The sequence below is a fragment of the Hyla sarda genome, chromosome 4 (assembly GCF_029499605.1).
Source record: "Hyla sarda isolate aHylSar1 chromosome 4, aHylSar1.hap1, whole genome shotgun sequence".
Taxonomy (NCBI): domain Eukaryota; kingdom Metazoa; phylum Chordata; class Amphibia; order Anura; family Hylidae; genus Hyla; species Hyla sarda.
The window spans coordinates 184,360,419-184,489,422 of record NC_079192.1 but is presented as its reverse complement, the minus strand read 5'-3'; the positions used below and the strand labels follow the sequence as shown (position 1 = coordinate 184,489,422).

At 43.5% G+C, this 129,004-nt stretch overlaps 3 protein-coding genes, 1 long non-coding RNA gene and 4 other non-coding genes across 15 annotated transcripts; 5 read left to right on the top strand and 3 right to left on the bottom strand.

The window, feature by feature from the left end:
* Positions 1-22,425: 22,425 nt before the first annotated feature.
* On the bottom strand, positions 22,426-54,121 carry LOC130368818 (uncharacterized). Its single transcript, XR_008892575.1, has 3 exons — positions 53,801-54,121; positions 26,373-26,426; positions 22,426-22,468 (listed from the first exon to the last, which is right to left on the bottom strand). It is a non-coding gene; the product is annotated as an uncharacterized LOC130368818 (long non-coding RNA).
* Positions 44,001-44,072, top strand: TRNAP-UGG (transfer RNA proline (anticodon UGG)). Its single transcript has one exon. It is a non-coding gene; the product is annotated as a tRNA-Pro (tRNA).
* TRNAP-UGG (transfer RNA proline (anticodon UGG)) lies at positions 44,222-44,293 on the bottom strand. The gene has a single exon. It is a non-coding gene; the product is annotated as a tRNA-Pro (tRNA).
* OPN1SW (opsin 1, short wave sensitive) lies at positions 46,158-76,380 on the top strand. The gene is made up of 5 exons (XM_056573073.1): positions 46,158-46,503; positions 53,823-53,991; positions 66,835-67,000; positions 72,216-72,455; positions 75,364-76,380. The coding sequence occupies exons 1-5, from the start codon at positions 46,158-46,160 to the stop codon at positions 75,490-75,492; spliced, it is 1,050 nt and encodes a 349-aa protein (XP_056429048.1). The 3' UTR covers positions 75,493-76,380.
* On the top strand, positions 54,230-54,303 carry TRNAT-AGU (transfer RNA threonine (anticodon AGU)). Its single transcript has one exon. It is a non-coding gene; the product is annotated as a tRNA-Thr (tRNA).
* TRNAP-AGG (transfer RNA proline (anticodon AGG)) lies at positions 70,658-70,729 on the top strand. The gene has a single exon. It is a non-coding gene; the product is annotated as a tRNA-Pro (tRNA).
* Positions 76,381-78,675: 2,295 nt separating the features above from the next.
* Positions 78,676-94,431, bottom strand: CALU (calumenin). 2 transcript variants are annotated; one of them, XM_056573071.1, is made up of 7 exons: positions 94,291-94,431; positions 91,925-92,161; positions 90,003-90,196; positions 83,417-83,583; positions 82,830-82,890; positions 81,928-82,127; positions 78,676-79,713 (listed from the first exon to the last, which is right to left on the bottom strand). In XM_056573071.1, exons 2-7 carry the CDS (start codon positions 92,143-92,145, stop codon positions 79,609-79,611), a joined length of 948 nt encoding a protein of 315 aa, XP_056429046.1. In that variant the 5' UTR covers positions 92,146-92,161; positions 94,291-94,431; the 3' UTR covers positions 78,676-79,608. The 2 variants fall into 2 exon arrangements, with proteins under 2 accessions (XP_056429046.1, XP_056429047.1); XM_056573072.1 differs by lacking the exon at positions 90,003-90,196 and adding an exon at positions 89,755-89,948.
* Positions 94,432-109,488: 15,057 nt separating this feature from the next.
* On the top strand, positions 109,489-123,320 carry GCC1 (GRIP and coiled-coil domain containing 1). Of its 7 annotated transcripts, none has more exons than XM_056573070.1 (5): positions 109,489-110,124; positions 110,884-110,932; positions 114,289-114,783; positions 117,421-117,943; positions 119,431-123,320. In XM_056573070.1, exons 3-5 carry the CDS (start codon positions 114,311-114,313, stop codon positions 120,541-120,543), a joined length of 2,109 nt encoding a protein of 702 aa, XP_056429045.1. In that variant the 5' UTR covers positions 109,489-110,124; positions 110,884-110,932; positions 114,289-114,310; the 3' UTR covers positions 120,544-123,320. The 7 variants fall into 7 exon arrangements, with proteins under 7 accessions (XP_056429045.1, XP_056429044.1, XP_056429043.1 ...); XM_056573069.1 differs by having other exon boundaries at positions 110,881-110,932; XM_056573068.1 differs by having other exon boundaries at positions 109,492-109,766; positions 110,881-110,996; positions 119,431-123,319.
* Positions 123,321-129,004: the final 5,684 nt, after the last annotated feature.

Below are 129,004 nucleotides of genomic sequence, written 5' to 3'. Positions count from 1 at the left end.
GCAATCCCACATTTTCCCCTTATTGTGCATCCCAAATAAAAAAAAAAAATATATATATATATATATATATATATATATATAATTTAAAAAATTTATATATTTTTCTTGGTCGCTTTTCATTGGGGGGACACAGAGACCATGGGTATATGCTCTTGCCACTAGGAGGCGCAGACACTAGGAAAGAAAAGTCGGCTCCTCCCTGGCAGGATATACCCACCCACTGAAAGTGAGGTAATCAGTTTTAGCTAGTGTTAGTAGGAGGCAAGACACAAGTCTGGGATTTATTTATATATTTATATTTATTTTTATATATACTTTTGTGGTGACAATTGTAGGTATATATTGAATTGTTTTTGTTGCCAATTCTTGATATATTCCAAGGAAGAGTATAGCTTATGTATACAATGTATGGAGCTGCATGTGTTCATCTTTTACTGTATATGTAGGTGCTGGAGCTTGTGGGAGTGCATGTACTGTCTATACATGCAGGGGTGTACAAAAGGGCTCATTGGCCCTGGTGAGTTATCAGACAGAGGCCGAATAAAGTCTTTCAAGAAAATGAAGTATTTCTCACAGAAAAGGATTGCAGTAACATGTTTTGCTATACACATGTCTATTCCCTATGTGTGTATTGGAACTAAACCAAAAAAGGGAAGGAAAAAAAAGCAAATTGGACATAATGTCACACCAAACTCAAAAAATGGGCTTGAAAAAAAATATTGGCACCCTTAATATTTGGTTGCCCACCCTTTGGAAAAAAATAACTGAAATCAGTCGCTTCCTATAACCATCAATAAGCTTCTTACACCTCTCAGCCAGAATGTTGGACCACTCTTCCTTTGTAAACTGCTCCATGTCTCTCTTATTGGAAGGGCGCCTTTACCCAACAGTAATTTTAAGATCTCTCCACAGGTGTTCAATGGGATTTAGATCTGGACTCATTGCTGGCCACTTCAAAACTCTCCAGCACTTTGTTGCCATCCATTTCTGGATGCTTTTTGATGTATATTTTTTGTCCTGCTTGAAGACACAAGATCTCTGACGCAAACCCAGCTTTCTGACACTGGTCTGTACAGTGCAACCCAAAATCTGTTGGTAACCCTAAGATTTCATGATGCCTTGCACACATTCAAGGCAACCCGTAGGTACTGTTCTTTTCTTTGTAGGCCTCATTCCGTTTTCGATAGACAGTAGAATGATGTGCTTTACCAAAAAGCAATATCTTGGTCTCATCTGTCCACAAGACTTCCCAGAAGATTTTGGCTTACTCAAGTTCATTTTGGCAAAATGTAGTCATGCTTTTTTATGTCTCATGTGTCAGCAGTAGTGTCCTCCTGGGTCTCCTGCCATAGCGTTTAATTTCATTTAAATGTTGACGGATAGTTCACGCTGACACTGATGTTCCTTGAGACTGCAGGACAGCTTGAATATCTTTGGAACTTGTTTGGGGCTGCTTATCCACAATCTGGATTATCCTGTGTTGACACCTTTCATCAGTTTTTTTTTTCTTCTGTCCATGCCCAGGGAGATTAGCTACAGTGCCATGAGTTGCAAACTTCTTGATAATGTTGCACACTGTGGACAAAGGCAAATCTAGATTGACTTGTACCCTTGAGATTGTTGATATATTTCCAAAATTTTGGTTCTCAAGTGCTCAGACAGTTCTCTTCTCCTCTATCTGTTGACCATGCTTAGTGTGGCGCACACAGACACATAATGCAAATACTAAGTGAACTTCTCTCCTTTTTTTAAATCTGCTTTCAGGTGTGATTTTTATATTGCCCACACCTGTTACTTTCCCTAGGTGAGTTTAACGGAGCATCACATGCTTGAAGCAATCTTATTTTTCCACAATTTTGAAAGGGTGTCAATAATTATAATTTTTTTTTTCAAATAAATGTTTATTGGTTTTCCAACACAAACATCCATAAACATAACCAAGTCTATCATAAGGAAGTTACAAGAGATCAAATTTTCTAGCAGTATAAACAAATAATCTAACAGTTATGATAAGGGTCTGCACCGAAGCGCAGTCTGGGGATGTGGGAGAGGGGGGGAAGATAAGGAGGGGGGGAGGGACCAGAGGGAGGGGGGGGGAAGAAAAGGTAGAAGTGAAGAAGGGGGGGGGTATCGTGGGCGACCACACGAAAAACCCCTGGGGGGGGGGGGGGGGGAGAGCATTGCGACTACGTCGTTAGTGTGCAAATAGTAAAACCCACAGTTGAATACAATTCCATATAAACCTTGTTGTGAAAGTTTCCTCGATGTTGGTGACGTATAATAGATACCATATCAACCATGGGGTGATACATCATGAACCCCTTTTGTATGACAGCCAGGGGGACCAAGTAGCTAGGAAAAGCTCATGTGTCCGGTCGACCCTGCTCGTCATCTCCTCAAATCGGCAGATCTGGTGGACCTTCGACTCCCACTCAGGGATCGTAGGCGGTGTGGGAGTAAGCCACTTTAAGGGTATTAATGATTTAGCAGCGGATATGAGGTGAGAGAGAAGTTTGGTTTTGTGGGGCTGATAAGAGGGTGAAGGTTTGCCAATCAGCACCATCTCCAGCTGAAGTTTAAGATTAGTGGAAAGTATCTCATTTATCTTTGATTCTATCTCCGTCCAGAAAGGGGTCAGGCCTGGGCAGGTCCACCAGATGTGCGTGTGGTTGCCAGTATGCGTGCTGCATCTCCAACACAATTTACAAGGGGACAGACCATGCGCATGCAGGAATTCCGGAGTCCTGTACCATTTGGACAAAAGTTTAAAGTGCATTTCCCTCAATCTTATGCATCTAGAAAACCCTTGTGAGTGCCTTAGGATGTATTCTACATCATTATCTGAGAGAACTATATTCAACTCCTTCGCCCAAGAAGAAAGGTAGCCAGGGGTTGGGGATGAGCCACATGAGGCACACCACTTCCTTGAGCACGAGAGTTTAAACCATCTTCTCGGCGGTGACACTAATTCGGTCTCAAAAGCAGTCAACGCTCTCAGCTGAGCCACTCCCTTCCAGAACACCTCAAAACAGGATCTGAGATGGGACACCTGGAGAAAAGACAACCTCACCGTTGGCAGCAGCGAGGTGATTTCCTCCGTATCCGGAACCCTCCCGTTGTCGAAAATCTGGCTGATTGTGAAACCCTCCAATTTAGACCAGAGAGAGCGGTATGTGGGGGTCATGCGATCCAGAATCACCGGTATGAGAGAGGCAGGTAGAAGAGGGGAGATCGGAGGAGACAGGACAGAAGCTAGAGAAGCCCAGACCGTGAAGAGACCTAGGAAGAGAAGGTGGGGGTGGGAATGTGAGAACACTCGTCGTTTAGGAACCCAGAGATGATGTACGAAATCCGGGCCATACGCCCTTTGAGACCACAGTGCCTCCTTAAATTGCTGCGTAGTGTGAGAGGAGTGAGATGACCTATGACAGGAGATCCATCTTCTCAGCTGTATGGCTCTATAGTGATCATGGATCTCTGGCATTCCCAAACCTCCTCTGTCAGTGGGCCTAGCTAGCAGGGATCTCGCCAGGCGGGGTCTTTTGTTCTTCCATAAATAGCGTGAAAACGCTCTGCGTAGGGAGAGGAAGAAAGATGTAGGAAGTGCTATGGGCAGCATGTTTAGCTTGTATGTTATTTTCGGAACCACGTATGTCTACAAAACATTGCGTCTACCTATCCATGAGATTAAGGGATTGTCGTATTCAGCCAAAAGCTGCTGGATCTCTGTGAGGAGTGGTTTGAAATTAGCTTTATAAAGTTGAAGAATAGATGGTGTTATATGAACTCCCAAGTACTTTAAGGAGGAGCGGGCCCATGGGAAAGGGGTATTATTTTGCAAAGTGGCAACACTTCGAGGGGGCAGCGTAACATTTAGAAGTTCTGATTTGTGAACATTAACTTTAAAATTTGAAACAATGCCAAATTCTGAGAATAGTGACACCAGGCAGGGAAGCCCGTTTAAGGGGTCCGGCAGAAGGAAGAGCAAGTCGTCAGCGAATGCTAGTGTCTTGAGCTCCCCCTCCGGAGTTTCAAACCCCCTGATCTCTGGTGTCTGCCTGATTTTTTGGAGGAGGGTCTCCATCACCAGGATGAACAAGGAGGGGGATAAGGGACATCCCTGTCGGGTGCCATTCGCTATCGAGAACGGAGGGGACAATGAATCATTTATGCGTAGGGAGGCATAAGGGTCCGAGTACAGGGAAAATATTGCGTCTATGAAAGCAGGAGGGAGACCGAACTTGAGGAGGACTGCTTTCATGTAAGGCCAGCTGACTCTATCGAAGGCCTTCTCGGCGTCTACACCGAGAAGGACTAAGGGCCGGTTACGAGAGTGTGCGTAGTGTACACATGAAAGTAGCTTGATCGTATTGGTCTTACCCTCCTTGCCCAGAACAAAACCAGATTGGTCAGGTGCTATCAGGTGAGGCAGCAATGGTTTGAGGCGCTGTGAGAGAAGTTTGGCCCATACCTTAAGATCAATATTCAGTAAGGAGATGGGCCTATAACTCCCACACTCCGTCGGGTCTTTCCCTTCCTTGGCAATGAGGGTCACATAGGCCTCCAAGGCCTGTCGAGGTAGAGTACCTCCCTTCAGTAGATGATTAAAAGAGTTAGTAAGATGAGGGACCAGTAAGTCCAGGAATTTAGTATAGTAACGAAGGGGTAGACCGTCAGGTCCCGGGCTTTTCCCGGGGGGGAAGGATTGTATGACTTTAGTGACCTCCAGTTCCGTAATCGGGGAGAGTAGGGCAGAGGCCATGGACGAGTCTCTAGTTGAGGAAGCTGTAGGTCTTCAAGAAAGGCCTCCTGGGCCGAGGGCAGGGTTGGGTGAGAGGTGCAAATCTGGGGTGAAGGAAGATTGTAGAGGTCTGTGTAGAACTGATGGAAAGCTGTAGCTATGTGGGAGGTGTCCGTAAGTGCCCTACCAGTCCCATCCTTAATCTGATGTATTCTCTGTTTGGCCCTCCTTTTTTTCAAGAGAGAAGACATTAGCCTCCCTCCCTTGTCTCCATGTGCATATATTTTTTGCTGGTGATGCAGGTAAGCTTTGGAGGATCTATCGTGCAAGTGGGAAAGCAGTTGCTCCCTAAGTGCCTTAAGTTCCACTAAAGTAGCCTCTACCAGAGATCTCTTGTGTGTCCTCTCCAGATCCGAGATAGCGGCTAGCAGGCGGTCAGTTTTTTTCTCTGTACTTTCTTTAACCTAGTGCCCCAGGAAATGAAAATGCCTCTAATGTAAGCTTTATGGGCTTCTCAGATTAGAGGGGGGGAGGGGGGGGAGTCAGGTGTGCAATTAGCGTCAAAGTACAGCTTGAGGTGGGACGTTAGGTCAGCTAGAGCAGCGGGATTTTCTAGTATAGATTCATTCAGCTTCCATGTGGGAGCAGAGGTGGGGGGAGAGGAAAGGGACAGAGACAGAGAAACAGGAGCATGATCTGAGATCGCAATCACCCCAATACGGGCATCACTCACCAGTGGTAGCAGGGAGGCGTGAATTAGGATGTAGTCAATCCGCTGATAGGTTTTGTGCGAGGATGAGAAGTAGGAGTAATCTCGAATGGAAGGGTTCCGGAACCGCCAGGAGTCTGCAAGGGAGAGATCAGCAAGTTTAGAGTGAAGTTTAGCAATTTGTTTCTGTGAAACGCCGACATGCATAGATGTGGAGTCTAGGCAGGGGTTTAAGGTAACATTCAAGTCTGCGCCCAGGATGATGGGTCCCTCCGAGAAAGCTTTCAGGGCGGAGAGTGTATTGATGAGCCATGGCACCTGGGCGTGATTCGGGGCATAAATATTTGCCAGGGTGTAGGTGGAGTTAAATAGGCGAACACGCAGAAACAATGCCCTACCTTCGGAATCTTCGTATTGGTTCAATACTTCAACCGGTAGGGATGAGCTAAAGGCTATAGAGACCCCCTTCGACGCCGAGGAGCCATGGTATGAGTGAAACCAATGTGGAAAATGTTTAATCTGCATTTTAGGTATCCTATCTCTCTTAAAATGTGTCTCTTGTAGAAAAGCCACAGAGACTCCGAGACTCTTGAGATGATCAACCACATGGTGTCTTTTTTCGGGGGTATTGAGCCCTCTAACATTAAAAGAGGCAAAATGCACGCCCGACATAGCCGGATTTTGGCAGAGCTAATTAGAAAACCGGTAGAGGGGGGGAGGGGAAGGAAAGAAAAGGGAGATAGGGTGCGGAAAGAAAATTCGGTGAGAGGGTTAAAGCGGGGATAGGGAGTGTATCGAGGAGGGGGGTAAGGATAGGCGGGAGGATGGTTAGTGAGTGCTCAATAAAGGGTACCTCTCACAGTGTACCAATTCGAGCGGGGGGGGGGGGGGTGTACAAAGTACAAAACCTAGTCTGAGTGCACCAGGGTACAGCACCCTACTAGTATATACGTATACAGATGAGACAAACCCAGGCCTGCAACCAGGATAATAGCGGTCCGTCGAGGAAGGAAGGCAAAGCGGGAGAGAGTGAATAATGTTTAGCAAAAATGGTAGTGGGAGAAGAGAAAGGAAAAGGAAGTTGAGGGAAGGATAGAGGAAATGCGGGGAAATCAGGGGATGGGATGGGAGGAAGGGAAGAGGGGGCAGGGGAATAGGGCAGAAAAGGGAGGAGGAGAAAGGGAGAATCAGGGGTGGGGATGGGGAGGGATAGAGGGGGCATGATGAGGGAGGGGAGGGGAGAGAAGAAAAGGGGAAAGGAAGGGAAGAATATGGGAGTGGAATGGAGGGGGGGAGGAGGGGACGGTGGGACAGTAGGCTACTTGAAGAGAGGTAAGTGAAGAAAGGGGAGGAGTGGAGGTAGAGGGAGTGCAGGGGAAAAAGGGGGGGGAAGATGCTTGAGGTATATAAGAGGTGAGTACATGGAAGTGCACCGCAGGCAATGATAGAAAACTCAGGCGTGTTACAGCACCCACAAAGGACCCCTGAGGTGGTCCCCCCCTAGACCCTTCAAGTAATAGCACCATATTATAGTTGTTTCAAGGCTGAGTCTTATGAGTTCAGTGCTAAATGGCCTGCATGTGGACCGGGGGCCAGCAACTAACAGTCCTGAGCAGCAATCCTCCTACTGGATAGGGGGGGGGGGGGAGGTGAGTGAAGCCTGTATCTTCCAGGGGACCAGGAGTGAATAGGTTCTGATACAAAACAAGGTGTCAACTGTCGATTGTTGAGGCTGGAAGATATGGGAGAGAGGCTCTAGGGCCGTGAGGGTTAAGGGAGAATCAATGGGGTAAGCCCAGGCTCCGAGTGTCCATCCTGTTGCGTGCAGGGGACTGCAGTTCCTGTAGGGAGGAGGTGAGGGCTTGGGAAAGTTCGTGTGTATGCTGCGAGGTCAAGAAGATGGGAAGAAGACGGGCCGTAACTAAGGCCAGGGAGGAGAGGGAGGATGGGGACAGGGACTTCGTACAGTACCTTCCTTCCAGGAGAGTCCGCCTGGGCAGCAAGTCATACCTAGGCTCTCAGAAGCGCCTGGTCGCATCAGGTGAGGGTATAAAACAGCCGTCAGCTTGTTGAGTCTCCGGTTCCTGCAGAGTGAAAAACTTCAGCACTCCTCACTTCAGCGCTGCGGGGGATTTTCTTTACCAGCGGCCTTCTTGGTCTTGCCAGGCTTCGTGCGGGAGGCTATTCTCCAATCGTCCAGCTTCGGCAGCGGGGGGAGGGGGGCCAGGTCTGAGATCGGGAGCCAGAAGGGGACCTCCATCGGGGGAAGATCCAGAGCTGACCAGGCCTTGTCGAGATCTGCAGGGGTTCTGATGGTAATTCTGCGCCCGTTACAGGAGACCGATAGGCCGAAAGGATACAGCCAGGCATACATTAGGCCTTTTTCTCTTAGTTTTTCCAGAAAGGGTTTCAGGAGACGCCTTTTTGCCAAGGTAGAGGGAGCTATATCTTGATAGAGTGCAATTTGGGCATCTCCATAGCAGATGGGTCTCTTGCTGCTCGAAGGATCTCCGCTGTGTCAACAAAAGATAGCAGCCCACAAATTACATCCCTCGGTGGTTCGGTGGGCTTAGGCTTCGGCCTAAGGGCCCTGTGGATCCTTTCAATGACTACTTTAGAAGCTCGGTCAGTGCCCAGTAAGCCCGCGAAGATTTCAGCGGCAATCCCGGGCAGCGCTTCATTTGCCCAAGACTCAGGGAGTCCTTTGAAACGAACGTTCTTGCGCCAGCTGCGATTTTCTTGGTCTTCAATTTGCGCATATACCGAGTTCAGATGGGACTCCACGAGTGTAGCCCGGTCCATCATAGCAGAGGAGTGGGTAGACAGCGCTGCGCAGGCAGACTCCAGCGCTTCCGTGCGGTAGCCAATGGCCTGGACCTCCGACTTAATTTCCGCCAGCTCCGTTAGGACCGGCTTGATAGCCTGAGTCAGGGCTTTCTTCATGAAAGATTTTAGAAACTGCTGGGTGAGCTGCGCCGGAGCCCCTTCTTCAGTTTCGCTCTCTCGCTCACCTTCATCTCCAGAGTCTCTTAGTGGGAGCGTGTCCTGCGCCATCTTGGGCAGGCGAACGGGAGAGAGGCCTCCCTTCATCTTGAAGAATTTCGCCATGTCAGCCTGGCTCCTCCCGGGTCTTGGTGAATCCCCAGGATCTCCTGGAGCTGACTTGCCGTATTTGACCATATTTCGTGTAAGACAAGAGAGTTTAGGGTGCTGATTCCCTGGTCAGACGGGAGAGCCGAGAGCTCACGCGTCCATCTCTATCCGCGGCTAGGCTCCGCCCCGGTGTCTAATTTTGTCCAGCCCATTTACGGAATTTGCTTTGACATTATGTCCAATTTTACTTTTTTTCCACCCTTTTTTGGTTTAGTTCCAATACACACAAAGGAACTAAACATGTGTATAGCAAAACATGTGTTACTGCAATCCTTTTCTGTGAGAAATACTTCAGTTTCTTGAAAAATTTCAGGGGTGCCAACATTTACGGCCATGACTGTACATATGATCCATGGATAAGCAAGGCATACAGTCCCAAATATGAACAAAAACTAAATTAACCAACGAAACAACAAGTGGTGATGGATTCGATAAATCTCTGTAAGCATACAGTTATAAACATAGATATTCCACCTGTGCTACTGAATTTACAAATGAGATCAGTATGGTTTTATAATTATGACAGCGTTTGGTGAAGAGGAGGGGGGTGAAATATAGAGATTAGCAACCAACACTAAATGTCTATGCAGTAGGGGGAGTCTGACCAACATCTCCATCAGGTAATAAAGGGTAGGTTCCTTCCCGACACCATAGCAATTATTTTTTCGTATGAGTATGTGGTGTTAATTTTGCCAATCAAGAATTCCAGTGAGGGAACCTGTGGCGTTTTCCAGTAGCCTGCGAGAGCGGTTTTGGCAAGAATGCAGACAATGCAATAGAGTCCTCTGGGGTTTCTGGGAAGGCTCTGGAGGCCAAGGAAAAACAACATTGATTGGTGAATAGAGGGGGTATCAGGGCCCAATAATTCTGTAAGAGTCGAATGCAAGAAGTCCAGAAGGGGCTGATCACCGGGCATTCCCATAATATGTGGATCAATGTACCCCGTGATCCGCGGCCACGCCAACAAAGGTGGGATGTGCCCGGGTATATGCGGGTGAGGGGAGAGGATAGGATAAAAGATGTAAGCCATTATTAGGTCCTGTGAAGGAGCCAATGAATGGAGGAAATGGTGGACCTGGAGATACTTGTAAAAATCAGCGGGAGGTATAGAATAGGTCATAGAATGTGTCGGCAGATAAGCCCCGTTTGGCCCATCTAGTCTGCCCAATAATCTGAATCCTTTTAATAGTCCCTGGACCTATCTTATATGAAGGATAGCCTTATGCTTTTCCCATGCATGTTTAAACTCCTTCACTGTATTTGCAGCTACCAATCCTGCAGGAAGGCTATTCCATACATCCACTACTCTCTCAGTAAAGTAATACTTCCTCATATTACTTTTAAACCTTTGCCCCTCTAATTTATAAACTACGTCCTCTTGTGGTAGTTTTTCTTCTTTTAAATATGCTCTCCTCCTTTACCGTGTTGATTCGCTTTATGTATTTTAAAGTCTCTATCATATCCCCTCTGTCTCTTCTTTCTTCTATACATGTTACGGTCCTTTTAACCTTTCCTGGGAAGTTTTATCCTGCAACCCATGTACTAGTTTAGTAGCTCTTCTCTGAACTCTCTCTAGAGTATCTATATCCTTTTGGAGATACGGCCTCCAGTACTGCGCACGATACTCCAAATGAGGTCTCACCAGTGTTCTGTACAGCAGCATGAGCACTTCTCTCTTTCTACTGCTTATACCTCTCCCTATACATCCAAGCATTCTGCTAGCGTTTCCTGCTGCTCTATTACATTGTCTTCCTACCTTTAAGTCTTCTGAAATAATTACTCCTAAATCCCTCTCCTCAGATACTGAGGTCAGGACTGTGTCAAATATTGTATATTCTGCCCGAGGGTTTTTACGCCCCAGGTGCATTATCTTGCACTTGTCCACATAAAATTTCAGTTGCCAGAGTTCTGACCATTCTTCTAGTTTTCCTAAATTCTTTTCCATTTGGCATATCCCTCCAGGAACATCAACCCTGTTACATATCTTTGTGTCATCAGCAAAAAGACACACCTTACCATCGAGACCTTTTGCGATATCACTAATGAAGATATTAAACAATATTGGTCCCAGTACATATCCCTGAGATGGGACAGTGTCAAAAGCCTTACTAAAATCTAGATATGCGATGTCTACTGCCCCTCCACCATCTATTATTTTGGTCGCCCAGTCAAAAAAATCTATAAGATTTGTTTGACATAATCTCCCTAAAGTAAACCCATGTTGTTTTTCATCTTGCAATCCATGGGATTTTAGATGTTCCACAATCCTATCCTTTAGTAGGGTTTCAATTAATTTCCCCACTATTGATGTCAGACTTACTGGCCTATGGTTGCTTGATTCCTCCTTACTACCTTTCTTGTGAATGGGCACAACATTTGCTAATTTCCAATCTTCGGGGACGACTCCTGTTACCAGTGATTGGCTAAATAAATATGTTAACGGTTTTGCTAGCTCACCACTAAGCTCTTTTAATAATTTTGGGTGTATCCCATCAGGCCCCTGTGACTTATTTGTCTTCAATTTAGATAGCAAACGTAGAACCTCTTCCTCTGTAAAGACACATGCATCAAACAATTCATTAGTCTTCCTCCCTAATGGAGGTCCTTTTCCTTCTTTTTCTTCTGTAAAAACTGAACAGAAGTATTCATTAAGGCAGTCGGCTAGTCCTTTATTCTCTTCTAAATATCTTCCTTCCTTTGTTTTTACTTTAGTTATACCTTGTTTTAAATATCCTTTTTTCATTTATATATCTGAAGAATGTCTTATCCCATTTTTTCACAGACTGAGCTAGTTTTTCTTCTGCCTGCGCTTTAGAAGTTCTTATAACTTGATTGGCCTCTTTCTGCCTAGTCTTGTAGATTTCCCTATCTTCATTACTCTGGGTTGTTTAAGTCTTGGAATGTTTTAATGTTGGAGGCCTTGTATAACATGCCGGCATGTGTGATTCCCTGAGCCATCCACTCAGACAAATCCAGGTTTCCGACAGAGGCCTGTGTGAGTGACAATGTAAGATCTCCAATAACTGCCGCCCTTCGTACATCAGAATGGCTGGCAAATGTTACCCAAGCATCATGTATAGTGGAAACTGGGATATTCCAAGACGGGAGGTATAGAAGGTCCCGAGTGGAGAATGGAATTATAGAGGTAGTTTCAATGTCCACCCAGGGCAGCTCTGTAGAGTTGCCCCACCAAGTCTTAACATGGAAACTAACGTGGCAGTATAATGTTTTTGATCTGGCGATCCCAATCCACCGGCCAGCTTCATCCTAGTAAGAATGCCCGCTGAGATCCTCGGGCCAGATAAATGAGGAAAGGAGAGTTTTGAGCTTTACGGAAAAAGGATGCAGGAAGAGAGATAGGAAGGGTGCGGAAGAGAGAGAGAAATTTGGAAAGCAGAAACATCTTAAATGAGGCTACTCTTCCCACCCAAAATATAACTGACTTTAAGAGGTTTGCTATATCTATAGCTATGGTCGACAAAAGCGGAGTGTAGTTAGCTGCATATAGTTGTTTATGTGGATAGGAGAGAGAGATCGCCAGGTATTTAATGCCAGTCAAAGGTATATGCTTCCTTTAAGGATGATATGGTTTTGTCAGAAAGGTTTATAGGAAGGGCTTGAGTCTTAGAGGCATTGAGGTGGTAATAGGAGAGGAGACCAAAGTGGGATATATTGTCCATAACCGCCAGCAGGGACTTTAAAGGAGATCTGAGGGACAGCATCACATCATCTACGTATAGCAAGATAACGTGGGTCGTTCCTGACATCAGGGATATGTAAGTCAAATCGTAATTTTTGTGCTAGCGGCTCCATGGACAATATATACAAAAGTGGGGATAAGGGGCACCCCTGGCTAGATCCATTGGTCATCGTGGAAAGCGTCTGACAGGAACCCGTTAGCTAATACTCGATCTGTTGGTTGGGAATAGAGGGCAGAGAGGGCTAATACAATGTTTCCTGAAAATCCCATCCTGTTTAGGACCGAGAAGGCATAGGACCAACGAAGGCGGTCAAATGCCTTCTCGGCATTAAGGGCTAATATTAGTGCAGGCTGTTCATGTTTCTCCAAATGGGAGAAAATCTTGAGAAGGCGTCAGGTATTGTCTGAAGCCTGATGGCCCGTGACAAAACCTGATTAATCTGCGCTAATTAGAGAAGGTAATACTAAAGAGAGGTGGGTGGCTAAAAGTTTGGCGAATAATTTTAGGTCTTGGATCAGCAAGGATATAGGCCTGAAATTTTGAGGCTGGCTTTCCAGGCTTCGGAAGGGTGACTATCGTGGCTTGTAAGCTCTCAACAGAGAGTCCCCCTGCAGACACTGCCTGACAGAAGTTCCGGAGATGCAGGGACAGCAAATCTTTGAATTTCTTGTAGGCATGTGCCTTTTGCGGGGGAAGGGATTGTATAGTTTTTAGTACCTCTTCTACTGTTACGTCTTCATTGAGGGAAGAAAGAAGTGTAGGAGACAAGGAAGATAAATGAAGCTGGTTTAGGTAGTCTAATGTAGTTTACTGAAGGTTAGGTAGGGAGAGTACAGAGTCTTTTAGGTTATATAAATGAGAATAGAATGATTGGAAGCCATTGCCTATGTCAGTTGGTGTATGGAGTTTTTCTTTAGTATGGGATCCGAGATTTGAGCTGTCTTTGTTTTAAGCGGTTAGCCAGTAGTTTTCCAGCTTTGTTATTTTGAGAGTAATACGTGGCTTGCAATTTACGATGTTTTTCATATGCAGCCAACATTAAACAACGCAAGTCCCTTCCAGTGTCTTCTGTTGCTCCATCTGTAGATGGGGAAATTTTGTTAGCTTGCTCAGCAGCTTTCAGGCGAGAGAGGAGATCCTCAATCTGGCACTCCCAATGTTTTTTTCAAAATCGACCCATACTTGATGCATGAACCTTTTACAACAGCTTTGTGGCAGTTCCATACAAGGAACAGATCCACTACAGAGTCAACGTTATGTGAAAAGTAAGAGATAATGTCTCTAGTAAGGCAATCTGCATAGTGGGGGTGAGACCACAGAAAGGGATTGCTACACCAAGTGTAGGAGGGCAGAGATGAAATAGTGTCTTGGAGTTGTAGTTTAATAACAGCATGGTCTGAACATTTAATAGGTTCTATGGATGACCTCAGGGCCTTGTGCAAAAGGGATCTGTCTAATAGGAACATGTCTAAGCGGGAATATGAGTTGTGGACACCTGCAAAGAACGTATAGTCCTTCTCCGAACCATGCTGTATTCTCCAAATATACATATCTTCTTCCCAGAGCAAAGTAGAAAGAGTAGAAGTAGGGAACGAGAGGAAGAGGTTAAGTCAAGGGTAGCATCAGTGATAGTGTTAAAGTCGCCACACATAAGTAACGATCCCCAAGGGGATCTGCGGACAGACCTGAAAAGACACTTTAAGAAACGGAGTTTGCCAGTGTTGGGATCGTACAGAGAAAGAATAGTAAAATCAGTAGCATTGATGGTGCAGTACATACCGACCCTGAGCATCCAGTGTCACATCATGAAGAGAAAAGGCTACCGTGTTCTTGATTGTTATCAGGACCGCTCTGGACTTCGAGCTGTGGTGGGATTGAAAAATAGAGTAAACTGGATGGTGTATTCTGTGGGCATCTCTAGCGAGGAGGTGCGTCTCCTGAGCACATAAAATATTGCAGCCCAAGGACTGCACCTAGTAGTAGAAGCGTTTGCGTGGAGCGTTTAAACTGTTCACATTTAAGCAAGCAATAGTTACAACCATTTATCATTCAGTAAAAATGAGACAGTAATGAAAGTTGGTAAAGAAAATCGGGTGTGACAGGACACACCTCCCAGACAGCATGCGCCTGTCAGCAGTGGGTAAAGACAGAACCTGAGAATGGAGTACAGAGAGAGCACCACTATAACAAGACAAAAAAAAACTGAACATCTTAACAATAACTGAGTAACATCATCAGCATAAGGAAGGATGTGGCCCACAGAGGGGAGACATCCATCAACAGGTGAGGGTCAGAGTCCATTCTGAAGCTGAGAGTGATGGACCCAACGCTGGAGCCCACTCATCCAGACAGTGTTAATCGACCAAGTCAGGCTGTAGACCAGTCTTTTTCCACCCGGCCTTGGCGTGCAGGGTAAACAGGTGAAATGTTCCTGGATTTAAGCAATTCAAGGCCCTCTTCCAAAGAGTGCACTACATGGAGAGAGTCATCCCGTCTTATCAGAAGGCGTAGGGGGAATCCACAACGGTAGGCTATTTTGGCAGATCGCAAAGCAGTAGTGACAGGCAGGAGTGCTTTTCGGGTTTTAAGCGTGGCAGGGGAGAGGTCAGCAAATACAGAAATGCGGTGGTACGGTGCAGGGAGGCCATCATGGCACCTGGTATATTCCAGGAATCTCTTCCAGATCATGAAGAAATCAATGTGGGCCAATACTTCCCGAGGCACAGAGTCCTCCAAGTATTTAGGATGAGGTATGCAGTGAGCCCAATCAATTTCTAGTTCCTGAGCATTGCAAGAGGGGAGAGCAGCGTGCAGAATGGAACAGACTTAATCCGGGATGTCTGCTGGAGCTACTGATTCTGGGATGCCGTTTAGTTTAACATTGTTTTGGCAGCTCCTGTCCTCCAAGTCTGCGATTTTAGCTATAATAACAATCACCTCATCTTCCAGGGAGTTGTGAGAGTCTATCAAGTTATGAGAGTATGCAAATTCACCAAACTTTTCCTCCAGAGGGTTTTACCCTGTCTCGTATTTTTTGTACAGTGGTGTGGATAGGGTTTATCATTTGTGAGACATCTTGAAGAAAGGTCTGCCTTAAAGGGGTACTCCGGTGAAAAACTTTTTTCTTTTAAATCAACTGGTGCCAGAAAGTTAAACAGATTTGTAAATTACATCTATTAAAAAATCTTAATCCTTCCTGTACTTATTAGCTGCTGAATACTACAGTGGAAATTCTTTTCCGTTTGAAACACAGAGCTGTCTGCTGACATCATGAGCACAGTGCTCTCTGCTGACATCTCTGTTCATTTTAGGAACTGTCCAGGGTAAAAGGAAATCCCCATAGCAAACACATGCTGTTCTGGACAGTTCATAAAATGGACAGAGATGTCAGCAGAGAGCACTGTGGTCATGATGTCAGCAGACAGCTCTGTGTTTCAAAAAGAAAATAATTTCCGCTGTAGTATTCAGCAGCTAATAAGTACAGGAAGGATTAGGATTTTTTAATAGAAGTAATTTACAAATCTGTTTAACTTTCTGGCACCAGCTGATTAAAAAAAAAAAAAGTTTTTCACCAGTAATTCGCTTTGGAAAAGTCGTTTTAGTGGGATGAAGTAAGGAGCTCCTCTATCGTGCACCCATGCAACTCAGCAGCTAGCCTACGACCCCTCAAAGTGCCTTTTTCTGATCAAAGCCGTTTTGGGCCAAATATAGAGAAAAAAAAATTAAGTCATGCCATATCTTAACTACTGCCCCCATGCTTTGCCCTCCTACATATAATATGGCCTCAAATGGTGCCCCTAAATAGAATACTGACATAAACTGCCCTAAATATAACTACCGTCAGTTGAATAATTATGCCATCCACAAAATATTCAGGTCGGCACTGGAGATCCTTGTGGGTGCCAGGGATAGGGTATCCAGTATAGGTAGAAAAGGATCCTGGCACACCAAAGTCTTTTGCAAAGAAATTTCTTTATTCAGGAAAATGCCTACAATAACGCAGCACGCGTTCCGGACACTACAGCCTTTTTCAACTGCAGTTGAAAAAGGCTGTAGTGGCCGGAACGCATGCTGCGTTATTGTAGGCATTGAGAAAGTCAGGTGACGAAATGTACGTTGGGACGGTGGCGACAGGTATCCATTATGGGTAAGTGAGGATCATTATTTATTAACTATTTATTTTGGGCATATTCATATCATTAGTTAAAATGTGATAGAGCAGGCAGCTCTCATACACATATATTGGGGCCTTCTGACCCCTGTTCACTCCTTGTTGAATAAGAGCCATTGATATCATATCATTTCCTTGACCTCACTATATATAGATCCATTGTGATTACAACGATTGCTATACCTGATCCACCTACGTTTTTTGGTTGTATCTGATCACATCTCATTTTGTATTGCTTTATACATACACTTCTGGTATTCTATCTTTATTGTATTTTGTCACAAGTGTGTGACGTTTTTAACTTTTTGGATATACTGATAAAATTTGCATATTTTTCAGTAGCAATTGCTCTCAGTTTAAGTCCTTTCTTTGTATAAATAGAGAATGATTTGCAGATTTTCCTTCGGACCCATAGAAGTCAATGGTAGCAAAATCTGCAGCGGAAATTCTGCAGGTAGTCTACCTGTGTGAACCTACCCTAAAGACGCTGATACAATTGAATCCTGAACCAGCTTGGAGGTGGGTCAGAAGACCCTGCCTCTTCTGTTGCCTATTCTGCAATTGCACTGGGGGGCCCTGTGCAATTTCAACCGCAACCCCCAATAGTTAAGCCACTGTGTATGCGTAGAACCTTAAGCAATGTATTACACATTAATTTGGAAAGTATAATTTTTTTGCCCATGGCAACCTGTTTTTGTTTCCGGCAGATTAATAAATCAGGGTTATACATCTAATTATTCATATTATCTTCTGCCTAGTTGGTTAGTACCATCTACTGTATGGAGATGCTTCTCTTTAGTATTTCTAACACTCACAGTATCCTCCCCACCCCAATAGTAATTAAAATATGAATAAAAGAAATGTCCGCAAATAAAATATAATTTGAGAAACTTGGCACATCAGTCTTATCTGCAAATGTGACAATAAGAGAAAGATTGTACTCTGAGATTGAAAAAAATAAAATAAAAATATATATATATTTCCCACCCATGTTGCAACACATTAGATCCTACTGGGGCTTGTGTTCCCATAGTGGGCCCACATTGGTTATGGTGCCCATATAAGGCAATCTAAGTAGTTACAATATTCTATTGTAATTTCACAGAAGTTGTTGTTTTTCCTCATAGTCCCCCTTAAAAACTATTTTTCATTTACTTCCTCTGTTTGCTACATTGTATAAGCAATTAATGCTAGATCCGTGAGAGATTGACTGCTGGGACCCCCATTCCCCCTAGCTGCAAGTTTGTGGCTAGTAGTGGTTTGCATGTAAATCATACACTACATGAACTGTAGATAGTACCCCAATACAGGCTAATAAAGATAATCAAATCAGAAAAAAGTGGGTACATGCCTGATAAAAAACAGAGCACTGTGCTCAGTTATGTTAGACAGGGCACATTCATACTCTCCTCATCCACAGTGTTTCAGTTTGGATGATCAGTGTCTCCTATTCTGTTAATTGGTGGCAATAACAACAGTGAGACCCTCACAGATCTAGCATTTATTGCTAGGTGATCTACTGAATCTGCAGGCTGACATACCCCTTTAAGACGTTACAAGGATCTGCCTATATTCTTGTATCCTGTGTCTCTGGTAGCTAGATATTTAAATTTTAGAACCAAAAATATACTGGCGCTCAGGTAAAAATGGATATGGACAGATATAATGATTTGGTTTCAGATTTATTAAATATAATAGAGTCTGGTAGGTCACAGGGCCCTTGTGATCCACTCGAAACTCCAGATAACAATAAAATTAAATAAAAATAGGGAATACAACTTATATAAAACAAAATAATAATAAAATGCCACCCTATGCTGAAAAATGTCACTAGTTATAGTTTATTCAAAGTTATGGCAAACTGGCAACACACTATGTGATGTATGTGAGCACTTTGCATAAATCCAAAAGCAGAGAAAGCCCCCAACAATCTTCCCCTCCAGAGCAGAAAACCTCACAGGATCAATGTCCCTCAAAGCTCCAGAAGGACCAGCAATGCTCCCAGCATTAACCCAAGTTCCAGAGGAAGTGAGAAACCTGAGAGAGAGAGAGAGAGACACACACACACACACACACGACTTTCAGAAGGACGTTGCACCTTGAAAAAGTCCTTGTGACAAAAAAAAAAAAAAATTCTATAAAAATTCTTTATAACAAATAAGCAGCCAGGCCAAGAGGTTAGAGTGAGGTGAGTGCTATATGCATCCACTCAAGTGGGGTCCCATACCCAGCGAGTTTTGGCACCTTGGAATCACCACTCCCAGGGCACTTCTGCACCTTGGTTCTTACCCTACCCGAAACCTTACAGCCAGATCTGAAGTCCGAGTTAGCCTGGGTAGCTGTTGGGTCATCCCTTGCATACCAAGGACATATGATTCTTCATCCTGTCTTGGTAGTCTGCAACATCACTAACTAACAGAACAGATACTTCACTTGATCTTAGCCAAAAGGCAGATAAGCCCAATCTTTTTGATTGAAAATAACTTAAAGGGCCAGTCTGACATTGAAAAGGGCATTTTCTGCCAGATTATCATCTTTTTCTCCAGTTTAGTTATTAGCGGTTTAAGATTTATTTCAATAAATCTATTTGGGGCTCCACTTATCTTAATCCCTAAATACTCCAATGCCTCCTTTTCTTTTATAATCCTTAAGGGAACCAACCCCTCCAATACCTGCTTGTCTATTGGTAAAATGAAGGATTTGTTCCAATTTATTTCCAAACCGTAAAGTTGTCCAAATTTACCAAAAGCCTCAGTAATTAATGGAATTGAACTAACCGGCTGTTGCACGAATAATAAGTCATCAGCGTAAAGAGAAATCCGGTTTTCCACCCCATTTAACTGAAACCCTCTAATCCCGGTAAGCTGCTGAATTTTGGTTTCAGGTGTAGTTCTGGGCAGGTGCATCACGTTATGATGAAACCTGAAAAACAATAGTGGTACTCCACAAAACATTTTTTGTCTCACAACTGAATAGTAAAGAAAACAATAAAGGGACATGTGACTTTATCCAGGATATTTTCCATCCCAGCCTTGCCTATCAGCATGCTTCCTGGGCTGAGACATATAGCGGGAACCACGGGACTGTGCCCCCTCATGGGACTCCCTGGTGTTCCATGACACCTACGATACCTTTGAATCAGTGATGGTGGGGCTCACTGTTACCACCATCTGGACCTCAGCAGCTTGCGCCACTGGGGGACAAATTGTCGGTGCCTGTTGGGCTGGCCAAACCTCCTTCTCAGCAGGAGTAAGCCAAGGCACTTTGGTTGGTGCCCGTTGGGTAGCCCAAACCTCCTTAACACTAGGAGTAGGCCTGGGCACATCTGGAGACATCTTTCTGGCTCCTGGAACATACTGAGGCGCCATCGCAGGAACCTCTGGCAGGAACTCTTCTTCTGGCTTGTCCTCGCCCTTCATCTTGGCAGACCAAATGGATCAGACATTCCAATCCTCAGAGGGAAAGTACACAGAGAGGAGCTGTGTTGGATTTTTGAGCCTGGTTACAGCTGCCGCCCATTCCCCTCGTGCACTCTGGACCGGTGTATACTCCACAACATCCCTGCTCTCTAGGGAGTGTAGATGGGTAGGGAGATAGTCTGTCTCTTGACCGCTCGGCTGTTTACCAGGATAGTGCCAGTCCATCAGCGTGCCGAACCCCCTGACTTTATCAAACTTGATCACTGTGGCTCTTCGCCTCTCCAGGGGTGGCTCTCTGGGCTGTGGGTGATCCAGCATCCGGATGTATACATTTTCCAAATGCTTGGTGTCCCTCTGTTGCCCCACGCGCACTCCATACGGTAATTCTTTTGGGCTGAACTCACGTCTCCTCTGTGCCCTCATCTCTTCCCCGATCGCAGCCATATGGGCCTCTTGTCTGGCCCTTTCGGACACTGCTGCTGGGACTGGGGGATGCTCTTTTCCGGGCAGAGGGAGTAGGTACTAGTGCATGTACCGTATTAGTTGCGGCTCATCGCCAAATACCCACTCTGGGAGTGGGGGTGATCTGGGGTGTACTGTGGACTTCTGGGCCTGGGGGTGGACTCTGGGCTAAACTGACAAGAAGTAGAAAAGGTGGCTGCCGCCGGAGTACTCACATCAGACTCTTCTGTATGCAGCTCTGCCCAGGACCCCCAGGACCCATGATGAGGTGACAGTTGCACTGGTGATGCCCCTCGGGATGATGTGGGCGTTCCTCCCACAGGAGTCACTGGCCGCTGCTCGTCGTCTTCCGGCAGCGGGACCTTCAGACATGCCTTCCCTCCGTCCAGCGACAGCTTCTGCAGCCGGTCCCTAAGCTCCTGGAAGACCTGAGCTGTGGCCGCTGCTACTTGTCAGGCACTGGGTGCCATCTTGGGATTCACGGGCCTCGTGGTCTCTCGTGCCTCCGCCATCCTGCTCTGCTCACCAACTTCCTGCAGACTGCAGAGGTCTGGCTGTGCGTTTCCTTTTATATTGGGCTTTGGAAAGATGGCTGCCGACAGGAAGTTCCTCAGCTGTGCATCCCTTACTTCCGCCCCCCCCCCCCCCCCTCGGCAACAGGGGGCGGACCTTTCTGGTTCCACTTCGGATTCAAGACTGCAACTTGACTTCCACGCCCAGGTTTGGGACACTGACCTGCGTGGGACTTCTTCACGCGCACAACTTCACTACTTTTCTCAATGACAGACAATAAACTTTTCTTCACCTCCCCTTCTATTTCACAAGTGCCTTCTAGCATTAAGAGCTTTTACGCCAAAAGTTGTGGCAAGGGTGTTGGAAGGGGAGATGTTGTTAACCCGTGGGGCAGATGGCATTAACCCTTTGTGTTCATGAAGCCATGGCATGGTTATCCCCTACACCACCCAAGGTATGGCCGCTGGTTCCTAGGCCAGGCATGGGGCAAATAATCACTCTGATGCAAGGTTACAGAACAACGGCACTTTACTGAGGCAGACAAGGTGTTAAAGTCTTTACAGCTTAGTTTAGGCCCAAGTGATGCTCAGTGAACTTTAGGGAGCTTGTTGGCTTGCTGGGACTTGTAATGGACTTGGACTGACTTGTGCAACCCACGCAAATTTAGCGACTTGACAGATTTGACTATCTTGACCAGACTTGTCCCCTGTATTTGTGCTTACCACCAGGCTTTGACTTTCACCTGCAGGGGTGTAGCTGGTAGTAGCTGCGTGGATGCATGACTAGGCCTTGGTTTACCTTAGGAACACCAGACAACTGCTCAGGTCTTCACTTGGCTGTACCTCAGCTAAGACTGAACTGAACTAGGCTAGCTCCTCTCAGGTATATATGGGAGCAATTTAGAGATGTCCAATTGGTCACCTTGCATCTTCTTTGGTAACATATTTTATATGTTGGTTAATCTTTTGAGGTGTTTGTCTCTTTAAATCTTTGTTGTCAAGGACGGAGAGCTTTTAACACTTTACAGTCCATAGGAGGGATGTTGACCCAAAAGAACACTGAAAGGGAGGCTGCCACACAGGACGGTCAGGTGTACACAGAATAGCATATTCTGTACTGGGCTACCACATTTATTGCCAATAAAATTAAATAAATACATAGTCTAACTTGGTCACTCGAGGTCAGGATATTGAGCATTGTATCTTTATCCTGACATGGTGCCAATACAGTAACCTACCAGTCCTATGGTGGCATCTTTTCTAACTGTTGGTAACTAGTCCTGTAGGACCCAGTGTACTGGTTTGTATATAGAGAGTCCCAGGTCTGTGTATTTTTTTAGTACTATCTACAGGTCATGTCTTGTGTATTTTTTTGGGATTACAACTACATCACTCTTACAGTAGAATATTTAACTGACGCGAGTAGGTAGGTTTTAAAGTTTATTTTGTCCTTCTGAATGATAAAGAATGCTTAATAAAAGTAACATTTTCATAAAACTTACATTTTAACAGTTGAGTCAGGTAAATAAAAGTTTTGTTAGATAATTAAGAAACCTACCAACTTTATAGTTGGGTCCTTCTTTTTCGGGCCAGATGTTAGCTGTAAATCAATGAGAAATCACAAAATTATTTTTCCACTTTGAGTTTTTCAGTTTGGCGTTTTTTTTAATCCTTTTGGCGTTTTTTCACTCTTTTTCAGCTCCTTGGCAGTTTTACAAAATCGCAGCATGTTGAGCCTATGTCGTTTTTTCCCCCCTGAAATCGTGGCATAGGTTTTAACTCAGGGGCGCACCTGAGGAAGTCACTTGCTAGTGACGGAATGCGTGGGGACCTTTCTGGGGGGACACCCACTCCCATGACAGCGTGACGTATCTCTACCCTCTCTCCTGCCTGTTCACTTTACTATATTTGTTTACAACCATATAGCTGCTATTCCTTACTCCTTACTTTTACCCTTCTGCTCTGATTGTGCACCTTAATATATTTACCTTGATATATAGCTGCTATTTATACCATTTGATTATATTGTGTATTATAGTATGGGGGTTGCATGTTTTTAAGGGAGACTGTATTATATTACTGAGATCCAGCGGGTGTCCCTTGGGAGGTTGTGCCCCCTCATTTGAAATGTTTTTATTGTGTGAGGTTATTCCGTCATGATTTATATAATAAAATCTATGTCTGCATAATAATTGATGTGCACCTCTTTGTGCCTGTACCTTTTTCCTTTTGTTAGCCCTTTGTAATTAATGTACTGCGGCATGTGATAAACTGTTTCACATCAATGGTTTTGCCGCCTAGTCTGAATGAGGACTTGGCTAAATTCTGTTTGCAAAAAGAACAATTTTTACAAGGGAAGTTACCTAAAGGAGCTGTTTTATTCAACCAAGTAGTGTTTCTCTTCTTATTTCAGTTTTTCTTACATTTAATATATTCACCAATGGTGATATTTTTTTTATAAGTAATAATGTTTTTTTTTTATAGCTGTCGCATGAAGGTTTTCATCTTGTTCAAGTATGTACCAATTCCTGAATATGGCATTTTTTATTGTTTTGTTCATTAAGGTTTTGTCAAAAGAAAAAATGAAGCGTCTGCTTTTCTCGTCTATATCCTTTGACTTTCGCCTTTATAACTGAGACCAATAAATTTTTTCTGCTCTTTTGTATGCTTGTTCAACAACTGGTTTCGGATTTTGTCTCTGATACAATCTCATTTTTAGTTCGGTGGCCTGTTGTATATACTGCTGGGGATTACTGTTAACTCGTTTTAGACGTAAAAACTGGCTACACGGTATACCATCTCGTACATGGCAAGGATGTGAACTGTGGTAATGTAATAAGGAATTTTTCGCTGTCTCTTTGTGATAACCATCACGAATAAACCATCACTTCACAGTTGTCATACCTGGTGTGTTGCCTTGTCTTTCATTCTCATCTCTAGTATCTCAATAATAAAAATGGAGTGTGTGTGTGTTTTTCACATTTTTTTACTTAATTTTTTACATTTTTTAGGTAGTACTACTACTCCCAGCATGGAACACACTGTTCCATGATGGGAGTAGTAGTACCTGTACTAATTGACAGATTGCTGTACTAATTGACAGAGTTCCGTTGCGATCCTTCTGTATAATTTATAGATGCGGCCGGCGGCTCTTCTATGGTCTCCTGCACTGCCGCATATATATACCTATTCATACTTCCCTCAGAGAGCTGTGATTGGCCAGATGGTTCCAGCCAATCACAACTCCCTGTGGGAAATATGAAAAGGTGTATATATATGTCAGTGCAGGGGACCATAGAAGAGCAGCTTCCCGCATTTATACATTATACAGGAGGATCACAGTGGGTGTCAGGAGTGACATCCGCTGTGATCTTTCCTTAACTGCAGGTACTACTACTCCCAACATGGAGCACACTCTGATCCATGCTGGGAGCTGCAGTACCTGCATTAATAGACAGATTGCAAAAGGTGTCAGAAGTTACACTCGCTGCGATCTGTCTATTAATGCAGGTACTACAGCTCCCAGCATGGAGCAGAGTGTGCTCCATGTTGGGAGTAGTAGTTCCTGCAGTTAAGGACAGATCACAGCACTCCTGACACCCGCTGTGATCGTCCTATCTATTGCAGAGATGCGGAGCGGCGTTCTCCTGCACTCCGCATCTCTGCACTATACTCCAGCCAGTGATATGAATAGAACATCACTCATTCATTTTTCCCGCTGAGATCGATGATTGGCTGCAACCATCTGGCCAATCCCCACTCTGGGCAGAAAATATGAATGAGTGATGTTCTATTCACATCACTGACTGGAGTATAGTGCAGAGATGCGACCGCTGTATAGAGCCGTTCCGCATCTCTGCTATATTATGGACGATCACATCGGGTGTCAGGAGTAACACCCGGGGCGATATGTCTATTAGTACAGGTACTACTACTCCCATCATGGAACAGTCTGTTCCATGCTGGTAGTAGTACTACCTAAAAAATGTAAAAGATAGAAAAAAAAGTGAAACACACACACTTTATTAAAAATGTATAAACATTTTGTTATAAAAAATAAAAATTTTGTTAAATACATTTTTTGCCAACCCTACTGCATCCTTTTTTTTTTTTTACCCATCAAATTTGTTCGGTGAAAAAAACACAGGAAAAAACAAACAAGTGGAATCCTAGCCTAAGAAATGAAACAAAGGTGCTTACCCTAGTCAGCAACTTCTACTGAGACAGACAGCAACCTCTACCAAGAGATGGAACAAAGGAGCTTACCCTAGTCCAACCTCTCCATGTAAGAAAAATCAAAGGAGATTAGCTAAGGACAGCTTGGGCCGCTGACAGCTCCTGCTAAGAATACAGAGCCAGGGAGGGGTTGACGCACGTTCCTGTTAAGATTTTCTGTCCAATTCATTTTCCTAACTAGTGCTGATCTGTGAGTGGGCTGGAGAGGGGAGTATTAGGTTTTGAATCTCCTTCAGTAAAAAGGAGCAGCTCTCACCATTTCAGAGTATTTCTTTATTTAAAAGAGTCAGATTAAATACCTCTGGCAGCAGCTGTTTTGCTTTCCTGTTGCCTGGAAGAAACTTAAAAAAGTGAAGCAGCTGTTTCCAGCATTCTTTGACCTGGCTCTTTAAAATAAAGAAATAGTAATCAGAAGTAATGAGTGGTGCAATCTTAATTTTTTACTAACCTGGATTAGTGCTATGGGCTGTATTTGTGTTTGGGACATGTGCCAGTGATAATGTGCGGTGTGACTTGCTAGTATTCGGTTTTGCACCCATTTAAGGGTAGTGCAGTACCTGGAGAGCCAAGTAGATGTGGCAATCTACCTTTAAAGGGGTACTCCAGTGGAAAACTTTATTTATTTATTTTTTAAATCAACTGGTGCCAGAAAGTTAAACAGATTTGTAAATTACTTCTATAAAAAATCTTAATCCTTCCAGTACTTATTAGCAGCTGTATACTACAGAGTAAATTTATTTTCTTTTTGGATTTCTTTTCTGTCATTGTTGGGTCTATAATATCCTGATATATTGATCGCTATATCTATACTCATATGCCTTTGCTAAATGCTATATGCTATCACTAAAATATTGCAGAAGAACTTTGTTTACCTTAATTCAAAACATTTCTGCTTGCTCTTTGCCTGTAATCAAGATGAGAACCTTGGGATGGAGTCTGAAGATACAAGCAGTTAGGAGTTGAAGTCTAAACATTGGGCTTTTGTGGAAGGATGGAAACATCTCAAGATAGAGAAGTTGCAACATAAGTGACCTATGCTACGCCATGCTCAAATGATCAATCAGCATATAAAACGATGATTTGATGCGATAGTTTTTACCCTCCCTTTTTGTCAATTGTAAAAACTAATGAGATTTTCTAATAAAGATCAGAACTTGGGAGTCAGTGCTGAAAAGGGGATTTATACCAACATTGTCTGGTGTGAATTTGCTTAGGTCGACACTCAGCAAAATAGCACAGCGGTAGTAACTCACAGTTTAAGGCCTCACCTTAAGGTATCCTTGACATCACGACCAAAGAGCTCTCTGCTGACACCTCTGTCACTGCAAAAAAAAAAGTGAAAAAAATAAATAAAAAGTGAATAAAGATCATTTAACCCCTCCCCTAATAAAAGTTTGAATCACCCCCTTTTTCCCATAAAAAAAAACAAAACTGTAAATAAAAATATACATATGTGGTATCGCCGTGTGCGGAAATGTCCGAATTATAAAAATATATTGTTAATTAAACTGCACGGTCAATGGCGTATGCGCAAAAAAATGGTACCGCTAAAAACTTCAGATCACGCCGCAAAAAATTAGCCCTCATACCGCCCCATAAGCGGAAAAATAAAAAAGTTATAGACGTCAGAAGATGACAATTTTAAACGTATACATTTTCCTGCATGTAGTTTTGATTTTTTCCAGAAGTACAACAAAATCAAACCTACATAAGTAGGGTATCATTTTAACTGTATGGACCTACAGAATAAAGAGAAGGTGTAATTTTTACCGAAAAATGTACTGTGTAGAAACGGAAGTCCCAAAAGTTACAAAATGTTTTGTTTTTTCAATTTTGTCTCACATTGATTTTTTTTTTCTGTTTCGCTGTAGATTTTTGGGTAAAATGACTGATGTCATTACAAAGTAGAATTGGTGGTGCAAAAAATAAGCCATAATATGGATTTTTAGGTGAAAAATTTTAAGAGTTATGATTTTTTAAAGGTAAGGAGGAAAAAACAAAAATGCAAAAACGGAAAAACCTTAAGGGGTTAAGAACTGTATTTCCTTTGTGGATAAGCTTGCTGATCCTTGATAAGGAAAATGTGGGTTATTACAATTTACTTCAGTTACTATCACCACTGAACACAAGTATCAAGGGCACCCCGAAATACCATCACCCTGCTCTTTTCCACAGGGTGAGCATTGGAGGAACTAGAAGGAACAGCCCATGTGGAAGCTCTTCAGCCAAAGTGACAAGTGAGGTACAGAGTGACTGGCTTTAGGATTACAAGCCTCACCCATCCCACAAGCTTCCTCCCTATTGTTTCGTTTGCACTCACTCTTGGCCACAACATTAGTTTAGCAAAATCAGTCCAAATAAGACATGTACAGCTATATACAGGGCAAGAAGAAAATGTTCAGACCCTTTTAGTTTTTTTCCCATTCTGATATGTTGCAGACAGGTGTTTAAAAAAAAGAAATTAGGTTCCTCCATCATTCTGCACTCAATACCCCATAATGACAAAGTGAAAACAGAATGATAGAAATTTTTTTTATAAAAAACTTAAGTACTGCATAGACATAAGCATTCAGACCCTTTACTTCCAAATTACAGCCTCCAGTCTTCTTGGACTATACAAGGACATTCAAAGTTCCTAGATTCCTAAACACTCACACTGTGTCTAGAATCAGTGAAGTGGAAATGCTCCATCCATTGCAAATCCTCATGTGCTGAATTCCGCGAGCAAAGATTCCGCCTGGCGGCTGCCGCCGAAGAGACTTCGGTGCTGGGGCCGCGGGGCACTGAGCCATCACCATTGATGGCTATGCAGTACTCGTGGAATCCGCGCAAAGAATGAACATGTTCTTTCTTTGCGCGGAACAATTTCAGCGGCGGAATTGTCCGCCGCGGAAATTCCGCAGTGTGAACGTGTCTCACGGAGACCCATTCACACTAATGTTAAGTTCATACAGCGGAATTCCGCGAGAATTCCGTAGTGTGAACATAGCCTAAAGGGGTATTCAGTTTTTTTTAAATTTTTTTTCAGGCTTTGAGCCCATGATGCCCAGTTATATTAGTGTGTAATATCATAAACAAAAGATGAAAGAGTCAACACTGCCACTTACCTCAGTCAAGTGAGTGTATACAAAAGTCACCATCATTATCCAAAATCCATAACCTACTAGCAGTTGTGGTGCTCAATCCAGTCTTAAAGGGGTACTCCGCCCCTAGACATCTTATTCCCTATCCAAAGGATAGGGGATAAGATGTCTGATCGCGTGGGTCCCGCCACTGGGGACCTCCGCGATCTTGGCTGTGGCACAACAGACATCCGGTGCACAGATCAAACTTCGCTCCGTGCCGGATGACTGGTGGAGGCTCGTGATGTCCTGACCACGCCCCGTTCATGATGTCACAATCACACCCCCTCAATGCAAGTCTATGGGAGGGGGCATGATGTCCATCTCTCCCCTTCCTATAGATTTGCATTGAGGGGGGGGGGGGGGGGGGTGGCAGTGACATCACAAGCCTCCGGTGCTGCACTCCAGGCTCTAAACGAATGCCGGGTGCAGCAGGGAGATCGCGGGGGTCCCCAGCAGCAGGACCCCTGCAATCAGACATCTTATCCCCTATCCTTTGGTTAGGGGATAAGATGTCTAGGGGCAGAGTAACCCTTTAAAGGGGTATTCCGGGCAAAAACATCTTATCCCCTATCCAAAGTATAGGGGATAAGATGTCTGATTGCGGGGGGCCTGCTGCTAGGACCCCCGCGATCTCCCTGCAGCACCCACATTCTATGCAGAGCTGCGTCTCTAGTTTCGGAAACCTCCAGGTTTCCGGGACTGGGGACATGACATCACGCCACGCCCCCTCCATTCATGTCTATGGGAGGGGGCATGATAGCCATCACGCCCCCTCCCATAGAAATGAATGGAGGGGGCGTGGCATTACATCACGTCTCCAGTCCCAGAAACCCGGAGGTTTCCGAAACTAGAGACGCAGCTCTGCATAGAATGCGGGTGCTGCAGGGAGATCGCGGGGGGTCCCAGCAGCGGGCCCCCCGCGATCAGACATCTTTTCCCCTACCCTTTGGATAGGGGATAAGATGTTGTTGCCAGAATACCCCTTTAAAGCACAGTTGCAAAAAAATATAGATGACATATCTATTTTTCAGCAGTTAGATCGTGGATACAGAAATGGCCAACAAGCCATTTCATGCTCAGAAGCGCTAAATCATGACCTGTAACCTTTTTCACAACCCCCACTCTATTTATACTCAACATTAACAATAAAAGTGACATAATATTATTAAAACCATAAGATAGAATGAGGTATCATTCACCTTCACTTCAAAAGATCTATATTATGAAAAATTACATACAAAAATTTGGTAATTCAAGGCTTAACCCTTACTACTCAAGGGGAAAAACATTCAGATCACTCCATTTGTAGAGAATCATTGCACAATATCAATTCTGTTTCTTTTTGGAGTAATAACTTTTGTCTCTCACCACCCTTCTATGGGGTTTTAATCACTGCTAGTCCTAAAAATATTTTTAGGACTAGCAGTGATTATATAGGGGTAATACCCTAAAAGATTTAGTTGTTGAGATTTTGATAAATATATATTTTTTTAATGTAGCTTTTTTCTTTTCTGTAAAACCCCTTAACCCCTTAGGTTTATTTTCACCTTAAGGACTCTAACACTTTCAATTTTTCACCTACAGACCCATACAAGGGCTTGTTTTTTGCATCACCAATTGTACTTTGCAATGACATCACTTATTTTAGTATATAACATGCGGCGAAACAAAAAAAAATTATTTGTGGGGTGAAATAAAATAAAAGACGCCATTTTGTAAATTTTGGGGGCTCCCGTTTCTACGCAGTGCAATATTTGGTAAAAATTACACCTTATATTTATTCTGTAGGTCCATACAGTTACAAGGATAACCAATTTATTTAGGTTTTATTGTAGTTTAATACTTAAAAAAATTATAAGCTACATGCACCAAAATTAGTATGTTTAAAATTGTCATCTTATGACCCCTATAACTTTTTTATTTTTCTGTTTACGGGGTGGTATGAGGGCTCATTTTTTGCACAGTCATCTGTAGTTTTTATCATTACCATTTTTTTTTTGATGGAACTTTTTGATCGCTTTTTATTAATATTTTTATGGTATATACAGGGGGCCATACAGAGATCTCTCCCATGATCTATTTATACCCAGGACTGTATCTATAACAAGGGGACTGTATCTACAACTACGTCTTGAGGAAAGAAGGTTTCTACACCAGCACAGACGGGGGTTCTTTACTGTAAGAGCAGTGAGCCTGTGAAATTCTCTGCCTGAGGAGGTTGTCATGGTGAAATCTGTAAAAGAGTTCAAAACGGGTCTGGATGCATTTTTGGAGAGTATTAACATTACTGGTTATGTATACTAGATTTATAGGAACAGAACATTGATCCAGGGATTTATTCTGATGCCATATTTGGAGTCGGGAAGGAATTTTTACCTCTAGTATGAGGTGTTTTTTGCCTTCCTCTGAATCAACTCAGTAGGGACTCAGTAGGGATATAGGTTGAACTTGATGGACTCTGGTCTTTTTTCAACCTCATGAACTATGTTACTATGTTACTTTATTGAGTGTCCAAAAATGCACAATTTTAGACTTTGGTATTTTTTTACGTGTACGCCATCGACCATGTGGTTTAGCTAACCTAATATTTTAATAGTTCGGACACTTACACACGCGGCAGTACCACAGATGATTATTTTTATTCTTTATTACATTATTTTATTTAAAAAATGGGAAAAGGGGGGTGATTTAAACTTTTAGTAGGGACGGGGTTAATGAACTTTTATTTAAAAAAAATTTACACTTTTTTTTCAGAAAAATGGAGAGGCAGGTAATGACCCTCCCGTCGTCCGGTAAGCTGATCAGGACATTGCAATTTTGTCGCGATAGTCCCGATCAGCTCTGCTGAGCTGCCAGGATTCTTTAACTTTCGTTTTAAACGCCACGATCAACTTTGATCACGGCATCTAAAGGGTTAATGCCGGGCATCCACAGACCTATATTTTCATCCACAGACCTATACGAGGGCTTGTATTTTGTGTGACTAATTGCACTTTGTAATGACATGACTCATTTTACCAAAAAATGTATAGCAAAACCAAAAAAAAATATTAATTATGTGGGGAAATAAAACAACAATTTTGAAGGGAGGGTTTCGTTTTCACACTGTACAGTAAAAATGCCATGTTTTCTTTGTTCTATTGTTTAATACAATTATAATGATAGTCATGTTTATATACTTTTCTATTATTGTACTGCTTTTAAAAAAACAAATGGTCCTATGTCGTTCAGGGGTTATAGACCATATTTCAAAAACTACCAAAGGTACCGTATTTTTCGTCATATAAGACGCTCCGGCATATAAGATGCACCCAATTTTAAAGGGTTAAAATCTAGAAAAAAAAGATTCTGAACCTTCAACCTGCGGACCTCCAGATGTTGCAAAACTACAACTCCCATGCCAGGAGTTGTAGTTTTGCAACATCTGGAGGTCCACAGGTTGAAGACCACTGGAGGAGGTAATACTCACGTGTTCCCGCCGCTCCGGACCCGTCACCGCTGCCCTGGATGTCGCCCTCCATTGCTGTCGCCACGTCACCGGGGTGTCCCGATCGTTCCGGAACGTCTCTGCTGCCAGGTATCCTCTCTATCCATTGGATGACGGGACGGCATGCGTGACGACGTGATGACAACGAAGGAGATCGCCAGCCATTCAGGGGATCCCGGCACGGAGCAGAAACTGAGGAGGCAGGTAAGGTCCCTCCCGATGTCCTGTAAGCTGTTCGGGACGCCGCGATTTCACCGTGGCTGTCCTGAACAGCCCGACTGAGCAACCGGGTTAGTGTCACTTTCGCTTCAGATGCGGCTGTCGGTGATGTCCTGTATTAGCCGCAGGTCCCGGCCGTTGATGGCCGCAGGGACCGCCGCGATAGGACAGGTTTTAATGTGTATTCGCCATATAAGACGCACCAACTTTTCCCCCCCCAGTTTTGGGGAAGAAAAAGTGTGTCTTATACGGCGAAAAATACGGTATTCTACAGGGGGTTTAGTGATTATTAATATTTTGAGCTTTCTTTTTGCAGGAATGAATACAAATGCGTGCAAAGTTTGATAAATGTTAATTCTTCACACAAATACTTTATATGGCATTTTTTGGATACAGTACATGGAATGGGGGGAAAACATTATAACATTTAGACTGGTTTCACACTCCCGAATTTCCGAGCATAATTCCTCTAAGAAATTATGCTCAGAATTTCCAATGCAGCAGAATCCCATTGTTTTAATGGGATTCCGCTGCACAGTGCAGCTTTCTGCCTCTGAAATTTCTCTGCCAAAAGAATAATCTCAGTCATTCTTTATACTGAATGCAATGTCCGCACAATATTAGTGGTGACTAAATCACCGTTGCCCGCCTCTGGAATCTCAATCTAAGCCCAGCCTTAATGTGCTGTTTCTGTTCTGTTTAGAAATAACCCTATATAGGCCCTAATCTGCTCCCAGGCCACACAGCAGGGCCCAAAACCTAAGGCACTCTGTGGCTTACATTTTAGCTTGGAGTCTCATAGGACCCCTCTTTATGGATGACCCTATTTCTGAAACTACACCCCAACATTATTAAGGATGGAGTGAAGTGTCTAAGACCACATTTTGTTACAGAAATAACCTAGATTGTGTTATCATTGCTTATTGTCTGCATTTTTAATACAAGGCATAATGCAAAAAAAAAAGAAAGAAAGCAATAGTTACATTTTAAAATGGTATGAAACTTTGTATTTGTTTTTAGGCTTTTTTTATCAAACGAAAACCACAAACTATGACCTCAGATAGTATTATGCACACACTGTAAATGCCAGGAAGTTGTAGTTTATTTGCTGATCTTAAAGCTTGAGTTTCCCTAAAACCTTAATCTCTAAGCTTCTTTTGTATTGCGAATGTCATGTTTACTTGCTTTAAATAGACCCACTAACCTTAAATGGCCGTTTTCCTTGGTTTGTTAGTATGTAAAGTATGTGTAATCTAAACTCTTGGATGACAAATAAAAAAAGCTTAAAGTTTATGTATTTTGAACTATTATATCCCAGATCTATCATGTAAACCTCGAAGGAAACTACTTATGTAACAACTATGGTAATTCCATTCAGTACTAAAGGAGAATTCTAAAAACAACTCCACTGAACTGCTCAACAGATGTCCATCAGTCAGAAATTCGAGGATTTGTCCCCATTAACCCCTTAACGACATAGGATGTAAATGTACGTCCTGATGCCCTGGTACTTAACACACCAGCAGCCAGGGGCCCGTCGGTAATGGCAGACATCAGTGATTGCGCTGATGTCCGCCATTAACCCCTCAGATGCCGGGATTAATACAGAGCACAGCATCTGCGGCAATGCGGTCATTAAAATGGATGATCATCCAACATGGCGGCCGGAGGTCCCCTTACCTGTTCTGGCTTTCATACCGGGGTCTTCTTCTCTGGTCTGAGATCGAGCAGACCAGAGAATAAGATCGCCGATAATACTGATCAGTGCTGTGCCTATGCATAGCACTGTTTAGTATATGCAATCTAATGATTGTTATAAATAGTCCCCTATGGGGGCATAAAAAGTGTAACAAAAAAAAAAAAAGTTTTCCAAATATGTGAAAAAGACCCTCCCCCAATATAAATTTAACTGGCCCTGGGGAAGTGGTTCTGGTAAATGGGGTTCAGTGAGAGGGATTTCAGGTAACCAGGGGAGCTAGACAAGGCTGTCCTCTGTCCCCCCATATCTTCGCCCTATATATTGAACCATCGCCAACAAGAATTAGAAACATGAAGACAGCGGAGGGGTTGGATGTCGGGGGACAGAGGACAGAATATAACTTTTTGCAGATTATATTTTGCTTTATATACGGAATACGCAACTTGCTCCAGAAAGTTAAACAGATTTGTAAATTACTTCTATTAAAAAATCTTAATCCTTTCAGTACTTATGTGCTGCTGAAGTTGAGCTGTTCTTTTCTGTCTAAGTGCTCTCTGATGACACGTATCTCGGGAACTGTCCAGAGTAGAAGCAAATCCCCATAGCAAACCTCTTCTACTCTGTGCAGTTCCCGAGACAAGCAGAGATGTCAGCAGAGAGCACTGTTGCCAGACAGAAAACATTAACTCAACTTTAGCAGCTGATAATTATTGAAAGGATTAAGATTTTTTAAATAGAAGTAATTTACAAATCTATTTAACTTTCTGGAGCCAGTTGATATAAAAAAAATAAAAAAAAGTTTTTTTCCTGGAATACCCCTTTAAGTATTTGGGTATAAATGTTGGAAGGCAAGTTTTAAAATATCCGGAATTAAATGTTTGGCCTACTTTGAGAAAGATAAAGGTAAAAAAAAAAAAATTGATAGGTTTACCACTTAGTATGGCAGATAGGATTAGCCAATTAAAGGGGTATTCCGGGCAAAAACATTTTATCCCCTATCCGAAGGATAGGTAATAAGATGTCTGATCGCAGGGGCCGGCTGCTGAGACGGCCGTCACGCCCCCTCCCATAGACATGAATGGAAGGGGCGTGGCGTCACATCCCCAGTCCTGGAAACCCGGAGGTTTCTGAAACTGGAGACTCAGCACCCGCATAGAATGCGAGTGCTGCAGGGAGATCGTGGGGGTCTCAGCAGTGGGCCCCCCGCGATCAGACATCTTATCCCCTATGCTTTGGATAAGGGATAAAATGTTTTTGCCCGGAATACCCCTTTAAAGATGACAATCCTGCCTCAGATCTTGTTTGTGCTGACCAATAGTCCGGTATGGTTAGGAGAACAAATGTTTTAAGAAATCGAAGATATGGAAAGAGAACTGGTCTGGAAAGGGAAAAAAAAAAACAAGATTGAAATTAGGTTATTTATGTAGGAGTGTACATGGTTGACAGAGGGGTGTAGATGAGTGTACATGGGTGGCAGAGGGGTGTAGAGGAGTGTACATGGTTGACATAGGGTGTAGAGGAGTGTACATGGGTGACAGAGGGGTGTAGAGGAGTGTACATGGGTGACAGGGGTGTAGAGGAGTGAACATGGATGACAGAGGGGTGTAGAGGAGTGTACATGGGTGACAGATGGGTGTAGAGCAGTGAACATGGATGACAGAGGGGTGTAGAGGAGTGTACATGGTTGACAGAGGGGTGTAGAGGAGTGTACATGGGTGGCAGAGGGGTGTAGAGGAGTGTACATGGTTGACATAGGGTGTAGAGGAGTGTACATGGGTGACAGAGGGGTGTAGAGGAGTGTACATGGGTGACAGGGGTGTAGAGGAGTGAACATGGATGACAGAGGGGTGTAGAGGAGTGTACATGGGTGACAGATGGGTGTAGAGGAGTGTACATGGGTGACAGGGGTGTAGAGCAGTGAACATGGATGACAGAGGGGTGTAGAGGAGTGTACATGGTTGACAGAGGGGTGTAGAGGAGTGTACATGGTTGACAGAGGGGTGTAGAGGAGTGTACATGGGTGACAGGAGTGTACATGGATGACAGATGGGTGTAGAGGAGTGTACATGGGTGTAGAGGGGTGTACATGGGTGACAGATAGGTGTAGAGGAGTGTACATGGGTGACAGATGGGTGTACATAGGTGACAGAGGGGTATAGAGGAGTGTACATGGGTGACAGAGGGGTGTAGAGGAGTGTACATGGGTGACAGGAGGGTAGAGGAGTGAACATGGGTGACAGAGGGGTGTAGAGGAGTGTACCTGGGTGACAGAGGGGTGTAGAGGAGTGTACATGGGTGACAGAGGGGTGTAGAGGAGCATACAGAGGGATGTAGAGGAGTGTACATGGGTGACAGATGGGTGTAGAGGGGTGTACATGGGTGACAGAGGGGTGTAGAGGAGTGTACATGGGTGACAGAGGGGTGTAGATGAGTGTACATGGGTGACAGAGGGGTGTAGAGGAGTGTACATGGTTGACAGAGGGTGTAGAGGAGTGTACATGGGTGACAGAGGGGTGTAGAGGAGTGTACATGGGTGACAGGGGTGTAGAGAAGTGAACATGGGTGACAGAGAGGTGTAGAGGAGTGTACATGGGTGACAGAGGGGTGTAGATGAGTGTACATGGGTGACAGGGGTGTAGAGGAGTGTACATGGGTGATAGATGGGTGTACATGGGTGACAGAGGGGTCTAGAGGAGTGTACATGGGTGATAGATGGGTGTACATGGGTGACAGAGGGGTGGAGAGGAGTGTACAGAGGGGTGTAGGGAGGTGTACAAGGGTGACAGATGGCTGTAGAAGAGTGAACATGGGTGATGGGGGCATAGGGGGTGACAGAGGGGTGAATAGGGGTGGACATGGGTGACAAGGATGTGGTCAGAGGGGTGGACAATGGAGGGTGAACATGGGTGACAGGGGTGACAGAGGGTTGGATGGGGGGGTGGACATGGATGACAAGAGGGTGGACATGGGAGACAGGGGGTCAGAGGGGTGGACAAGGATGACAAGGGGGTAAAAGAGGGACAGGAGTGACAGAGGGGTGGACTGGGGTGACAAAGGGACAGATGGGTGAATAGGAGGGTGGACATGGGTGACAGGGTAGACTATGGGGGTAGACGGGGGGGGGACGCAGTGGGACACAGGGGGGAATGGGATGCAGGGGGAGGGGGACGCAGTGGGAAACAGGAGGGAGTGGGACGTAGGGGGATGCTGTGTGCACAGTGCGCACGCAGGCTTCCTTTCCCCCTGTGCCGCCAGTCATAAGCGCGCAGGCCCGGGCGGGATATTAAAAAATAAAATAAAATCACAACAAAATCCTGCGGTTGGGAATCACTGGCGTAGAGACCGAAGCCCCCCAAATTTACATAATGGAGGTTTTTTTTATTTCACCCCACAAATAAGCTTTTTTTTACCTCTGCAGATTATGTTACAAAATAAGTGATGTCATAACAAAGAACAATTGGTGACGCAAAAAACAAGCCCTTATATGGGTCTGTAGGTGCAAAATTGAAAGCGTTATGATTTTTAGAAGGGAGGAGGGAAAAAAACGAAAGTGCAAAAACGAAAATTGGCCTTGTCCTTAAAGGAGTACTCCACCCCTAGACATCTTATCTCCTATCCAAAGGATAGGGGATAAGATGTGATCGCGGGGGTCCCGCCGCTGGGGACCCCCGCAATATAGCATGCGGCACCCACCTGTTTCTTGTCCGGAAGCGCTGGAGGGTCTGGGTCCCGTCCACGGGAATGGAAGTTCGTGACGTCATGACTCTGCCCCCGTGTGACGTCACGCCCCGTCCCCTCAATGCAAGTCCATGGGAGGGGGCGTGAGGGCCGTCCCTAAGGGGTTAAATATACTAATTTTGTTTTAAAAGTTTGAGATTTTTTTAAAGCCGTACAATAATAGAAAAGCATATAACATGGGTATAATTTATATCGTATTGACCCACAGAATAAAGAACACATGTCATTTTTACCGTAAAGTGTACAGCGTGAAAACGAAACCTCCCAAAATTTACAAAATTGCGGTTTTCTTTTCAATTTCCCCACACAAATAATATTTTTTTGGTTCTGCATATATTTTATCGTAAAATCTTTGATGTAACTACGAAGGACAGTTGGTTGCGCAAAAACCAAGCTCTCATATGGGTCTGTGGATTGAAGTATAAAAAGTTATAATTTTTTGAAGGTGAGGAGGAAAAAATGAAAATGCAAAAATAAAATTGGCTGTGTCCTTAAAGGGGTACTCCACTGCCCCAGCATTCAAAACATTTTGTTCCGAACGCTGGGTGTGGGCTGTGGGGGTCATGACGTCACGGTCACACCCCCTAAATGCAAGTCTATGGGAGGGAGCGCGGCAGCTGGGGCAGTGGAGTACGCTAAAAACATCTCATCCCCTATCCAAAGAATAAGAGATAAGATAGATCGTGGGGGCACCGAATGACAGGGATGCCGCAGCGGAGATAGCAGGAGTCCCCAGCTGTGGGACCCCCTCGATCTAATATCTTATCCCTGATCCTCTGCATGGGGGATCAGATGTTTTCCGCGGAGTACCCCTTTAAAGGGGTACTCCAGCCCTAAGACATCTCATCCCCTATCCAAAGGATATGGGATAAGATGTCTGATCGCTGGAGACCCCCGCAATCTCTCATGCAGCACCCACCTGTCTCAGCTGCACGAAACGATGATCGCTCCGTGTCTGAAGCCTCACAACCACAGGGCCGGAGTATTGTGATGTCATGACTCCGCCCCTGCTATCAGACATCTTATCGCCTATCCTTTGGATAGGGGATAAGATGTCTTAGGGCCGGAGTACCCCTTTAAGGCCATAATGGGCTGTGTTCTTAAGGGGTTAAATATATAAATGTTATAGCTCATACAATGGATCATTTGCTATTTACATAATCCAGTGAAATGTTACATTGCATAGTATGGCATCACCTATTATTTATAGTGAAAAGAAGCTGCGCTGCAGTAACCCGACGCCACCACAAAAAAAAACTATGGATGGAGTCGAGGTGCCACTGTTGTGCCAACTGACTGATTGGCGGGGATGCTGGAAACCCGCCAATCAGCTTTTGTCCAAATAAAATCTTTTGGTATATTCATAGGTACAAGTACTGTGTAGATTTGAAGCTGTGTTACGTCAGTTAGTTTATATTGAAATCTGCAGCAAAAAATCTGCTGCTTGAAATCCTGCATATCAAATATGCTCAGGGAACTGTACATGTGAATAGACCCTTGAGGTTCATACAGTAAATTAATTAGATAATACATCAAGATAACATTACAAATAGATAGGTGCAAGTAACAGATAGCAAAACTATGAGGTAAGAAAAATATATTACCTAAGAGATAGTTGGGGCAGGACCTGTGAATTCCCTACGCATATCAACATACTGCGCACCTTCCTCAGGGATAGATATTGCTGTTACCTACTGTGCTCCTTCCTCAGGGGTAGATATTGCTGTTACATACTGCGCGCCTTCCTCAGGGGTAGATATTGCTGTTACATACTGTGCTCCTGTGCTCCTTCCTCAGGGGTAGATATTGCTGTTACATACTGCGCGCCTTCCTCAGGGGTAGATATTGCTGTTACATACTGCGCGCCTTCCTAGGGTAGATATTGCTGTTACATACTGCGCGCCTTCCTCAGGGATAGATATTGCTGTTACATACTGCACGCCTTCCTCAGGGGAAGATATTGCTGTTACATACTGCGCGCCTTCCTCAGGGATAGATATTGCTTTTACATACTGCACGCCTTCCTCAGGGGTAGATATTGCTGTTACATACTACGTGCCTTCCTCAGGGGTAGATATTGCTGTTACATACTGCGCGCCTTCCTCGGGTAGATATTGCAGTTACATACTGCACGCCTTCCTCAGGGGTAGATATTGCTGTTACATACTGCGCGCCTTCCTCAGGGATAGATATTGCTTTTACATACTGCACGCCTTCCTCAGGGGTAGATATTGCTGTTACATACTGCGCGCCTTCCTCAGGGGTAGATATTGCTGTTACATACTGCGCGCCTTCCTCAGGGGTAGATATTGCTGTTACATACTGCGCGCCTTCCTCGGGTAGATATTGCTGTTACATACTGCGCGCCTTCCTCAGGGATAGATATTGCTGTTACATACTGCACGCCTTCCTCAGGGGTAGATATTGCTGTTACATACTGCGCGCCTTCCTCAGGGATAGATATTGCTTTTACATACTGCACGCCTTCCTCAGGGGTAGATATTGCTGTTACATACTGCACGCCTTCCTCAGGGGTAGATATTGCTGTTACATACTGCGCGCCTTCCTCAGGGGTAGATATTGCTGTTACATACTGCGCGCCTTCCTCGGGTAGATATTGCTGTTACATACTGCACGCCTTCCTCAGGGGTAGATATTGCTGTTACATACTGAGCGCCTTCCTCAGGGATAGATATTGCTTTTACATACTGCACGCCTTCCTCAGGGGTAGATATTGCTGTTACATACTGCGCGCCTTCCTCAGGGGTAGATATTGCTGTTACATACTGCGCGCCTTCCTCAGGGGTAGATATTGCTGTTACATACTGCGCGCCTTCCTCGGGTAGATATTGCTGTTACATACTGCGCGTCTTCCTCAGGGATAGATATTGCTGTTACATACTGCTAGCCTTCCTCAGGGGTAGATATTGCTGTTACATACTGCGCGCCTTCCTCAGGGATAGATATTGCTGTTACATACTGCACGCCTTCCTCAGGGGTAGATATTGCTGTTACATACTGCTAGCCTTCCTCGGGTAGATATTGCTGTTACATACTGCGCGCCTTCCTCAGGGATAGATATTGCTGTTACATACTGCTAGCCTTCCTCAGGGGTAGATATTGCTGTTACATACTGCGCGCCTTCCTCGGGTAGATATTGCTGTTACATACTGCACGCCTTCCTCAGGGGTAGATATTGCTGTTACATACTGCGCGCCTTCCTCAGGGATAGATATTGCTTTTACATACTGCACGCCTTCCTCAGGGGTAGATATTGCTGTTACATACTGCGCGCCTTCCTCAGGGGTAGATATTGCTGTTACATACTGCGCGCCTTCCTCAGGGGTAGATATTGCTGTTACATACTGCGCGCCTTCCTCGGGTAGATATTGCTGTTACATACTGCGCGCCTTCCTCAGGGATAGATATTGCTGTTACATACTGCTAGCCTTCCTCAGGGGTAGATATTGCTGTTACATACTGCGCGCCTTCCTCAGGGATAGATATTGCTTTTACATACTGCACGCCTTCCTCAGGGGTAGATATTGCTGTTACATACTGCGCGCCTTCCTCAGGGGTAGATATTGCTGTTACATACTGCGCGCCTTCCTCAGGGATAGATATTGCTGTTACATACTGCTAGCCTTCCTCAGGGGTAGATATTGCTGTTACATACTGCGCGCCTTCCTCGGGTAGATATTGCTGTTACATACTGCACGCCTTCCTCAGGGGTAGATATTGCTGTTACATACTGCGCGCCTTCCTCAGGGATAGATATTTCTTTTACATACTGCACGCCTTCCTCAGGGGTAGATATTGCTGTTACATACTGCGCGCCTTCCTCGGGTAGATATTGCTGTTACATACTGCGCGCCTTCCTCAGGGATAGATATTGCTGTTACATACTGCTAGCCTTCCTCAGGGGTAGATATTGCTGTTACATACTGCGCGCCTTCCTCGGGTAGATATTGCTGTTACATACTGCACGCCTTCCTCAGGGGTAGATATTGCTGTTACATACTGCGCGCCTTCCTCAGGGATAGATATTGCTTTTACATACTGCACGCCTTCCTCAGGGGTAGATATTGCTGTTACATACTGCGCGCCTTCCTCAGGGGTAGATATTGCTGTTACATACTGCGCGCCTTCCTCAGGGGTAGATATTGCTGTTACATACTGCGCGCCTTCCTCGGGTAGATATTGCTGTTACATACTGCGCGCCTTCCTCAGGGATAGATATTGCTGTTACATACTGCTAGCCTTCCTCAGGGGTAGATATTGCTGTTACATACTGCGCGCCTTCCTCAGGGATAGATATTGCTTTTACATACTGCACGCCTTCCTCAGGGGTAGATATTGCTGTTACATGCTGCGCGCCTTCCTCAGGGGTAGATATTGCTGTTACATACTGCGCGCCTTCCTCAGGGATAGATATTGCTGTTACATACTGCTAGCCTTCCTCAGGGGTAGATATTGCTGTTACATACTGCGCGCCTTCCTCGGGTAGATATTGCTGTTACATACTGCACGCCTTCCTCAGGGGTAGATATTGCTGTTACATACTGCGCGCCTTCCTCAGGGATAGATATTTCTTTTACATACTGCACGCCTTCCTCAGGGGTAGATATTGCTGTTACATACTGCGCGCCTTCCTCAGGGGTAGATATTGCTGTTACATACTGCGCGCCTTCCTCAGGGGTAGATATTGCTGTTACATACTGCGCGCCTTCCTCGGGTAGATATTGCTGTTACATACTGCGCGCCTTCCTCAGGGATAGATATTGCTGTTACATACTGCTAGCCTTCCTCAGGGGTAGATATTGCTGTTACATACTGCGCGCCTTCCTCAGGGATAGATATTGCTTTTACATACTGCACGCCTTCCTCAGGGGTAGATATTGCTGTTACATACTGCGCGCCTTCCTCAGGGGTAGATATTGCTGTTACATACTGCGTGCCTTCCTCAGGGATAGATATTGCTGTTACATACTGCTAGCCTTCCTCAGGGGTAGATATTGCTGTTACATACTGCGCGCCTTCCTCAGGGATAGATATTGCTGTTACATACTGCACGCCTTCCTCAGGGGTAGATATTGCTGTTACATACTGTGCGCCTTCCTCGGGTAGATATTGCTGTTACATACTGCGCGCCTTCCTCAGGGATAGATATTGCTGTTACATACTGCTAGCCTTCCTCAGGGGTAGATATTGCTGTTACATACTGCGCGCCTTCCTCAGGTAGATATTGCTGTTACATACTGCACGCCTTCCTCAGGGGTAGATATTGCTGTTACATACTGCGCGCCTTCCTCAGGGATAGATATTTCTTTTACATACTGCACGCCTTCCTCAGGGGTAGATATTGCTGTTACATACTGCGCGCCTTCCTCAGGGGTAGATATTGCTGTTACATACTGCGCGCCTTCCTCAGGGGTAGATATTGCTGTTACATACTGCGCGCCTTCCTCGGGTAGATATTGCTGTTACATACTGCGCGCCTTCCTCAGGGATAGATATTGCTGTTACATACTGCTAGCCTTCCTCAGGGGTAGATATTGCTGTTACATACTGCGCGCCTTCCTCAGGGATAGATATTGCTGTTACATACTGCACGCCTTCCTCAGGGGTAGATATTGCTGTTACATACTGCGCGCCTTCCTCAGGGGTAGATATTGCTGTTACATACTGCACGCCTTCCTCAGGGGTAGATATTGCTGTTACATACTGCACGTCTTCCTCAGGGGTAGATATTGCTGTTACATACTGCACGCCTTCCTCAGGGGTAGATATGTTCTTATGATTTCTTGTTGGAACATCCTCCTAATTTGACCAGTGTCAGTGGTCACATGTGCTCATCAGCTCATGCCAAATGCCTGAATCCTCTTGTACAGTCTCACCAGCAATAAAAACATTGGACATTCTGAGGGGGAGTAAACATCAATGTATGTTATATCCAATACCTATATACAGGAGCCCTGTTTTTAATCATTCCAAATAACAATGTCTGTATTTAGTGATCTAACACAGTAAATGAATATCAAATTGTGGGACAATCCTTATAAACAGATAAAGGAACCTAGGTTGCACCAGTTAGCACAGTGGCATACATACATATGTAATGATAGATAACAAGATAACGAACAACTGCAGGATTATCCAGCTTTGCAGAACAGGATTAATTAACCTAAAGACTCTCTAAGTATCTTACAAGACAAAATCAGAGTGGTGCACAATAGACTTAACACAACCCTTATCTACATCAGGCTCTTGGAATCAGTACTCTAGCTCAGAGACAGATTACCTGGAACATGATTGTTTGTTCACTAATCTATCATAAAATTAAAAATTGGAATAACATATCTCCCCAGGTAACATTATACTAAAGTCTGACTTCAAAAGGGTTTTCACAAAAAGTTTCCACTGAACTGAAACTGATGCAAACAGCTCGCAGCAGCTGATGTATTTTTCCTATCAGTAATGCAATTTGATGTTAATAATTTGGTCATTGATGCTTATATGATGCATATAATGTTGGTCATTGTAGTAAAAAAAAAAGTTTTGCATCACACGCAGCACTTTCTCTTATGTACGGTGTTATGCAGTGAACCCAACAAATAGAACATGCAATGGCTCGTTGGTCTAGGGGTATGATTCTCGCTTTGGGTGCGAGAGGTCCCGGGTTCAAATCCCGGACGAGCCCTCGTTTTTATAAATTTATAGTTCTGCAAACCTCTAGTATAGATTTATTTTATTGCCTTATCTGTTTTTCTAGTTGCAAAACTTTCACATTACAATATGTAGAAATAAGCACAACAATGTATCTGCAACAATAAACAAAAGAAGAAAATAGGGCTCGTCCGGGATTTGAACCCGGGACCTCTCGCACCCAAAGCGAGAATCATACCCCTAGACCAACGAGCCTCTTACAGACTACTTGGTTTGCAGCCTACACATTCTAATCGATGTGAAACATGCCAGCCACTTATTTGTTATTCATCAGGTATATACTTGGGTTTTGCTATTTACAATAGGAAATAAAACTCTGCTACTTTCCTGATAATACACACCCATGTACCAATACTGGCTTAGGGTGCTTTCACACCACATTTTGTACTTACGGTTCCCGAATACGGCTGGGAGGAGGGGGCGGGGCTTAATCGCGGCGCCCGCACTCAGCCGTATTCGGGAACCGTATTTAATGCATGTCTATGAGCCGACCGGAGTGAACCGCAGCCTCCGGTCAGCTGCGTTTTCGGTCGTATGCGGTTTCCCGACCGTAGGCAAAAACGCGGTTGACCACGTTTTTGCCTGCGGTCGGGAAACCGCATACGGCCGAAAACGCAGCCGACCGGAGGCTCCGGTTCACTCCGGTTGGCTCATAGACATGCATTAAATACGGTTCCCGAATACGGCTGAGTGCGGGCGCCGCGATTAAAACCCCCCCCCCCCTCCTCCCAGCCGTATTCGGGAACCGTAAGTACAAAACGTGGTGTGAAAGCACCCTTAGGCTGCATTCACATCTCATTTTTGCAATACGGTTCCTGTATCAGGTTTTTTGTAAAAAAAACGTATGTCTCAAAACCGGACCGAACCATATAGAAGCGTATATACCTCTGTACAGTTTTAAACCGTATACGGTTTGAAAACGGATGTCCGGTTGCATATGGTTTAATACGTTTTTTGAAAAAAGAAAATGGATACAGTTTTATGTTTGTCCTTAATTAAATAAAGTTCTTCTTCTTCTATTTGTGGGAAGAACTTTCGCCATGCACTGCGCATGTGCAAACTGCAAAACCGTATTGTGCAAACCAGATGGAACCCTACGCACAAGTACGGTTCTGTACAGTTCCCATTGACCACCATTTAAAAAAAAAATTACGTACACGGGTTGTATCCGGTTTTTCACCTGGACATAAAACCGTAGTAGACTGCGGTTTTGTGTATGGGAAAATAACGGATAAAATCGTAAATGATGCAAAACGTACACAACCGGATTATACGTTTGGCATACGGTTTTCAATGACTAGTCTGGACAATATATCCTTTTTTGTGGTTGTCGCTGAGCCTGGTTCCATGATGGGCATCACTTTTCTGCCCCTTAAATCCATGACACATTGAGCTATATTAAGCTTTTGCAGCATTTTCTTTTCTTTTAGCAATGTATTATTACCTTTTCTTTACTATCCCCTTACCCAGTGGTGCCCAGCAAATTCTATTCTGGCTAAGAACTTGTTTGGGTGTATCACTTATTCCCCATACACGGCCTGAGATAAGTTACAACCCTGGAGAGCTGTGCTATCGTGCACACAGCACAAGGAAACATAGAATTTGTATATACTGCTGTGATTTAGCTCTCTTAGGTTGCCATTATACTTTGTACATCACAGTTTATTTGTTGGCGGTACAGTTGGATGTCAACTTTCATCTTGGGAAGGGGTTAAAACAATGTTGAGAAGATGGAAATGTTATGTCTAATTCCATAAACGCTGTATACAATAGTTTCTAAAATATTGCAATTCTTAATCGGGATCCCAAAAAGAGAAGAACAAATGGCTGGTTAACACTTCACTACCATTACTGGCTCCCAATCCTAATCTTTCCTCCAGCAGGCATTACTTGTACTTCTACGTCTTGCTAAGAACACAACATCCATAAATCCTGTGGAGTGAGTAGGATTATTGGCTGATCCTGAGTACTTAAATCAGGATCAGACAGAGAACTGTCCCTATAAAACTCTGCAACAAGGCAACCTGAGGATAAATTGGGTATACACAGAAAGGGTGGGATGTTGGGCGACGAAGATTTCTACCTCTTTAAGAATATTTCTCATATTGGTCCCTGGGATGGCCCTCAATATCATATTGCACCAAAATGGGCATTCCACCTACAGGCCATTTTTATGGGTGTGGTGTTCATCTTTGGGACACCCTTAAACGCTGTTGTTCTGGTGGTAACAGTAAAATACAAGAAACTGCGGCAACCTCTCAACTACATTCTAGTGAACATTTCGGTGGCCGGGCTCCTCATCTGTATCTTTTCGATTTTTACTGTTTTTGTTTCCAGCTGTAATGGCTATTTTGTCTTTGGAAAGATTGCCTGTGCTATTGAGGGGTTCGTCGGCACACTCTCAGGTAAGACCATGCTTTAGGCTTTAGATACATAATGAGATGCGTTTTTTTACCAAAGCCTGTGTAGAGGAAGAATGGTGCAGTTGCCCATAGCAACCATATTGTTTCTTTCATTTTTAAAAAGGACTCTGAAACATGAAATAAGTAATATGATGCTTTGGGCAACTGCCCCACTCTTCCTCTACACAGGTATTGATAAAAAAAATCCCCCAATGTCTTTTGGCAGTATTGATATTCTTTCCACAAGCTAAATGAAGAAGAGTGGCACTACAGCTCCCCGGTTGTTTCAGAACAGCCGGAGATCCACAAGTTGGATTTCCATATGGCTTCCATATGTCTCCCAGGTTTATATGGAAAGAAAAAACAGACAGTGGTGGCGCTATCCTTGTGCCGTTACTAAGGGCAACACAATAACAGTTTACACTTTGTAAAATGCCCACATACTTGGACTTGTTGGGCTCAGAGCTCAACACTTTTTTGCGCACAAACAGGAGTAGTTGCGTGGCAGCCAGGACCCGGTTCCGTAGATGCATGGAGTTTGCAGAGAAAACTTTTTTCCATTTGAAGACTCGAATGGAGAGGTAAAGGGCGAACACCGCTACGGTAGGTTAAAACCACGGACATCAATTGTAAAATAATAAAACGGCTTTAATGACGAATAGACAACGCGTTTTGAGAGCGAAGCTCTCTTTATCAAGCCATGCGAAACAAGAGCTGTGCTCTTGAAACGCATTGTCTATATGTCATTAAAGCCGTTTTATTATTTTACTATTGATGTAAGCAGTTTCAACAAATCACTGATATATGGAACATAAATCCAATTTAGCTCATTACTAACTCAAGACCAACCAAAAAAGCTAAAATTTAACAACTTTTATTGAATACAGTTAAAACCTATAGTTACTATAAAATGGATACAGAGTCATGGGTCTACAATACAAGAAGACTCTAACCAGGGTCGATCCCCTATTTAACACCCTTATCAAACCCGACGCGTTTCCCCGTGGGTTAAATATATCCACAGTTCATCAGGAGTTATAATTTAAACCCTGGATACACAGTGGAGGAGTGTATATTATAACTTATTCCATTCAATGTATAACAGACAGGAAGAAAACATAAAACACAAAGCAAGCAGGGTTAATAGATGTACGATATAGTCTCTGTGGGATTCTTCTTTATGGATAATCTCCAATAGTGTCTTGATATCCAATAGACCCTAGGTCCTTGATATGACCTCCAGGTCTAATTCCACATCCTGAAAAGCAAAAAGCAGACAGGCAGAAAAACGACAAAAAGACATATACCTGTTGATGAACAAACAAAATCAGAGCGGACAGACTAAGAATAAGCAAGCATGCGGCTCAAGCACATTAACCACATACAGCAAAAAAACATATAGCAAAATACAGATACAAATACAAAGACCATTATTTATGACACAGAGAATAGAATCATTTTGAAAAGTACCTGAATGTCAGAGTACATCAACGAATGCCCATATGATATAAAATAGGCTAATAAGTACACTTATTTTCTTCCTCAACAATGGCCCCTATTAGCTAAGAAAATACAATAATATAAATTGACGAACTATAATTTATTAATTAAAATCGCATATTAACTCAAATGTGCCATTAGATTCAATTTACCTCCGTGTGTAAATACTGATGATAACCAAGGTACTTTTATAGCTCCCACAGAATCCACACTCTAGATAAACAGACCACTCATCAATGAGACCACATAATAATATGCTATTAAGTACCAAGTAAGGTGACAATATATCATTACCTTTAAAGATAAGTTTCCTTTATGTGAGGGATTATGTAGCCAATGATAATTCCCACACTTCCTATACTGCCCAGCAGAAGGCTAAAGGAAAAAAGGTAGTATACACAAACTGTATTATTACTAGGGATCTATAGATAAAACCACTACATGGTAACACAGAGATATGCTGAGCTCACTCTTACCTCAATATATCCCTGACTGCCACAAATCCACACAGATAAATCTCCCTTGCTTGCTTAATGTCTATCCTGTCTGAATAGAACACACACTGTAATAAAGCAAGATGGTAGAAATACTCTACGATAAAATAGTATTTAGAATAATCCTCACCTCCACCATGATCCGGGTATGGATAATGACCATACCAGACTCCGATCCAGGCTGGCGGCATCTATGCGGAGCACATCTGCTCCTTATATAAGCCTGCGTGTATCAGCACATGGAAGGAGGCATATATAAGGAGCAGATGTGCTCCGCATAGATGCCGCCAGCCTGGATCGGAGTCTGGTATGGTCATTATCCATACCCGGATCATGGTGGAGGTGAGGATTATTCTAAATACTATTTTATCGTAGAGTATTTCTACCATCTTGCTTTATTACAGTGTGTGTTCTATTCAGACAGGATAGACATTAAGCAAGCAAGGGAGATTTATCTGTGTGGATTTGTGGCAGTCAGGGATATATTGAGGTAAGAGTGAGCTCTGCATATCTCTGTGTTACCATGTAGTGGTTTTATCTATAGATCCCTAGTAATAATACAGTTTGTGTATACTACCTTTTTTCCTTTAGCCTTTCTGCTGGGCAGTATAGGAAGTGTGGGAATTATCATTGGCTACATAATCCCTCACTTAAAGGAAACTTATCTTTAAAGGTAATGATATATTGTCACTTTACTTGGTACTTAATAGCATATTATTATGTGGTCTCATTGATGAGTGGTCTGTTTATCTAGAGTGTGGATTCTGTGGGAGCTATAAAAGTACCTTGGTTATCATCAGTATTTACACACGGAGGTAAAATGAATCTAATGGCACATTTGAGTTAATATGCGATTTTAATTAATAAATTATAGTTCATCAATTTATATTATTGTATTTTCTTAGCTAATAGGGGCCATTGTTGAGGAGGAAAATAAGTGTACTTATTAGCCTATTTTATATCATATGGGCATTCTTTGATGTACTCTGACATTCAAGTACTTTTCAAAATGATTCTATTCTCTGTGTCATAAATAATGGTATTTGTATCTGTATTTTGCTATATGTTTTTTTGCTGTATGTGGTTAATGTGCTTGAGCCGCATGCTTGCTTATTCTTAGTCTGTCTGCTCTGATTTTGTCTGTTCATCAACAGATATATGTCTTTTTGTCGTTTTTCTGCCTGTCTGCTTTTTGCTTTTCAGGATGTGGAATTAGACCTGGAGGTCATATCAAGGACCTAGGGTCTATTGGATATCAAGACACGATTGGAGATTATCCATAAAGAAGAATCCCACAGAGACTATATCGTACATCTATTAACCCTGCTTGCTTTGTGTTTTATGTTTTCTTCCTGTCTGTTATACATTGAATGGAATAAGTTATAATATACACTCCTCCACTGTGTATCCAGGGTTTAAATTATAACCCCTGATGAACCGTGGATATATTTAACCCACGGGGAAACACGTCGGGTTTGATAAGGGTGTTAAATAGGGGATCGACCCTGGTTAGAGTCTTCTTGTATTGTAGACCCATGACTCTGTATCCATTTTATAGTAACTATATGTTTTAACTGTATTCAATAAAAGTTGTTAAATTTTAGCTTTTTTGGTTGGTCTTGAGTATGTAAGCAGTTTCAACCTACCGTAGCGGTGTGCGCCCTCAGGAAAACCAATTTTTACCTTTCCATTCGAGCCTTCCAACGGAACCAAGTCTTCTTTCCATATGTCTCCACCACATTGGGTACATTAAAGGGATTTCCATGAATACAAGTTATCCCAGAATGGGAACCACTGTGAATTTCAATCACTGTGGGAACTGCTGCAGATCGCCATGTACAGCATTTGGCTATCTTTACCAACCAGGCAGGGAGGCAGGGTGCAAACTCAATTCTCAGGTGAAACCTCCCCGTACTCAGATACCTGTTCTCAGACAAGAGAGACTCTGTTCTCGTTCTGAAAATCAAAGGAGCAGTTGTTGGGGGTTCCAGCAGTCGTACAGATGTGCCAGATTTGGATGGGTTTTGGCTAACACAGGAACATTGTCATGATGCTGCAGTCAAATGTAACAAATGGAAGATGATCATGGTTGGAAGGTGCAGCACCTGAGCTCATAAGGCAGCAAATAATAGTAAAGACAGAAGGTTGTGGAGAAGGCCTACAGAACACCAATATAAGACTCCATTACCATCATATTTTGAGGTTTCTGCATTTTGAGTATGTTGGCAGAATATATAAAAGAAATGATGACATACAGCCTGACATGTTGCCAACTGGATCATAGATTTCAATGGCCCAAACATAGACTAATTGTGGGTATGTTTGGTCCATTTACCAAATGTATATACTGTCTGAGCAGGACCCAAAAACGTGTGACCATGGAAAATGTATGCGAATGAGCCCCTATCTCAGTGTTCCCCAACTAGTGTGCCTCCAGCTGTTGCAAAACTACAACTCCCAGCATGCCCGGACAGCCTTTGGCCTTTGGTTGGCTGGAGGCACACTGGTTGGGAAATACTTCCCTATCTAGATAGTACACACCTTATCCAAAACTCCACTTCACTCACCTACAAGTAGAAACCCAAATAGACAGACAGACAGACAGACAGATAGATAGATAGATAGATAGATAGATAGATATGAGATAGATAGATAGATAGATAGATAGATAGATAGGAGATAGATATATGTATATATAAAACTAACTGTTTGTGATTAAGGCTCATACAATTTTCTTTTATTATGTGAGTAATAATATATAAATATCATTTTCACACAGGCCAAAAGTCTCATTTCAATGCTCTTAGAGTGTTAAGGAGCTGAGCAGGATTGGTTCTGTACAGTGATGGTTTCCCCATCTGACAGCAGTTATAGGATCAATAGAGGACAGCACAGTTAGGATCTATTGGGGAAAGCACAATCAGGTTCAATAGGGGACAGCACAGATTGGATCTACAGGGGGCAGCACAGTCAGGTTCTATGGGGGGCAGCAGATCTATATCGACAGCGCAGATTGGATCTACAGGGGACAGCACAGTCAGGTTCTATGGGGGGCAGCAGATCTATAGGGACAGCACAGATTGGATCTACAGGGGGCAGCACAGTCAGGTTCTATGGGGGCAGCAGATCTATATCGACAGCGCAGATTGGATCTACAGGGGACAGCACAGTCAGGTTCTATGGGGGGCAGCAGATCTATAGGGACAGCACAGATTGGATCTACAGGGGGCAGCACAGTCAGGTTATATGGGGGGCAGAAGATCTATAGGGACAGCACAAATTGGATCTACAGGGGGCAGCACAGTCAGGTTCTATGGGGGCAGCAGATCTATAGGGACAGCACAGATTGGATCTACAGGGGGCAGCACAGTCAGGTTCTATGGGGGGCAGCAGATCTATATCGACAGCGCAGATGGGATCTACAGGGGACAGCACAGTCAGGTTCTATGGGGGTCAGCAGATATATAGGGACAGCACAGATTGGATCTACAGGGGGCAGCACAGTCAGGTTCTATGGGGGCAGCAGATCTATAGGGACAGCACAGATTGGATCTACAGGGGGCAGCACAGTCAGGTTCTATGGGGGGCAGCAGATCTATATCGACAGCGCAGATGGGATCTACAGGGGACAGCACAGTCAGGTTCTATGGGGGTCAGCAGATCTATAGGGACAGCACAGATTGGATCTACAGGGGGCAGCACAGTCAGGTTCTATGGGGGGCAGCAGATCTATAGGGACAGCACAGATTGGATCTACAGGGGACAGCACAGTCAGGTTCTATGGGGGGCAGCAGATCTATAGGGACAGCGCAGATTGGATCTACAGGGGTCAGCACAGTCAGGTTCTATGGGGGCAGCAGATCTATATGGGACAGCATAGATATTCTCTATATAGGGACATTACAGGTGGGATCTATAGGGGACAACATTGTTAGGTTCAATAGGGGACAGCATTGTTACGCTCAATAAGGGACAGCGCATTTAGGCTCTATAAGGGACAGCGCTCTCAGGTTTGTTAGAGGACAGCACAGATTAGATCAGCATATCTATATGGGACAGCAGATCTATAGGGGCAGTACAATTAGGATCTATAGGGGACAGCACAGTCAGGTTCAGCACAGATTGGATCTACAGGGGGCAGCACAGTCAGGTTCTATGGGGGGCAGCAGATCTATAGGGACAGCACAGATTGGATCTACAGGGGACAGCACGGTCAGGTTCTATGGGGGCAGCAGATCTATAGGGACAGCACAGATTGGATCTATAGGGGGCAGCACAGTCAGGTTCTATGGGGGCAGCAGATCTATAGGGTGCAGTACAGTTAGGATCTATAGGGGATAGTACAGTCAGGTTCTGTAGGGGACAGCAGATATATAGGGGGCAGTACAGTTAGGATCTATAGGGGACAGTACAGTCAGGTTCTGTAGGGGACAGCAGATATATAGGGGGCAGTACAGTTATGATCTATAGGGGATAGTACAGTCAGGTTCTGCAGGGGACAGCAGATATATAGGGGGCAGTACAGTTAGGATCTATAGGGGATAGTACAGTCAGGTTCTGTAGGGGACAGCAGATATATAGGGGGCAGTACAGTTAGGATCTATAGGGGACAGTACAGTCAGGTTCTGTAGGGGACAGCAGATATATAGGGGGCAGTACAGTTAGGATATATAGGGGATAGTACAGTCAGGTTCTGTAGGGGACAGCATATATATAGGGGGAAGTACAGTTAGGATATATAGGGGATAGTACAGTCAGGTTCTGTAGGGGACAGCAGATATATAGGGGCAGTACAGTTAGGATCTATAGGGGACAGTACAGTCAGGTTCTGTAGGGGACATCAGATATATAGGGGGCAGTACAGTTAGGATCTATAGGGGACAGTACAGTCAGGTTCTGTAGGGGACAGCAGATATATAGGGGCAGTACAGTTAGGATCTATAGGGGACAGTACAGTCAGGTTCTGTAGGGGACAGCAGATATATAGGGGCAGTACAGTTAGGATCTATAGGGGACAGTACAGTCAGGTTCTGTAGGGGACAGCAGATATATAGGGGGCAGTACAGTTAGGATCTATAGGGGGCAGTACAGTCAGGTTCTGTAGGGGACAGCAGATATATATGGGCAGTACAGTTAGGATCTATAGGGGACAGTACAGTCAGGTTCTGTAGGGGACAGCAGATATATAGGGGGCAGTACAGTTAGGATCTATAGGGGACAGTACAGTCAGGTTCTGTAGGGGACAGCAGATATATAGGGTGCAGTACAGTTAGGATCTATAGGGGACAGCACCGTTTCATACTCACTCCTTACTGCTCTCTCCCTCAGGTTTAGTCACCGGCTGGTCCCTGGCATTTCTGGCCTTCGAAAGGTACATTGTTATCTGTAAGCCGATGGGAAACTTCTGTTTCAGCTCGAAGCACGCGCTGGCGGTAGTGCTGTGCACCTGGCTCATCGGGATTGCGGTGTCTGTGCCCCCGTTCTTAGGCTGGAGCAGGTAATGGTTCTTAAGACTCCTTTCTTCTTGTCTCGGTTTGTCTGTAATAATCGAACCTTCGGTCGTAAGATACAGATATTATTATTATTGCACTTATGACGTGTTTATACCCCTTGGAGAGCCCACAAAAGATGCGGCATGCAACAACTAAAAAAAAAACTCCGGACTTTGGTAGAGCAGGTTCACTTGGCTTCTCAAACATGTCTGATACGGAAAAACAGGCGGGGAGTGAGTGTGTGGCGCTGTGGCTTAGTTGGTTAAAGCGCCTGTCTAGTAAACAGGAGATCCTGAGTTCGAATCTCAGCAGTGCCTAGTGTTTTTTTTTTCCCCCTCCAATCTTTTATACCACAAATAGATTTTTGTCATTATTCGTATGTATGTATGTATACATATCTATCTATCTATCTATCTATATATACATAAACATATATATATAACTCAATGGGGCATATTTAGCAAAAGATTTAAACTGGTTTTTCCTGTCTAAATTTGTCGCACAGAAAGTCGCAGTCTAAATATGTGCGACTTTTCTGCGACTTTTGCTCTAGAGGATTTTTAGAACATGATGCATACAAGTCTATTTTAGACTGAAATGCATTGGAAAATGCATTGGTGCTGAATTTATCAAGTGCGACTTTTCAGCGACAAGTCGCATCGGCTGAAAGTACGACGAAATGTCAGACCATGTTGGAGCAGATTTAAAAACAGTCTAAAGCATAGATCCCGAAGTCTGTGCGCAGAATTTATCAAGAGCCGTGCGACTTTTGATAAATGAGGCGCACAATAGACCGGCCTAACCCTCTGTAGTTTGGTCTATATTGATGCGGGACATAGACAACTTTGATAAATCTCCCCCACTGTGTGTGTATGTATGTTCCACAAAAACATCCAAACGGCTGAAGATATTAACATAACACGTTACTTATATGTCAACAACAAACATAGGATAGGCAATTTAACCCTTTCTCACCCCCATTTGCCAGGGGCGGGGTTTATGTTTAAAGTCCCATACAAGTCTATGGGAAATATATGTTCCTACATAACTTCCAAACGGCTGGAGATATTTCAATAATACTTGGTCACATGGTACTTATATGTCCACTTAAAATATAGGATAGTTAATTTAACCCTTAACCACCCCTATTTTTGAGGGTAGGGTTTTTTGTTTAAAGTCCCATGAAAATCAATGGGAAATGTATGTTCTCACATAACTTCCGTACAGCTGGAGATATTTCAATAACTGGTACACATATTACAGGTCGGGATAGGAGGACGGGATTTGAGGACGGGATAGGAGGACGGAATAGGAGGACGGGATAGGAGGACGGGATAGGAGGTCGGCATGGGAGGACGGGATAGGAGGTCAGGATAGGAGGACGGAATAGGAGGTCGAGATAGGAGGTCGAGATAGGAGGACGGGATAGGAGGTTGAGATAGGAGGACGGGATAGGAGGTCAGGATAGGAGGACGGGATAGGAGGTCGAGATAGGAGGTCGAGATAGGAGGACGGGATAGGAGGACGGGATAGGTGGTTGAGAGAGGAGGTCGAGTTAGGAGGTCGGGATATGGAGGGGATAGGAGGTGGAGAGAGGAGGACGGGATAGGAGGTCGGGATAGGAGGTTGAGATAGGAGGACGAGATAGGAGGATGGGATAGGAGGTCGGGATAGGAGGTGGAGATAGGAGGACGGGATAGGAGGACGACATAGGAGGTCGAGATAGGAGGACAGGATAGGAGGTCGAGATAGGAGGACGGGATAGGAGGACGGGATAGGAGGTCGAGATAGGAGGATGGGATAGGAGATCGAGATAGGAGGAGGGGATAGGAGGATGGGATAGGAGGGTGGGATAGGAGGTCAAGTTAGGAGGTCAGAATATGAGGTGGAGATAGGAGGACGGGATAGGAGGTCAGGATAGGAGGTCGGGATATGAGGACGGGATAAGAGGACGGGATAAGAGGACGGGATAAGAGGTCGGGACAAGAGGTCGAGATAGGAGGACGGGATAGGAGGACGGGATAGGAGGACGGGATAGGAGGACTGGATAGGAGGTCGGGATAGGAGGTCAGGGTATGAGGACGGGATATGGGGTTGGGATATGACAACAATATATGGGGATGGGATATGAAGTAAAGCTTCCTCCTCTGTTGATTTCCCTCCCCAACAAGGATGAGGAAGGAAAAACCGGGCAACACCGGCTACTCAGCTAGTATATATATAAATCAATGTGTGTGTGTATGTGTGTGTATGTGTGTATGCATGTTCCACAATCACGTCCAAACGGCTAAAGATATTTACATGAAACTTAGCACACATGTTACTTATATGTCAACAATAAACATAGGATAGGTCATTTAACCCTTACTCACCTCCATTTGCCAAGGTCTAGGATTTTGTTTAAAGTCCCATACAAGTCTATGGGAAATATAAGTTACTGCGTAACTTCCAAACGGCTGGAGATATTTCGATAATACTTGGTCACATGTTACTTATATGTCCACTTAAAATATAGGATAATTATTTTAACCCTTAACTACCCCCATTTGTGAGGGTTGGGGTCTTTGTTTAAAGCCCCATGCTAATCAATGGGAAATGTATGTTCCCACATAACTTCCGTATGGCTGGAGATATTTCATTACCTGGTACCCATATTACGGGTCGGGATATGAGGACGGGATGGGAGGTCTGAATAGGAGGTCGGGATAGGAGGTCGAGATAGGAGTCGAGATAGGTGGACGGGATAGGAGGACGGGATATGAGGTCAAGATAGGAGGTCGGGATAGGAGGTTGAGATAGGAGGACGGGATAGGAGGTTGGGATAGGAGGTCAAGATAGGAGGACAGGATAGGAGGTCGGGATAGGAGGTCGAGATAGGAGGACGGGATGGTCGGGATGGTCAGGATATGAGGTCGGGATAGGAGGTCGAGATAGGAGGTCGAGATAAGAGGACGGGATAGGAGGACGGGATAGGAGGTCAGCATAGGAGGTCAGGATGGGAGGACAGGATAGGAGGTCGGGATAGGAGGTGGAGAAAGGAGGACGGGATAGGAGGTCGAAATAGGAAGTCGAGATAGGAGGATGGGATAGAAGGACGGCATATGAGGACGGGATATAAGGATGGGATAGGAGGTCGAGATAGGAGGACGGGATAGGAGGTCGGGATAGGAGGTCGAGATAGGAGGTCGAGATAGGAGGATGGGATACGAGGATGGGATAGGAGGACAGGATAGGAGGTCGGGATAGGAGGTCGGGATAGGAGGACGGGATAGGAGGACGGGATAGGAGGACAGGAGGACAGGACAGGAGGTCGGGATAGGAGGTTGGGGTGTGAGGACGGGGAATAGGGTTGGGATACAACAACAATATATGAGGACGGGTTATGAAGTCAAAAGCTTCCTCTGTTGATTTTCCTCCACAACAAGGATTAGGAAGGAAAAACCGGGCAACGCCAGGTACTCCGCTAGTATCTATTTATCTATCTATATATATATATATATATATATATATATATATATATATATATATAAATAAATAACTCAATAATGTGTGTATGTATGTTTGTGTCTATGTTCCAGAATCACGTCCAAACGGCTAAAGATATTTACATGAAACTTGGCACACATGTTACTTATATGTCAACAACAAACATAGGATAGGTAATTTAACCCTTACATTTGCCAGGGTCGGGGTTTTTATTTAAAGTCCCATACAAGTCAATGGGAAATATATGTTACTGCATAACTTCCAAACGGCTGGAGATATTTCGATAATACTTTGTCACATGTTACTTATATGTCCACTTAAAATATAGGATAGTTAATTTATCCCTTAACTACCCCCATTTGTGAGGGTCGGGGTTTTTGTTTTAAGTCCCATGCAAATCAATGGCAAATGTATGTTCCCAAATAACTTCCGTACGGCTGGAGATTTTTCAATAATACCTGGTACACATATTACTCATATGTCAAATAAAAAGATATGATAGTTAAATTAACCCTTACCTACACCCTTATACAAAAGATGGGTTTTTGTTTCAAGTCCCCTGCATATATATGGGACTTCCAGTACCTTACTCCACAAGCTCCGCTCTGCATCTCCTGGTGAATGTGTCAGTCTGGCTTGCAAGCCCCACCCCATCTCACAAAGATACGCTCACATTTTTAGCCCCACCCTTTTATTATCTATCCTTTTTGTGCATCAGTCTGGCTTGCAAATCACGCCCAGTCCCACAAAGCCACGCACCCTTCTATTTCCAGCTTACAATATCTTCATCATATAAGGATGGTATATAAGGTCGGGATATGAAGACGGGATGTGAGGATGGGATATGAGAGTGGGATAGGAGGTTGAGATTTGAGGATGGGATATGAGGTCAGGATATGAGGACGGGATATGAGGTCAAGATAGCAGGATGGGATAGGAGGTTGGGAAATGAGGACGGGATATGAGGACGGGATAGGAGGACGAGATATGAGGATGGGATAGGAGGTTGCGATAGGAGGTTGGGATAGGAGGTCGGGATATGAGGTCGGGATATGAGGACGGGATATGAGGACAGGATATCAGGTCAAGATAGGAGGATGGGATAGGGGGACGGGATATGAGGTTGGGATATGACAACAATATATGAGGACGGGATATAAAGTCAAAAGCTTCCTCCTTTGTTGATTTTCCTCCCCAACAAGGTTTAGGAAGGAAAAACCGGGCAACGCCGAGTACTCAGCTAGTATATATATAAATGTAGGTAGAGGGGAGCACCGTGCTCAAGGATTCCGGATCCGTCTGGGTGCTCAGCTTCAGGAACAGACCGATTCCCAAATAATATTCAATAAATCGTGGGTTTATTCACACATCTGTGCAGAAATGCTTTTCTGCACAGATGTGTGAATAAACCCACGATTTATTGAATACTTTGGAGTGCCGCTTCTACTTTCATTTGTGTATATATATATATATATATATATATATATAAAATCTAAGAGAAATCAGGGTTCAGCACTCGGCACTATCTGACTATTGCACATGTCAATACCAGCCTGGCATGGCTGGAAATAAGTCCATAGCAGCAATGAGACACAGCAAATAAGACGTCAGAGATCCGGAATATTGAAGAATGGCTTCTGAGTTTATTCCACAAAGTGAATGTGCAACGTTTCGGCGTAAAGCCTTTATCAAGCATGCTTGATAAAGGCTTTACGCCAAAACGCTGCACATTCACTTTGTGGAATAAACTCAGAAGCCATTCTTCAATATCCCGGATCTCTGACGTCTTATTTGCTGTGTCTCATTGCTGCTATATATATATATATATATATATATATACACACACACAAGCAGGAGAATACAGCAGCACACTGCTAGCACAAACATATATATGAAATATGAAATGCTATAGTGAAAAATTGAGGTGCTTAGCTTACCATTTGGCCAAACAGCGTGTACCATCCCACCACGATAAGGGGACCTCATTGGGATGGACCCTACACTATGAATTGCCAGTTCCAGTTCATTAATTCAGTTACCAGGCTTGCAAGGTCTGGGGTGCAAAACCAACATGGAGGTAGCCATATATATATATATATATATATATATACCATATATATATATTAATCTGATGAAAGTCTTGCTGAATGTCCGCTCATGGAATTCAGTGAGCAGAGATTAAGATCTGACAGCCGCCGACGAAATTCTTCGTCGGTAGGACCGCGCCGTCACCATTGACGGCTATGCAGTGGTTGCGGAATTCCGTACAAAGAATCAACATGTTCATTCTCTGTGCGGAACAATTTCTGAGGCAGAGTTATCCGCCACAAAAATTTCTCAGTGTGAACGGGTCTCGCTGAAGACCCATTCACACGGATGGTAATGTTCACTGTGAGGAATTCCCAGTGTGAACATACCCTAACACAGTCCTGATGTTGACTAAACTTTGCTCTGTAGACAGACATCACTTCTAATGCAGAACAAACAAACGATGATCCAGCACTTGTAAAAACGAAGCAGCTTTATTGAAGATCACTGTACACGGATTAAAACCAACCATATCATCAGATGCGTTTCGAGCGCATGCGCTCTTCTTCACTTCTAATGACCTTATTTCTCATAGACATTTAGGCATAAAGCAGATGATCTGGCATCTATTGCACACTGTACCATGTGAGCTTGCTGGGAAGTTGTCTGTAGGTGTTTCAGTAGCAGGAGATATACAGAGGACTAAAAAAAAAAGCACATTAGGCGACCAATAAGGTTGAAAATCAGTTAGCGACAGCTTGAAGCTTCTGTGTTTGTGATGTCACACCATGTCTCCTTTATTCTTGTCTATGGGAATGGCGTGATGCCTGTGGTCGCCTGTCATCTGGAACGGAGCAGAGTTCACTCCGTATACTGGATGACAGGGGGCACGCTCTGAAGAACGCGGGAGGGTCACAGCGGCCGGACCACCACAATTACACATCTTCTCCCATATCCTTTCGATTGGGGATAAGATGTTTTGGGGCAGAGTACCCCTTTAAACCAAAAAGGAAATAATGAGCATCTCAAGCAATATAATAAGGGCATGTACATTTAGACAAAATCATCACTGATTTCCATATCCATTCTGCATAAAAGGAGTGAAAATCCACAGCATAGTCTCCATGGCATGGATGTCCTATGGGCCTAAACTGTAGCAAATCCACATGAGAAATCTGAGCGTATACCTTGGCTCTCTGACACTGATTCCAAAGTGGATTTTTCTAATGGAAAAATCCACCTCTTGAAACACATAACTGAGAAAGGGTCTCAGCAATTTTAACATTGGTTTAGGAATAGGCTGAAAAAAATTTCAGCTTTTGGGATCCATATGTATCAGTGACACCCCCCCCCCCCCCCCTCCCTTTTTTTTTAATCAAACTATCACTTTATTAACAAGACGTGGTTTGCACACTGGCAATTTTTCTAAAACCACAATGGATGTACTTCTTCCACTTACACTAAATGCACATTTACTGTCCACTCCTGGTATATGTCAGTATACCTTTTATTTAAGGAATGGAAAATCATTGACAACCATGCTTTTCTATCTCTTAAATTAAACATATACCTGCATAACACAGACCAGACTAGAGCGTGGCCGGTCTGTGACTAGAGCCATAGGTAGTACGGAGAAATACTGCTGTATGGACAGTGTGGCTTTAGTCTATTGTAAATGGAATGTAAAGAAAAGGTAACATACTTAGGCTCACTGGTTATACGGTGGCCCTCAGGTTACAATATTAATTGGTTCCAGGATGACCATTGTATGTTGAAATCATTGTATGTTGAGATCATAACCTGGTAATTGGTTCTGAAGCCACCAAAATGGCATCCAAAAATAGGAAAGTGAGGATTAAACAATAATAAGTAGATGACTAATATAGATAAAGCAAGTCCTTATAAATAAAAGTAATAACTGCTGGGAGCTGTAAATCACTGTCTATGTAGAGGACGGAGGCTTCTTCAGGGTCCTGTACAGTACACACAATGTCCTAAAAAAGTAAAATGGAGCTGACCTTACTTGGTGTCCAAAGGAGCAGCTAACAATGGCACAGGTTAAGAGTAGTACAGAACTTGTAATACCTCCCTGTACTGTAGGGAGGCGCTACCAGACTGCCAGTCAGTGCATGCACTTCAGTAATACAGGTCTTGTACCAGTGAATGCCCATTCTAATTGGTCAGTTCTTCCAGCCATTGACACGTTTCACAGATCTGGACTGTCCAAAGCATTGTATGTTGAGTCTGGTTTCCAGTTACAATGGTCCAGAAAAGATCATTTTATGTTAAAATGATTGTATGTTAAGGCCATCGTAAGTTGAGGGATCACTGTATTGTTTCGATACTTTTTTTTTACTGTATCAATAATCCTCCAGTATTGTTTTGGATCCTTATGATTAATGGAAGTAGCATCTCAGATTTATCACTATCTTCCTTTTGTAAGTGATTTCTGTGTTTTCTTGCTTCTTGATGTCATACATGCTTCTAATTTATCAAAAGGTCACACAGGCTTGATAAATTTGCCACACATAGCAAAAAAATAAAAATAAAACAATTACTTCAGAACGCCAGATAGGTTTGGTAGGCATAGCTTTGGTGATCCCATAGACTTGCTTTGAGGGGGCGGGGCGTGATGTCACACAGGGGCGGAGTCATTACATCACGATACTCCGGCTCCAAGGTCGTCACGCTTCACACTCGGAGCCTCCAGCGCTGTGGAGAGCTCACAAAGGTGGGAGCGGAATGACAGATTGCGGGGGTCCCCAGCGGCGGGACCCCCGCGATCATACTTCTTATTCCCTATCTTTGGATAGGGGATAAGATGTATTAGGGCCACAGTACCCCTTTAAGTTCCTGTTCTGATTTTGGCTTACAAATACAGATGCCAAAGTACTGACAAAAATACTGCTGTGTGAAAGTGGCCTATTTAAATAATGTTTTCAAAGACTGGATACATCCCAAATAATGGAAACACTGATGCAAAAAGTGTATATACCTTTTTATTTTTTTTTTAGTATTTATTTAAGACTTTTGCAAAAACAAAACAAAATAAAGCATAACAAAGACTCTCCAGAGAACTCCACAGAAGCACCTCTTCACCCACCAGGAGAATAATACAGTGATCCCTCAACTTACAATGCTACGGATAGTCCAGATCTGCGAAACATGTCAATGGTTGGAAGAACAGACACATTCAGAATGGGCATTTGCTGGTAAAACACCTGTATTACTGAAGTGCATGTACTGACTGGTAGCGCCCCCTACAGTACAGGGATGTATTACATGTTCTGTACTACTCTGTACCTGTGCCAGGGTTATCTGCTCCTTTGGACACCAGGTAAGGGCGGCTCCATGTTACTTTTTTAGGACATTGCGTGTACTGTACAGGACCCTGAAGAAGCCTCCGTCCTCTACATAGACAGTGATTTAAAGCTCCCAGCAGATCTTTCTTACTTTTATATGTAAGGATTTGCTTTATCTATATTAGTTATCTACTTATTTTTCTTTAATCCTCACTTTTTCCTATTTTTGGATGCCATTTTGGTGGCTTATGGTCTCAGCATACAATGGTTTCAACATACAATGGTCGTTCTGGAACCAATTAACCTGTTCAGGACGCATGGCGTATGCATGCGCCCTGCATCCTGAGTCCTTAAGGACGTAGGGCGTATGGATATGACCGTGGGAATTCCGGTCCCCGCCGCTAGCCAGTCGGGGACCGGACCGGGATGCCTGCTGAAATCATTCAGCAGGCATCCCGGCACATCGCCGAGGGGGGTCCTGAGACCCCCCCATGTCGGCGATCAGAGGAAATCGCATGTCAATTCAGACATGCGATTTTCTGCTATTCCGGGCTGATCGGGTCTCTGGTGACCCGATTGCCTGGAAAATAGGGATGATCATCCTAAGGCATAGGAGCAAGGTTGCTGTGGTGCCATCCCCTCCTATCCCCTGCCATTAGTCAGCAATGAGTACTGACCAATGGCAGTTGAAGACGGGGGGTTGACATGGAAACTGGCAGAGAAGATGGCGGCCAGTACCTGTGAAGAAGATGCGGTGGGGACCGGCGATCATCGGTGGCATCAGCGGAGATCAGCGGCGCAGGTAGGGAGGCGACGGCGTGGAGCATCAAGGAAGGTGGCAGTAAAGCTATCTTTACTGCTGCCTTCCTAGTGGTTGCCAAACTGCAACTCCCAGCCTTTGGCTGTCTGGGAGTTGTAATTTTGCAACATCTGGAGGGTCACAGTTTGGAGACCACTATTACAGTGGTGCTCAAACGGTAGCCCTCCAGATGTTGCAAAACTACAACTCTCAGCATGCCTAGACTGCCCAGGCATGCTGGGAGTTGTAGTTCTGTAACATCTGTCCCTTATGATTTTGCAATTTTCATGAAAATGTTGAAAATTGCTGCTATACTTTGAAGCCTTCTAATGTTTTCAAAAAGTAAAAACATGTCCATTTTATGATGCCAACATAAAGTAGACATATTGTATGTGTGAATCAATATAAAATGTATTTGGAATATCCATTTTCCTTACAAGCAGAGAGTTTCAAAGTTAGAAAAATGCAACATTTCCAAAATTTTCATGAAATTTTGGGATTTTTCACCAAGAAAGGATGCAAGTAACAACAAAAATTTACCATTAACATAAAGGAGAATATGTCACGAAAAAACTATCTCAGAATCAGAATAATCGGTAAAAGCATCTTATAGTTATTAATGCATAAAGTGACAGTGGTCAGAATTGCAAAAAAGGGCTGCGTCCTTAAAGGAGTAGTCCAGTGGTGACTCAGTGGTGAGCAACTTATCCCCTATCCTAAGGATAGGGGATAAGTTGCAGATCGCGGGGGGTCCGACCACTGGGGGCCCCTGCGATCTCCTGTACAGAGCCCTGACAGCCCGCGGGAAGGGGGCGTGGCGACCTCCGCACGAGGCGGCGGCCGACACGCCCCCTCAATACAACTCTATGGCAGAGCCGAAGCGCTGCCTTCGCCAATCTCCGGCTCTGCCATTGAGATGTATTGAGGGGGCATGTCGGCCGCCGCTTCGTGTGGGGGTCGACACCTGCTATCTGGGCGGAGAGCCGGGGCCCCGTACAGAGATATCCCCCCCCCCCCCGCAATCTCAAACTTATCCCCTATCCTTAGGATAGGGGATACGTTTTTCACCACTGGACTACCCCTTTAAGGTGAAAGTGAGCTGTGTCCTTGAGGGGTTAATATTGTAAGTTTAGGGACCACTGTACAAGACAATAGGCAGAAACAGATGCAGTGCAATCATGAAGTCCCCAGAGTTAACAGCCCAACAACAACCAACAAACACTCAAACACCCATGCACACACACACACACGCATCACTCAAACACCCATGGGAACCCTACGTCACCTCTCAAGGACAAAGTGCCACCTTAGTATACCTTTTAAAGTCTTTATGTCATTGATATGCATACACCGTTGAAAACTGTATACAGTACATACATTGCTTTACTTATCTTACTCTAACCCTGGGTAAAGCTGGCTATATACATTACATAGTTGTTTTCGGCACTCCCTCAAAACATGTGCTTGTATTGATATGTGACATATTTACATAAGTTTTGCTATAGGAGAAAGAAATATGCTGTATTGTTGTAGTGTATATAGTGATCAGTTGGGGCTCCAAATGCTGATACCCCTACCAATCTCCAGATAAAGTTGTGCAAAGCTGTGAGCTTCACTCCTCGATTTACAGCCCAATCCGAATTATTGCAGAAGATGGGCTTCATTGTAAATCAATATACAGGGTGGGCCATTTATATGGATACACCTTAATAAAATTGGAATAGTTGGTGATATTAACTTCCTGTTTGTGGCACATTAGTATATGTGAGGGGGGAAACTTTGAATCCAACTTTAGTTTTTTCAATAAGAAGAGGGTCATGTGACACATCAACCCTCTTCTCCCACTCTTCACACACTGATAGCAACACCGCAGGAGAAATGCTAGCACAGGCTTCCAGTATCTGTAATTTCAGGTGCTGCAGAATGGGCAAAACAAAAATTGGAACAGGACCCTCAGTTTACGCAGATTTTGTTCAGTGATGAGGCAAACTTTTATCTGAATGGTGAAGTTAACAAACAAAACCACCGCTATTGGTCTGACACTAACCCACATTGGATAGATCCCTCCAAGACTGTTGGAACACAAAAATTGATGGTATGGTGTGGTATATGGGGTACAAAGATAGTGGGGCCATTCTTCTTCAATGGCAACCTCAAGGCCACTGGATATGCAAAATTGCTACATGATGATGTGTTTCCCTCTTTATGCACTGAAGCTGGCACGTTCCCTGAGTTTTTAGAGCAAGATGGTGCACCACCACATTATGGGTGTCAGGTCCGAGCATTCCTATGTGAACAGTTTCCTGGAAAGTGGATTGGTCGTCGTGGGCCAGTTGAATGGCCCCCAATGTCTCCCGATCTGACCCCCTTAGACTTTTATCTTTGGGGTCATCTGAAGGCAATTGTCTATGCTGTGAAGATACGAGATGTGCAGCACCTGAAACTATGGATACTGGAAGCCTGTGCTAGCATTTCTCCTGCGGTGTTGCTATCAGTGTGTGAAGAGTGGGTGAAGAGGGTTGCATTGACAATCCAACACAATGGGCAGCACATTGAACACATTTTATAAGTGGTCAAAAACTTGTAAATAACTCATGAAAGAATAAAGTTACATTAAAACCAAGCACATCATTGTTTTTCTTGTGAAATTCCCAATAAGTTTGATGTGTCACATTACCCTCTTCCTATTGAAAAAACTAGTTGGATTCAAAATGGCCGCCATGCTCACCACCCATCTTGAAAAGTTTCCCCCCTCACATATACTAATGAGCCACAAACAGAAAGTTAATATCACGAACCATTCCCATTTTATTAAGGTGTATCCATATAAATGGCCCACCCTGTAGTTAGAGATTGGTGGTGGTCTCAATACTGACACCCTGACAGATCAAAACTTTTGACATACCTTTGAGCGATGTTAAAAATTATTATAACTGACAGTTATGATATAAAGGAGTTAGCATTTCAATACTTCCATAAACAGCACCAAACCTGTCCAGTATTATAACTTGGTTCCATTCACTTCAATGGAACTGAGCTGCAGCCCCACACACAACCTGATGACAGGTGTCGTGTTGTAATTATTTTTTTTTTTTTTTTTTTTACTTGGATAATGCCTTTAAGATCATACATAAACTGTTAGCCTTTTTTGCCTTTGTGTTCTTTTTTCTTTTCAGTTTTCCTCTATTTTTTACTTTAATGGTGTTATTATTTTCCAACTCTTTTCAATCCAGGTATATTCCAGAAGGTTTGCAATGTTCATGTGGTCCAGACTGGTACACTGTTGGCACGAAGTATCGCAGTGAATATTACACCTGGTTTATATTCATCTTCTGTTTTGTTATTCCCCTGACCCTCATCTGTTTCTCCTATGCACAACTACTGGGAGCACTGCGAGCGGTAAGTTAATACATAATCTGAATAATATTGCAAATGTATCACTATATCACAGTGTCACTTAAGGGTTTCAAATATGTTAGCTGTTAGTTTTGACCTTGTGGTACAATGATGACGAACTACAGAGGTAGAAGAATAGGGCAAAAGGGCATTGAATATAGCCTATGAGCCCAAGGCATAGCCTGAGGCTAAATCGAGCTAGTCTGAGGAGGCTAAAGAAAGAGATGGCATTATGTAATAACCACACATTGAGGATTTAGGCTAAGTTTCTACTTGTTTTGTTATTTGTTTTTTTTTTTGTCACCCCAAAAAAACGGTTGAAAAAAACACCACAGCATTTTTCTGTGTTTGGCGTTTTTTTCTGGCCTTTTTTGCCTTTGAGTGGAAATTGCATTTTTGGCCCTTTGACGTTTTTTCAAAATTTTTTGGGTACCAAAAAAAAAAAAAAAGGATGCAGTAGTGATGGAAAAAAATGTATTTAAGGAAATTAATATTTTTTATAAAGACATTTTTATACATTTTTATTAAAGTGTGTGTTTCACTTTTTTTCCCCCTCTATTTTTTACATTTTTTAGGTAGAACACACTGTTCCATGATGGGAGTAGTAGTACCTGTACTAATGGACATATCGCCCTGGGTGTCACTCCTGACATCCGATGCGATCGTACTGTATAATGTATAGATGCGGGCAGCTAGCCACTCTTCTATGGTCCCCTGCACTGAAGTATATATACACCTATTCATATTTCCCACAGAGAGTTGTGATTGGCTGGAACCATCTGGCCAATCACAGCTCTCTGCAGGAAATATGAATAGGTGTATATATATACGACAGTGCAGGGGACCCTAGAAGAGTGGCCAGCCACATCTATACATTATACAGAAAGATTGCAACGGGTGTCAGAAGTACAGGTACTACTCCTCCCATCATGGTGTGTTCCATGCTGGGAGTAGTAGTACTACCTAAAAAATTAAAAAAAAAAAAAAAAAAAAAAGGAAAAAAAAGTGAAAAACACACACACTACATTTTCATTATTGTCGGCTACATTTTTAGGTCCCTGCCCGCCCACATAAATGGATCCCTGTTTTAGAAATTGATAAAAATTTCGTTATAGAAAAGATAAATTTCGTTAGAAATTTTTTTTCCATGACTACTGTATCTTTTTTTTTTTCTTCAATGGTACCCTATAAAATTTTATAAAAAAAGTTGCCTCCATCACTTTTTTGGATCGCTTATGTCCAAAATAGAATAAAAACCACCTGCAAAAACGCCAAAGTTAAAACCCACATGTCGTTTTTCTTGGTGTTTTTTTTTTTTTTTTACAATACAATACAATACAATAAATTACGATCATACATAGGATGACAGTACAATATATAGCACAGGTTACCTAAGCTATACACTGTACCACATGCTGCACTAACATTCTGCTTCATCACCCATTATTGAAGAAACAAAGTAGAAAAACAATACATTACAATCTGTGATCGAAAAGTGGTGTGGCATCTATGGGGAGGGGCGATCACAGGGCCAAACTACTCAGCAAACACATGGGGAGGTGGGGAAGTAGAGGGGCATTAGTCCTCTTCTTCATTAATGCCTGGGATGTCAAAGATAGAATAGTCTCTGAGCAGGCTGTGGATGAACCTGCAGCAGTCCCGGATGGACCTATACTCCCTGCTTAAAGGGGTACTCCGGTGAAAACCTTTTTTCTTTTAAATCAACTGGTGGCAGAAAGTTAAACATATTTGTAAATTACTTCTATTAAAAAATCTTAATCCTTCCAGTACTTATTAGCTACTGAATGCTACAGAGGAAATTCCTTTCTTTTTGGAACACTGATGACATCACGAGCACAGTGCTCTCTGCTGACATCTCTGTCCATTTTAGCAACCATGCATAGCAGATGTATGCTAAGGGCAGCATGGTGGCTCAGTGGTTAGCAGTGCTGGGGACTTGGGTTCAAATCCCACTAAGAACAACAACAATAAATAAAGCGTTATTATAATAACGTCAGCAGAGAGCACTGTGCTCGTCATGTCATCAGAGAGAATTCCAAAAAGAAAATAATTTCATTTGTAGTATTCAGTAGCTAATAAGTACAGGAAGGATTAAGAATTTTTAATAGAAGTAATTTACAAATTACTGCCACCAGTTGATTTAAAAGAAAAAAGGTTTTCACCGGAGTACCCCTTTAAGATGAGGTGGTACCTGGCCAGCCATATGCCGTCCTTATAAAACTTAATAAGGAGCCAGGCCTCTGGAATGGCCTCCACATCGTGAACTCAAGAAGAAGTCCATAAAGCACCAACTGGTACAATAGGTTGTTCTTGGGTACCAAGTCTCTAAGTTCCAGGGCATTCAATAGACCAAGGTCTCGAGATGATCAGAGATTACATGAGGGGTGGTATTTTGAGAACAGGTCAGAGATGGATGGGGGGGACACAGATTGTGCAAGACCAGTTTTAACAGTTTAAATTGAGTTGTCTGTAAATAAGGATTAAAATAACAAAAAAATATATATAATGGAGCTAAGTTGTTTTAACTTTATTTAAAGTGTAGCTCCCACCAAGTAATATATAATATAATCTGTCCCTACCTATTAGTAATCTAGCCCTAACCCCCTACCTGGCTTTAAAAAAAATTAAATCGCTTTAATAGAGCAGATTTAGTGCTTCTAAATCTGCTCTATAAAGCAGGGCAGGAAGCAGCGCGTCCCAGCAAGCGCAACGTCACTGACGCCTTGCTGGGCGCTTGCTTCCGCCCTCAGATCGTCTATGCAGCGCTCCTGTCGGGAGCGCGCATAGATGATCTGCCAATAGCGCGGCAGGCAGCTCCGGGGTCTCCTCCTCCCTGTTTACCTGTGCATGTGCTATCCAGGGAGGAGGAGTAGAGGAGCATCGCCGGCCTGCCGTGCACGATAATACTGCCGAGACCCGGGACCGATTACAATAATGGTAGCTATTCTAAATAACTTACCCATCCGGAGGATCAGCGCAGCAATGAGTGCGAGCGCTGCCTCCGGACAGGGTAACGGGGGCGGGCGGGGCCGCGCGCGAGGCCAGTGGAGCTGGCCAATGCGCGTAGCCCCAGTTATCAGTGTGCTTGCTCTCGCCTGTTTGATTGACAGGCGGGAGCGAGCACAGCAGTGCCTGGATTTCGACTCATTGCCAGGCTGAAATGAGTCGAAATCCAGTAGTGACGTCACTGCTGAATGCATTCGGCCACTAGGAGGGCGACCCCTAGTGGCCGAATTTAAAAGTGATTTTAAACTTGTTTAAAATCACTTTTTTTAATTAAAGTATATTAGAGATATATTGTAGTACTTAAGTACTACAACATATCAATTTTTGTACTTCATGACAGTGCCCATTTAAGGCTATATCATTTCCATACTGGAACTTTTAGCTACATTGTGCACACAGTAAAAGGGGTACGTCTAAGGTTGAATAAAGTATCTACCCCTTCAGAAAAAAAAGAAGACTATAGTGCCATGATGCTTTGGCAGCATTTTGGCTGTAAGAGCATCATGGGAGATGTAGTCCAAAACATCTGCAGTGCCGAAGGTTGCCTATGCCTGCTATAGTGAATAAATTGCTGATGTGGCATCCAGATGTTTTAACTTTTTTTGAAGTCAGAAACAAGTGCTAAAGAAGTTAGGCTCGTTGGTCTAGGGGTATGATTCTCGCTTAGGGTGCGAGAGGTCCCGGGTTCAAATCCCGGACGAGCCCTTGTTTTTTTTCACTTAATTGAGTGTTTTTTTGTTCTTTATCAGCTGTGGGTTAAAGGGAATATGAGGATTTAGGCCAACAGGCTGCACAAACTGAATTCAAAATGTCACACTTTTAGTATTTCAATATTTTATTTTTATTATTAGTATTTTGAACACAAACCCAGGACACAGGGGAAGTATATTATTCATGATTATTCTTAAAGAGTTACTCCGCTCCCCAGTGTTCGGAACATTGAGTTTCGAACGCTGTGTGCGGGCTTCCGTTTTCACGCCCGCCCCCTCAATGAAAGTCTATGGGAAGGGGGCACGACGGCCGTCACCAGGGGGCGGGTGGAACACGGAAGCCCGCACACAGCGTTCGTACCTCAATGTTCCAGACCCTGGGAAGCGGAGTAACCCTTTAACTTTGTTTCCGCTCCTAATTCTGGCTTTAACAAGCATACCAATCCTGCAATGTTTGAATAAATTGGTGGGGCTGTATACAAAAACAGAGCTTCCTATTGGGCAGTATGTTTGAACTAGGTGAAAGTAATAAGGTGGATATAAGTGATAATCTCACCTTGCAAGGTTGTGTTGGCACACAACAACCTTGTGGATGTCTGGTATATGTGATCCCTTTGGATGCTGTTTGCGGTGCAGCCGTCCGGGTTGCTCGAGATGTGTAGCCGCACACTCGATGTGGCAAGTTTGCAGGGTCTGGAAAAAAGGTTCCCGGGATGTTCGGCGCCAACCGTAGATGGAATAAAGATGTGGTGAGTCTCAGTTATTTAAAAATGTTCTTTATTGCCGTATCAGACGCGTTTCCAGGTCTTGCACCTCTTTATCAATGATTATGGCATACATACATAAAAGCATTATCACTGGCTTTTTATGGCCATTGATAATGCTTTTATGTATGTATGCCATAATCATTGATAAAGAGCAAGACCTCGAAACGCGCCTGATACGGCAATAAAGAACATTTTTAAATAACAGACTCACCACATCTTTATTCCATCTACGGTTGGCGCCGAACATCCCGGGAACTTTTTTTCCAGACCCTGCAATGTTTGAATAAAGCCATAGGTGTTTTAAGCAGACTCAAAGATAACACAACTGTTAGGTTTTCCTGGCAAATATTCTCATGGCCTATTCTTTGTACAGGCCATCAATCACTGATTGGCAGGGTGTTTACACCCTAAATGAACAGGAGGTAAGTTGCAGTAACCAGGTATGATCACTACACAGTTGAGAGAACCAACGGCATCCAGTCCAATTCACTGCATAGATCTGGCCAGTGGAGTCCAGCTGAAGAGCTGATCATCAGGAGTGCCTATTCTGAGAATAGGTTAGCAATCATTTTTGCTTTTATATCCTTTTTAAGGTTTCCAAGCCCCTTGATGTCAGTATGTTACTTACAACACCTTGATAAATCTTCCCATCTATATATCTGCATCCTATTGCAATTGGGTTTTGTTCTTAAAAAAATGTTTTTCCCCCCCTAGGTTGCTGCACAACAGCAGGAATCTGTGAGCACACAGAAGGCCGAAAAAGAGGTGTCTCGCATGGTGATAGTGATGATTGGATCCTTCTGTCTGTGTTATGTTCCTTATGCAGCTATGGCCATGTACATGGTGACCAATCGGAATCATGAAATGGACTTGCGTCTTGTAACCCTCCCTGCTTTTTTCTCCAAGAGTGCTTGTGTTTACAACCCCATCATATATTCCTTCATGAACAAACAGGTAATGGCTAGAATACTGTTGCATAGCCAAAATAAAGATGTCTAATCTCTAAACAGATTTGTTCTGCACTGCCTTCTGGTGGGTAAAAATTAACACTATAGTGGTGGCTTTATATCTAACCGGAGATGGTAAATACAAATAGAAGCAGAGGGGACAGATTGTATGATAGCCTGCTTAAATGGTCTTCGATAGTACAAGCAAGACTTCTGGTGTGAAGATGGTGAAATAAATCTTATGGTTTATGTTCAGTAGATGGATAGTAAGGAGATGAATATGCATATTCAATACCAGTCAGCACAATTGACATTTTTATAAGCAAGGGCAGGGCCAAACATAGGCTTCCGATTTAGTTTTTAGTCCTTGAATTGCCTTTTTTTAATTTTTTTTTAATTAGATTTTATTAAAGTTTTATGTTTTAAAGAAGGTCACATTCAACAAAGAAAAACACCCACTCACAAACCACCCCCACATACCAAACAACACCATGTCCACCATATAGCCAGATCCAGGACCCGTGACTGTCCTGTGAGTAAAGGTAAGGTAATCAATAACAGAAATTTAGATAGCACACAGAAAGACCACTGAGCATACAGTGGGGATCAAAAGTTTGGGCACCCCAGGTAAAAATTTGTATTAATGTGCATAAAGAAGCCAAGGAAAGATGGAAAAATCTCCAAAAGGCATAAAATTACAGATTAGACATTCTTAAAATATATGTCAACAAAAGTTAGATTTTATTTCCATCATTTACATTTTCAAAATAACAGAACACAAAAAAAGCACCCTGCAGAATTTATAGCATACACTGCCCCCTTTGAAAAGCTGAGACCTGCCAGTGTCATGGATTGCTCTCAATCATCTGGGAAGACCATGTGATGTCAATCTCAAAGGTTTTAAATGCCCAGACTCATCTGACCTTGCCCCAACAATCAGCACCATGGGTTCTTCTAAGCAGTTGTCTAGAAATCTGAAACTGAAAAAATAGTTGACGCTCACAAAGCTGGAGAAGGCTATAAGAATATAGAAAAACGTTTTCAGATGTCAATATCCTCTGTTTGGAATGTAATTAAGAAATGGCAGTCATCAGGAACAGTGGAAGTTAAAAGCAAGATCTGGAAGACCAAGAAAAATAATCAGACAGAACAGCTTGCAGGATTGTGAGAAAAACAATTCAAAACCCATGTTTGACTGCACAATTCCTCCAGAAAGATCTGGCACACACTGGAGTTGTGGTACACTATTCCACTATAAAGAGATACTTGTACAAATATGGTCTTCATGGAAGAGTCATCAGAAGAAAACCTCTTCTATGTCCTCATTACAAAATTCAGCGTTTGAACTATGCAAATGAACATATAGACAAGCCTGATGCATTTTGGAAACAAGTTCTTTGGACAGATGAGGGTAGAATTGAACTTTTTGGCCGGAATGAGCAAAGGTACGTTTGGAGAAGAAGGGGAACAGAATTTTATGAAAAGAAACTCTGTCCAACTGTTAAGCATGGGGGTGGATCAATCATGTTTTGGGGTTGTATAGCAGCCAGTGACACAGGGACCATCTCACGAGTAGAAGGAAAAATGGATTTAATAACATTTCAGCAAATTTTGGATGCTAACTTGATGCCATTTGTGAAAAAGCTGAAGTTAAAGAGAGGATGGCTTCTACAAATGGATAATGATCCTATACACACCTCGAAATCCATGGGGGATTACATCAAGAGGCGTAAACTGAAGGTTTTGCCATGGCCTTCACAATCTCCTGACCTCAACATCATTGAAAATCTATGGATAGACCTTAAAAGAGCAGTGCGTAACAGACAGCCCAGAAATCTCAAAGAACTGGAAGACTTTTATAAGGAAGAATGGGCAAAAATACCTCAAACAAGAATTGAAAGACTCTTGGCTGGCTACAAAAAGCGTTTACAAGCCGTGATACTTGCCAAAGAGGGCAGTACAAGATATTAACTCTGCAGGGTGCCCAAACTTTTGCAGATGCCATTTTTTTTTCTGTTATTTTGAAAGTGTAAATGATGGAAATAAAATCTAACTTTTGTTGACACATTATAAGAATGTCTAATCTGTAATTTGATGCCTTTTGGAGATTTTTCCATCTTTCCTTGGCTTCTTTATGCACATTAATACAAATTTTTACCTGGGGTGCCCACAATTTGATCCTCATTGTACATGTACAGCGGGCATACCCAGCAAACAGAAAGACAGTGCAGAAAACAGAACCCAAAAGAAAGGAAACCACCACGTGAAACAGAAAAGGGAGGCCAGCATCCATGGACAAAGTTAATCCCTACTTCATCTCAAACCCTATCCACTAAAGGGAAAAAGTACCCCCTCAAGTGTCACCTGATACCAAATTACGGGCACACACCCAAGGTCGAATCATGCCTTTTATATTTCCAAAGTAATAGTTTTAATCTGGTGCATGGGGTATGCAAATTACTCCTAAGGAGGCATAGGGGCAGAAACCAAGCCATAACTAGTCGCGGCTCTCTGACAGTAATTGTGCTCTGCAGGCGTCATTGACAGACAAAGAGGTTTCTACATCACATATTGCTGGGATATAGATCCCTCTTTGCCTGTAGTCATACTCTGCAGGTATTATTGACAGGCAGAGAGCCATGACTTGGTCTCCGGTTAGATGCCTACTTAAGAGTCATTTGCATACTCGGCATACATGTTGGTTTAAAGTAGTACCTAAAGCATTTAGAAATTACAGACTAAAAACAAGGTAGGAAACTATTTAGAAACCTATCAGGCACTGCCCTTGCTTTTAGAATATCAATCGTGCAGCCTAGTTCCCTTTAAATGTTCATTAATATGCCATTCTGCTGCTCCTTAGTACAGCTTCTTAGCTAAATGGCACTGACACAATCTAAAAAAAATCTCTCTTTCAGTTTCGGGGATGCATCATGGAGACAGTGTGTGGGAGGCCTATGACTGATGATTCTTCAGTTTCCTCTGCAAGCCAAAAAACTGAGGTGTCTACAGTATCCCACAGCCAGGTCAGCCCATCTGGAAGCTAATATCCAATACATTTCCTAGATACCCAGTATTAAAAGTAGAGGACTACACATTTCTCATCGAAAACCGATCAACCTTCAAGTTGTTCTACAGTTAAAGTTGCTGTCACATGCATCTTACTAAAAGTTTTGTTTTATACTGCCCAATGTATCTACCTCACTGGGCTTTATTATTGCATAATTATTAAATTTCTTCAACTGTACATTAACATACAAATGACATAGTATTATATAAAATTGCAGTTTCATTATGTAGCTACAATAAATTGTTTGGCTGTCACTTTACATTCACACAATGGGGGAGATTTATCAAAACCTGTGCAAAGGAAAAGTTGCCCAGTTGCCCATAGCAACCAATCAGATCCCTTCTTTCATTTTACAGAGGCCTTGTGAAAAATGAAAGAAGCGCTCTGATTGGTTGCTATTGGCAACTTTTCCTCTGAACAGGTTTTTATAAAATTCCCCCCCCCCCCCCCAAATGTATCTATATATATATGGCATATCACCAGGATATTTTATGTTTTGACTGTTGGGCTTGTCTTATGGGACCACAATGTTCCTGAAAATAACAGAATGGAAAGGTTCTGCATCCCCTACACCGGTGGTCTTCAACCTGCGGACCTCCAGATATTGCAAAACTACAACTCCCAGCATGCCCGGACAGCCGTTGGCTGTCCAGGCATGTTGGGAGTTGTAGTTTTGCAACATCTGGAGGTCCGCAGGTTGAAGACCACTGCTTCTGTCTGTACAGGTAACTGCAGCACAGCCCTATTCAAGTGATCAACCAATACAACGTGTAAGGAAGCAGCCTTAAAGTCTATTCACACAGCAGAATTTCCGCTTCCTGAATTCCGCCTCACATTAAAGCCCATGGACTTCTATGGGATTTTGCACTACTATTCACACTTCTGAATTTCCACTTGCGGAATTCCGCAAGCGGAAATTCAAAAGTGTGAATAGTAGTGCAAAATCCCATAGAAGTCTATGGGCTTTAATTTGAAAAGGAATTTCTGCCGTGTAAATAGACCCTAACAGTGACAACATATGCTATGCAATGTTTCCCATGGAATAAATCAAACCAAGTATGTTTATGGAAGGGAATTTGTATGGCCAACTTCTTCCAAAATAAATGTCTTTGTATAAAGTTCAAATCTCTATACTATCTTTTTTTATTACCTTATATCACACATCTTAAATGGGGTAATTCCATGATTTTTTTGTTTGTTTAGCGTTTGAACCCATTATGCCAATCTATAAAACTGTTGCTTTGAAACAATATTCCAAGGTTAGATGATTAAAGCATTTACATAAATGTAATCTGAACTAGGGATGTTCCAATACCAATTACCGATTCTTTTTTCAATGTCATGTGACAGTTGTTTTTTTCTTTAATGGGAAAAATAAATGCTTTTTTTAGTTTTTATAAGAGAAAGGGCTTTTTTATATTTAAAAAAAATTATACATTTTTTATTTTATTTAAACTTTTTAAAAAGGGGGTGATTCAGATTTTTATTAGGGAAGGAGTTAATTCACATCACATTTATTATATTTTTTACAATTTTTTTTTCACTTTAGTCTGCGCAGAATACTGTACGTGCGAATAGACCACAAAGGAGCGACGATCGGACGGCACGGAGTATGGTAAGGGACCTCCGGCTGTCCTCTCAGCTGATCAGAACACAGCGATTTCACTGAGTTCATCCCGTTCAGCATCCCTGAGCTAACCAGCAGTTAATCTCAGGACTTTTAGACTCCGCGATCAACTTTGATTGCAGCGTCTATAGGGTTAATGCGGGTCCCAGCTATGACGCACACTCAGCTGCTGAGTGCGCTGCATAGCACCATGCGTCCTCTAGGAGTTGATCCGCGCAGAATGTGCAGGCAGCTTACCGCACATCTGTGATACCTGCCGGCAGGAGTCCCGCCAGCAGGTATCGGGAACATTTGCACAAGTACTCGTGCAAATTTCCAGTATCGGAAATCGGGACATCCCTAATCTGAAGCACAAGATTTAAAAAAAAAAAAAAACAAAGGAAGTTCTTCCTTTTAATGTGATGGCATATCACTAAGACAGAGTTGCCCAACAAGGGAGCCTCTGGCTCTTTGGCTGTCCGAGTATGCTGGGAATTGTAGTTTTGCAAAAGCTGGAGGCACCCTGGTTGGGAAACACTGCACTATGAGAATCAAGTAGGCAGACTGCTGGTTTTCCACGCGGAGTGGCATTACTAGCTATTTACCAATACAGGACTATACTGTAGCTCCCAGCATAGTAGGTGGTCCTTTGTGTAGAAAAGCAGTTAAGGGAACACAGCGCTGAATCAGCTAAGCAGCCCATTCTCTCTCTAAATCTCTGAGGATCCACTGGTAAAACCCTTTGTAAAGCTATACCCAAAGTTTATGCCAAACTTTAATATTGAACAGCTAAATCATACACAAAAACAATTATTTCAAATTTATTTTAACTGCAAGTCATGTGTAGAGCTCAACATATTAAGTTGTTTTAGCAGCCATGAAAATACTGCAGCCTGACAAATATGGGTGTAAAAGTGTTAAGCAGTGACAATGGGAAAAGTGAGTGACTGTAGGGCTCAATGTAGGCAAAAATTAAACATTTTTCCAATAATACCTTTAGGCTGGAATGACACAAGCAGTTTTTGATGCACTAAGTATATCTGCATGTTAAACTCCAGCCTTAAGTAGGCAGCATTCCTGCATCCACATTGCTGACATCATTAAACATGATTTTTCGTTAAATTACAATGTTGTATGTTCTAAAGAAAATATGTACTTATTGGCAAACATAAAACTGTATTGTTAAACAAAAACACTGCTACAAAATTAAAAAGAGAATCCCACATTTATTTGTGGCTGAATGAGCTTAAGGCTGGAAACTGTTAAGGCTGGGTTCACACTATGGAATTTCTGAATGGAATCCTGTTTTATAATTCTGCTCGGAAATTGCGATGCAGCAGAGACCTGTTGCTGGCAATGGGATTACGCTGCACAGTGCACAGTCCGTCGCCAAAAGAATGGTCTTGTCCATTCTTTAGCTCCAGAGACATTGCAGTCTATGGGAACGGCAATGTCCACACTGTCCTAGCACCGACAGATTCAGAATTTTTCCGTCCAGAGCTTCTTAAGAGTGAACCTAACAGACATTTTATTAATAGTTTGATTTCCTGATGCTTTCCTTTTTTTTTATCTAGTTGATGCACTCTGTACATATTTATAAACAAAATAGCAAACAGTAACTAGTACATTAATAGCACTATAAAATAACACTGGCATCATTGGGTTAACTAAATCTATTTTCTATAAGATGACTTACAAATATGCATAAAGAAGAAAAAAAAAATATCAAAAAAGGTTTAAAATTCCCTGCAACATCTTGTGTGGATTATTGGACTCACTGTGTAATAGTCTAACTACAATAACCTAGTGCTCTGTGCACAGTAAGAAAAACAATATACATATGAAATGAACCGGGGGCCAATACTGAGCTAGTTCTGGACTTGTAAAGCCATAGGCCATTCAGTAACATAAAATTTATAAAAAGTAAATAGGCAGCAAAGTGACCTCTATGAAAAGGATTAAAAACCTCACATAATACTCTGAGCAAGAATACAATACTAAACCACAAATAAGGCTCTAGGTTGTGTTTGGGCTGTGAAAGAAACAGACCTCTTAGTCAAGGTCTGAATCCTGTATTACTGGTCCCTGGCAAATAGAATAATCCCACATCAATTTGTTCTTTATGACTGTTCTTGCATAATTCTTACAAAACATATAAGTGCCATGAACAAAGACACTATGGGATTACCATCAGATTTCTGTAAATCTCGACAATGATCATACATTAGGCAGCAATAACCTCTTAAAATTCATGTGTCTTAAACACTGCATATAAATCCCAGGGATAAAATAAAAAAAGAAAAATAGTGTTGTCATCAATGTGAGGCAGAATTAAGACAGAAAAGTCGACGTGTCCTCTTCTCGTGTTTCAGAAAGTCAGTTCACAATAAATTACTTTTGTTCTCAGTTATGTTCTCCACCCGCTGAAGCCCTACAAAAGGGCGAGGTTCCCGGATCACTGGAGAGATGGATCAATCACTCTCATATTTAGAATTCATCATGCCTGACCAGTGCCTCTCCAAAATCTGTAGCCTGGCTACCCACGAATAAGTCATATTTATCCACAATCTCCTCTCGCGTGAGTTTTCCATCCTGTAATGTAAATACATGCCAGTTTAAGTAGTAAAGTATCGATATCTGAGATTTTAATTCAAAGAACACATTTTGATCCATAAGACGGTTATAAAAAGTAAAGTCAGTGAACAGTAAACAGTACGTGATAGGACTGGCCTCTATGGAGAACATCACCGTTATGTCAAACCAATTTATGTACAGTAACCCCCTGACATGCGATTGCCCCGACATATGATGGCCTCTCAGAGGCCATGGCATGTCGATGTCAGCATCGACATACGATGCTTTTATATGTCGGGGCCATCTCATTAAGTGCTATCCGACAGCGCAAAATGCTTAAGCTGCTGTCGGATAGCAGTTTAAGCATATCGGACAGGTTCACTTACCTATCCCCGCTGCTCCAGGTCCACTTCGAGATACTCCGGCGCCTTCTGTATCTTCTCCGGGGTCCGGGCCATGCTTTCCGGCGTCGTTATTACATCCCGGCACAGCAATGTAGTAACGTCACCAGAAAGTTAGGCCCAGACACCGGAGAAGATGCGGAAGAATCCGGAGGATCCCGAAGAAGACGCCGGAGCAGCGGGACAGCATCGGGAGCCCCTGGGACAGTATCGGGAGCGGTGGGGACAGGTGAGTATTAAATGCACTTTTCACATTGCACGAATCCTTCAATATACGATGGATTCGACAAACGATGGGTCGTTTGGAACGAACTACCATCGTATGTTGAGGGACCACTGTAAGAAAATGCATTGCTGGGAGTTGTAGTTTTGCTAATACTAGGGGAGATGTGAGCAGACAGATTGTTACATCTCCTCTAGCATTAGCAAAACGACAATTCCCAGCATGTCTACACTGTCAGGGCATGCTGGGAGTTGTAGCTTTGCAACAGCAGCAGAGACAGAATTTGGAGACCACTGCCATGACTATACACATAAGACCAGTCAATAGCCCTGCAGCATGTAATATTGCCAGAGACTACAACTCCCAGCATGCCCAGACAGCCAAGAGCATGTTGAGAGTTGTAGTTTTACAACAGTGGGATGCACCCAGTTTGGAAACAATGCTCTATATGGCCCAGGCTTCCTCCCTCCCCTGCTATTGTGGCTCCAGGTTCAGCTGATGCTCAGTGCCGCTGCTCCAACCACAAACAAAACGGTCTCCCCCGAACCAGACCCCCCCCCCCCCCCCCGCACTCCACCGACACCTGGCCGCTGTCAAGCGCTGCTCAGCTGCACTCGATGGGACCGGGACATTCTGCTTACTCCGCCGATGCAGATCACAGCTGCACTGACTGTTTGTTTGCAAGGTTGCTGCGCTCACACAGGCAGTATGTGTCCCCATCTACACCGCACCCAATGCAGTGGCTATCTCCTATACTGGATACCGGCATGCTTTACGGCCTGTATCCAGTATGTTGCAAAATCCAGACTAGTCTGTCTGTATAAAGACAGACGACCGCTAGTGGCGGCTATTTATAGTTTTAACTTTTGGGGAAAACTGAAATTTAAAAAAATACATATATAATGAAAAAAAGGCATCTTCGGATTAGTTCTGTAAAATATCAAAAGTATTTTTTACAATGACAGTGCCTCTAAGAGCTTCTTATGGTGCCTGTAGCAACAGATCCTCAGTTTTCAATCAAAGCAGGTATAAAATATATGAAGTCAGATGACATCAGAAGTTACAAGGGCAGAATTTATGAATGACCTTTGTGTACATTTTGACAAATATTGTAGCAATTTTTTTGATCAATTGCTAATCTTTGCAAAGATCTGAATTTTCCAATGTTTGGCACAAAAAAATGAAAATGATGTGCAACAATTTGTGACTTGGCATCCGTTTTCTGCATTTATAAATCCCTCCCCAATTGTTTTGTTTAACTGAAAATCAATAAAAATTATTTGATTTAAAAAAGAAAAAAAAGTCAGTGGTGAACAATATTTTAAACACTCTGTATATTATCGTGTTCCAAAGATATACTGTTACTTCTTCAGGGAATGGGTGGGGTGTTTGGGCGTTTCCATAAAGAAAAGAAAACTACATAACTGAGTAATAAAGCATTTATTCCCTGTTTCTGCTCTTCCTGCAGTCGGTAAAAGGTTAATTCCCCTCATAAAACATATTTTAAATATAAAATATAATGTAGTGAAGTGTGTGTAATGTGTGATATCCTCATTCATGTGCACCAGAAACTAAAGAGCCCCTACGCCCCTTTTTAACAACTGTTACCTTGTTTTGATCCGATTCATAAACAAGGTGGCGAGCTTCAGCTTCAGCATGGTCATAGTCAGAGGGTAGAATCCAGTCTTTGGTTTCCTCTTTATCCATTTTGCCATCACGGTTCTTGTCTCTGAACTCAACAAACTGTTCTCTCTCCGTTCTCACCCACTCTGGCTCTTCAGCATCTCCATCATGACTGTACATATCACCTACAATTTACAGAAAGTGAATAAAAATCTGTTAGGGTAAGTTTTCTAATAATAGCTGATCTACAACATAGGAAAGTGGATCAGTGCTTGCTACCTTTCATTTACATAGGGGAATTATCGGATGGGGTCTGATGAAAGCATTCTTACAAATTGTTTGTTTAAACCCTCTCCTCCTATCGACAATTTGTAAGAATCACATGTGCTTGTGACAAACAGTGATTTTAACATAAGCATAAAAGATGCAAGCAACAAACAAGCACATTCTTATTGGTTAGCAGACCGCTGGTGTATTTATACAGGTAAATGATCAGAAACAAGCATTAGTAAAAACATTTGTTTGCCCGACCACAGGCCCAAGTAAAAGGGTCTTTAAATAAGTTTTATTTTTTATTTAGCAATGTAAATGAATAACTAGTTAAGACCCTTCCAAAAGAATATGAAGTCAAAATATTTTAAAAGGAAACTGACAGCGGGTTCACACACGAGGTTTGCTCAAAGTCAGCTATTAGCAATGGAGGCTAATACAACAGGTATCTCCTGAACCGGCCACAGATCCAGGTAAGTGATACTCTTTGTAATCTGGCATGTTTGGTTTACTGCAGGTGAATCGGCTGTCCGTTTCCCTTTAACAGTGTATGAGCCTGTGAAATATTGTTTTTGCCGCTATATATCCCATTATGTATTTACGTGTAGACTGCTCACCTATATATTCATTCAGGTCAATCACGCCATCACCATTTTTGTCAATATCTTCCATTGTTTCCTATATGGTAGTAAAATAGAGAATTTTTAAGAAACAGTCACATTCTGATGTTTTATTTTTTTGTATATGCCCAGGCAACATAATAAAAACAGAGACTCTACTCCCCTCCCTCGCATCCTCTGATATTAACGCCCAGTCTCCGCAGCCGCTGAATGGAGCTGCAGACAGCTCATTATTTTGCCGCTCAGCCAATCACTGGCCACAGCGACATCCAACCCGTCAGTGAATGGCTGAGCGATGATGTGACTTACTGGGTGTCAATAACGGAGGAAATGAGAAAGGTAAGAAAAAGCCTTTTTGTTTTATTATGCAGCCTATGGAAAAAAATGGTAAAGAGGTTTATCCACTGAAAATTTTAAGTGTTTAGTCGGAAAATCTTGCATATGCTTAAATGGGCCTCTTTCAATATTACATTTCCCTATTCAGTAGTTGCACAGAGCTGCCCCCATGATAGGACCCCCTTCAATGTTTCTTAATATTCATACAGTAGAAGTAAAACATTTTATAAAGGCCTGCTAGAACTGACCAACACAACTATATCTTTCATGTAGTCATACTCTTCAGGGTGCAGGAATGCTGTGAACTCCTCTTTTGTAGCAATGAGATCACCATCCTTATCGGCCATTTTAAATCGCCGCTCATCTCGAACCATCATCTGTTTATAGTTGAAACTGTTGTCAGGATCTGGATCATCTGGGAAAGGAAAGCAACAATTAAAGGCTGAATAGAATAGACTGGGCTTAATGATCCATGACCAAACCTGAAGCCTAAATTGGGAGTTTTATTTTTATTTTAGGCATGCTATGTAACTATTACAAGGTCACTGTGCAGGAAGGAAGTGGAAGGGGTGTTTAACAGTTTTTTTACGATTTAAGATTACGACTGATTTTTTTTTTAATCCCATGAAGGTTTAACAAGCTGGTTTTTTTCATCTAAACAAAGTATAAGCATACATCCTTTAACGACCATGGACGTCTATACTCGTCCATGTGCCGTTAACGGGGTATGGCGCAGGCTCTTGACTCGAGCCCGCGCCATACTGGCCAGCCCCCAGCTGATTCTTGTAGCTGAGGGCCGTCGTTAATAGCTAACATGCGGTGATCACTGTGGACAGATATTAACCCTTTAGATCGCCGCTGTCAAAACTGACAGCGGTGTCTAAAGGTGCCTTTATCCCATGTGGTCCAGTACCTCTCGTCCTACTACAGCTCTCCCATTGGTAAAGCCTGGCAGGACCAGGCTTTATCAATGGAGCGCAGATCACACAGATCAATGTGGTATTATGAAACCACATTGATCTGTATGAGGAATCAAATGATTCCTCCTAAAAGTCCCCTAAGGGGACTAAAAGTGTAAAAAAAAAAAAAAGTTTTAAAACACACATTAACCCCTTCCTTATTAAAAGTTAAAATCACCCCGCTTTTCCTAAATTCCATCTAAAAAAATATGTAAACATAATAAAAATAAACAATTAAGTAAATGTCTGAACTATAAAAATATATTGTTAATTAAACCGCACGGTCAATGGTGTAAGCGCAAAAAAATTCCAACGTCTAAAATAGCATATCTTTGGACACTCTTTACACCATAAAAAATAAAAAGCGATCAAAAAGTCAGATCAAAACAAAACGTCAAAGACCATTGCAAAATATGAGCCCTCATATAGCCCCGTACGTGGAAAAATAAAAAAAAGTTATAGGGGTCAGAAGAGGACAATTTAAAAAATATAAATTTTCATGCATTTAGTTATGATTTTTTCCAAAAGTGACAAAATCAAACCTATATAAGTAGGGTATCATTTTAATCGTATGGGACTACAGGATAAAGTGTCATTTAAAAAAAAAAAAAATTACTGCGTAGAAACGGAAGCCCCCAGGTTATGATTTTTAAAAGGTAAGGAGGAAAAAACGAAAGTGCAAAAACAGAAAAACGCTTGGTCCTTAACCCCTTAAGGACCCAGCCAATTTTCACTGTAGGACACGGCCTTTTTTTGCACATCTGACCACTGTCACTTTAAACATTAATAACTCTGGGATGCTTTTACCTTTCATTCTGATTCCGAGATAGTTTTTTCGTGACATATTCTACTTTATGTTAGTGGTAAAATTTTGTCGATACTTGCATCATTTCTTGGTGAAAATTTTGCATTTTTTTTTACTTTGAAGCTCTCTGCTTATAAGGAAAATGAATATTCCAAATAAATTATATATTGATTCACATATACAATATGTCTACTTTATGGTTCCATCACAAAGTTGACATGTTTTTACTTTTGGAAGACATCAGAGGGCTTCCAAGTATAGCAGCAATTTTCCAATTTTTCACAAAATTTTCAAAATCTAAATTTTTCAGGGACCAGTTCAGTTTTGAAGTGGATTTGAAGGGCCTTCTTATTAGAAATACCCCCACAAATTACCCTATTATAAAAACTGCACCCCTCAAAGTATTCAAAATGACATTCAAAAGGTTTGTTAACCCTTTGGGTGTTTCACAGGAATAGCAGCAAATTGAAGGAGAAAATTCAAAATCTTCATTTTTTACACTCGCATGTTCTTGTAGACCCAGTTATTGAATTTTTACAAGGGGTAAAAGGAGAGAAATCTTCCTAAAATGTGTAACCCAATTTCTCTCGAGTAAGAAAATACCTCATATGTGTATGTCAAGTGTTCGGCGGGCGCAGTAGAGGGCTCAAAAGGGAAGGAGCGACAGTGGGATTTTGGAGAGTGAGTTTTTCTGAAATGGTTTTTGGGGGCATGTCACATTTCGGAAGCCCCTATGGTGCCAGAACAGGAAAAAAAAAAAAAAACATGTGGCATACTATTTTGGAAACTACACCCCTCAAGGCATGTAACAAGGGGTCCAGTGTTTGATGACTTTTCGTTAAAGTTGGATGTGAAATAGATTTTTTTTTTTTCTCACTAAAATGTTATTTTTCCCTCAAATGTAAAATTTGGACAAATAGGACAAAATGCCCCCAAAATTTGAAACCCCATCTCCTGAGTATGGAAATACCCCATGTGTGGACGTCAAGTGCTCTGCTGCCACACAACAATGCTCAGAAGAGAAGGAGCGCCATTGAGCTTTTGGGAAAAAAAAAAATTGTTTGGAATGGAAGTCAGGGACCATGTGCGTTTACAAAGCCCCCCGTGGTGCCAGAACAGTGGACCCCCCCACATGTGACCCTATTTTGGAACCTACACTCCTCACAGAATTTAATAAGGGGTGCAGTGAGTATTTACACCCCACTGGCGTTTGACAGATCTTTGGAACAGTGGGCTGGGCTGGGAGTTGTTGTTTTGCAACAGCTGGAGGCTCCGTTTTGGAAACACTGCCATACAATACGTTTTTCATTTTTATTGGGATAGAGGGGGGAGGGGGGGGGGGGAGACAGTGTAAGGGGGTGTATATGTAATGTTTTACTCTTTATTATGTGTTAGTGTAGTGTTTTTAGGGTACATTCGCACTGGCGTGTTACGGCGAGTTTCCCGCTAGGAGTTTGCGCTGCGGTGAAAAATTTGCCGCAGCCCAAACTTGAAGCAGGAAACTTACTGTAAGCCTGCCCGTTTGAATGTACCCTGTACGTTCACATATGGGGGGGGGGGGGGGAACCTCCAGCTGTTTCAAAACTACAACTCCCAGCATGTACTGACAGACCGTGCATGCTGGGAGTTGTACTTTTGCAATAGCTGGAGGCACACTGGTTGGAAAACCTTCAGTTAGGTTCTGTTACCCAACACAGTATTTTCCAACCAGTCTGCCTCCAGCTGTTGCAAAACTACAACTCCCAGCATGTACTGATCGCCGAAGGGCGTGCTGGGAGATGTAGTTATGCAATAGCTGGAGGTACGCAACTACAACTCCCAGCATGCCGAGACAGCTGATTGCTGTTTGGACAAGCTGGGACTTGCAGTTTTGCAACATCTGGAGGGCTACAGTTTTAGAGAACACTGCAAAGTGATCTCCAAACTGTGGTCCTCCAGCTGTTGCAAAACTACAATTCCCAGCATGCCCCGACAGCAAACAGTTTGGGCATGCTAGGAGTTGTAGTTTTGCAAGACCTGGAGGGCTACAGTTTAGGGACCACTATATAGTGGTCTCAAACTGTAGCCTTCCAGCTGTTGCAAAACTACAACTCCCAGCATGCCCAAACAGCTGTCTGGGTATGCTGGGAGTTGTAGTTTTGCAACATCTGGAGGGCTACAGTTAGAGACCACTGTATAATGGTCTCAAACTGTACCCTCCAGATGTTGCTAGGCAACTCACCGGCTTCCGTCGGATCCAGCCGCACGTCATCGCCGCCCGCCGACCTCCGTCGCCCGCCCAGATCGCTAAGTGGTTCTTCGGTGCCGGTCCCCGTCGTTTCCCCGTCCTGCCCTGGCTATTGTGGGTGGGCAGGACAGGGAAACGAAAGTTAATCCCCCCCCCCGATCTGCTATTGGTGGTCGCGTCTAGACCACCAATAGCAGGGATAGGAGGGGTGACACCCCTGCCACCTCACTCCTATGCCTTCAGGAGGATCGTGGGTGTCTTAGACAACCGCGATCCCCCTTATATTCCGGGTCACTATAGACCCGTAATGACCCGGAATCGCACAAATCGCAAGTGTGAATTCACTTGCGATTTGCCGCGATCGCCGACATGGGGGGGTCTGATGACCCCCCTGGGCGTTTGCACGGGATGCTTGCTGAATGATTTAAGCAGGCATCCCGGTCCGATCCCCGCCCGGTGCGCGGCGGGGGCCGGAATTCTCCATGACGTACGTGTACGTCATGGGTCCTTAAGTACCAGGGTGTCATGACGTATGTGTACGTCAAGGGTCCTTAAGGGGTTAACTCTAGACACTTATGATCAGTATAAGTATAAGTTATGGATGCCAGTCTGGTTAAACAAACTACTGCATAGGAATAGAGAACACTGTGTACAGCTATACAATGTTAATACAGTAACCCCTCGAGATACGAAGGCCTCGACATACGTTATTTTCAACATATGATGGCCTCTCAGAGGCCATCGTATCTTGAAAGCAGTATCAACATACGATACTTTTTGTCGGGCCATCATGAAAATAAACGGCTCTCCGGTGGCACTGGTTGCTGCTTCAATTGCGGAGCTTCAAATCTCCCGGGTATGTCATGTGACGTTACATCGTCACATGACATTGCCGCGTCACACTGAGTCACTCAGTGACTGTCTGCTGCGGGCCGAGTGGTGAGTCCTCTCCCCGGCGCATTAATCTCCATGCACATTAACCCCCGAACCTGTTAACGATCATGAACGTGTATACACGTCCATGTGCCGTTAACGGAGTATGGCGCGGGCTCCCGACTGGAGCCCGCACGATACCGGCCGGCCCCCAGCTGATTCCTGTAGCTGGGGGCTGGCGTTAATAGCCGACATGGCCGGCTATTAACCCTTTAGATCGCCACTGTCAAAGCTGACAGCGGCATCTAAAGGAAGCTTTGAACGCTCCCTGGTGGTTCAGTGGGGTGGATTGCGCCCCCCCGCAGCACAATTGCGGGGGGGAATCCACTGTGGAGGTAGCTGGAGGGCTTACCTCTGCTTTCATGCTGGCTGCTGTGCTCTGAATGATAAAACCTGGCAGGGCCAGGCTTTATCAATAGAGCACAGATCACACAGAGCAATATGGTTCTATGCAACCATATTGATCTGTATGAGGAACCCAATGATTCCTCCTAAAAGTGTAAAAAAAAAAAAATTATTTAAAGTTTTAACACACACACATTAACCCCTTATTAAAAGTTTAAATCACCCCCCTTTTCCCAAATTCCATATAAAAAAATATATAAACATAATAAAAATAAACATATGTGATATCGTCGCGTGCGTACATGTCCGCCCTATAAAAATATATAATTAATTAAACTGCATGGTCAATGGTGTACATGCAAAAAAAAGTCCAAAATAGAATATTTTGGGTCACTTTTTATACCAGTTTTCCATAGAGATATGTACTCAACATATGATGGTTTCAACATACAATGGTCCTCCCGGAACCAATTACCATCATATGTTGAGGGACCACTGTACACTCATATCCAGTCTCTCTTTTCACTGCTAGCAAATAAAATGTGCAACAATTCTCATTATTGTTTTATGCTTCCTCAATTTTAAATTGCACTTTTCAGGTCTTTAGGGCCTCACACACACTGTCCCAGGAACCTGACCGGTTAGGAGAACAGCATTTAAACCAAAATACTGTTTGTGAACCCAGCAGGATATGACCTGTGGCTGTGTAACAAGTCACAGCCGCAGGAAATAAAATTAACTTTCTGGTGCGGAGAGTGAGAACAGAATTGAACACTTTTCTCCTGACCTGTCATGCCCAAGGACCTGACAGGTTTCCTTTTATATGCTAATTCAAGTTTTTTACTTTAAATGACACTTTTTTCCCCCAGATGCACAACAAGGCAAGGGTTCACACATAGAAGATTTATTAAAACCTGTGAAGTTGAAAAAGTGGAGTGGTTGCACATAGCAACCAATCAGATTGATTATTTTAGTTTTCAGAGGCTGTTCTAAAATAGACACAATCAGATTGGTTGTTAAGAGGGGCCATTTGCTCCCATTTTCCTGTGCACAGGTTTTGATAAATCTCCCCAACAGTATTTTGTTAGTTTTTTTTTTATTTTTAACAAAAACCAGTAATGTGCCCAAAACACAGAACAAAAAGGGTAGAAATCTTTCCACTATAGTTTTTCTCTGTGTCACTTCCACTGCTGATTTTGGCAAAAAAATACTGATCAAAATACTCGCCATGAGTCCAGTCTCATAATTAAATGTCAACTGTTTTATAAATGGACTTTACTTTGTCAGCCCAGGCACTTCACTTCCCGTCTCCCTTACCAAGGTAAGTGCCATAGGTGACATTTCTGTACTCTTCCCATGATATCAGTCCATCTTGGTTCATGTCAAACTCCTGCCATTGCCGCTCCACGTTGTCGTACACATATCTCCTTTGAGCTTTCTTGATCCATGCTGTGAGCTCCCCCTCCGTCACAAACCCATCATTATCCAAGTCTATTTTACTTACAATCATTCTACAAAGACAAAATGGCACGAATAAAGGTGATGCAACAAAGACAAGCACCTACCGAGTATGTAACCATAAGTGGCATTTTTATATTCCTCCCAAGACACCAGGTTGTCACCATTGAGATCATGACCCTTCCACTGTCGCTCAACGTCCTCATAAATCCACCTCTTCTGTGCAAATTTTATCCAATCCCTTAGCTCCTCGACTGTTACAAGACCATCCTTGTCTGCATCTATCTTACCCACAATCTTTCTGTGGGGCCATGGCAGCACCCAACAAGAAAAGAAAGAAAATGTTAGAAGGCAATGAGTATGGTACTGTAGGGACAGTAAGGAAGAACAACTAGTTGTAAGTGACGATATCAAGCACAGAAGAACACATAGGTCAGTTTAGCTTTAGCTGACTATATGTTTTCATATCGTTACTTAACCAGTACAGAGTGTTACTTGTCTAAATATTAGTACGTGAAGAAATTAGTTATAGAATTATTATTCTATAAAAGCATAGTTAAAGGAGTAGTCCGGCGTGCATTTTTCCCATTTTATCTCGTCCGGGCTGCAAAATAAAAGAAAACAAACTTTCTCTTACCTGCCAACGAGCCCCCGGAGCTCCGGTATACTCCGGTACAGGTGTTCGGTCCCCGGGCTGTATTCTTCTTACTTCCTGTTAGCCCGGCACGTCACACGGAGCTTCAGCCTATCGCCGGCCGCAGCGATGTCCCGCCTCAGCTGGTGATAGGCTGAAGCTCCGTGTGACGTGCCGGGCTAACAGGAAGTAAGAAAAAAACAGCCCAGAGTACCGGAGTGTACCGGAGCTCTGGGGGCTCGTTGGCAGGCAAGAGAAAGTTTGTTTTCTTTTATTTTGCAGCCCGGACGGGATAAAATGAGAAAAATGCGCGCCGGACTACTCCTTTAAACAATACATTTAGATTAGCCAAACTGTTATGGTGCGGGAGACTGATTAAAACAAGCCCTACCTTGCCTGGATCCGCCCGGCCGTTCGTCCGCAATTGTGGTTTTATTCCATGTGTATATCTTGCTGTAACTGGCATGGGCGGGGCTTCTGCACTGACATCAACGCCACTTATGAATATTCATTCCCCCTCCCTCCAGCTCTCCCTCTCTTCGCCGCTCCTAACTGGAGGGAGGGGGGGATGAATATTCATAAGCAGCGCTGATGTCAGTGCAGAAGACCCGCCCGTGCCAGTTACAGCAAGATATACACATAGAATAAAAGTACAATTGTGGGCGAACGGCCGGGCGGATCCGGGTAAGGTAGGGCTCGTTTTAATCAGCGTCTCCCGCACTATCCACCAGTACTGTGGATAGTGCGGGAGAAAATATCTGACAGTTTTCCTTTAACAAGTGCACCCATGAGCTAAGATAAGCTGAAATGTTGCTTCAGAAAGTATTATTGTAGATGTTTTGCTCCTCAATAAACTACTACTCACCTGGACACTATAAAGTGAATACCAGGGGTTGAGACACTTGTTAAGTTAGAGGATATATTACTGTAAGTTACTTTAGGGCTATACCATTTTTTGTCTGCAGGGGTTCATGGTACCAGTAGAGTTAAGAGAAATATTAAATACATGTAATTGATAAATTAAAAAATAAATAAATAAATTTAAAAAAAACTGTGTGCTATTCTTCCGTATGCATAACAATAAAACTAGACAAACCTTTTTATACATAATCAACCAAAATATTATTGCATTTATATTAAAAGCTGCTTTAGACTAGTAGTTCATTTTAAGCTGAGCTTGAATCCTAAAAGGACAGTATATAGGTCAGGTATGTGTAAAGATAGACCTCAAAAACATCTTAACTTCAGTAATGTTGATTCTAAACAATTATTATTGTGACTATAATTCAACTTGAGGACATGTAATTCTTTTTACACCAATGTAAATCTGTTCTACTGTTTGCTTAATATGGTATATATTTTAGAATATATATACTCAGAGTGGAGTGCTCATACCCCAGCCTTTCCTTGCTCTCCTCTGGTGTCAGCTGGTCAAAGGTTTTGGCTTCTTCTGCTCCAAGAAAAGCATCATGGTCATATTCAAAGTTTTGCGAGTCATCATGCATCTTCTCACTCAGTTGGGGGTCATGATGAACACGATCTTTCTTTTCAGTAGGTTTGGAAAGTGCAGAAGACGCCCAAAGGCCAAGGCACAAGAAGAGGTAAATGTTTGCCATTGCTTGCTGAGGTGACCTAGGGAACAATCAAGTTATGTTAGTGATGTTAGTATTCTTTACTAATTGAAATTTTAAGTAAGCAACAATTGTTGTAGGAAGGTGTAACACTATAAGGTTCACATAGCATCAACTGAAGTTAAAGGGGTACTCCACTGTAGAACATCTTATCCCCTACCCAAATGATAGGGGATAAGATGTCTGATCGTGGGGGTCCTGCCGCTGGGGACCCCCGCGATCTCTCCTGCAGCACCCCGCTTCATGAGCTGCATGGAGGGAAGATCGCTCCATGGCTGATGACTGGCGATACAGCGATCTTCCCTCTGTGCAGCTCATGAACGGGGGTGCTGCAGGAGAGATCGCAGGGGTCCCCAGTGGCAGGACCCCCGCGATCAGACATCTTATCCCCTATCCAAAGGATAGAGGACAAGATGTTCTTCGGTGGAGTACCCCTTTAAACATTGTGCAGAGGAACAGTAAGGAAGTTACTCATAGCAGCTCACAATCCTACTTTAGCTTTTTTTAAATAAGTGATGTGATTGGTCGCTATGGACAACTGCTCCACTGTTCCTCTGCAAAGGGTTTGATAAATCTCCCCCATAGAGCAGTCAGGAGTCCATGAAAGCCCTGTGACAACCCCAACGTATGGGATTTAAAAATAAATAACTAGTATATTGCCACATTTTTCTATTCTGTCTGACTGCTTCCATTTTTTGAAAGGACACTTATTTTCCTGTCATTAAATAGCTTAGGGTACCCTGATCACACCCCTCTACTGTTTCTAGATATGCCCTCTTGTTCCTGAAATATGAGGTTTATAGTTTTTCTGACAATTCTGGGAATTACTAAGATGGACGTGAACTTAATTTTAATAATGCAAGACTGCAAGTGAATATTAGGTGATAGGCAGAATTACACAGTCGGGGGGGGGGAGTGCATGCTTAACACCAAAAGGCGTGTATACCCAACATACACCCCAAAACTGTATAATCCTGCCCATCAGCTTATGTTCATGTCTATTCTTAAAATAGAAACTCTGCCCATCCCCCGCGATCTCCAGTGTGGCACCCCAGTCATCTGTGCACAGAGCAAACTCTGCTACGGGCCGGATGACTGGCGACTACAGTATCCACACTCCCTCCATTCAAGTCTATGGGAGGAGGCATGACAACTACATAACAGCCGTCATGCCCACATACACGAATGGAGGGGGCGTGGTGCGACGTCACGAACGCGGAGGTCCAAGCTTCCGTGTTTCGGCCCTCCGCCGCCAGCTCGGAGGTTGCAGTGGTACCCAGCGGCAAGACCCACCGCAATCAGACATCTTATCCCCTATCCTTTGGATAGGGTATAAGATGTTTTTCGGCAGAGTACCCCTTTAAACCATTTCATGATGATAACGTAACCTCATTTTTGGGGGGCGGGGGGGGGGGGGGTTGGCCACATGTCCTCTTTAAATAAGCCTTTAGGATATGAAAGAAGCAATCTGAATGGTTGCTATGGACAACTGCCCCGCTCTTCCTCTGCACATGATTTCATAACGAGTAACAAGTATTTCTTTGGAAGTAAAATAGCAGGTTACAATACATTTCACTAGCACATAAGGGCGGAGATTTATTAAAACTTGTCGAGAGAAAAAGTTGCTGAGTTGCCCATAGCAACCAATCAGATCGCTTCTTTCATTTTTCAGAGGCCTTTTCAAAAATGAAAGAAGCAATCTGATTGGTTGCTATGGGAAACTCACCAACTTTTGCTCTGCACGGGTTTAGATAAATGTCCCCCCTGGTGCCCACATTCCACAAAATTACATAGAATGTTGTAAAGGAAAGGAGTCAAAAAATCTTCTGCCCTAGGTTACAATTCTGATTAGACACAAAACAGCAGTGCTCCATTATTCATCTGCTTCCAAATGATGATGTTACAAGGACACATCCTGGTGTATTGTTATCCCATAGCTGCCTATGACATCCCTACACACAGTGGTTGGCTCTCTGTATCACTAAAACACAAGAAGCAACAACTCCACAGAACTGCATGTAAATGCCCAGTGTGAACACCACGCTATTGCCGCCCGTAACACACAGCTCTACAAAGCCAATATAACCCCGGTTATAATGCGGAATGCCGGAGAGCTCCCTGTCCCGTTACCTTAACTGTACTCGCTGCTCCGCCCGTCCTGCCCTCACACGCCGACACCGGAAGCAGCTGCTCTCCTTGGTAGGCGTGGCTTCCTGCGCCAACGTTGCCCGGATAGTGCACGCTCATTGGCGGATGTCTGGGGGTGGGCGTGTCAAGTTCACTGGTTGGTTGGAGAGCGCCACGTCCACACGGGAGCGCGCAATGATGGAGTGTTCGAGGGTGGGGCCTGGGCGCGTTCACGCCTGGCGGGAGATTTGTGGAGCGGTGTAGCTCCGCCCTCTCTTGGTGAACTCTTGTGTTTCCCAACCAGTGGGCCTCCAGCTGGTGCAAAACTACAACTCCCAGAATGCCCGGACAGCCTTCGGCTGTCCGGGCATTCTGGGAGTTGTAGTTTTGCACCAGCTGGAGGCCCACTGGTTGGGAAACACTGCGAATGCCGTTATTTTTATCTAGTGCAGTATTGAATAATAAAGGGGCTTTCTTGGTGGATACATAAATGTATGTTCTATGGGGGCCCTGCCCATGGTGTGAATGCTCTATTGCAACTTATGGGAATGTTCACACAGGGTAAAAGAAACTAGATGACTTTCCATTTATGGACATTTATCAACGGGTTTAGTCAGGTTTTCTTTACTATAATTGTCGCAAAATTGTCGCAGCTGCGACCGCGATTTTTCGTGCGACATTTTGACTGGAAAGCGAGAAAAGCAAGTTTTCCAAAAATTAACTACGTAGTAATCATTTTTAAATGGACTACGGGTAGTCAGGTATTTATTAACTGCGACAGTCACAACTGCGCAAAAAAAAGTCGCAACAGGGTTAAAAATTGACTAAATTTACTCCAGCTCAAGCATGGTGCAGAAAAAGCTACTACCAAAGTAAAAAAGGAAAAATTGCTTACGTGAAAGAAAATTATCAACAGGCTGAAACCAGTTGATAAATAAGTCACACATAAGCAAAAAAAAAGTAAGGAAAAAATTACTAAAAAAAAGAATACATAAGCAAACATTGATAAATGTCCCTCATTGACTTCAGTGGAATGTTCTAAAAACAACATTTGGGTATGTTCTCATAAGTATCATTTTTCAAACTCGCAGTGTGTTTCCCCGCTGTGAGTTTGAAAGGGGCGGGGGTCTCCGGGGCTGTCTGCAGCAGGTTCTTGGCTGCGGATTTGATTTTAGTGGCCACGTTCTCGTGACAGAAATTCCGAGCAGAATTGTGCAGAATTTATTGCTCATTCACACAGCAGAATTTCCACATGTGGAGTACCGCAGCTGAAATTTGGTTTTCTGCGGTCCGGAAAAAATGTAAGTCTGGTCTTACATTTTTCTGGACTTCGGCTGCAGAATCCCATTGTAGTCAATGGAGCGGAAGCCGCTCAATCTATCACTGTTGAACTAAATAAAATCTCTTTTTACTGAAATGCGGGATCTGTGCGGAAATTTCTGCACAAATTCAGCACCAATTCTGCATGTGTTTAAAAACTGCAGAATTCTGCACCGAACCAATGTGGATGCCGAACTGATGCAGATAGGCGGAATTTCCGTTGTGTGAATGCGGCCAATGAGAGCCTTCCCTTTTCAAACTCACAGCGTGAAACACACTGTCCCTGATTTATCAAAATGTGTGAGAGTCTCTCTGTTTTCTGTCTGTTTGTCTGTCCCTTCATGCGTCTTTTCGTTGTCCTTCTCTCTTTGTCCTTGTGTAGTCATCTTGGCTGATTGCTTTGTCATCCTGATCTGACCTGAACACTGCCCTTACATTATTACTGTGGTTTTCTTTATGTCGAATTTTCTTCACTCTGAATGCCTAGGGGGATTATTCCCCCTCCCTACTTGCTCCTATCCCTGCTCCCTTCCGTTCCTTTTCACCTACCTGCCCTGGCAAATAGATGGCTTTCTGACGACCACAAGTTTTTGGTTTCATTGCAGATTTATTGCAGTTTTGCTGTATTCTTCATATTGTCCTGCATAGTCAGGTCTTGTGTTTCATTATTATTTGGGCCTACCAGGGCACTGATCGATGTATAGTTTGTTCCCATCTGCTTGTATTTATTGGGTTTTATTAATAAACTTTCTTGAATTTGAAAAAAAAAATGTGTGAGAGAAAAAATGGAGAGATTTTTCACACAGCTGAAATTCCGCTTGCAGGTTTTTTCACTACAGAATTCCACAAGCGGAATTTTGGCTGTGGGATAAGTTATGTGTGACCGTAACCTAGGAGGAGATTTATCAAAACCTGTCCAGAGGAAAAGTTGTGGAGTTGCCCATAGCAACCAATCAGATCACTTCTTTCATTTTGCAGAGGCCTTGTTAAAAGTGAAAGACGCTATATCATTGGTTGCTATGGGCAACTCAGCAACTTTTCCTCTGGACAGGTTTTGATAAATCTCCCCCTAAGTGTATAGAAATATTGCCATGAGGCAAAAGTGATTTGACCTGTAATTACAATTGAGGTGTTATATGAAGAATTGAAGTCTTTAACCCCTTAAGGACAAGGTTTTTTTTCCATTTTTCCACTTTCGTTTTTTCCTCCTTACCTTTAACAAATCATAACTCTTTCAATTTTGCACCTAAAAATCCATATGATGGCTTATTTTTTGCGCCACCAATTCTACTTTGTAATGACATCAGTCATTTTACCCAAAAATCTACGACGAAATGGAAAATAAAATCATTGTGTGACAAAAATGAAGAAAATCACCATTTTGTAAATTTTGGGGGCTTCCGTTTCTACGCAGTACATATTTCGGTGAAAATGACACCTTCTATTTATTTTGTAGGTCCATACAATTAAAATGATGCCCTACGTATATAGGTTTGGTTTTGGTGTACTTCTGGAAAAAATCATAACTACATGCAGGAAAATGTATACGTTTACCATTTTTGTATTGATCAGACTTTTTGATTGCTTTTTATTCATTTTTTCATTATATAAAAAGTGACCAAAAATACACTATTTTGGACTTTGGAATTTTTTTTGCACTTATGCCATTGACCATGCGGCTTAATTAAGGATATATTTTTATAATTCGGACATTTCCGCACGTGGCGATACCACATATGTTTATTTTTATTTACACAGTTTTTTTTTTGTTTTTTTTTAAATGGGAAAAGGGGGGTGATTCAAACTTTTATTAGGGAAGGGGTTAAATTATCTTTATTCACTTTTTTTTTTGTAGTGTTATAGCTCCCATAGGAGGCTATAATACTGCACACACTGATCTTTTACGTTGATCAATGGTTTCTCATAGGAAACCATTGATCGATGATTCTGCCGCTTGACTGCTCATGCCTAAATCTCTGGCACTGAGCAGTAATTCGGTGATCGGACACCAGGAGGCAGGTAAGGGGACCCTCGTGCTGTCCTACAGCTGTTCGGGATGCCGCGATTTCACTGCGGCGATCCCAAACAGCCCGCTGAGCTAGCCGGGGGTTGTTTAGTTTCACTTTAGACGTGGCGATCAACTTTGAACGCCTCGTCTAAAGGGTGCGTGGCACCTCGATCAGTGCTGCACGCTATTAGCCACGGGTCCTGGCCATTGTTAGAGGCCGGGCCCGACTCGAACGGGAGCGAACTCAGGGCATACAGGTACGCCCTTGGTCCTTAAGGGGTTAAAGTGTACCTGTCATAAGCAAAAATGTTTTATATAATGTAGATAACATTATATGTATATTTGTTTTTGTGTCTGTTTCTGTGTCTCTGTTCAGAGACAAAATACAGGAAGTGAGGAAAAAAATGTAAAGTAGTTCACTTTGCGGTAAAGCTGGCAATTTATTTTTATTCTATGTGTCAATATGATTAAAACAGTCAAAAAGTTTTGACAAAATAAGTAAGTTAAAAATGTTCCTATTCTGACCTGTATAGCTTTTTTATTTTTCCATATGTGAGGCTGTATGGGGGCTTTTTCTAAACAGTGAAACTTTTTTGACAAAATAAGTATGTTAACCCCTTGAGGACGGAGCCATTTTTAAATTTTGCACTTTAGTTTTTTCCTTCTCTCCTTCTAAAAATCATAACGCTTTAAATTTTTCACCTACAGACCCAAATGGAGCTTGTTTTTTGCACCACCAATTTTACTTTGTAATACTATCAATCATTTTACCACCAAATGTACGGGAAAACCAGAAAAAAAATATTTGTGAGGCAAAATTGAAAAAAAAAGCACCATTTTGTAACTTTTGGGGGCTTCCGATTTTACGCAGTGCACTTTTTGGTAAAAATGAGACCTTCTATTTATTCTACAGGTCCATACGATTAAAATGATACCCAACTTATATAGGTTTGATTTAGTTTTACTTGTTTTAACTTTTTGTAAGAACATTTTTTATTTTTCCTTATACGGGGCTACATGAGGGCAAATTTTTATTTTTTTTTTGCGCCGCTTTTATCTGTACCATTTCTTATGGGACTTTTTGATCAATTTTTATAAAACATGTTTTGGGTATGCAAAGTGACAAAAAAATCCAAATTTTGGACTTTGGAATTTTTTTATGTGTACCCCATTGACCGTGCGGTTTAGTTAACATTATATTTACGCGGCGATACCACATATGTTTATGTTTATTTTTGTTTACTTTTTTTTATGGGAAAAGGGGGGTGATTCAAACTTTTATTAACTTTTATAATTATTTTTTTTTTTACACTATTTTAGTCCCCATAGGGGACTATAACATGCAATCCTTGGATTGCATACATTGATCTGATCAATGCTATTCCATAGCATAGCATTGATCAGTGTTATCTGTGCTCGATTGCTCCAGCATGCATGGCTAGCTGGGAGCATCGAGCCACAGATCGGATGGCGAGGAGGCACGTAAGCACCCTCCCGCCGTCCCCTCAGCTGATCGGATCATTGCGGTTTTACTGTGATGGTCCTGATCAGCTCCGCTGAGCTGCTGGGATCATTTTAGTTTAGTTTTAGATGCTGCGATCAACTTATTTTCTGGCCCCTATAACCTCTGAATTTTTCCGTATACGGGGATGTATGAAGGCTCATTTTTTGCGCCGTGATCTGTAGATTTTATCAATACCATTTTTTAATGGGACTTTTTGATTGCTTTTTATAGCTTTTTTTATTGCTTTTTACAGCTTTCTTTTAGTTTACACTTTTTAAGTCACGGGGACTTAAAAAGTATAAAATAAAAAAAAGCTATAAAAAGCATTTATATGAAATCATTAGATTGCATTTACTGTATAATGCTATGACTATGCATAGCATTTCACAGTATGATTGGCTATCCACTGATATACCCTAGCTATGCCAGGCTACATCATTGAATCGGTGATCAGGTGGCAGGAGGCAGGTAAGGAGACCATCCTCTGCCATTTAGCTCACGGAACTCCTGCGATCACATCGCAGGGGTTCCGTGCGCTCCACTGATCTGCCGGCATCTTCCACTTTCACTTTAGATACTATGATCAGCATTGATCACGACATCTAAAGGGTTAAATGCCAGTTATTGGTGGGACCGCCGCTGCCCGGCATAAGCAGTGAGTGTGAGGCTACTGATAGTTGCCGACACTTGCTGTTCTGAAGCGAGCGCAGCTCTTGCGCTCGCTTCAAAGCCGCTTAAAGGGGTACTCCGTCTCTAGACATCTTATCCCCTATCCAAAGGGGATAAGATCGTGGGGGTCCCGCCGCTGAGGACCCCGTGATCTCTCCTGCGGCCCCTGCATCGCCAGTCATCAGGCAAGGAGCGAAGCTCGCTCCATGACCAGATGACAGGGGGTGCTGCAGGGGCCCGGAGGATTGTGATGTCACGGTCCGCCCTCTCTTGACATCACACCCGCCCCTTAATGCATGTCTATGGGCAGGGCCCTGACGTCACGATCCTCCAGCCCCTGCATCGCCAGTCATGAAAAAAAATATTGCCCCACTAAATTGTGCCATTCCATTCCATTCTAAAGAAAAATTGCCCTACAAATAATTTTTTCTGGCATTCTATGATGAATTAAAACATGTCAGTGAAAAGTACAACTTGTCCCATAAAAAATCTGTGCTAATACAACTTTGTTAATGGAAAAACAGTGAAGAGGAAAAAAGTAAGCCACATATACTTGGGTAGAGGTTAAATGGGGATGACTTACAGTTCCAGAGCGAGTGTGCCAAGAGTGGTACATTTTAAAGTAAACAAAAGAGAAAATAAACTTTTTCTCATTTATAATGCTGCATAACCCTGCAAGGGCTGGCATCTTAGAACAACCTCTGCCAGGCTGTGTTCACACTGCCAAACTGCAACTAATTACCCTATTCTCCCACTGGTATAATTCATAAGGGTACATTCACACGTTCAGATCTTATGTGAGTTTCCCACTGCGGCTTTAGGTCGGAGTGGGTTTTCCACAGTGGAAAATCCTCAGCAGACCCCATTGAAGTCAATGTAATCTGCTGTGGTAAACCGGCTGCAGCTTAAACCCACAGCAGGAAACTTGCAGAAGATAGGTTGGTGTGAATATACAGTAATGCTTCTTTAAAAAAGGCCTATGCCAACAACAGTGCTTCTTTGTAGCAAATTTTTATTAGAATATCATCACTTACTACAGAAAAGGGCAGAAGGGGCGATTACAAACATCTATTGGGCAGACGGGCCAAATTGCTCTTATCTGCCAACACATTCTATATTATCTACCAAATTCTGACTTTTGGTCCTTGGAAACACCATGGAGATATGGAGATGTATAACTAGATAGATAATTAAATGAGTTTTTTGGGGTAAAATTACTGAGCCGGAAACCTTGGGTCTGTACCTTTTGTAGTGGTGGCACCAGGTTACTGCAGTGGAGCTCTCGTTCACTTATGGGATCTGCAATGCAATACACCAATGTACAGTGCTGAGGCTTCCCGCTCCCGTACATTGTTTACTACATGGCTGGCCCGAGCAGCAGATCAGTGGGGGTATTGGATATCGGCACCCTGCCAATCAGCTATAGATGGCGTATCCTGTTGATAGTCCTTCAATAATTTTGTCTTGGCGGCGATTTGATCACAATGTACAAATATATGAGTGCACAGAACAGAGATTTTTCTAGTGATCAATGGGGAATCCTGTACGTCTAGAGGAAAGAAGTTTTTCCCATCATCACAGAGATTCTTTACTGTTAGAGCAGTGAGACTATGGATCTCTCTGACACATGATGTTGTGATGTCTGACTCAATAAACAAGTTCAAAGGGGCCTGGATGTTTTTCTGGAAAAATATGACAGGTTATGGACACTGGATTCATGGGGATAGGACATTGAACCCGGGATTTCTGGATTGGAATTGGGAAGGAATTTTTCCTCTGTCATAGGGTAATCGGCATCAGCCTCATGTTTTTTTTTTCCAATGGATGAACACAGTAGGGTTTTAGGTTTAACTCGAAGGACTCTTGTCTTTTTTTTTAACCTTACGAACTGTTACAAGAAAAATCCCTTGAGTTAATATATTTCCCCTAAAATGAATAAATCCCAGTAAACAATCCAATATCATGAAATAGCACACTGACATGGTATTTCAGAGGAAAAAAGCTCTCAAAGTGTTACCGTTATTTCATATGGATAAAAAAATGCTCAGAATTTATTGTCAGTGGCAGACCCCTTTGTCTAGAGCAATCACATATTCACCTCTATGATAGGTGGTTGACATGTTTATTCCAACATAACACAAGGTTTTGCATTCAGAGCAGTGTTTCCCCTTCCAGGGTGCCTCTAGCTGCTGCAAAACTACAACTCCCAGCATGCTGAGAGTTGCAGTTTTGCAACAGCTTGAGACACTCTGATTCAGAGGTTTACTTTTCCTGTGTTCTTTAGTCAGACCACACCTTTCCACTTGTTATATCCTATCATGTAGATAAGGGATAACTTTCTAAAATGAGAATACCCCTTTAAGACATGGAAAGCGTGTCCCATGAAAAAAGGGTGCAAGAGCTGGCACCTTCACTAGTCGTAAGAACAACGGGGTCTCAATGTAGTTTTGCTTGTACTTTAAAGATTTTATTTTCATGAGAGCAAGGTGCTGTTAAAAAAGGGCATCTATGAGACGTTCATGAAGGGTTAAAGCAACAAATGCATGAAAAAGGGACCACTAAATATGATTCGTCTTTCTGAAACCAAATTCTGTACATTTTAAATGTAGATTTGTTGTGGATTTTCTGCTACAGATTTTGGTATGGTATTTACAAATGAAAAAATAAAATAATTGCATTTAACCCCTTAAGGACACAGAAAGTTTTGGCTTTAAGGACACAACCAATTTTATGCGTTTTCCTTTAAGAGACCTTAGGCTCGGATTCCACTTGTTTTAATTTTTTTCTGTCAGTTTTTGGAATACTGCCACTGCAGTAATTGAGCCAAAGTCAGAAGTGGATCCAAAAGGCTAAGTTTCTACTTGTTTTTTTGTGCTGCGTTTTTTCGGTTGAAAAAAAAAACGCCTGAAAAAACGCCAGTGCAATTTCCTGCGTCTGGCGTTTTTTCTGGTGTTTTTTCATTTGTGTGGAAATTGCACCTTGGCAGTTTTTTTTGGTACCCAAAATTTGTTGGGTACCAACAAAAAAACAAAAAAGGATGCAGCAGTGATGGAAAAAATTTATTGAACGAAATGTATATATTTTATAACAAAATTGTTATTATTTTTTTTATAAAGTGTGTGTGTTTCACTTTTTTTTCTCTATTTTTTACATTTTTCAGGTAGTACTACTACTCTCAGCATGGAGCACACTGTTCCATGATGGGAGTAGTAGTACCTGTACTATAGACATATCGCCCTGCTTGTCAGTCCTGACACCCGATGCGATCGTCCATAATATAGCAGATATGCGGCTCTATATGCGGCCGGTGATGTGAATAGAACATCACTCATTCATATTTTCTGCCCAGAGTTGTGATTGGCTGGATGGTTACAGCCAATCACAGCTCTGAGGGAAATATGAATGAGTGGCCGGTCGGAGTGCAGAGCAGAGATGCGAGCGCTGTATACAGCCGCTCTTCATCTCTGCTATAGACAGGACGATCACAGCAGATGTCAGTAGTTATACCCGCTGTAATCTGTTCTTACCTGCAAGTACTACTACTCCCAACATGGAGCACACTCTGCTCCATGCTGGGAGCTGTAGTACTTGAATTAATAGACAGATTGCAGCGAGTGCAACTTCTGACACCCGCTGCGATCTGTCCATTAATGTAGGTACTACAGCTCCCAGCATGGAGCAGAGTGTGCTCCATTTTGGGAGTAGTAGTACCTGCAGTTAAGGAAAGATCACAGCGAATGTCACTACTGACACCCGCTGTGGTCCTCCTTGTTACGCCTTGCGCTCCGGGTCCCCGCTCCTCCCCGGAGCGCTCACGGCGTCTTTCTTCCTGCAGCTCCCCGGTCGGCGCTGACCGGGAGCGCTGCTCTGCCATGCCCGTTGGGGATGCGATTCGCACAGCGGGACGCGCCCGCTCGCGAATCGCATCCCAGGTCACTTACCCGTTCCCGTCTCCTGCGGTCATGTGCTGGCGCGCGCGGCTCCGCTCTCTAGGGCGCGCGCGCGCCAGCTCCCTGAGACTTAAAGGGCCAGTGCACCAATGATTGGTGCCTGACCCAATTAGCTTAATTGCTTCCCACCTGTTTCCTGGCTATATCTAGTCTCCTCCCTTGCACTCCCTTGCCGGATCTTGTTGCCTTGAGCCTAGTGAAAGCGTTTTTTGTGTGTTTATACCCTGTGTACCAGACCTTCTGTTATCTCCCCTGACTACGAACCTTGCCGCCTGCCCCCGACCTTCTGCTACGTCCGACTTTGCTTCTGCCTACTCCCTTGTACCTCGCCTATCTTCAGCAGCCAGAGAGGGGAGCCGTTGCTAGTGGATACGACCTGGTCACTACCGCCGCAGCAAGACCATCCCGCTTTGCGGCGGGCTCTGGTGAAAACCTGTAGTGTCTTAGAACCGGTCCACTAGCACGGTCCTCGCTATCCCTCTCTGGCACAGAGGATCCACCTCCTGCCAGCCGGCAGCGTGACAGTAGATCCGGCCATGGATCCCGCTGAAGTTCCTCTGCCAGGGGTCGCTGACCTCCCTACGCTGGTCGCCCAGCAAGCTCGTCAGATCGCCCAGCAGTCGCAACAGATAGCGCAACAAGATCACCAGCTGTCGTACTTGACTACCATGACACAGCAACTCCAGTCACAACTACAGCAAGTACAGTCGCAGCTACAGCAGCAACAATCATCTCCTCCGCCAGCTCCAGCACCCCTTCCGCGGCGAGTGGCCGCTCCTAGCCTCCGCCTGTCCTTGCCGGACAAATTTAATGGGGACTCTAAGTTTTGCCGTGGCTTTCTTTCGCAATGTTCCTTGCACTTAGAGATGATGTCGGATCAGTTTCCTACTGAAAGGTCTAAGGTGGCTTTCGTAGTCAGCCTTCTGTCTGGAAAAGCCCTCTCATGGGCCACACCGCTCTGGGACCGCGATGACCCCGTCACTGCCTCTGTACACTCCTTCTTCTCGGAAATTCGAAGTGTCTTTGAGGAACCTGCCCGAGCCTCTTCTGCTGAGACTGCCCTGCTGAACCTGGTCCAGGGTAATTCCTCTGTTGGCGAGTACGCCATTCAATTCCGTACTCTTGCTTCTGAACTATCCTGGAATAATGAGGCTCTCTGCGCGACCTTTAAAAAAGGCCTATCCAGCAACATTAAAGATGTTCTGGCCGCACGAGAGACTCCTGCTAACCTGCATGAACTCATTCATCTAGCCACTCGCATTGACATGCGTTTTTCTGAGAGGCATCAAGAGCTCCGCCAGGAAAAGGACTTAGATCTCTGGACACCTCTCCCACAGTCTCCACTGCAATCTGCGCCTAGGCCTCCCGCCGAGGAGGCCATGCAAGTGGATCGGTCTCGCCTGACCCTGGAAGAGAGGAATCGCCGTAAGGAAGAGAATCTTTGTCTGTACTGTGCCAGTACTGAACATTTTCTGGTGGATTGCCCAATCCGTCCTCCACGTCTGGGAAACGCACGCTCGCACTCAGCTCTCGTGGGTGTGGCGTCTCTTGATGCCAAGTCGGCTTCTTCACGTCTCACGGTACCTGTTCGGATTTCCACTTCAGCCAGCTCTCCCCTCTCAGCCGTGGCCTGCCTGGACTCTGGAGCTTCTGGGAATTTTATTCGGGAGTCCTTTGTGAATAAATTCCGTATTCCGGTGACCCGTCTTGTCAAGCCACTCCACATTTCCGCGGTCAACGGAGCCAGGTTGGACTGTACCATACGTTTCCGCACGGAGCCCCTTCTTATGAGCATCGGATCTCATCACGAGAGGATTGAACTTTTGGTCCTCCCCAATTGCACCTCGGAAATTCTCCTTGGACTTCCCTGGCTTCAACACCATTCCCCAACCCTGGATTGGTCCACTGGGGAGATCAAGAGTTGGGGTCCCTCTTGTTCCAAGGACTGCCTTCTACCGGTTCCCAGTACTCCCTGCCGTGACCCTGTGCTTCCTCCTCTATCCGGTCCCCCTAAGGTCATTAAGGACTCTGCCTGCCACAGGAAATGCCTCTCCCCCCCTCCCAGTCCCATCAGGCAAGCCCCTGTGTCCCCGCATGGCCCTCGTCCTGGTGTCACACTGCCCCGTGCCAGGTCTCGCCCTCTGCCCTCTTTCCCCATTCCTACTCCTGCGGTTCTGCCTGCCGTTGAGGAGTCCCTCCATCCTTTCCCGGTGTCCTCATCCCAGGGGAGGCAGTTACCCGATAAAGAGAAGGGGAGACCTAAGGGGGGGGGTACTGTTACGCCTTGCGCTCCGGGTCCCCGCTCCTCCCCGGAGCGCTCACGGCGTCTTTCTTCCTGCAGCTCCCCGGTCGGCGCTGACCGGGAGCGCTGCTCTGCCATGCCCGTTGGGGATGCGATTCGCACAGCGGGACGCGCCCGCTCGCGAATCGCATCCCAGGTCACTTACCCGTTCCCGTCTCCTGCGGTCATGTGCTGGCGCGCGCGGCTCCGCTCTCTAGGGCGCGCGCGCGCCAGCTCCCTGAGACTTAAAGGGCCAGTGCACCAATGATTGGTGCCTGACCCAATTAGCTTAATTGCTTCCCACCTGTTTCCTGGCTATATCTAGTCTCCTCCCTTGCACTCCCTTGCCGGATCTTGTTGCCTTGAGCCTAGTGAAAGCGTTTTTGTGTGTTTATACCCTGTGTACCAGACCTTCTGTTATCTCCCCTGACTACGAACCTTGCCGCCTGCCCCCGACCTTCTGCTACGTCCGACTTTGCTTCTGCCTACTCCCTTGTACCTCGCCTATCTTCAGCAGCCAGAGAGGGGAGCCGTTGCTAGTGGATACGACCTGGTCACTACCGCCGCAGCAAGACCATCCCGCTTTGCGGCGGGCTCTGGTGAAAACCTGTAGTGTCTTAGAACCGGTCCACTAGCACGGTCCTCGCTATCCCTCTCTGGCACAGAGGATCCACCTCCTGCCAGCCGGCAGCGTGACACTCCTGTATAATGTAAAGATGCCGCCGCTATTCTATGGTCCCATGCACGGTCGTATATATACCCGTATTCCTATGTGTATATATATACGTCAGTGCAGGGGACCATAGAAGAGCGACCGGATCTATACATTATACAGGAGGATCGCAACTGCGATCTGTCAATTAGTACAGGTACTACTACTCCCATCATGGAACAGTGTGTTCCATGCTGGGAGTAGTAGTACTTCCTACAAAAATGTAAAAAATAAAGAAAAAAAAGTGAAAAACACACACACACACTACATTTTTATTATTTTCGGCTACATTTTTAGGTCCCCCGCCCGCCCACATAAATTGATCCCTGTTTAAAAAGTAATACAAATTTTGTTATAAAAAAAAGATACATTTTGTTAGATACAAATTTTCCTCCATTACTGTATCTTTTTTATTGTTTTTTTCAATTGTACCCTACGAAATTTTATAAAAAATGGTATCTCCATCACTTTTTTGGATTGCTAAAGTCCCAAAAAAAATTAAAACCGCCTGCAAAAAAAGTTAAAACCCACATATCGTTTTTCTTGGCGTTTTTTCACTCCCATAGACTTCTATGGGAGAAAAACGCGACGATTTTGACAAAAAAATCGCCAGTGGCTCAACACCGAGGATCTGAAAAACACCAAAAAAGAGTGAAAAAATGCCAAAAGGATTAAAAAAAAACGCTAAAGTGAAAAACGCCAAGTGGAATAAGAATTTTGCGATTTCTCATTGATTTACAGCTAACATCTGGCCGCAGCGTTTTTTGGCCGAAAAAACTCCATGCGGCAGAATTGGCGCTTTTCTTGGCATTTTTCCCCCCCAAAAAATACAAGTGGAATTCCAGCTTAAGGGAGGAGAAGTGTAAGTTCTTCCTTTATATTTCCTATTCCTTTTAAATACATTTCTGGCTTTGGCTCAAAAACTGCAGTGGCTTTATTCCAAAAACTGCCAGAAAAAAAAAAGTGGAATCCTAGCCTAACTCTTTTATTTTTCCATTCAGCCATACGAAGGCTTGTTTTTTGTGCAACCAGTTTTACTTTGGAATTACACATTTTATTTTACCATAAAATGTACAGCAAAACAAAAAAAATATTATTTATAAGAAATACCATTTTTCCATGGTACACTTGGAAAGCCATGACCATTCTGAGCTATGACTGATACCACTTTCTTGTATATGTGAAATTTTTAGCAATTTCAAAATGAGCAATTTCGGAATTTTGGTCCATGTGCCAATTATTATTATTATTTTTTTTTGGGTACTTTTTTTTATTTTTTATTGAAAGGACTTTGTTTTATTACTTTTATTTTATTTAGGAGACTTTTATAAGCAAGGATTAGATTGCTAATACTCTACATCGCTATGCATTGGTCAGTGAGATTAGAAGATGTCCTTATTTTTTTCTCCGCTCAACTCCGGTAAAATACCCCATTCAAGTCAAAGGGATTCGTTGGGACCCGTTTGTGTCATTTGTACTCAAACCCATTTTGGGTCCTTTCGGGGTAAAAAAAAAAGAGCTGAACAGACCCAGAACTGGACTGAGCACAACAGCCGTGTATTATATACTGTGTGTCACCGAAGTGTCGGTCATTAATTTCAGGTTTTGACACTTCTAGTCATATATGTGATTGCCTAAGAACATGTTCACATGTTGTGTTTGTATTTTTGCAGTACTGTCATGTTTTTGTCATTATTTTCTGCATTTGTGATGAGAATTGTCGTGATAGATTGTGGAACACATTGTGATAGAATCACCCTGATTTAACCATGATCTTGGTCATTTTCAGGAAACACCTAAGGCTTCTTTCACACTACAAAATTCTCAGTTTTTAAACATCCGTATGAAGTTCCGTCTGAAAACCAGCTGAAAACGGTAGTAACAAAATCCTATACGTCCGTTAGAAAATCCCATTATAGTCTATGGGATTTTCTAATAGCCGTTTGAATCCGTTATAGTCCGTTATTGATAACGGACGTTATTTTGTGATGGAATATAGTTCGGAAGAAAATAGTTCATGAACTATTTTCTTCCGAACTATCTTCCGTCACAAAATAACGTCCGTTATCTATAACGGATTCAAACGGCTATTAGAAAATCCCATAGACTATAATGGGATTTTCTAACGGACGTATAGGATTTTGTTACTGCCGTTTTCAGCTGGTTTTCAGAGGGAATTTCGTACGGATGTTTAAAAACTGAGAATTTTGTAGTGTGATAATTATAGTGTAGTGTGATAATTATATTAAAGGAGAACTCCAGAACATAAAAATTGTCCCCCATAGTGCAGGCAGTAAAAGAATAAAGATGTACATACCTTCCTCTGCTCCCGCGGGGCCTCCGGTCTCCGCCGCGATCCACTTCCTGGTTGCCGGTGGTCGGATGAATCATACTGCGCTCAGCCAATCACCAGCCACAGCGAAGTCCGACTCGGCCGGCGATAGGCTGAGCGGCAGTGTGACGTTTTCGGACCCAGCCGCAGGTGCCGGTGTAGTGAAGAATTTTGTGTCCTGAAGCGCTTTCACATTGCCGCTCAGCCTATCGCCGGCCGAGTCGGACTTCACTGCGGCTGGTGATTGGCTGAGCGCAGTATGATTCATCCGACCACCGGCAACCAGGAAGTGGATCGCGGCGGAGACCGGAGCCGGTTACCGGAGGCCCCGGGGGAGGAAGGTATGTACATCTTTATTTTTTTTACTGCCGGCAGTATGGGCGACAATTTTTATATTCCGGAGTTCTCCTTTAAATATATCTCATCTTTTTAACAGATCCAATGAACTAGTAGCAGTTATTATGTAATAGACTGGATCTATGTTTCCTATCAGATTCCCAGAGCCAGAGAAATATGATCTGATCTTCTGAACTAGTCTTTTCAATGATTTAGATCACAGCGAACTGATCTCCAAAATGAACTACATTTCCCATGGATCCCTCCCGCATACAGCCATAGCTATGGCAGCACAGGAAGTCCTCTAGCGGACATCTTGGTCCACCCTGAAGTAACCGGAAGTACTTTATACAGGAGATGGATCCGGGTAGGCACGGTTGACCGGCCGGGGAGCAGACACGTCAGTCTCACCTCCCGGGCGCTTACAGTCTTATGGGAGGCTTGGGGGGGTAAGGATCAGTGCGCGGTACCGACTCCACAACTATAGTGTCTGCATTGGTGTTATACATGACCAGTAGAGATCTGACGTCACGTATGGGAAGTGTATCTAATGGTAATGGATGGAGGACTTCTCCTGCCCACCCAGAGGTTTCCAGTGACAGCTCTGTAAATGGACAGATCGCATGTGGATACTCGCAGTAGGATCTTGTAATATATGGAAATAGCCCTTTATAGGACTGTAGTGATCATGCTGAGCTGCTAGGATTAGGATGTTCTCCTAAAAGGTAAATTATTGTGTGGGATTAAAATTTTGGTATTACCACTAGAGATGAGCGAATTTACAGTAAATTCGATTCGTCACGAACTTCTCGGCTCGGCAGTTGATGACTTTTCCTGCATAAATTAGTTCAGCTTTCAAGTGCTCCGGTGGGCTGGAAAAGGTGGATACATTCCTAGGAGACTCTTTCCTAGGACTGTATCCACCTTTTCCAGCCCACCGGAGCACCTGAAAGCTGAACTAATTTACGCAGGAAAAGTCATCAACAGCCGAGAAGTTTATGACGAATTGAATTTACTGTAAGTTCGCTCATCTCTAATTACCACCCTTAATGCCCATAGAAGAAACATGTGCTACCCCCTCCTTGCAGTTTTGGCTTTTTATCAATAAAGTAAAGCGTGTAATAGTTAAATGCATTTCTATTTTGTTGTCTGTACAATGTAAATGAACCCATCTCTTCTCCTTGGTATAATTTTCTTAAAGGAAACCTCTACACCAGTGGTCTTCAACCTGCGGACCTCCAGATGTTGCAAAACTACAACTCCCAGCATGCCCGGACAGCCAACGGCTGTCCGGGCATGCTGGGAGTTGTAGTTTTGCAACATCTGGAGGTCCGCAGGTTGAAGACCACTGCTCTCCGCTTTTTTTTTTTTCCCCCACCCACTGCTTTATAGAGATTTGGGTATATATCCATGATGTGCGCCAGCAATAAAACAATTTACTTTACAAATGTCTGTTTTTTTATTATTTTTTATTTCTTCAGCAGGAAAGAAGTGTTCGGGGATCTTGGCGCAGCCTTTCCCATGTAGGCTTGAGTGAGTTCTCTGTCACCTCAATGTCCCCTTAGGGTAGATGTATTACTGAAGAAACCCTTGGCAGGTACTTCTAAAGTATACAATGCTCTTGTCATGTAAAACTTTTAGTATTACCAGTTATTTTCAGTACAGTGTACTGTACAGTGGTGGTAGTTTAGGGAGGTCAGAAGACCCTCACCAATAGAGAGAAGTGTTCAGTGTTTCTCTCCTGGTCTCGCTGCTTGTCGCAGGAAAAGGCATCTATAGTTCGTCTGAGGAGAATCTTCGAAGGAGTTTTTAATAGGATTCTGCTGCGGATTTGCCGCAGCAGAATCCTACTGTCAGAAGGTATGTCTGCACAAAGACAGGGGAGTGGAAATCTAAAAAAAAAAAAAAAAAAAACTAGTTGCCCAAGGGACTAAGGCTGGGTTCCCACTACGTTTTCTCCCATACGGGAGCACATACCGCAGGGGGGAGCTAAAATCTCGCGCTCCTGTATGCGCTCCCGTATGTAATTCATTTCAGTGAGCCGGCCGGAGTGAAACGTTCGGTCCTGACGGCTCATTTTTGCACCGTATGCGCTTTTGCAACCGGACCTAAAACTGTGGTTGACCACGGTTTTGGGTGCGGGGAAAAGGCGCATACGGCGCAAAAATGAGCCGACCTAACGTTTCACTCCAGCCGGCTCATTGAAATGAATTACATAGGGGAGCGCGAGGTTTTAGCTCCCCCCTGCCGTATGCGCTCCGGTATGGGAGAAAACGTAGTGGGAACCCAGCCTAAAATGGGAGCAGAATCTACTCGTCCCTCATGACGATCCACTTGGCCGGGCCAATTTTCGTTTTTGCACTCGTTTTTTCCTCCTCGCCCAATAACAACTGTAAATCTTTTATTTTTACATCTACAGACCCATATGAGGGCTTGTTTTTTGGAGGACCGATTGTTCTTTGTAATGACACCTTTTTATTTTTCCATAACATATGCTCCGAAATATATTGTTGATGTGAAATTGAATTTATTTTTATTTTTATATAATTTAGCAAATTTGTTGGTATTCATTTTTTATTTTATTTATTTATTTTTTACGCCAATTATCTTGTGGTCAAGCTAACATGTTATTTTGATACTTAAGCTCGACCTGATTACAGCAATATCAAATCTGTATAGTTTCCCTCACATTTTACTATTTAAAAAAAAAATCTCAACTTTTTTTTAGATTTTAGTTTTTTTTTTTTATTGCCATTTTCTGACCCCCTGAACCTTTTTATTTTTTCGGATACCAGGCTGTATGAGGGCTCATTTTTTGTGCCATAATCTGTTCGTATCAGTAGCATTTTGGTATTGATCTGACTTTTTAATCACTTTTTTTTTTTTACTTTTTTTGGGATGTTATAAAAAAAAAAAAATAGCAATTTCTGGGGTTTGTTATTTTTTTTTTACGTTCACATCATTTACCATATGGGATGTATAATGCTATATTTTAATAGTTCGGACAATTATGCACACAGCAATACCAAATATGTTTGTTTTTATTATATTTACATGTTTTTATATAGAAATAAGGGGTGATTTGAACCTTTAATATGGAAGGGGTTAATGTTTATCTTCTAAACTTTTATTAAACTTTTTTTTGACGCTTAGGGGATTTTTAGGAGGAATCATTAGATTCCTCCTACAGATCAATGCAGTTCTATTGAACTCCATTGATCTGTGTGCTCTGTGATCTGTGGTCCAGCCAGGCTCTATCAATGACAGACTGCATGTCCTGGGCGTTGCTCGATAGGATTTCCACATCCCTGACAAAGAATTAACATGTTCCACCAGGACTGTATTACAGTCTATGGATCAGCAATGTCCATGCAGGCCTACCGCAGAAGTATATGCTGGCGTCCGCTGGCTGAATGTTCTATTGTGCATGAGAAAAAGGATAATTCATAAAAAAATTAATTAAATAATCGCTACTACCAGTAGGGTCGGTGAGTGGTGCCGTGCACCAACAATCCCGTGTCATTTATCTGCAGATTTTGACTTTACTGCCAGATTCAATATTTCTACGGAATCATTCGATATTACATTTGCATCTTTGAACTTCCATTGCGCTACCAATGCATTATTCTTATAAACTTAGAATTTTTACCATGCTACCAATGCACTTTCCACAATAACGAACTCCAGCTGCTATTACATTATTTGCGAGCGAATTACAGTTGGCATATACATTTGTATATTTTATACATTATTTTTGACAAGCTCCTTCACCTGATGTATGGGCCCTGCTAGGACGTTAGGAAACTTGTATTAATTCATATTTTAAGCCTTTATGTGACTACATTTTCCATCTTCTTTTTAACTAGATGCACTCATCATTTTCTTTCCATCATATATATACCTTTTGAGGACTGGTATTTAATTAGTTTTATATTAATTATATATATTTTTGGGTGAAGGCAACACCAGTTATACTTGGGTGTGTGTATATATATATATGTGTATATATATATATATATATATATTATTATATTCATCCAAGTGAGCTGCACATCCATTTTATACATTGTTCTATTGTGGATGAGGCCTAAGAAGCCCATCTTAAGTAGTTAGGGGAGGGAAGTGCTTAGCCGAGCAATTTCTCCTGGCTTGTTCTCTCGATTGGTTGATTTCACTGGATGTCAGTCCTGAGAAATGCTGCGATTGCAAATAAGAAGCTGTTGAAGTGCGTAGCATTGTACTTCACTCCCCGGCTGTCATCCAAACTAGACTCCTCAAAGAAAATAATGAAATGGATAAGGATAGGAGTCGGATAAGGTGCTGCATTTCACTTAACCAGGTTATAATGCGTGATGCAATGAAATCCAAGCGTTTGACATATCAGGACAACATGTCAACTACAACATCACAATAACACTTTAAAATGCAAAAACAAACCCTTTCGAATATGAAGATAACAAAAAATAGAAAAAAATTGGGGAAAATTATTTATTATTGTACATTCCATTTGTATGTTCATATTCTAATAGCATTAGCTGTGTACCTGTAGGCCAAGTTCGTGGACACACTTTTTTGGTTGTGGTTTCTCTATTAGGATAGAGTCACACGTGCCTTATTTTTCTATGTTTATTTTCTGCAGCTTATTTTGCTACCCGATGACTTCAGTGGGTGTAAAAATACCCAGCAGCAAAATACAGCACGTGTGACCCTACCCTTAAAGTGGTTAACAATAACTGGTACTGGGCTGTAGTAACATACTTGCTGTTAAGTGGTTCCTGCTTAAAAACGTCTTTTGTGGCATTATCCAAGCTGTAAAAAGGCAAAAACTATAAAGATGTAATTCAGCAACTGTGATGTGTGACCCCTTTTTTTGCTTAATTTTTCTTCAGGGTGAAGTGTTGAGTCGCTACCATGGAAAAGTTAGGTATGAATTTTGGAGGTGGCCCAAGTAAGAAAGAACTGCAAGAGTTGGTGGAGACTCAGAGGAAGCAGCTGCTTCAGTATCAGACTCGTCTTAAAGATGTTGTGAGAGCATACAAGAGTCTCTTGAAAGAAAAAGAGGCTTTAGAGGCCAGTCTTCATGTGCTGTCCACTTCACAGGATCCTGGAACACTTTCCACAGATGTAGAGGAGCCACATGATGACCAGCATTCTACACACAGTGAAGATAGCATTGATACAGCAGGAAGCCTACCCAGTGCTAGAGGGGGAGAGACCAGTGAAGATGAAAGACAGGAACCTGCTCAGCACGTTGGTGGTGTTGAGGAGGCAAGTGGCTCAGAAAGTGGAGTCAGCACAGCCAGCGGAGAAGGTGGGCCTTCAACTACGGCCGATACAGACAGAAGAATTGTGCAGCTAAAGAACCAGCTTGCCACTCTAACCAGGTGACACTTAAATTGCATTAAATGGGCACTATCAAAACTAATTCTTTCTAATGTACTTTGTTTAAAAAAAATAAAAATGAAGTTTTCTATGTTTTATTTGTGTTTAAAAAAAAGCTGTCACTAGGTGTGTCCCTACTTGTCCAGAGCACATTTACCCCCCATCTCTTGCACAGACTTTGGACTCCTGGCCTGGCAGAAGTCCAAAAACAGGAAATGCAGTCTGGAATGCTGGGGGGGGGGTGGTATGGGGGCCTTAGCAAATCATAGATCATCTCACACACTGAACTGCTCTGGGCTGTGTAGCAGAGTGAGGGAAGAAGTTCTCCCCTGTATGGCTTCAGATGATGTCACGCCTGCTGGGTAACGCCCCTTCCCAGTCTGTGAATCTGACTGAGACTGAGCAGAAAATAGAGAGCAATATTAAGGTAGAAAACTAAAAAAACAATAAAAAATAAAGGCAGGGGATGGTTTATCATGTTGGGGCAGTGAACTTAGAGGATTATAAAATAAAACAAGATCATGAGAGGTACTATTTAAATGCATTTCTGTATTACCCTTGAGCCGGACCTAAAGCTGTATTATACTAAACCGCATACGGGTCAAAACTGAGCCGACCGGAGTCACCGTTTGACTCCGGTCGGATTATTAAAGTAAATGAAGTCACGGGCTGATCCGGCTGGGGTACGGGAGCGCCCGGTTTGTGGTGTGAATGCAGCCTAAGATGTCTGATCGCGGTGATCCCGCCGCTGGGGACCCTGCGATCTCGGCTGCGGCACCCCGCTGTCATCACTGCACAGAGAAAACTCAATCTGTGCATAATGACGGGTGATACAGGGGCCGGAGCATCGTGACGTCATGGCTCCACCCCCTTGTGGCATCACGGGCCCCCCCCTTAATGCAAGTCTATGGGAGCCATGGCAGAGCCATGACGTCAAGATGCTCCGGCCCCTGTATCGCCCGTCATTACGCACAGAGCGAGTTTGCTCTGTGCAGTGATGACAGCGGGGTGCCGCAGCCGAGATCAGACATCTTATCCCCTATCCCTATCCAAAATATATAGGTTTTATTTTTTATACTTCTTTAAAAAAAAAAAATTAACTTTTGGAACTAAAATTAGTATGTTTAAAATTTTTCTCTTCTGACCCTATAACTTTTTATTTTTCCATATATGGAGATGTGTGAAGGCTCATATTTTGTACCATTTTTGTTTTGATGGGACTTTTTGATAGCTTTTTATAAAAATTTTTTATGGTATACGAAGTGACCAAAAATATGCAATTCTGGACCTTGTTTTTATTTTTTTGTTTTTTTTATGTATATATGCCTTTGACCGTGCAACTTTGATTAATATTATATTTTTACAGTTTACATTTACACAAGTGGCGATGCCACATATGTTCGTTAATTATTGTTAAATGGGAAAAGGAAGGTGATTCAAATTTTTATTAAGGAAGTGGTTAATTCACATTTATTCCCCCCCCTCCTTTTTTCTTTCTTTTTCTTTCTTTTAATATTTTTTTTTTTTTAGTCCCCATAGGGGCTATTACATGCAATTTTCTGATTGCATATACTGTTCAATGTTACGCCATAGAGCAGCGTTGATCAGTGTTATCAGTGCTCCAGCCTGCCATGGCTGAATGAAGTATTGGAGCACCAGTTGGACGGCGAGGAGGCAGGTAAGGGCCTTCCTGCCATCCTATCAGCTGATTGGGACACAGCAGTTTCACAGTGGGGGTCCCGATCAGCACCGCTGAGCAGCCGGATTGTAATTTTTTTACTTTCTTGATGCCACAATCAACTTTGATTGCGATGTCTAAAGGGTTAATGCCGGGCATCACCATAATTGGTGATGTCCTGCATTATCCACGGGTCCCGGCGGCTATCAGCCTGCTATGATGCACATGCAGCTCCTGAGCACACATCATAGACGGAGGAGCGGGCGCAGGGTGTACAGGTACGCCCTGTGTCCTTAAGGTGTTAAATCAAGTTTATATGTACCTTTTTAAAGATTTTTATTTTATTTATTTATTTTTAAAATTTTATAAAATATATACTAAAATCTTGCAGGAATTGGTTCAGGCCCAACCTGGATTGGTTCAGGTTTTTTGGTTGCTATAAGAAACAATGACAAGTCACATCTATGTTGCAGTTCCAAAATAATTTGTGTGACTTGGCTGTGTCTTATATTACAGTTAAATAGCAAATTAGAGATTGTCTGCAGAGCAGAAATCTGCTGTAAAAATACCATAGACAGGCTATATACTGTAATAGCGAAAAAGCTTATCATGAAAAGTCACCTGAAATGACAGGTACGCTTTAAGATTTGGCCGTAAATAACAGCCAAATTGCACAAGTCTCAAGCAGGCCATAGTCACATATGACTTGCATCGAGATCAATATTGGCAAAGTCGTATGCGTCCAAAAATGCACTAAAGGTGTCATTTTTGGGACTGTCGCAGTCATGCCATGTCGCATGCAACATCATTCACTAACATTATGTGCGACCAAAGTTGATGTGTAGCCCCAGCCTTACATTCTCACTTTCTATGGCACAAAAAGATGACATTGTATTATGTAGAAGAACATTTTTGTTGTAATATCAGTTTTCATGTTTTTTTTCTTCTTTTCTCACCTTAGTGCTTTGGCCACAGTTACTCAAGAGAAATCTCGAATGGAAGCCTCCTACCAAGCAGACAAAAGAAAAGCAAAACAGGAGATGGAGGAAATGGCACAAAGAATGGAGGAAGAGCATAACATTTTACGAGGGGAGATTCAAGGTTTACAAGTTCAGCTAGCGGAGAATAGGGATAAACTGATTAGTCAGCAATATGACCGCGCACAAGAGCAGGCAGATCATGCAGTAATGCTGAAGGAGCTACAGCGTCTATTGCAAGGAGAGAGAGACCTGAGGCAGGAGGTGGAGCTGCACCTGGAAGAAGCTAGGCAAGAATTGGCGGGTAGATCTGAACTCGCAGTTAGAGCTGAGGCAACAGAAGAACAAAGCAAAAAGTTACGCAGAGAAATTGAAGAGCTGAAGAAGGAACTTCTTGAGGCTAGGAAGCAGAGAACAGAGCCTGATCCTATGGTTCAGGAGTTGCAGGATGAGCTTTGTGCAGTAAAAAAAGATCTAGAAGCCCTTCTACAAGAGGAAAGATGTAAGGTATGCTCTGTGAAACAATATCAGGTTGCTGTGGTCAACACTGATACCACAAAGTATATTATAGTACGGTATATTAAACAGCTGCAGCATTATTAAATTGACAATAATTAAACTTTATTTGCATATAAAACTTAAAATCTCTTTTGTTATACCTAGTTAGCCTTTTTTAGACTTTGCTCACAACGAATGCATGACTTATTTATACTGTGTTTACTAAACCTCAGAATTGTTAGAATAAAATGTTAACTACAGTATCCTCAATAAGGTTACTTTTCTACATCATACCTTTTATGGTTAAAGGAAATCTGTCATCAGTGTCACCAAACTAACCTGTTGGTACAGGCAGGTTGTGCGGGTGACACTGCTAATAAGCATACTTACCTGTTCCCAATCCGTGGTCCTGTTCTTCCAGTATCTCCTCTGTTCCTTCCATTCAGTGACCAGCTTGGGCCATGGGCGGAGTTCATGGCGTCGCTGCTGCTTCTCTCCTGGGCCCCGCTGCAAGCAAGCTTGGGTAAACAACAGCGGCGATGTCAGGAAACTTCGCCCATGCCCCAAGCTGGCCCTGGAATGGAGGAAGTTAATGGAAGAATGGGACCATGGATCGGGGATGGGCAAGTATAGTTTTCATCATTGTCACCCGCAATACCTGCCTTTACCAACAGGTTAATGCGATGACACTGATGACAGATTTCCTTTAACCATAAAAGGTATGATGTAGAAAAGTAACCTTGTTGAGGATACTGTAGTTAACATTTTTTTAACAGCTTTTTTCATAATTACTTTCCTGCTTAAGATGTGTTTGTTATCTCATAACTTAAGACTGTTAGTCATTAAAAATAACTTGACTTGTTGCTTAGATATCTTAGTTGTTGGTCACATCAGGTTTCAGGGGTGATCACCACTGCAATGTTGAGATATAAGCTGGGGAAGCGGGTGGCATTGCATATCACTCCCTGGCCGGATGATAAGTCTATGTAGAGAACATGTTGGATCTGCCGGCCAGCATAAGAGTGGAGTACAATGCTGCCTAGATCCCTTGCTTTTATTTCTGGATCGCAGCGAGTTTCAGGAGTTAGACCTGTTGTCATCAACAACTTTTGACATGTCTGGGCAACATGTTTAAAAGTTATTTTTAATGACCATAACACTTTAAGTGATTGTCAAAACTAGACTATAAATTATAAAGTTTATAATCTTAAATAGGTTATCCAGCATTAGAAACACAGAGCTAATTTTAAGTAGTCGCACTTCTTAATCCTAAAATTTAAGGGGAGCCATAAACATGGCTTCCTAATGGTGTAAATCAATGTTAGTGTCTCTTGCACTGTAGGGCATACATTGTACCGGTGGAGCAAGGGCATTGACCACCTTTCTTATATCGGAATACCTTACACTTCTGACTATATTGAAAGCACTCGCTTATATCCCTTTTATGTAGCTCATATTCTTATTTTTCTTACTTTATGCTTCATAATTTTTTCCAGAGGTTAGAGGAACATCAATATAACCAGCAGAGGTTCCTGCAAGAGGAGGAAAGGATACGCACTCTTGAATCCCAAGTTTCGGAGCTGTCTGAGCTCTTAGGAGCAGCTGAAACAGCCAAACAGAGGGACCAAGTTACTATTCGTAAACTTCGCGAACGTCTTCTGCAGCTAGAAACTGAGAACAAAACAATTGCTATGGCCACCTCAATGCATCCGCCAACAGAAACCCTTGTCATGAAATCTTCAGCAGGTGAGGACATTGAGGATAGTCCAGAGCAGCGTGGATCAGCTCTCTTTTACCAGCAGGAACTTCAACAGGTAAAAGAAGAGTTTGAACGTTACAAAGCTCGAGCTCAGGGAGTGCTGAGAACCAAGGGGGCACGTGAAGGAGAATTGGAAGCTGGCAAACAGAAGTTGGCAGAGTTGAAGGATAAGTACCTCACCCTGAGATTGTCTTTTGAAGAAGCAGAGAATAAGCACAAAGCAGAAATGGAGGCTGCACGCAAGGAACTTGTGCTGTTGGCTCAGACTCACAGACAGGATCTTGAAGAAGTTCGGAAAGAAAGTCGTGAGAATATGGCACGAATGGAGGAAGAGTTGAGACAACAAAGAGAACGTGTTTTGGCTGTGCTTTATGAAAAGGAGCAGGAACTGGAAAGGTTGAGAGAAACCAAAATACCAGTTGGCGTATATCCACCTTCACCAGACCCCTTGGAAAATGGTTTAGAGCTTCCTCAGAACAACTCCTCTGCTTTCCTTGTATATATAGATCAAGTGTCTCGGAAAGAAGCCGAAATTGGGAACTTGCGGCGCAAAAAGCATGAACTAGAGGCAGAATTGCAAAACATGCAGAGTCGGCTAGCAGAAAAAAATGAGGAGACTCATACTTTACGTGAACAGGTTAATAAGGCTATGCGAGACAAAAGCAGGGAGGGGGCAAACATGGAGTATCTAAAAAATGTTTTGTTGGGGTTCTTGACTCTTCCAGATCCACTTGGTAGACAACATACATTAAGTGCACTTCTGACAGTTCTACATTTTTCCCCAGAGGAAAGAAATGCAGCCCTTAGAGCACAGGATGGGAGTAGGTGGTGGGCAGGGACTAAGAGGTGATGTAAACTTTGGGAACACAAACCAGGAAAAGAGTGATAAATCATTGTCATTATTGTTTTAACTAGTGATTTTGACATTTCCTGAACTATATGATATTTTATTCCGGGACCATTAACATTACCTTATGCTAATAGATGTTGGGGAAATACTTTAAACACAGAATCAGAGTGTAAAATAGTTGTATAGTTCTGTAAGTCTATTAACCTGGAACACTGTGTTCTGCTTCCTCTATGTATCAAGTAGTATAAATGTTTTGGTATGGGTTTGTATACTGTGTGGGCACAACTTCGTGCAACTATGCGGGCAATGATCGCTGCTGGCACTCTCCACCTCTCATCTAGGAAGGTATACTTCCAAAATGTGCAAGGCATGAGAGTAAGCCCTGGGGAGCAGAACTGGTAAGACCTTTACTGCTCTTCGCACCACCCCTTTAAGTTAATGATAGAACAGTGTAAACTTACCACCTTGCTTCTTGAAAGTTTAGACTTTATATCAACTTTAATTATAAAGGGAACTAAAGAGGATCTGTGGCCAACTCCCAAAAAAAATTGATTGCATTGTTATTAAATTACTTAGGGTGTCCTGATCAGACACCTTTTACAGTTTCTTAATAGACTTTTCCTTCCCTGAGATATGAGGGTTTATAGTTTGTCTGAAAATTCAGGTAATTGATGGGTGTGAAATTTTAATAATGGAAGTGAACATTAGGTGAAAGGTGGGATCATACAGTCAGGGGTGTCCATTTGGCATGCATGCATCTCAATGTACAACATTCACATCCCCTGACTGTATAATCCCGCCCATCACCTTGTATAAACTCCCACTACTAAAAGTTCACACCCATCTGACTGATTCCCTGAATTGTCAGACAAACTATAAACCCACACATCTTTGGAACGTATCAAGAAAGTGTCAAAAGGTGTATGATCAAGGCTATTTAATGACAGCTATAATGGCCATGGATCCTCTTAAAGTAACAAGAATAAATAATTGTTTGTTCTTTGCTGGGGGGGGGGGGAGACGCACAAAAGTGGTAACTTAATGCAATTCCAGTACATATCACATCCTGTATGGGGCTGCGGCAGTCTGCAGGAAGGGGCGTTCCATCCCTGCATGACGTGGCGGCTGACCCCCCCCCTTCCATCTACCACATAGAGATACATGGAGGGGGCGTGTCTGCCACGGCTTCCTGCTGAGGACCGCTCGATGCTTCCTTCAGACTGCCGCGGCCCCGTAAGAACCGCGCGATTTAGAACTTATCCCCTATCCTTCTTATAGGGGATAAGTTATTTCCACTACAGTACTCATTTAATAAAATCAATGGAAGCGTGAAAGTGTTAAGCTGGTGCTACACAGTGTGAGATTGCTCAACTATAATTTATTTATTTTTTCGTTTGGTATTTTAATATAGTATTGGAAAAACACGGTTGCTTTCTGTCACAGTGACAAGCAGACTTGTCCACAGGTTGCATGTGGTATCGCAGTGTAGCCACATTTACTTCAGTACTGGACACTACTTCTAGACAGGTGTCACACTGTTTTTGTGGAGTAAAGCAACAATATTTTTCTAATCCCCATCAATCCATTTCTTCTACCACTTCTGATTAATAAGTTGCAGCTGATCAAATCTTAAATATGAGACAACTTTGTTAAAAAGACATGCAGCCAAACTGCATGTGCAACTGCGACCTGAAACCTCATCACCAGTCACTGTGTAGCCCTCTCCTCACACATTGGGGGAGATTTATCAAAGGATTTAGACTGGTTTTTCCTGTCTAAATTTGTCACACACAAAGTCGCAGTCTAAATATGTGCGACTTTTGCTTTAGAGGATTTTTAGAACATGATGCATTCTAGTCTATTTTGCATTGGTGCTGAATTGATCAAAAGCAACTTTTCGGCAACAAGTCGCATCGGCTGAAAGTACGCCGAAATGTCAGACCATGCTGGAGCAGATTTAAATACAGTCTAAAGCATAGATCCTGAAGTCCGTGCACAGAATTTATCAAGAGCTGTGCGACTTTTGATAAATTAAGCACAAAATAGACCAGCCTAACCCTCCGTAGATTGGTCTATATTGATGCGGGACATAGACAGCTTTGATAAATCTCCCCCACTGAGTTCCGTTACCTAACTTCAGCTGTGCAACTTGAGTCGTAGTGTAGTCCTGGCCAAAGTTTTTATTTTTGACATTGTTAGTCTATGTTCACATGTACTAACTGCACTGCCACTGGTTTCTTTCAGGATAATGGCAAAAAACGATTTTATTGTATACTGCAGGATCCTCGCAGTGTGCCTGTTTACTTACTTGCTCCATTCTGCAAAAAATTAAAATAAAAAGTTTGAAAATGCACCATGCATATTAACTAATAGACCACAGTCTGTCTATTAAAATCAATGGGAAGGCCACAGTATACATCAGAATATCTTTTTGCCAAGATTCTGGAAATATAATACAGTTAATATAATACAGTTAATAGAGGTGAGCTTAGATAAAAGGCATTCAGCTCACAGATTCACAGTGCTTGGTAAAACGGTCCTCTGCAATGAAACTTCAAAACAAGATGGTAGCTGTTGCAAGACTACAACCCCCAGCATATCCTCACTGTAAGGGCAAGCTGTGGGAGTTGTAGTCTTGCAACAGGTAGCAGGTGGATGGTAGATGTGTGGTGTGGGTGATAGATGTGCAGGTGGGTGAAAGGCTGTTGAGATCTCCTCTGGCTGCTCCTCACAGTCTGTCTAAGGCTGGGTCCACACTACGTTTTGTCCCATACGGGAGCGCATACGGCAGGGGGGAGCTAAAAGCTCGCGCTCCCGTATGTGACCGTATGCGCTCCCGTATGCCATTCACTTCAATGAGCCGACCGGAGTGAAACGTTCGGTCCGGTCGGCTCATTTTTGCGCCGTATGCGCTTTTACAACCGGACCTAAAACTGTGGTCAACCACGGTTTTAGGTCCGGTTGTAAAAGCGCATACGGCGCAAAAATGAGCGGACCGGACCGAACGTTTCACTCCGGTCGGCTCATTGAAATGAATGACATACGGGAGCGCATACGGTCACATACGGGAGCGCGAGGTTTTAGCTCCCCCCTGCCGTATGCGCTCCCGTATGGGACAAAACGTAGTGTGGACCCAGCCTAAGCCAGTGTTTCTCAAGCGCGGTTCTCAAGTCCTCCCAACAGGTCAAGTTCTCAGGACTTCCTTAGTCTTTCACAGGTGATATAGTTGTGGTGATTCCTGATTCACTTACCATAATTATATCACCTGTGAAAGGCTACGGAAATCCTGAAAACATGACCTGTTGGGGGAACTTGAGGACAGCGCTTGAGAAACACTGGTCTAAGCGGCAGGGAGATGGGGAGAAACTGTGTCCCTGTCCCCCTGAGAGAGGGTGGTGGGGATGGAGTGAGGTGGGAGCGGGCTGTAAAGCAGAAAACGGTGTCCCTGTGCAGAGGGTCACATTGTGCTACAGGGACACAGTTTTCTTCATTATACCAGCCTTGCATTTTAATTAAACATTCATTAAATTGCCATACAGGATGTGCAATTAAAGGGAAAAAAGGAAAGCGCAAAAGATCAACCCATTTCTGGCTGCTCTAACCATCATGATCTTATCAAGTTTATGGACTACACATCCTATATGGCATTTTAATGGTATTTCAATAAAAATCCTTAATTATCCATCTTACTAAATTGTTTGGAGCTTGAGATTAAAGGGGTATTCCGGGCAAAAACATCTTATCCCCTATCCAAAGGATAGGGGATAAGATGTCTGATCAAGGGGGGGGGGGCGATCTCCCTGCGATCTCCTCACAGCACCCACATGTGGGGCTGCGTCTCCAGTTTTGGAAACCTCCGGGTTTCTGGGACTGGGGACGTGACGTCATGCCACGCCCCCTCTATTCATGTCTATAGGAGGGGGCATGGCTGGAGACACAGCCCCGCATAGAATGCGGGTGCTGTGAGGAGATCGCGGGGAGATCGCGGAGGGTCCCAACAGTGGGCCCCCCGCGATCAGACATCTTATCCCCTATCCTTTGGAATAAGGGGGGACAAGAAGTTTTTGCCCGGATTACCCCTTTAATGTAGCCTTATTCCTTATAAAAAAAATGTTTTCTTCTTATAAGTTTAAAGAAAACTGTAAAATAAAAAAAAGGAATAAAGTATTTTCTGCTGGATACTACAGTCCATGGATCAGTCAGAATTATCTGTAAATATAATAAAAGGTTATATAATTTTAATAAGCAGTTGTTTGTGTTTCTATATCTGGTGCAGTAGACCAGTGTTAACCACTCTTATTCACTTTTCAGCATTTGTCTGCCACCATGCATTTAAAGGGGTACTCAAGTGAAAAAAAAAATTTTCTAATCAACTGGTGCCAGAAGGTTAAACAGATTTGTAAATTTACTTCTTAATCGTTCCAGTACTTAGCTGCTGTATGTTGCAGAGGAAGTTGTATAGTTTTTTCCAGCACACAGCATCTGATAAGTATTAGAAGTAAATAGAAGCAATTTACAAATCTGTTAATCTTTTTTGGCACCTGTTGATTTAAAAAAAAAAAAAAAAATTAGTTAACCAACGGAGTATCCCTTTCAGCACAGCTATATACAATGCATTTGGTAAAGTTACCCTTTTACTTTTTCATTTTGTTATGTTGAGGCCTTATGCTTAAAAAAAAGTAAATAAGCACATTTCCCTTTTATTCTGCACTCAATACTCTATAATCACAATATGAAAACAGAATTTTGGAAACGTTTGCAAATTTATTAATAAGGTAAAACCTAACATTTTGCATGAATGTTAATATTCAGACCCTTTACCATGAAGCTTGTTCTATCTTTAAGATGATTCTAGACTAGGGCTGCACGGTATATTGCAATTGTATCACGATTTTTGCGGATTGCAATATAACAATATGGCCCTTGGGAAAATTTGTGACTAACTCTGGTGGCCCAACACCGTATTACCCATGCATGCAGGGTCTATGCCGCTCCCAAAATTAAAAAGCTAAGTCAGTGTCTCCTGCAAAACTACAACTCCAAACATGCCCAGACAGCCAAAGGCTGTCTGGATATGCTTGGAGTTGCAGTTTTGCGACCGTTGGAGGTACCCTGGTTGGGAAACCAGAGTGCTAAGTAATTGGGGCTGGGTAAGTATCAGGTTATTTTATATTTCCTCTCACCCTGGCACAACATTAATGGGGAGAGGTGACGTGACATGGGGAAGATGTGAGGATGTGACCAGAAATGGAGGAGATATGTGAAATGATTGAGAATGTCTTCAACCCCCCTTTCAGATCACCCTTCCACCCCCCTCCCCCTCCATGTCACAAAATGGGGGGGGGGGGGGGAGTAGACGTGTGAAATGGGGTAGGTTGCACATGAAATTGGGGGATTTTACCATTTGTTTATCATATCGCAATATTTACATGCCGTATATACTCGAGTATAAGCCGACCCGAATATAAGCCGAGGCCCCTAATTTCACCCCAAAAACCCAGGAAAAGTTATTGACTTGACTATAAGCCTAGGGTGGGAAATAAATCATCCCCCCCTGTCATCATCCAGACCCCCGTCATTAACACTAGGGATGTCCCGATACCAGCCATTTACATGGTATCGGGGACTCTTTTAATGTCCCCGATACCATGTCCGATACCTGCTGCCTCTCCGTTGCCCCGTTCTCCGGGCCTTCCGTCCGCTTCGTAGTCTTCCATGGAGGAGCATGTGACACACAACGTCACTCCGCCTCCTCCCCAGCGTAATGCTACGGAGGAAGCGGAGTGACGTATATGTCACATGCTCCTCCATAGGACGACACGATGCGGACTGGGAGGACGGAAGAACGGGGCAGTGGAGGGGTAGCACCCGATGGAGGACAGCCGCAGGTGAGCTGTGTGCTGCTCCTAATGTCTAAAGGGGGTTCCTGCTGCTGCTCCTAATGTCTAAAGGGGGGGGCCCTGCTGCTTCTCCTAATGTCTAAAGGGGGGGGCCCTGCTGCTTCTCCTAATGTCTAAAGGGGGGGGCCCTGCTGCTGCTTCTAATGTCTAAAGGGGGGCCCTGCTGCTGCTCCTAATGTCTAAAAGGGGGGGGGCCTGCTGCTGCTGATGTCTAAAGGGGGGCCCTGCTGCTGCTAATGTCTACAGGGGGGGGGGGGGGGCTGCTGCTCCTAATGTCTAAAGGGGGGGGGCCCTGTTGCTGCTCCTAATGTCTAAAGGGGGGGGGGGCCCTGCTGATGATGTCTAAAGGGGGGCCCTGCTGATGCTAATGTCTAAAGGGGGGGCTGCTGCTGCTAATGTCTAAAGGGGGGGGCGGCTGCTAATGTCTAAAGGGGGGCCCTGCTGCTGCTAATGTCTAAAGGGGGGCCCTGCTGCTGCTAATGTCTAAAGGGGGGGGGGGGGGCCCTGCTGCTGCTAATGTCTAAAGGGGGGGGGGGGGCCCTGCTGCTGCTAATGTCTAAAGGGGGGCCCTGCTGCTGCTAATGTCTAAAGGGGGGCCCTGCTGCTGCTAATGTCTAAAGGGGGGCCCTGCTGCTGCTAATGTCTAAAGGGGGGGGCCCTGCTGCTGCTAATGTCTAAAGGGGGACCCTGCTGCTAATGTCTAAAGGGGCACCCTGCTACTAATGTCTAAAGGGGGGCCCTGCTGCTGCTCCTAATGTCTAAAGGGGGGCCCTGCTGCTGCTGTCTAAAGGGGGGCCCTGCTGCTGCTAATGTCTAAAGGGGGGGGGGGCTGCTAATGTCTAAAGGGGGGCCCTGCTGCTGCTAATGTCTAAAGGGGCCCTGCTGCTGCTAATGTCTAAAGGGGGGGGGGCCCTGCTGATGATGTCTAAAGGGGGGCCCTGCTGCTGCTAATGTCTAAAGGGGGGGGGCTGCTGCTGCTAATGTCTAAAGGGGGGGGGGGCGGCTGCTAATGTCTAAAGGGGGGCCCTGCTGCTGCTAATGTCTAAAGGGGGGGGGGGGGCCCTGCTGCTGCTAATGTCTAAAGGGGGGCCCTGCTGCTGCTAATGTCTAAAGGGGGGCCCTGCTGCTGCTAATGTCTAAAGGGGGGGGGGGCCCTGCTGCTGCTAATGTCTAAAGGGGGGGGGGGGGCCCTGCTGCTGCTAATGTCTAAAGGGGGGCCCTGCTGCTGCTAATGTCTAAAGGGGGGCCCTGCTGCTGCTAATGTCTAAAGGGGGGCCCTGCTGCTGCTAATGTCTAAAGGGGGGGGGGCCCTGCTGCTGCTAATGTCTAAAGGGGGACCCTGCTGCTAATGTCTAAAGGGGGACCCTGCTACTAATGTCTAAAGGGGGGCCCTGCTGCTGCTCCTAATGTCTAAAGGGGGGCCCTGCTGCTGCTAATGTCTAAAGGGGGGCCTTGCTGCTGCTAATGTCTAAAGGGGGGGGGCTGCTAATGTCTAAAGGGGGGCCCTGCTGCTGCTAATGTCTAAAGGGGCCCTGCTGCTGCTAATGTCTAAAGGGGGGCCCTGCTGCTGCTAATGTCTAAAGGGGGGCCCTGCTGCTGCTAATGTCTAAAGGGGGACCCTGCTGCTAATGTCTAAAAGGGGGCCCTGCTGCTCCTAATGTCTGTAAGGGGACACTACCTACTATTAAAGACAATCTTACAGCAGAGTCACCTGCACTAACTTGAATCTATAGGTAGATAGGTCAGGTGACCCGGTTTCTATCGCTGCTCACCATGTGGTCATCAGTCTCGCCGCCAATGCAAATTCTCTGTTCTGTCCAATGGAGAAGAGAAAAATCTTGGCTCATACTACAGCAGCCGCCTCCATTGTACACAACAAGGACCCACATATCAGCACGGTAAACAGCGCCAGAAACCGCATCACCCTGGGGTCAGATTCCCTTTAAAATATAAGTACTCGTACTTTGTATCGGCGAGTACTAGAATTAAAGTATCGGTACTCGTACTCGGTCTTAAAAAAATGGTATCTGGACATCCCTAATTAACACCCTCATCATCATCACCCTGTCATCATCCCCGCCTGTCATCATCCCCCCCTGTCATCATCCCCCCCCCTCTTCATCATCCCCTTATCATCCCCCCCCCCCCTTCATCATCCCCCCCCCCCTCATCATCCCCTTGTCACTATCCCACCCCCCCTTCATCATCCCCTTGTCACTATCCCACCCTCCCTTCATCATCCCCTTGTCACTATCCCCCCCCCTTCATCATCCCCTTGTCATTATCCCACCCCCCCTTCATCGTCCCCTTGTCATTATCCCACCCCCCCTTCATCGTCCCCTTGTCATTATCCCACCCCCCTTCATCGTCCCCTTGTCATTATCCCACCCCCCTTCATCGTCCCCTTGTCACTATCCCACCCCCTTCATCGTCCCCTTGTCACTATCCCACCCCCTTCATCGTCCCCTTGTCACTATCCCACCCCCCCTTCATCGTCCCCTTGTCATTATCCCACCCCCCTTCATCATCCCCTTGTCACTATCCCACCCTCCCGTCATCAT

Excerpts from the sequence above, each read along its gene's own strand:
- OPN1SW (XM_056573073.1), top strand. The coding sequence starts at position 46,158 with ATGTTGGGCGACGAAGATTTCTACCTCTTTAAGAATATTTCTCATATT. Across the intron at positions 46,504-53,822 it reads GTTCGTCGGCACACTCTCAG|GTTTAGTCACCGGCTGGTCC; the intron begins GTAAGACCATGC and ends TCTCTCCCTCAG. Across the intron at positions 67,001-72,215 it reads TACTGGGAGCACTGCGAGCG|GTTGCTGCACAACAGCAGGA; the intron begins GTAAGTTAATAC and ends TTCCCCCCCTAG.
- CALU (XM_056573071.1), bottom strand. The coding sequence starts at position 92,145 with ATGGCAAACATTTACCTCTTCTTGTGCCTTGGCCTTTGGGCGTCTTCT. Across the intron at positions 82,891-83,416 it reads TGAAAGATATAGTTGTGTTG|GAAACAATGGAAGATATTGA; the intron begins GTCAGTTCTAGC and ends ACTACCATATAG. Across the intron at positions 82,128-82,829 it reads TGACCTGAATGAATATATAG|GTGATATGTACAGTCATGAT; the intron begins GTGAGCAGTCTA and ends TGTAAATTGTAG.
- GCC1 (XM_056573070.1), top strand. The coding sequence starts at position 114,311 with ATGGAAAAGTTAGGTATGAATTTTGGAGGTGGCCCAAGTAAGAAAGAA. Across the intron at positions 114,784-117,420 it reads CAGCTTGCCACTCTAACCAG|TGCTTTGGCCACAGTTACTC; the intron begins GTGACACTTAAA and ends TTCTCACCTTAG. Across the intron at positions 117,944-119,430 it reads TACAAGAGGAAAGATGTAAG|AGGTTAGAGGAACATCAATA; the intron begins GTATGCTCTGTG and ends AATTTTTTCCAG.